This window comes from Atractosteus spatula, chromosome 25 (genome assembly GCF_055471065.1).
Source record: "Atractosteus spatula isolate fAtrSpa1 chromosome 25, fAtrSpa1.hap1, whole genome shotgun sequence".
Lineage (NCBI taxonomy): Eukaryota > Metazoa > Chordata > Actinopteri > Semionotiformes > Lepisosteidae > Atractosteus > Atractosteus spatula.
Genome location: NC_142730.1, coordinates 9,780,432 through 9,921,657, shown reverse-complemented (window position 1 = coordinate 9,921,657; position 141,226 = coordinate 9,780,432). Strand labels below are relative to the sequence as shown.

At 44.0% G+C, this 141,226-nt stretch overlaps 10 protein-coding genes and 2 pseudogenes across 14 annotated transcripts; 6 read left to right on the top strand and 6 right to left on the bottom strand.

The window, feature by feature from the left end:
* Window positions 1–1,331: 1,331 nt before the first annotated feature.
* Window positions 1,332–2,738, bottom strand: LOC148815377 (fish-egg lectin-like). Its single transcript, XM_088905687.1, has 4 exons — window positions 2,663–2,738; window positions 2,109–2,354; window positions 1,571–1,913; window positions 1,332–1,473 (listed from the first exon to the last, which is right to left on the bottom strand). The coding sequence occupies exons 1-4, from the start codon at window positions 2,736–2,738 to the stop codon at window positions 1,332–1,334; spliced, it is 807 nt and encodes a 268-aa protein (XP_088761813.1).
* A 5,049-nt stretch (window positions 2,739–7,787) lies between these two features.
* On the bottom strand, window positions 7,788–9,230 carry LOC148815376 (fish-egg lectin-like). Its single transcript, XM_088905593.1, has 4 exons — window positions 9,182–9,230; window positions 8,542–8,787; window positions 8,017–8,359; window positions 7,788–7,929 (listed from the first exon to the last, which is right to left on the bottom strand). The coding sequence occupies exons 1-4, from the start codon at window positions 9,228–9,230 to the stop codon at window positions 7,788–7,790; spliced, it is 780 nt and encodes a 259-aa protein (XP_088761719.1).
* Window positions 9,231–14,913: 5,683 nt separating this feature from the next.
* Window positions 14,914–16,350, bottom strand: LOC148815375 (fish-egg lectin-like). Its single transcript, XM_088905592.1, has 4 exons — window positions 16,275–16,350; window positions 15,680–15,925; window positions 15,143–15,485; window positions 14,914–15,055 (listed from the first exon to the last, which is right to left on the bottom strand). The coding sequence occupies exons 1-4, from the start codon at window positions 16,348–16,350 to the stop codon at window positions 14,914–14,916; spliced, it is 807 nt and encodes a 268-aa protein (XP_088761718.1).
* A 20,011-nt stretch (window positions 16,351–36,361) lies between these two features.
* On the top strand, window positions 36,362–50,819 carry LOC148815374 (membrane-spanning 4-domains subfamily A member 4D-like). Of its 2 annotated transcripts, XM_088905675.1 has the most exons (7): window positions 36,362–36,586; window positions 38,977–39,180; window positions 40,231–40,338; window positions 41,865–41,918; window positions 42,265–42,366; window positions 44,238–44,354; window positions 45,897–50,819. In XM_088905675.1, exons 2-7 carry the CDS (start codon window positions 39,001–39,003, stop codon window positions 46,029–46,031), a joined length of 696 nt encoding a protein of 231 aa, XP_088761801.1. In that variant the 5' UTR covers window positions 36,362–36,586; window positions 38,977–39,000; the 3' UTR covers window positions 46,032–50,819. The 2 variants fall into 2 exon arrangements, with proteins under 2 accessions (XP_088761801.1, XP_088761802.1); XM_088905676.1 differs by lacking the exon at window positions 44,238–44,354.
* LOC148815373 (membrane-spanning 4-domains subfamily A member 4D-like) lies at window positions 46,054–60,944 on the top strand. Of its 3 annotated transcripts, none has more exons than XM_088905673.1 (7): window positions 46,054–46,338; window positions 54,849–55,052; window positions 55,297–55,404; window positions 57,695–57,751; window positions 57,971–58,075; window positions 58,899–59,015; window positions 60,267–60,944. In XM_088905673.1, exons 2-7 carry the CDS (start codon window positions 54,873–54,875, stop codon window positions 60,399–60,401), a joined length of 702 nt encoding a protein of 233 aa, XP_088761799.1. In that variant the 5' UTR covers window positions 46,054–46,338; window positions 54,849–54,872; the 3' UTR covers window positions 60,402–60,944. The 3 variants fall into 3 exon arrangements, with proteins under 3 accessions (XP_088761799.1, XP_088761797.1, XP_088761800.1); XM_088905671.1 differs by lacking the exon at window positions 46,054–46,338 and adding an exon at window positions 51,037–51,961; XM_088905674.1 differs by lacking the exons at window positions 46,054–46,338; window positions 57,971–58,075 and adding an exon at window positions 51,037–51,961.
* Window positions 60,945–70,929: 9,985 nt separating this feature from the next.
* Window positions 70,930–80,495, bottom strand: LOC148815372 (membrane-spanning 4-domains subfamily A member 15-like). The gene is made up of 7 exons (XM_088905317.1): window positions 80,381–80,495; window positions 77,450–77,652; window positions 76,530–76,640; window positions 75,763–75,819; window positions 75,046–75,195; window positions 73,618–73,731; window positions 70,930–72,240 (listed from the first exon to the last, which is right to left on the bottom strand). Exons 2-7 carry the CDS (start codon window positions 77,627–77,629, stop codon window positions 72,130–72,132), a joined length of 723 nt encoding a protein of 240 aa, XP_088761443.1. The 5' UTR covers window positions 77,630–77,652; window positions 80,381–80,495; the 3' UTR covers window positions 70,930–72,129.
* A 4,059-nt stretch (window positions 80,496–84,554) lies between these two features.
* LOC148815371 (tubulin alpha-3 chain-like) lies at window positions 84,555–87,481 on the bottom strand (annotated as a pseudogene).
* Window positions 87,482–90,834: 3,353 nt separating this feature from the next.
* Window positions 90,835–96,993, top strand: LOC148815370 (uncharacterized). The gene is made up of 4 exons (XM_088905661.1): window positions 90,835–91,537; window positions 92,626–93,075; window positions 94,181–94,286; window positions 95,367–96,993. The coding sequence occupies exons 1-4, from the start codon at window positions 91,054–91,056 to the stop codon at window positions 95,584–95,586; spliced, it is 1,260 nt and encodes a 419-aa protein (XP_088761787.1). The 5' UTR covers window positions 90,835–91,053; the 3' UTR covers window positions 95,587–96,993.
* A 132-nt stretch (window positions 96,994–97,125) lies between these two features.
* LOC148815369 (protein rapunzel-like) lies at window positions 97,126–102,233 on the top strand. 2 transcript variants are annotated; one of them, XM_088905668.1, is made up of 3 exons: window positions 97,126–99,140; window positions 99,801–100,649; window positions 101,637–102,233. In XM_088905668.1, exons 2-3 carry the CDS (start codon window positions 99,831–99,833, stop codon window positions 101,793–101,795), a joined length of 978 nt encoding a protein of 325 aa, XP_088761794.1. In that variant the 5' UTR covers window positions 97,126–99,140; window positions 99,801–99,830; the 3' UTR covers window positions 101,796–102,233. The 2 variants fall into 2 exon arrangements, with proteins under 2 accessions (XP_088761794.1, XP_088761792.1); XM_088905666.1 differs by having other exon boundaries at window positions 99,801–101,761.
* An 8-nt stretch (window positions 102,234–102,241) lies between these two features.
* LOC148815368 (uncharacterized) lies at window positions 102,242–104,361 on the bottom strand (annotated as a pseudogene).
* Window positions 104,362–113,093: 8,732 nt separating this feature from the next.
* Window positions 113,094–130,979, top strand: rpz (rapunzel). Its single transcript, XM_088905669.1, has 3 exons — window positions 113,094–113,183; window positions 118,025–118,142; window positions 126,400–130,979. The coding sequence occupies exon 3, from the start codon at window positions 126,457–126,459 to the stop codon at window positions 127,132–127,134; it is 678 nt and encodes a 225-aa protein (XP_088761795.1). The 5' UTR covers window positions 113,094–113,183; window positions 118,025–118,142; window positions 126,400–126,456; the 3' UTR covers window positions 127,135–130,979.
* On the top strand, window positions 120,310–123,986 carry rpz2 (rapunzel 2). Its single transcript, XM_088905670.1, has 2 exons — window positions 120,310–121,471; window positions 122,903–123,986. The coding sequence occupies exon 2, from the start codon at window positions 122,945–122,947 to the stop codon at window positions 123,617–123,619; it is 675 nt and encodes a 224-aa protein (XP_088761796.1). The 5' UTR covers window positions 120,310–121,471; window positions 122,903–122,944; the 3' UTR covers window positions 123,620–123,986.
* Window positions 130,980–141,226: the final 10,247 nt, after the last annotated feature.

Genomic DNA, 141,226 nt, shown 5'->3' with positions numbered 1-141,226 from the left:
CTGTGTGGGTCCTAATGCCCCAGTATAGTGATGGGGACACTATACTGTAAACAGGCGCCGTCCTTCGGATGAGATGTAAAACCGAGGTCCTGACCCTCTGTGGTCATTAAAAATCCCAGGATGTTTCTTGAAAAGAAAGGGTGCAACCCTGGTGTCTAGACATAATTTCCCATTAGCCTTTACCCATCATGACCTCCTAATAATCCCCATTTCTAAACTGGCTACATCACTCTGCTCTCCTCCCCACTGAGAGCTGGTGTGTGGGGAGCGTTCTGGAACAGCTTGAGAATAAATAAGTCCAGGTTCTCCCACGGCCCAGACAAAGTCTGGATTTGAACCCCACTGGAGAAAGAATCAGACCATTAGCAAACCCCAAAGAAAGCCAATCAAGGAAAAGAGGCACATAGTGCACCATATGTGAAACATTAGTGCAGACTTGCAGCTGTAAAGGTGGCCAAAGAAGCTTCATCCAAAGTGAATTCATGAGTGTCAGCAATCCTACAATCAACACATAGCAGTTTAACATTAAACAAATGAGACTTTGATCCCAAACAGAAATTGAGGAATATTGACCAGCTAGTTCCATCCTGTCAGCCTTCTAAACATTTAATCATATTGATTTGTGCTCTCCTTAATGTTTCACTGTTCACATTGGAACACCCCTCTTCAACTTATTCCCCCAATTTCATTTGGTACTTCAACAGTGCTACCTAATCCTCAAAATCTGGCATCACCTACAGGTTTGGCAAGGTGAACTACACCTAAGTATCCAGCTAGCCTAAGATACAACTAAGTATCCAGGTTTAGTTGTTACTTCACCCAGATTAAGGAGCTGCTTAAACTGTACAGTTGCATATTTAACTAGTTCTCAACCAAATTGACACTTCCCTGTTGAGTTCTCAGGTTCTTCCAGTCACAGCCTTTTGGAAAGGCTGAATACACTCCAGTTTCACACACTTGAAGAGGACGAAGGTGCGCCAAGCATGAACTATTGTTTCCCAAAACCCTTGTTAATTACCCATAAATATGAGAAGCTCCACAGGTTACAGCTACTTGAAGGCAGCATGTAGGAGTGTATGGTACAGTTGTCCAAGTAGTATCCAAGATACAGGCAACTGTTGCCTCCATTTCTGAAGATCAGAGGCTCCTTGCCTTGAGTTTACTTGAAGTGCAAGCAGACTCTGCAGATGAGGCTCTTGAACTACATTCAATTTGCAAAGTTAAACAAAGAGACACCATCTAGGATTTCCAGGCTATTTTATTTGGCTCAGATGGCAGAAGAAACTTCCACATCTGCTGCTCTCCTCCCAGGACCAGGTCATACAGGCTGCTCAGACCTGGCACCTCTGGACCCGGCCATCTTTGCACACAACCCAGAGGATCCCTCGGTCATAGGACACATGCCTGGCCACACCAGCTGCCCTTAGAGCCCACCATCTACTGCCAAAGGGGTTACAGGCATCAACACCAAGCCTGCAGGAAAAGGAACAGGGTTAGAGCAGCCTAGAATTAGGACAGTCATTCACACACCCATGTGTGTTATCCCCTCCCCCAGTCACCCCCAGCTCACCTCTTGAAGACCACTCCATTCCTGTTCACCCCATACACACTGCCATCTGAGCCCACCTCCACCAGGGACAGGGAGCCCTGAATGGGGTACCACCTGTCAGAGCCTTTGCAGGAATCCCCACTCACATCCAGCTTGACAAATATCCGGTCCAACCTGTTCACTCCCCAGCAGCCAAAAGGTCCACAGGAATAGTACTTTAGGGAGCCCACGACAGGAATCCAGGGGATATTACCCTGGCCAGCATACTGCAGCACAGGCCCACTGTTCAGGCAGAAGATGGAATTGGCAGCATTGACACCAACCACAAACTTGTCTCCACCAGCATCAATCTGGATGAGGGCGCCTGCAGAGGAGAGCAAGGAATACAGCTGTTCTCAGGAGGGGGCAGTGCAGTGCTCATCCCTCCGTTACTAGGGAGTGAAATAGCTGCCTTCAGCCAGAACACTCATTGACAGGTGGCCTGGCAGAGCCAGATGGATTCATGGAGAGACCCTGAAAGCTACCATTTCCAACCCCTATAGATCAGCTGTAGCCTCACCTGGTTGCACTGGGATCCACTTCCCCCGAAGCCACTTGAACACAAGACTGGCGACACTCACACTCCAGAGCCCTGCTGGCCCCACACTCACATGTTTCCCCCTCATTGCCAGAGAGACCCAGCTGTTGCCCTGGTAGATGACCAGGTTGTCTGCATTGTCAACTCCACACACCCTTCCAGCACCAGCATCTATCTGCTTCAGACTGCCAGGCACAGCCCGACACTGCAGGGCTTCAGCCACAGACACTGGGGAGGAGAGAACACCACTGGGTCAATGATCACCAGCCAGATCAGGTGGAAGGAGCCTGGGCTTAAGGCAACATGGGATCATGAGCATCTGACAGTGATGGACTAAAGACACAGGACAGGAGAAACAAGCCAGTGCATTAATGCATCAGGAGTATAAACGAAAGGTATTTTTTTAGGCAGCATCCATACTCAAGACCCAATCAGCTAAACTGAAATCCATAAGTACTAGCAGCATGCAGTTGTTCCTCCTGCACCTGCCCTTATACTGCCCCTTTTAATTAGTTTGTAGTATATCCAAATCTTACCTAGAAGACATCCCACAAGTAAACACAACAGACAACCTCTCCCTTCCATGTTGATGAGTGATCTCACAAACCTCATGTATAGTATAAACCCCCACAGTGGCCTTTATATACTCAAGACTGCTGGGCTTCAGCTCCTACACACACCTGTCTAACCAGGTGTTAAATTGGACCATAACGAGCTGCTGATTGAATCATTCAAGTTTCAATTACTGAAGACATCTTTAATTATATTCTTTCCATAGACCTTATCCTCAGGGTGTAGGAATCATGGCAACAAAAACTGAAATTGAAGCCCAGTGCTTCAGATAGTCATGAGCTGGATTAGTACTAATATCAGCAGGGACATCCTCCAGTAGTGCAGGTCAGGGGTGGTCACAGGGACAGCTGGCACACAAAAAACTCTGTAATTGTTTAATGCAAAAAATAACTGAATTAGATAACGAGACGTTTAATTGCAAAGCTGAATATTTTGTTACTCTTGTTCTTTGTCCTGAGATATTTTTTTTTCATTTCAGATTTCATCTCCCAGATTAAAGATTAAATTTTTCTGAGCACTGAGAGGAAAATATCTGGGCCCTAGATTGAAATATTTAAAGTCCTGTCTTGTTATCTCAGTTAATCTCATAAGGCACAGGATTAGTGATAATTAAAATCTATGACAGCACAAGTTACTGCATTCAGAATGGGGAATTAATGACACTGTAGCTCTTAAAGCATCTAATTCACGAGTGACCATTTGGACAGCACAGTGGTGTGGATTTTAGGGCTGCAGCCTCACAGTTCCCGGGGTTGATGTCCAGCTGAATTTCCTGCTATGTGGAGCTTGCATGTTTTCCATGTGGAATTTCTCTATGGGACCAGTTTGCTCCCATTTTAGAAAGGCAACCTGGCTTTTCAAAGTGGTTTATGTAAAAAGTAATGTCAATGATTAAAAAATTGCAGTTGGAGAAAGTGAGGACATTCAAAGGAAATGATAGATTATGGGAGAAAGTGATTCCAAGGAAGATACAGGAAGAATGGTAACAGGCTCAAAGAGATTAGAAATCCCAGGTGCAGAAATTGATGAATGGAAACAGTGCACAGGAGGCATTATGTGGGATCAAATCCAGGACTGGCCAGGTCTCCCATAGTAACAGCTGGCTTGAGCCACACACCTCACCTCAATGAACTGAATTATTGTTTTACTCAGCTTGAGAGAACCAGCAGAGGCCATTTTTAACAATGGAATTGGGCCCAGCGGTGTCACTCTTTTACTATAAGAGCTGAACAAGTGAAACAAGTGAAACAACTGTTTTCAATGGGTCCTGACAGACCGGAAGGTAATACTTTACAGAAGTGTCATGACCAACTCAGTCCTGTATTCTGTAACCTGTTTCAGAAGTCACTTCCCACTATTACAGGTCTAAGTTTGTGGAAGTTTAGTGTTCCCCTGATTTAATTACTGTTTTAATAATTAATAATAATTTCTTACACTTATATAAGAAAGTGGACACTCCACTCAAAGTGCTTTACAGGTAATGGGGATCCCCTCCACCACCACCAGTGTGCAGCCCCACCTGGATGATGCGCCAGTCCGCTCCCCACACACCAGCTCTCAGTGGGGAGGAGAGCAGAGTGATGAAGCCAGTTCAGAGATGGGGGTTATTAGGAGGCCATGATTAATAAGTGCCAGGGGGAAATTTAGCCAGGACACCAGGGTATCACCCCTAATAATTTTGAGAAACACCCTATGATTTTTAATGAAATCATACAGTAGAGTCAGGACCTCTGTTTTACATCTCATTTGAAGCATGGCACCTTTTTTACAGTATTGTGTCCCCATTGCTATAACTGGGGCATTAGGACCCACACAGACAACAGAGAGAGCGCCCCCTACTGGTTTCACTAACACCTCTTCCAGCAGCAACCTGAGCTTTCCCAGGAGCCTCTCATCCAGGTACTGGCCAGGCTCACACCTGCTGAGCTTCAGTGGGCTGCCAGCTGGGAGTTGCAGGGTGATATAGCTGCTAAATTTTATATGCAGTAATATACAGTATGACGAGCTTACCCGACACTGGTCACTGCCTTGGCACAGCTCACAACACTGATTTTTTGTACTAATTTCATTTTTAAGTTACACCAACCAAGATAATGATTGTATCAACTGCGGCAATAAAATGTGGGTTTTTGTATTCTGCAAAGCTCGGGAGCTTTTAGTGTTCTCAGGTTTAGTCTGATTCTTTTATGCTCTAGTAAAAAAAAAGCGGTGCAAGAGCTGCACATTGCTAGAGGCTCAAAACACAAAGCAACAGAGCTCCTCTCAGCTCTGATTTTGCCCTGGAGCTGAAATGCTCATCAGTTATTAAATGCTGCCCCCTGCTGAGAAAATATTGAAGAGGTCACTGAAATATAAAAACAATATTTTTTTAGTATGTCATCTTCTGTTGGTGTTTTAGTCACACTACATTTATGTCATATTTAAAGTATGTCAAATTTCTATCACATTGCACATTAATTGAAACCCAACAGACTGAGTCTTTTCTCTTTATAAACTACATGTTTAAGCTCATTTATGAGTTGAGCAAACTACCTGTTAAGCATCTCCAATCCTGGTCCTGAAGGGCCATTGCACCTGTCCGTTTTCAGATGTCTTTAGAAATGGAAGCTGTTGATGAAATTCAGTTCAACTACCGATGAGCTCATTTATGTTAAGAGTCGATCTGGGATAAAACCTGCAGATACACTGACCTTCAGGAACCAGGATTAGTAACCACTGCTACACTGCTGCATCATCTTTTCAGGGTTGTGAATGATTTGCTGGCTGCATCTGACTCAGGGGCTCTCAGTATTCTTATGCACCTTGATATTAGTGCCCCTTTGTGCTCAAATCTTGCTCAAATGCTTGCAGACATTCATGTCTATGAATTGTGCTGTTTTTAACCAGTTCCTCTTACATTTGACTGGCATGCAGCATTTTGTTTCTCATGGTCCTCATAAATCCCTCATGGCCCCAGTCAATCGCGGTGTGCTTCAGGGTTCAGTCTTGGGCCCATTGCTCTTCATTATCTATATCTCCCTTCTCACTCAGATCATATGCAAACATGGTCTTCAGATTCATTGTTATGCAGAAGACACATTTTGCAGATTTCCATTAATACCTCTTCCCCCTCTGATCTTTCACCTTCATCACTTATCTCTTGACTGTGTAACATGAAACTCTTGCTGACATCAAATTCCTTGAAACTTAAAAGTGACAAAACAGAACTTTAACTGGTTTGGAGCAAATGTCAGCTGGGAACACTTTGGGGAGCTTCACAGTAATGGTGGATAGCTTCTCCATGAAGGCATCAGGTACAGGTAGAAATCTGGAAGTCACACTTAATCCTCTCCTTTCTTTTAAGCCCCATGTGAAAAAATTTGATTCAAAATCTTTTTTCAACTTACAAAATTTCCCCATATCAGGCAATTTCTATAAATGTCTGATGCTGAGGGCTCAATTCATTTATTGATAACATCAAGGCAGCTGTGTGCTCTATAGGCCTCCTAGTATTCTTCTCAGTAAATTGCAATATGTGTAAATGTCTGAAGCTAGGACTTCTATCCCACAGCAGAACAGGGCAGCGTATCACTCCTACTCTTAAATCTATACATTGCTCCCCTATAAAGTCATGTATTCAATATGAGATCTTACTGACTTTTAAAGCTCTGAACAACCGAACTCCTCCATATTTACACTCCTTCCCATATTCTCCACTCAGCTGAGCTTGGTCCCTTGCTCACTGTACCTGGGACTAAATCTCAGACTCTCAGTAACTGTGTCTTTTCTGACTCTGCTCCATTGTTATGGAATTCCCTTCCACCGACTCCTCGAGAGACAAATAAGATTCTAAACTGAAACTCACCTTATTACTAGGGGAATGTCTGATTGTCGTACGATTTATCGTGAAGTTTTTATGTTTGACTTTTTATTGTATCTTCCTCATAATCATCATTCCTTAATCATTATGTACAGTGCCCTTGTGTCTGGAAAGGTATTTTATAAACAAAAAAATTGCAATATTTTGTTTCATGATAAAACATTTTACGAAACACAATTGGAACATTTTGGTGTAAACATGCTGTACAAACAGCACAGCCCCCAGTCCTACTGTGAGGCATGGTGGAGACAGTATTGTCACTGTTCTGCTTCTCATTGCTGCTCAGCAAGCACTGGGTGTTGTCAAACATGAGGGCAAAATGGATGAAGCAAAACCCAGGAACTTACTAGAGAAATATTTTCAGGCCAAAGCTACATCAGAATAGCATCAGAATGAAGTGCAGATCCTTCTGTAGACATGTGCACCATTACTACAAAGACTTGCAGCTACGATTGCTAGGAAGGGAGCAGCTACCAAATAAATTGAATTCATGCGTCTGAGTACTTATACAATCAACATACAAAACCGCAATACCTTCACCCTCAGATTTCAAACTTGAGGGAGAGAAATAAGAGCAGGAAGAATTACAGATGACAGGAGAACATTTGACATGTAAAGTCTCCTCATAGTGGATAACTGAACAGCTGTTTCTTGAAGGTGCCATTATAGTAACTTCAACAACACAGCTAGTTAGTTCCAGACTATCACAACCCATTAAATGTTTTTCCTTGTGCTCTCCTTTGTGTGACTTCACTGTTCCACTTTGATTAAGTCCTGCGTTGACTTAATCACTGTTTACTAGACTAATCGTCGTTGCAGAGACAGTCTTGAATTTCACTTGAAACTTCTAGGGTGCTACCTAATCCTCCTAAAATTGGCATCAGTTACAAGTAGTAGGTGAAGTAGACCTGAACTCTGACATCTACCGGCATAGATGAAGAAAAGTTGCAGTAGGGCAACTCTTGAAATTACTCCACCACAAGTCAGACATTTGCATTTCCATCCAGCATTGGATTTATTAACTAGTTCTGCACCCTTCTTTAGAGGCACTAGAAGATGCTTCAAGTGTCACCTGAATGAGACCATTTCCTTTATTAGAAGGAGGGGGAAAAAAAAAATCATGTACTGTAACATCACCTAGGATTTCCAGGCTATTTTAATTGACTCAAAAGACAGAAGAAACTTCCACATCTGCTGCTCTCCTCCCAGGAACAGGTCATACAGGCTGCTCAGACCTGGCACCTCTGGACCCGGCCATCTTTGCACACAACCCAGAGGATTCCTCGGTCATAGGACACATGCCTGGCCACACCAGCTGCCCTTAGAGCCCACCACCTCCTGCCAAAGGGGTTACAGGCATCAATACCAAGCCTGCAGGAAAAGGCACAGTGTTAGAGCAGCCTAGAATTAGGACAGTCATTCACACACCCATGTGTGTTATCCCCTCCCACAGCTCACCTCTTGAAGACCACTCCATTCCTGTTCACCCCATACACACTGCCATCTGAGCCCACCTCCACCAGGGACAGGGAGCCCTGGATGGGGTACCACCTGTCAGAGCCTTTGCAGGAATCCCCACTCACATCCAGCTTGACAAAGATCTGATCCAGCCTGTTCACTCCCCAGCAGCCAAAAGGTCCACAGGAATAGTACTTGAGGGAGCCCATGACAGGAATCCAAGGGATATTGCCCTGGCCAGCATACTGCAGCACAGGCCCACTGTTCAGGCAGAAGATGGAATTGGCAGCATTGACACCAACCACAAACTTGTCTCCACCAGCATCAATCTGGATGAGGGCGCCTGCAGAGGAGAGCAAGAAATACAGCTGTTGTCAGTATGAGGCAGTGCAGTGCTCATTCCTCAGTTACTAGGGAGTGAAATACAGTAGCTGCCTTCAGTCAGAACACTCATTAACAGGTTATGAGGTGTTCAGATTTCTCCATGATCAATTTCTAATTGAAATTGATCAGCTGTAGCCTCACCTGGTTGCACTGGGATCCACCTTCCCCGAAGCCACTTGAACACAAGGCTTGCGACACTCACACTCCAGAGCCCTGCCTGCCCCACACTCACATGTTTCCCCTTCATTGCCAGAGAGACCCAGCTGTTGCCCTGGTAGATGACCAGGTTGTCTGCATTGTCAACTCCACACACCCTTCCAGCACCAGCATCTATCTGCTTCAGACTGCCAGGCACAGCCCGACACTGCAGGGCTTCAGCCACAGACACTGGGGAGGAGAGGACACCACTGGGTCAATGATCACCAGCAAGATCAGGTGGAATCAGCCTGGGGTTTAGGCAACATAGGATCATTTGCATTTGACACATTAAGTGACTAATCAAGACACAGGGCAGGAGAAACAAGCCAACAGAGCATTAATGCATCAGCAACAGCCAAAGTGAACAAAGGTTGTCACACATACAGTAGGGGAGTATAAACAAGTTCTTGCAGAACTTCCTAGCAGAAACATCCAAGACATTAATTTAATACAAACAGTACTTAAAGCATTAATTAAGCAAACATCTATACTCAAGATCCAATTAGCAACATGCAGCTATTTCACCTCTAGCAGCATTTACACTACTGCTTTGAATTTAATTAAAGCAATATCCAAACTTTACCTAGAAGGCATCCCACAAGCAAACACAACACACAGCCTCTCACTTCCATCTTTAATGAGTGATCTCACCAATCTCACACATACAGTAATACAACTCCCAGCAGTGGCCTTTATATACTTAAGACTGCTGAGCTTCAGCTCCTACACACACCTGTCTAACCAGGTGTTGAATTGAACCATAACGAGCTGCTAATTGAATTATTTCAATTGCAGAAGACTGAATCACTGGGCACGTTTAAAGTTCTGAGTTTGTGGAAAACTTCTGTAATTATACCTATAGCTAAAAAAAAACCCTAATGAATTAAATGATTTCTGTCCAGTAGCACTAACTTCAAAACAACATTAAAGCCCCTCTTGTGTTAAATGTGGGCTAAAATAGTTTTAATAAAACTAAATGCTTGACATTTAGTTCCAGTCCTCGTCCTGATGGGTCAGTGTACAGTGCCCATTGGTTTTCTAGGTGTCTTCAGAAATGGAAGCTGTTGACAAAGTCCATTTAAGATACCGAGGAACTGATTTATGTTAAGAGTTCATCTGGGATAAAAACCTGCAGACATAACCTTCCAGAACCAGCATTAGTAACCACTGCTACACTGCTACATGTGAATGAGTTGATAGTTGCATCTGACTTGGAAGCCATACATATTCTTATAATCCTTGATTTTAATATGGCTTTTGACACAATATATATTTTAATGCTGCTCTGAAGCTTGCAGACATTCTTGACTATCAATTGGGCTGTCTTTAAGTGTGTAGGCACAATGTCAGGACAGCCCAAATGAAGCAGACCAGAGACAGTGGCGAGATGAATTTTCCTCCTTTATTCACGATGTGTGCACAATGGGAGTTCCACAATACAATTATTGCCATGTACATAGAAAGCACCAGATGTTTCAGGTGGGGGTGGGTGATCAGTTTTGGATTTTTTGTCCACCCTGGACTGCTTTGATCTCTCTCCATTGGTGAATTTTCCCACCCGTGTCTGTGGTTAGACCCTTGATCTTGTTTGCAGAATGCCTCTACAATTTGCAATATTCATGACATTGACCTACATATTTCTGATCGCAAAGCTGTATTATTTAATGTCTGTATCCCTCTTTCGTCAGTGAGATGTAAACGCACAAATTCATTTTGGAAATCTGAAATCTCTGAACCCCTCTGATTTCTCTAATGCTGTGCTTAGTATTCCCCTTTTACAAAACTGGTCGTCTACAGCAATTGACCTAGTCAATGATCTAAACAGTGTGTTGAATAGTACTTTGGATAAACTTGCTCAGTTTTCTTCAGGTGCACCTCTCCATGGTATACACACCTGAACTTCACAATCTGAAACTAGCTGGATGGTGTCTGGAACCATCTGGCCCTGTGCTTCACACTCAGGCTCATAATGAACACCTGCAAGTCAACAGAGTGTCACGTTCGTAACCCCTCCTCTTAAGGACGCTCCAGCCCTTCCTTGTTTTCTACTCATCCCCCACACCTGCTCCCTGTTCCAACCCCCTTTTCAATTCTCCTTAAAAGCCTATTCACTCACGTTATTCAGGGCTCTGTATTGGTTTCTGTACCAGGTGAGTCTGGGACCTGGAAGTGCCTGGTCCTGTCAAGCTTTTAAAGTTACTGTTTATGCTGGTTCTGACCTGGTTTCCGTTTTTATTCTGTTTGTCTTGGATGGACTGCCTGGTTTTGGATTTTTGCCTACTCTTGGACTCCACCTAGGACTTATTTCTGGATTGTTTGCCTCGGCCACACCTCCCCCAAACACCAGCACACCATGGACATGCCCCCTGTTTTCATTCCCGACTCCCGTATGCCTTTTTCCCCATGTTTCCTCACTCTACCCTAGATTGTGTCGTCTGCATAGGGTCCTGAAAGAACACTTTGTTACACAGAGCTGCTCCAGCTTCTGCCAGCTCCTACATCTCTGATACAATTAGCTCAGGACTAGGACATCAAAAACTCCTCTTCTTTGTCTCATGAAACCCCCTGACAACTCTGCTCTCTCTGCCACCCCTGACCTCTCTCTTAAATCTATGCAATTGTTTCAATCAAATATTGATGCTATACAACTACAATGATCTGAATCAAGCCTCAGCCCAGTTCTTCCAGTTTACCTTAATTAACTCCCATCATTTAAAAAAAAAAATAACCACCTATAAAAGAGCTTCCTGTTGCCTAGATCCCATCCCTACCTCTCTACCGAAAGCTTGCCTCCCAGACATCTGCCCATTAATTGTCAACCTCATCAACATCCCTTTCCCTGGGTGTGTGTTCCCTACTGGCTTAAAGATGGCATCTATCACTCCTATATTGAAAAAACCTTGCTTGGACTCTGAAGTAATGATGAACTACAGACCAATCTCTAATCTATTGAATGTTTTAGAACATGTTGTTGCACATCAGCTACCGCTCAAATCATAACACTGAGATTGCGCTTGTCAGGGTTGTGAACAATTTACTTATTGCCTCTGACTCAGGGGCTATAAGTATCCTTTTGTTGTTTGATCTTAGTGCTGCTTTTGATAAAGTAATTCATTTCGTGTTGCTAAATCGCTTGTAAGCTTTCTTGTCTATCAGTGGTACTGACTTTTTTATTATTGATATGCTCCATAATGGCCAGATTATACGCAAACATGGTCTTCAGTTGCACTGTTCTGCAGCTGATACTCAGAGTTGTGTTAAAACCTCTTCCCCCTCTGGGCTCCCCCCTCCTTCACTTGTCTCTTGTTTATGTGACATCAAACTCTGGTCGACATCAAATTCCCTGAAGCAAAATAGTGACAAAACAGAAATTTTACTGGCAGCAAATCTGGATAAACTCTCATAGTAATGGCTGATGGCTTCTCCATTCACGTGTCAGCCACAGTCAGGAATCTGGGAGTCACAGATGATCCTCTACTGTCTTTCAAGCCCCTTGTGAAAAACTTGTTCAGGATATCTTTCTTTCACCTTAGAAATATTGCCCCCACATTAGGCAATTTCAATCAGTGCCCGATGCTGAGTGCCTGATCATCAAGGCTTGATTTCTGCAGGTCTATACTCTACGGGCTCCCAAACCCTCTTCTCAACAACTTGCAACATGTTCAAGACTCTGCAGCTAGACTTCCCAGTCACACCACACCCTGGCAGGATATCACTCCTACACTGAAATCTCTACATTGTTTGCCTTTAAAGTCACATATTTAATACAGATTATGTTACTGACTTTCAAGACTCTAAACCATCTGGCTCCATCATTCATCTCTGAACTCCGCCATGTTTACACTCCCCCTCGTGGGCTCCAGTCAGGTGAGGCTGGTCCTCTGCTCACTGTCCCCGGGACTAAACCACGGACCTTCGGTGACCGAGCCTTCTCTGTCCCTGCTCCAGGTGTTGTGGAATGATCTCCTCAGACTCTACGAGAGACAGCTTTTTTAACTCTCTTTAAATCCAAAATTAAAATTGACCTTTTTACCAAGGTCTACATCTGATTGCCTACAGTCAATTTGTTAGTGTTCTTGTTTTTTTTTTCTTCATTTGCTTTTATTGTACTTTTCTTGTCTTTTTCTTTATTCATGATGTACAGTGTCCTTGGGGTTGGAAATCAGTGTGATTATGGCCATCAGAGGTGAAATGAGAAACAGGCTTGGAGAAATCTTTAATCTTTACAGCCCTGACATGTTTCTCGAAAAGAGTAGGGGTGTCCTGGCCAAATTTCCCATTGGCCCTTACCAATCATGGCCTCCTAATAATCCCCATCTATGAATTGGCTTCATTACTCTGCTCTCCTCCCCACTGAGAGCTGGTGTGTGGGGAGCGTTCTGGCGCACTATGGCTGCCGTCGCATCATCCAGGTGGGGGATACACACTGGTGGTGGTGGAGGGGATCCCCATTACCTGTAAAGTGCTTTGAGTGGAGGGTCCAGAAAAGCGCTATATAAGTGTAAGCAATTATTAAATTATGTTCTCTGAAGCGGTCTCCAAGTCTCCTTCCTGTTTCCCCAATGTAGATGGCTGGGCATTTACTGCTCCATAGCAACCCCAGGCCATGGGAATGTTGAACTTGGTGTCCCCTTCTTGAACTGCAGAGATAGTACATTCCCCCCCCCCAGCCCAATGGTCCCTGGAAACCAGTTCATACCAACTCTTATCAGGGTGTTGTACCACCACCATCCAGTCCTCTCCATCAAGGGTGTATTAAGTCTCCCTTGCCAGTCCATTAAACTACTCAGCTGTCTATTAATAAACATAAGGAAAATGCTTCACTAGTACTTGCTTGAATTTCGCTGCAGCTGTTTTCCACTCATTTTTGAAAGTCTACCCTATCCCCACTGAGACCCAGCCCAGGACTGCACACCCTCATGACAGCTGGACCAGCTGCTATTGCAGGACTCGGGGATTTTGCGTTCACTAAACAAGAAAAAATTAGACTTACTGGTCTAAAAATGGGCCCTTTAGCAGAATGAGCAGTCGCACCAATGCAGCCAGCTCATTTGTTCCTTGTCATCCTAATCCCCTAAGGAAAAAGATGGCACATCTTCCATTTTCTTAAGGTACTTTCATAATTTCTACTGGTGCTTCATGTTTCACTGACCACTTTGAGGAAGATAAGAGACACCCGGGAAGTGAGATATCATTTTTGTGTTTTTGTATGTTTTTGCAAACTATGCAGTCTAGTGGCTTGACATAGGCTTTGGGCTCAAATATAAAGATGGTGCCTGTCCTTGGTCAGTAAGATAAGGGGCATGTATTTAGTAAGCTGGCTGTACACCCAGAACATGAAAAGAACCAATTTGTCTAGTCTGCAACTTAGATATAATTAATTGGCAGGTGGTGCTGTTTTATCATTCGTTTAGATTAGGTCATAGTAACTGTGGTTTAAGGGATAAAGAACCATCTTCAGCTACTTATTCAAGTCTGGTGGCTGCAAGCCAGACTTCCATACGCATATGAATAAAGAGACTTCTGCTTCATAGATACATGAACTTTTTCATTTGTTTGACACTCCAACTGTAATCAAGTCCTTTAGGGTGACTTTGTCAGTGCTTAATCAGACTGAAGAAGCAGTGTTTCAGGAAGTTCCTTTGGTCTTTCACCCCCTTTGAAAAGCCTGAATTTAATTTGGTACTTCTACAATGCTACTCTACCTCATCCTCCTAATTTAGGATCACCTACAAGTTCAACTAGGTGAGCTAGTTGAAACCAACATCTATGCAGGTTAGATTTTTCTTTTTGCTTGTATAGATCCGACGTTACCTCATTCCCTTTAAAAACATCCCATTCCTGTAATTTTCTACATAACCAATTCTCAATTCACACCTTTCCATTATCCCTAGCCTTCCAAAAAGGAAATACATCTTACTGTGGCTACTTCTACACACTTGAAACAAGATTTCACAATTATCCCTTTTAGCCTTCATATTAATGATTTTCTATGGCAAAATTGCATTGCTCCTCCTCAGCTCTTAGGGCTTCTATGTCGAAGCAAAGCCTCTTGGGTTCAACCATCACCCTTCCTTGCTGGTAATACAAGACATCAAGTGCATGATTAGATACAACTGTTGTGTCTTCCCAATGAGATCTTAATGAGGGCCTTCATTTCACTTCATAAAATGGCATTAGGCCTTATTATCAGATTAAGGGGGAAAAGAAAAGAACCCACATACACCATCTAGGATTTCCAGGCTATTTTATTTGGCTCAGAAGGCAGAAGAAGCTTCTACAACTGCTGCTCTCCTCCCAGGCCATACAGGCTGCTCAGACCTGGCACCTCTGGACTCGGCCATCTTTGCACACAACCCAGAGGATTCCTCGGTCATAGGACACATGCCTGGCCACACCAGCTACCCTTAGAGCCCACCATCTACTGCCAAAGGGGTTACAGGCATCAATACCAACCCTGCAGGAAAAGGAACAGGATTAGAGCAGCCTAGAATTAGGACAGTCATTCATGCACCCATGTGTATCATCCCCTCCCCCAGCTCACCTCTTGAAGACCACTCCATTCCTGTTCACCCCATACACACTGCCATCTGAGCCCACCTCCACCAGGGACAGGGAGCCCTGAATGGGGTACCACCTGTCAGAGCCTTTGCAGGAATCCCCACTCACATCCAGCTTGACAAAGATCTGATCCAGCCTGTTCACTCCCCAGCAGCCAAAAGGCCCACAGGAATAGTACTTGAGGGAGCCTGCAACATGAATCCAGGGAATATTGCCCAGGCCAGCATACTGCAGCACAGGCCCACTGTTCAGGCAGAAGATGGAATTGGCAGCATTGACACCAACCACAAACTTGTCTCCACCAGCATCAATCTGGATGAGGGAGCCTGCAGAGGAGAGCAAGGAATACAGCTGTTCTCAGGAGGGAGCAGTGCAGTGCTCATTCCTCAGTTACTAGGGAGTGAAATGGCTGCCTTCAGCCAGAAAGCTCATTGACAGGTAGCCTGGCAGAGCCAGATGGATTCTGGGAGAGACCCAAAAGCTACCATTTCCAACCCCTATAGATCAGCTGTAGCCTCACCTGGTCGCACTGGGATCCACCTTCCCGGAAGCCACTTGAACACAAGGCTTGCGACACTCACACTCCAGAGCCCTGCTGGCCCCACACTCACATGTTTCCCCTTCATGGCCAGAGAGACCCAGCTGTTGCCCTGGTAGATGACCAGGTTGTCTGCATTGTCGACTCCACACACCCTTCCAGCACCAGCATCTATCTGCTTCAGACTGCCAGGCACAGCCCGACACTGTAGGGCTTCAGCCACAGAAACTGGGGAGGAGAGGACATCACTGGGTCAGTGACCACCAGTAAAATCAGGTGGAAGCACCCTGGGCTTTAAGCAACATACGATCACGAGCATTTGTTGCTTTGACTACTGAAGATACAGGACAGGAGAAACATCTCTTCACTTAGTGGTTTTCACACATGGTATAACTTATAAACAAGTGTTCACAGACCTTCAATAGCACATGGAAACTTCCAAATCATGGATTAAATCCAATCAGTACTCCAGACTTTTTAGCAGCAGCTATACTCAAGATCCCATTAGCAGTGTGCAGTTATTCCTCCTCTAGCAGCCCTTATACTGCCACTAATTAAAACAATATCCATATCTTACCTAGAAGACATCCCACAAGCAAAAACAACACACAGCCTCTCCCTTCCATGTTGATGAGTGAACTCACAAACCTCATGTATAGTATAAGCCCCAGCAGTGGCCTTTATATACTCAAGACCGCTGGGCTTCAGCTCCTACACTCACCTGACTACCCAGGTGTTAAATTACAGTTTAACGAGCTACTGATTGAATCCTTCAAGTTTTAATTACAGAAGACATAATTATTTGAACTCTTTCCACAGAACACATCCTCAAGCTCTGCGCTCAAAATCCTGATGAATCTGATTAGGACTAATCTCAGCAGGGCCATCCTCTTGTAATACAGACCAAGGGTAGTCACTTACCTGGTGTAGCAGGACTTGCTCTGAAACATATTGCTAATTTGAATATTTGGTTACTCTTGTCACAGACCCCTTTGCCCAGATATTTTTCAAATTTCATCACCCAGTTTTAAAAATACTTTTTTTTCTCAGAACTCAGAAGAACTTTTCTGGACCCTGATTTGAAATTCCTCAATTAATCTGATGTGGGAGAGGATTAGTGATAATTATATGACAATTTAAGAAAACACGAGTTACTGCATTCAGAATTAATGATACTGTAGCTCTTAAAGCTCCCAATTTACTAGCAATCAATTGGGCTGCACATTGGTTTAGATTTCAGGACTGCTGCCTCTCAGTTTCTGGTTTTGATTTCCTAATGAATTTCCTTTTATATGATGTTAGCATGTTTCCATGTGGATTTTCTCTATGGGACTAGTAACCTTTCATTTTCTAATAAATGTTGGCCTTGTGCTTCTGTGTTCGCACTCAAAGGTACTCAGTTATTCTGTGTACAGACAGACAAGGTTTGTGAGGATAATATTGCTCTTTGTGTTTCCTGCCCTGTATGTGTAGTCTGCCAGTCGATGAGACCTGCAGTAGACTAAATGCGTGTTTCCTTGGTAGTTGGATGGATGTAAAAAAACTGAAAAAACAGTACATATAACAAAAATGACACTTCCTAAATTTAAAAGTTGGAGGAGAGATGGGAAGAGGGACAGCAAGGAGACCTGGAGAAGGAGACCTGTCTTCCACCGAAACAGACTTGAAATGAAATTTCACACAGACCCCCTGTGTCCCGATGGTCTTCCCTCCTCTAGAGAGCGTTCCGACCCTTTTTGTGTTTTAGTTTCATTATCACGTACACCTGTCCCTGGTTTCACTGTATATTATTTAAACCTCGTGCCTCTGAAGCTCGGGGCTCTGCATTGGAAGATGGCCGCCCGGAGGCCCGCCTAGCACCAAGTCGCCCCACATCTGCGGCTTGAGGGCTTAGGTCTCCGAATGGCGTCCTGACCAGCTGAGTCCAGGGCTCGGGGCCATCCCTTCCTTTCCTACTGTGTTTTCCCCATAGCCCCTTTTCCACTCACTTCTGGGTTATACCGTCTGCACAGGGTCCTAAACCTTCACAGGAGTTAGGAAAGGCTCGCATAACACCTTGAATACCATCCATATATACTCTGAATGGGGCAAGACAAGTGTCCACATCCAAAATGGAAAGAGAGTTACAGTAAAGTGAGGTAAACTCAGCCTTTGTTTCCAGTGCCCTGAGAAGATCAGTGTTAGGAATCCCTGGTGGGAAGATCCAAGGATCCTGTGCAGACGCAGGCACGGGTAGTAGATGAGGCAGGCGAACAATCCAAAACGAGAGGCAAGGTCGTGGTCAATAGGCGTAAGGTAAATCGTAATCCAGGGAGAACACCGGTGGCAAACAGTCCGAGGCGAGAGGCGAGGTCCAAAGTCAAAAAGGCAGAAGGGGAGTCCAATATCCAGAATAAACGAGGTACGGGGAAAAACGCCAGGTAGAGCTCTCTAGGAGTAGACTCAATACCGAGCAGCGGGAAGCAGGTAAAGATGGTATGAATAGCACTGCGCCCCGCACGGTGGAGTGTGTGCAGGTGGTTTAACTCGTGCGGCGGCGTTTGTTAATAATCACCCGTTGCTGGTGCTGATTAGTTGGTCTTGACTGCCTGGCAGTACAGTCTAAGCTGTATTAAGGGACCAAATGAAGGAAAGTGTAAAAGATCACAGAGGTCCATCTAGTCCATTTCTTGAAAGACGCCAGGGTATCAGCATCTACCACGCATCTGGAGAGCACACTCCCACAACACTCTGTGCATGAAATACTGTACCCACTGTAGAAACCAAGAAATTCAAGCCTGAAGTGTTCATTCGTCCAGCCAAGCTTTAATGCATGCATACAAGGAACCACAATAAGGACCATAATAGTTATAGTACCTATCGTAGCTCAAAGGGGATATGGCCCTACAGAACTTATAGATACGTTTCCCCCCTCCTGTCTTTGATGTAACTCCAGGAAAGAGAAACCTTCCTTTCCCATCGGAGTTTAGTGTAAACATTCACCATTTGGGTAAAGATTCACCATTTGGGGGTAAGTACGGGGCGGGAAGCATCTGTGATCAAGCAAGTGTGATGGTCACAGTTCAGCATGTAAAAGCTGTTAGCAGGCTCCATCACTACTGTTCATGGGTTTAAATACGGAAATCAATCTGATTCTCTCCTCCTTTAATAGCAATGGACCCCCGCTGGCGCAATACATGAGTTTTCATCAAGCCATCAATGTACTTCCCATGTTTATGAAATATCTGAACCTGGTATTCAGAGCATTATTCTGATCCAAAAGTGTGGTTACAAGAACCGAGTGATCCGACAGTTCCCCATTTAATGACTCAAGTGGCTAATCTTTTTTGGGATTTGTGCAGACCGTTGGAAGAAAAGCTGATCCTTCATGGTCCACCATGTTTTTTCTCTCTACTTCTCTACATATTGTCACGAAGCATGGACCAGGACCCTATGCAGATGGCAGAATCCAGGAGAGAGTGAAACAGACACAGGGAGGAGACGACTGGGAACTGGGCAGGTGTTACTATCCCTGCCTCCCGGCAACGGAAGAGGCAGAAGAAGGCGTAGTCTTACTTCATTAGTCTACCTATCAGTTTACATATTCACCACCACACCCCCGTCTCATCTTGTACTTAAACACCAGTCTTTTCCTACCTCCTCGCTCAGTATTGGTTTTCCTTTCGAGCTTCCTAGTTGCGCTACGTCTTCTTCCTCTTTGTGTCTTTCTTGGTTTTCGGTTTACGGTTTTTCCCTTTTGACTACGGTTTTTCAGATCACGGCTTGGCTTCGGTACTCACTCCCTGTTTTGGATTTCTGGCTTCCCCTGGACTCTTGGATTGCTCTATCGTCTACGGTTTCGGATCACGGTCTGGCTTCGGTAACTCTTTCCCTGTTTGGATCTCTGGCTTCCCCTGGACTCTCGGCTCGTTTCTTCGACTACTGTTTTCTTTGGATCACGGCTAGGCTTTATCAGCTCCTGCAAGTGGGTTCATTAATTGGTTTCGGTTTCTCTTACCGAATCCCTAACAGCAGGTTGACGAACGAGGGGCGTGACCACTGTGAACTGGTCCTCGGGGGGGCATGGTCCAGGCAAACAAGTCCAAAGGAGTCCAAAGGGAAAATCCAGAGAGAAGTGCAAGAGTCCAGAGCCGAGGTGATCCATCAAGGACAGACAAGACAAGGTTTAAAACCGGAGCAGGATCTGGTGCAGGGACAGGGAATAAACGAGGGTTAACGGGGCCAGGAGCTCCGAGCCCCAAACCCAGATGGTCAGGATACCATGGTGAAGCCGATGCCCTTGGGTCTCTCCTGGACCCACTGGTAGGCGGGCTTCCGGGCGTCCATCTCTCAAAGATGAGTGAGCGTTTGGCTTAAATACGGAGGGGCTGGATAGGAGGCAGGTGCACAAAATCAACTAAAACGGGAAAGAGCTGGAGCGCCCTTAAGATATCCTGACACATATTTATTGCTCCACAACATACTGTATTTATTGTTCCTGTTGTCTACATTGTGTGGTTTTGTCTGCTGTGCTGTGTACGTCCCGAGAGATCAGCGTTTCCTACTTCCTTGTCTGCAGAGGGTCTAGCAGAACATTTCTACTATCTCCTCCAGTGCATGTGATTAGCACAGAGTCAGCAACCTTCACATTGTTTGCCTCAAAGCCCGTCAATTAACACAAGCTGGGTCTGACAGCTCAGAAAATGAGAAACAGGGAGAGAAAAGGAGAACGGAAAGAGAAAAACAGCACTTGCCAATTATCACAGAATATCCCACAATAGTCCCGTGATACAGATCTACAGGTTTGTAGGCAGCAGTTAATTAAAAAATGAGTCTGGGTAAAATATAGTGCCGAGTGACTGAACGGTCATGATAACTGTAACAGAAGATGCAGGGAGGCAGAAACTGTCAATGCCTTTTAAAAAAAAAAACATGAGCTAAAAGCTAAAAACAAGTTGCTTGTTTAAAGTTTGGAAATTACCAATTAACACCATTTGCAATCGTCTCAGGCTTTCATAGCACTAAAGAATGCTGTTTTAACCTGTACTTGCTCCTTACCAGATATTTCTGTTCTAAACATTTATTTTCGGGTTTATTTCAGGATGAGCACAACAGATAATTAATGGAGGGAGAACAAATATAGTAACAATAGTAGCGAAAATATAGTTTAGTAGCAATACTAAACTATAGTATGACATGCCAGCAGCCATATCATACCAGCAGCCTGCAACTCACAACTGGCAACCCACTGAAGCTCAGCAGGTGTGAGCCTGATCAGTACCTGGATGGGAGACCTCCTGGGAAAAACTAAGGTTGCTGCTGGAAGAGGTGTTAGTGGGGCTAGCAGGGGGCGCTCACCCTGAAGTCCATGTGGGTCCTAATGCCCCATTATAGTGACGGGGACACTATACTGTAAACAGGCGCCGTCCTTCGGATGAGATGTAAAACCGAGGTCCTGACTCTCTGTGGTCATTAAAAATCCCAGGGCATTTCTCGAAAAGTATAGGGGTGTAACCCAGGTGTCCTGGCCAAATCTCTCATTGGCCCTTACCAATCATGGCCTCCTAATAATCCCCATCTATGAACTGGCTTCATTACTCTGCTCTCCTCCCCACTGAGAGCTGATGTGTGGGGAGCGGACTGGCGCACTCTGGCTGCCATTGCATCATCCAGGTGGGGCTGCACACTGGTGGTGGTGGAGGGGATCCCCATTACCTGTAAAGCGCTTTGAGTGGAGCATCCAGAAAAGCACTACATGCTGTAATTGTAAGTGTAAGCAACAACAACAATAACAATAATTATTTTAACAATTGAATATCAGCTACCGAAACAGCATTGAAATAGGACACAGAATTAAATACTGGCATGACTGCATGTACTGTATCCATGTTGCCAGTGTAGCGCTTGCATTTCAACACACATGACCACACGTCTGAAATACTTCATTCATGAGGCCTGCTTCCCTGTTAAGCTATGGTTTTGTTCTGGTATTCTTGCCCCCTCACCCGTCTTTCTAGTCTTTGTCCAACTGTTTTCATCAGCAGCACTAGATTGTAACTCGACAGCACAACCGTTGCAATGGTAGATAGACATGACGACAATGCTAATGAACCCCCCAGTTTCGATGCAATGCACTTTGTCATAGTAACGCACTCACTCATCTGCTTAGGAACCGAAAAGAGATTTGCACAGTTTTGTTGTCTTATTGTTAAATATGGATTTGTATATGGATATACAGTATATGATTTGTACTGTGTATTACACAATGTACGATGTTCTATGTGCCAATAAAAAGGAGCATTATTTTCTATTGATGCTATTATTTTCATCTACAAGATGTAACTTTTTGGAAAGCAAGTTCGGTGTTGTTGTCAAAAGCGGTGCAGGGGAAAAAAATCTCCCGGTAGTTCAATTCCCGACAGAAGGGACTGTTGCTTCTAGTAAATCAAAAAAAAATGTCTCCGCAGAACAAAATATGATTAGTTTTATGCACTTTTTCTTAGCTCGTCAAAGCACGTCTGTTACACCATAAAAGATCTGTGCCAAGAAGTCTGTGTGGCTTAGCAGGATATACAGTACTCTACCATGAAGACTGCAGGAAGTTTGGCATTTTTGCTACATTTTCGAAAGCACATCTGAACTGTAAAGACACTGTTTTCCCAACACAGAACTGTTGCTGGGCGCTGTTACAGTCTCTGACTACACTTCAATAAAGGCTTTAGTGCCGCAGTCCACTCACTTCTCGCGTTTTGAAGAAAGAAATGTGTTTCCAGTGTTAATTTAGCACACAGGAGCTGGTTATAAACACAGGCTCGCACCTCAGGGAGGGGACAAAGCAAACTTTAAAAACTGGGGTAAGTGATGTGTTTTCTTAACGGTGCGGCAAATGTTTCGTTCTTCTTCAATATGACTGTTTTACCGCTTTTCATGTGGGCAAGAGTGTTGAAAAACAAATTAAGCTTCAGCCAAACTGCCATCCATCGGCTAGTATACAGGTATATTGTGTGGCTTTTGGTCACCATATTAAAAAAAAATACATTTCTGTTGTGAGTAGGTATTTTCCCAGGCTTAAGAAATATTCTACACTGATTAAAAGAACAGTCTTGAACTATTTAAAATGAACACCACAGTTTGTGCAGGGAGAAAGTGAACAATTCCACAGTAAAACTACTGCAGCACCGCAAGACACGCTTTTCACTAGATCGATGTAATCGATGACGCATTTCTTTTTGATATTTGTTTACCCCCCAAGAAAAGGATTTATGTCGATATTACGCTGTGACATTATTAAATGATGAACTATGCAAATGATCATTGAACATTTCCCAAAGGCAGCAATGAAAAACACTCGGGCAGGAAAAATGGAAAAAGCGATCGCAGCGCGAGCCCAGACCCACGCGTTTCAGGAGGATGATGCCACGGACGATACAAAAAAACGTAACTTTCTAACTTATATATGAGTCATTATGGGGGATGAGGCATGAGGCGCCTGCGGAAGAAATCTGGAGAAAAGCCAGGCTCTAGGCAGGCAACCAAGGAAAGATGCCCGGATTCAGCCAATTCAGAGCAGTTGAATGGCAGGAGGTGACTTAAGGGGTTGACTCAGAAAAGCACGTGTTCAATACCGTTCCACATCTCTACCTAGAATTATCCAGTACAAGTAGTAAATACAGTCGAGCTCTAAGTTCATTTGCCTTCTGTAACAAGTGCATTGGAATTCTTATTTTTGCTTATTCTCTCAGTGTACAGAAAGATGAAGGCAGCAGTAAATAAAATTGTAATAAGTTGATTCCATGCTGAAAAGAGAAGAGAGAAAACACCACGTTTCGGCTGTGAAGCCTTCTTCAGGTGTGAGGCTTACAGAAGAGAGAGAACGTTGTGTTTTCTCTCTTCTCTCTTCAGCAGGGAATCAACCTATTACTTGTTCCTTTGCAGCCTATGCATGCTGACGCAGCTCCCCACCTGAACTAATAAAATAGTAGTACAAACATGAGATTAACATGTATTTACTAGCAATAATTTCGATGCATCTCATCGAAAACGGGTGATTTTGTGCTGCCAGGAAACTGTGTAAAGCTCATAGGGAATGTGTAGTCTTTCTGCTGTGAGACAGGCTGTAATTATAAGGTCAAGTTGGGTTTTCTCAGCAAACTGTCCTGCTGACTTGATTTTTATTAATGTGAATAGTTTCTGAAAAATACTGTTCATGTTCTAGTGTTGCAAGGATCCGGGGAAGTTTGGATCAGCTTCCCAGCCACACTGCCAAAGCTAACACCTCGACTCCTTTCAGGAAACAGCTGGATAATTACCTGCCAGCAATGAAGGAAGCTCATTTGAAATAGTATGTTTTCCTGTGGGCAGAAATGTTTAAAAACAGTTTGATATTAAATATCTCTGCTGTGGGTCTCCAGGTACGTTCCCAGGCTTAAATACATATTCCTGACAGATTAAAAAGAGCAGAATGTTGAAGACAGAAGACAATGAGTAGAGCGGGCACCGCCACCCAGTGGCCATCAATGGAACTACGTACAACCCAGGGGACACAAATGGAGACTAAGAGAAACTAAAGGTTGTGGGTGTCTGTAGTTGAAGCCGACAGCCTGGTTTATTTCAAGAAAAAAATGTATGAGATTATTGGATTAACTGTTAGCAACCAAAATGCTACATGGGCACCTGGGCCTCTCATTTGTGACCTTCTAATGTGATATTATTAATGTTGTGCTGTGTTTTTGTTAATTCCAACAACTAAAGGATCGTATTAATTCTCATCTGTACAGCTATATGTCACGGGAGGCAGGACCAGCTCCCGTGACATATAGCTGTACAGATGAGAATTAATCTCATGTGAGATTCTCATGTAGTGAGTAATTAGGACCCTATGCAGACGGTACTATCCGGAAGAGAGTGGAGAAGGACATAGGGAAAACACGGAGAGGAATGGATGGGAGGACTGAGAGGGCGGTGCTGACGGTGATCCAGGTGCCACCGTCAGCACCGCCGGGGAGCGCAGGCGAACAAGTCCAGTGGGAGTCCAAAAGGGGGAACACAGGGTGCAATCCAAAGTCAAGGCCTGGCGCTCCGAGCCCTGGACCGAGATGGTCAGGACAATGGGGACTAAGACCTGCCCTCAGGTCAATAGGCAAGACTTGTGGCATCCATCTTCCAATGCTGAGCCCAGAGCGTAGGAGGCATATAACTTATATAGTGATGGGTTTAACAAGAGACAGGTGCACGTAATGATGAAACTAATAATAAAAGGTCGGAGCGCCCTCTAGAGGAGGGATGGCAATGGTGACACTATAATTACTATGGTGTAATGATATAATGACTAAGGCAAGTCAGTTTTCATGTTTTATTTTAAACTTGGGAATAGGTTGATCTTTGATATAGATAGATATATTTTTGTACTAGACTTCAAGACAAAAGTGACTTTCCTTGAGTGGTCCAGTCGGAGTTCTGACCTGAATGCAATTGTAAATCTGTGACAAGACTGGAAAGTTGCTGTTCCTCAAGAATCCTCAAACAACTTCACAGAGCTTGAGCAGGTTTGCAAAGAAGAAGAACTGAAAATTGCACCATGTATGACTTACCCTAAATGTTTTGCAGGGTTGACATGTTTTGCAGGTTGGTGAATACAAATCCATATTTGTGAAATCAGATTTTGGTTTGGATTTTTATTGCAGTTTCTGCTGACACTTGACTTCATTCAACCATAAAAGCGATCACTTTCGAGCATTCAAGTGAAGATGATTTGTGGTGCAAAAAATACTGGTAAATATAGCTGTGAAAGAAAATCACTGGAATGGTGTGAATACTTTTGAAAAGCTCTATTTGTGTATTGGACACATAGAACTGCCTGAGAGTATGACAAGCTAAACAATCATTTGGAGATATCTTTAAATGACTGAGGGGTGGCAGACTGACTCCAGGCTGTGACCACACGTGCCACACAAGTAGCAGTTGCCCGGGGTAAAACTCACCCACAGAGCTCACGAACACCTTCTTCCTCTCTGATCACAGACACAGCTCCATCAGCCCTTGAAGATGAGCAGCTCAGTCAGTACCGACAGAGGGTTGGTGATCATCTCCCAGGTTTACCCCCAGGGGCAGAACACGCTGCCTGCTTTTGCCCCACAGACACAAGCTGGGCTCCCCGCCAGTCACTTCCCCCAGATGTCCTCGTCCCTGAAGAAGTTTCAGAAGGGAGAGCCCAAAGCTCTTGGGGTGAGAGTGAATAGTGCTGTGGGCTCTGCTGGCCCTCTCCAGTGCTTCATGTCTCTTCTGTGTTCATCTGAAGGTGTTTCCCTCTAAATGCCCTTGACTTCTTCTCATCAAGGTCTCACTTGTTCCACATACAGCAGGTGCTGTGGTTTCTTCACAAGGCTAAAAGAGACTCAAAGAGATTGAACAAGGCTGAAACTATTAGAAAACCCCAGGAGCTTTCCTTGTGTGTCCATTAAGGTTTAGCACTTCCTGGTTCAGACAGCACTGGCCTCCACGTCTTCAGTCAATGACGTTCTGATCTAAACGGCATCTCAGTGGAACAGTGACCGCACATGATAACAAAGACATATTGTTGTGAATTAAGGCCAGCAAACAGATCAATCACGAGTCCTCCTGCAAGGACCTCCTTCTCAGTGGTGCTTCCAGAGTTAATCCAGTCAGCTGCTTGGAGATCAATTGGTGATAGAAACAATGGATATAAATTTAGGAGAAGTGTGTGTGAGGGACTTAGGACTGGAGACTTCACTAAAAATCAAAGTGTGGAAAATGCTGCCCGGTCAAGTCATTAAACCTAATTCCTTGTAAACGTTTAAGAACTGAGTAGGTGACATTCTCAGATCAAGTGCTGAATTTTTTTTCTCTGCCTTCTCTTCCTGTCACTGCTTTTCCAGGTGGTCCAGATCATGATTGGACATATCATCCTCATTTTAGGAGTCTTAATGACATTTGAAGGGTTTGTATCACTGTATACTGGAGTCCCATTCTGGGGATCCATCGTGGTGAGCGGCTTTTTATATCTGACATTAAAAGAGTCAATGAAGGTGCCCCTATTCATATGAAAATGTGAATGAAAAATATATTCATAAAGCGAAATGTCAAAGGAGGTGTTAGGAGCAGCAGGTTGGACCCTATGCGGTGCTCAGACTGGAGGTTATTGCAACCGACTGGCATCCAAATCCCGAAAGCAAAAGGCAAAAGTCAGAGTCGAAACAAAAGAACAAGGTCGGGTAGCCAAAAGAGTCAGGTCGAGACGAGAGGAGAGACGAAGCCGAAGCAGGAGGAAACCAGGTCGGGTAGCCAGAAATCAGGTCAAGAGTTGTAGCGCGCACCAGAGAAAGCTGAAGAGTAATTCTCACTAGTGAGCGGGGACTGATGGAGTGAAGGGGTATACATAGGGAAGACCCGAGGAAGGACAATTGATGAATTAGTGGGTGGGTGTTGATAAGATAAGATTTTATTGTCCCCCCCCCCGAGGGAAATTTTGTAGGGGCACACAGCACTCCTGTGCGTTTAGATAGAATGCAAACAAAAGAAAAAAGAAGAAAAGAAAAACATCGTACATTATTCTATTGCCAAAAATTAGAAAAATATTACAGATCGCTCTATTGCACATGTACAGTATAACACATAACAACATGTAACATTTCTGACACATCACAAAAACATATTGCACTCAAGTGGGTTGTAAGAGTCAAAATTGTGTTTATCCTTGACATTTGCGTTGACAGCTTTAATGGAGAGTGGAACAAAGGGATGTTTGTATCTGTTTGACTTACATTTGGGAGCCCTAAGACGTTTGCCAGAAGGAAGAAGTTGATATTCAGAGCTGAGGATGTGGGAAGGATCTGATATAATTTGTCCTGCCTGTTTGATTAGGGATTTTTCAAAGAGGGTCTGCAGGGAGGGGTGCTGTTTCACTCCCATGACCTTCAAAGCTGTCTGGATGAGGCGGGTAATTTTGCGATTTTAAATGAACTGATCTGATCAGTTGGCAGTGAGAGGTGTTCGTAGGAATGTGGCTCATGACACTAAAGCTTTAAGCATCCTTTCTGGTTGAAATATTGGCTGTATTTCTCCCATCTCAAAAGAATCCGTTAGTTTTCAGACTGTTGTTTTGTACACAAGCTATTTTGATGCTCCCCCACTATGACCATGAACATGTCTCAGACTGTCCAGTGACCTCCAACCCCAAATGCGAATGAAACACGAGACAGTTTTCCCTGATCATGTAAGAGCAACTATTGAGATGGACAGAACATTTTAAATTGTGATTCCTGTGATCCACTGGACAGGATGGGTCACTCCTGTGGAACGTGGAACATACTGTGCTAGTCTCTAGGGTTTTGACAGAGCAGTAAAGATCTAGGAGTAGATCACAAGCTCACATAGTAAAAGAATGATGAAACTGATCCTAAACCTTTTTTTTTCTCTTCAGTACCTCATCTCTGGTGCTTTGAGTATTGCAGCTGATAAAAAACTGAAGCCTTCTCTGGTAAGTAGAAACAGGACACTTTGTAAAACAAAGCAAGATCTGGGACTCTTGTTCCATCTCCACAGCTGGAATCAAGGCTGGATTCAGGATTTCAGGAGCTGCAGGCTTGTTGTGTGATTATCACAGTCAAATAAAACATTATTAAATATAACTGGATTATCTAGTATCTAACATGTCCATTTGAAAAAAATGGAAGCTTTTGAATCCTGAAAGTGCTGGTTTTGCACGTTAGCTGCAGAGCTGCTGTTGAAGAGCCAAGATGTTGTTAGCAACAGTGCCCACTCCATCCCTAGTCCCAGCTCAATTAGTAAAATAATAGAATACCTCATGGTTTTGTCTATTTTCAGATCAAGGCCGCACTATCCATGAACATTGTCAGCGCAGTGGCAGCTGGGTTTGCAACAATCATGAACTGCGTTGAACTTCATCTTTGACATTTTTATAGAAAAGTAAGTGTTTTCTTTCTTTTTATCTACTCATTGATAAAAAAAGGGAGAGGTGTTAGTGGGGCCAGCAGGGGACGCTCACCCAGCAGTCTATGTGGGTCCTAATGCTCCAGTATAGTGACGGGGACACTATACTGTAAAAAGGCGCCATCCTTCAGATGAAAAGTATAGGGGGTGTAACCCAGGCGTCCTGGCCAAATCTCTCATTGGCCCTTACCAATCATGGCCTCCTAATAACCCCCCTCTATGAATTGGCTTCATCACTCTGCTCTCCTCCCCACTGAGAGCTGATGTGTGGGGAGCGGACTGGCGCACTCTGGCTGCCATTGCATCATCCAGGTGGGGCTGCACACTGGTGGTGGTGGAGGGGATCCCCATTACCTGTAAAGCGCTTTGAGTGGAGCATCCAGAAAAGCACTACATGCTGTAATTGTAAGTGTAAGTGTAAGCAACAACAACAATAACAATAATTCTTATTCTTATTCTTATCTTGTAGGACTTTTATTACAGAGCTATCAGTGGAGTTGCCCTAATTCTCTCAGTCCTGGAGTTCTGTGTTGCCATCTCTAGTTCTGCCTACGGGTGCAAGGCTGTGTGCAACAGTGATCCAGCGGTAAGAAAGATTTATAATGATTGTGTGGTTTCACCATTAGCTGGTTATACATTCAACTTCCTCATTCATACACGAGAGGCGTAAGTAGGTTTTTACTGAACCACAAGCAATGACTGCAGTCGGGCTTAAGACTTTCACCCAGGCACATACAAGGAATCTCATTAAAGCAGATTAAGAAATGAATGAAATTAAATTTTCTGAACGAATGGAGTGCAGTAGATTGCCAGGCCTGTTTGTTAAATCTACCTTGTCCTATTGGTACGGCCAAGTCTGAACTGGGATTTTCACTATGAACTCTAATAATCCTCTCTAATAAAAAGTTAGATAAAGACAAAGTCGATGTATTTGTATTAAAGTAAATTCAGTTCTATCCATTTAATTTAACCAATTATATTGTTAAACATCATTATTTTCAAGGCTGTAGTAGTTCAGGTGGGGAGCTGCGTCAGCATGCGTAGGCTGCAAAGGAACAAGTAATGGGTTTATTCCCTGCTGAAAAAAAGAAGAAAGAAAACACAACGTTTCGGCCGTGGAGCCTTCTTCAGGTGTGAGAAACCAAAACCAAAATTAACCAAAATTATCCTGCAGCTACTGTAGGATCGCACCTTCCCCCTTCTCTTAACGACAGACTACTTTTCTTCCAAATTTTCTCTGTTCATTGTAGGTTTCATTTCACACCTCTCTTCACATCACCTATCCTGACTTCACACCTCCTGATTGGCCTCTCTTTCTGTCCCCTGCTCCCGCCTCTCGCTCCTCCTCTCTCCCAGCCTTTGTTCTCCCGCTACTTTACCTTTGCCTACTGCCCTGTCTCTCTCACACCTGAAGAAGGCCCCACGGCCGAAACGTTGTGTTTTCTTTCTTCTTTTTTTCAGCATGGAATAAACCTATTACTTGTTCCATTATTTTCAAGGAGCAAACAGGGACGACAGGCTGACAGGTGTCTGGTTGGTCAGGTGTTTGCAGTTGGAGCATTAGTCTCATGAAAGAGCTGTGAACAGCTTCTCACTCTTTCACTTTGGCTGTAGTGTTTGGAGCCTGTAGTTAAAAACCAAAATGAGAACCAGAGAAGTTTCCTGTGCAAGAACTAAATTCAATTTTGAAGCTAAAAGAAACAGCTCAATTGGAGCCATAAGATAAGATAAGATTTTATTGTCCCCTGAGGGAAATTGTTTATGGACACCCAGCACTCCTGTACGTTTAAATAGAATAGAATGCAAAAAAAGAGAAAAAAAACATTGCACATCATTCTATTGCACAGTATAACACATAACCACATGTAACATTTCTGACACATCACAAAAACATATCGCACTTAAGTAGGTTGTAAGAGTCAAAATTATCCTTGACATTTGCGTTGACAGCTTTAATGGAGAGTGGAACACAGGAATGTTTGTATCTGTTTGACTTACATTTGGGAGCCCTTAAACGTTTGCCAGAAGGAAGAGGTTGATATTCAGAGCTGAGGATGTGGGAAGGATCTGATATAATTTGTCCTGCCTGTTTGATTAGGGATTTTTCAAAGAGGGTCTGCAGGGAGGGGTGCTGTTTCACTCCCATGACCTTCAAAGCTGTCTGGATGAGGCGGGTAATTTGCGATTTAGATAGATAGATAATACTTTATTAATCCCGTAGGGAAATTGATGAATCCTGTAGGGAAATTGATGAACTAAAATGAACTGTTAGATTACCAAACCGCACTGAAATACCATACCTGATAATGCTCTCGATTACAGCACGGTAAAAGAGTAGCATTACTTCCTGTTGAACCCCAAACACTCTTAGTCTTTGCAGGAAATAGAAGTGCTGCTGAACTTTGGGGCAAACACTCTCAACATGAGTAGACCAGCACACGTTACGGTCTATGTGTACAACTAAGTATTTATATGAGTCAACCTGAGTGATAAGTTCATTGTGGATTACTACCTGTGAGTGATCACCAGCTGTTCTGGGATCAAAAACTATTTCTTTTGTTTTATTAGCATTCAAAATTAGGCTGTTGTTGTCACACCATTGCACAAACCTTTGGATTTCTGACATGTACACAGATGAGTTTCTACCTTTATGCATTAAGCCAAGGACAGCTGTATCATCTGAGAATTTGAAAATGAAGTTGCTTTGACTACTGCTTCTACAATCGCTTGTATAAAGTGTGAACAGAACTGGAGAGCTCACACAGCCCTGAGGGGCACCTGTGCTAATAGATCGTGACTCGGAAAGAGTTTTGTTGACCCTGACATACTGTGTGCGGTCTGTTAAAAATGAATGGTACCATCTTATAATGTTATGGTTAACGGACATTTGCTTCAGCTCACTAATCAATAGATGGGGATGCAGCGTATTAAATGCAGCGCTGAAGTCCACAAACAGCATCCGAGCATAGGCATTGGGGTCCTCTAGGTGTTTTAGAACAAGATGCATAATGCTGTTATTTGCATCTGTGACCATCGCGGTTCCGCGCGGTCTCGTGCCCTCCGCCACCGGTTCTGTCCCGCAGCACCCGGGGCGCGAACCCGGGTCTCCAGCGTAATGCAACAGGGAACCAGCCGAGCGAGCTAAAGGAGACCTCCCTCAGCGCAGGCGGCTGAGGTCCCTGCTACGCGCAGGCAGGGCGCTGACGTCACCGTATCCGAAGTAGCTCCACCACACCCTCCCCTGCTGAACTTCACCTCGGCGAAGGACACTCCCATCCGGGTCACGGCACCAATGTGACCGTCGCGGTTCCGCGCGGTCTCATGCCCTCCCCCTCCGTCCTGCAGCACCTGGGGCGCGAACCCAGGTCTCCGGCGTTACGCAACAGGGAACCAGCTGCATGAGCTAAAGGAGACCTCCTTCAGCCCAGGCGGCTGAGGTCCCTGCTACGCGCAGGGAGGGCGCCGACGTCACCATATCCAAACTAACTCCGCTACACATCATCTGTGTTTATATGCAAACTGATATGGATCCAGTACAGTGTTCACTTCTGAGCACGGCACGAATACCATAATCCTCTCAAAGCATTTCATCACAACAGACGTCAGTGCTGCCGGCCTGTAGTCATTGTTATCTAAGGAACAGGGCTTTTTGGGTATTGGCACGATGATTGCTTTTTTCCACAGCGCTGGAACAGAGTGAGCGTCAACTGACTTCTGAAAGATAGGACACCATGCTGGTGTTAATTCCTCTGCGCAATTTTTTAAAAGAGAGGCAGTGATGCCATCGGGGCCTGTTGCCTTCTTTGCAGATATGTGCCTGAAAGATTGTGTGGTCATCTGCGGACTTATTACAAGCCTACCAGCACTACTGTCAGCTGTAATAATATCTAATATACTGTCACATGCACCAGAGAAGTCCTGTGTCTCAAACCTCTGATAGAAGTCGTTAGCCAGCTCATCCATTGTATGGAACCCATAACCCAGCATTTGGACATAAAGTACCTAATTAGTAATCTGAAATATGCAGAAAACAGAATGTGTGGTAATATTACCAATCAGCGTGGTCGAACATTACCATTCAACCAAGAAAAACATCTCCAGCTGGTGACAGAAAAACTGCTGTCAAGGAAAACCCTGACATACTGTAACTGTCAGTGAAACATCCTCCAGAGTGAAGGAACTAAAATCCACAATTCACTGATGACTGAGTAACAGAATACTGTACAGACGCAAACTATTCAACACCAAGAAAAAGAATGTGCTCGAAAGTATAAGATTAGTCATTTAGAGATCTGGAACAGGTTTTATGGACAGGTGAGAAACATGTTCATCAAAGTGAAAGAAAATTGGAAGTGTGGGGATAGAAAGGGACTACAGATGCTCATTGTTACCATCTCTGGTCAGCACTGTTCAGGAGACCTTAGCACTCTGACCTCATTGGTACCAATTTCTTTCCTTCTTGTCTCCTTGCAGCCTGTGATTGTGATCCAGTACGCGGCCCAACCTCAGCCTGTGACCCAGAATGCCAGCGACACCCAATAACAATTAGTGTCAAACACGGATGTGTCCAGTATTCCCAAGATCCCTCCCCCAGCACATGCGGAGTGATGGATAGTTTCCAGTAGCTCTGGCACAGTCAGTCAACAGCCCGTGTGTCAGGACGGCAGCCTCCGGCTAGCGGTTGCCCCAGGAAACCATCACATTCTCAGGAGGGATCACAGATTTCCAGGATTTTGCTGCTCTAACCGGATCACCTTGATCCGTGTTAATTAGCTTATTATTCCACTCCTGCTTTCCTATATAAAGCCGAGGTGCCGCTTTAACAGGACTTCATCCTTTTTCCACTTCGCCCCAGATTTTCACTGCCACGACTGTTTGCACTCTTCACATCTCTTTGCTGAGCTAGACGGTCTTTCCTCTGCAGGTAAGCTGCAGCCACATGTCTGCCCTGAGACCCATTCGGTCCTCTTCTTTCAGGACACTCACTATGTGGGTTTTCTCCGAACTCGAGCCTCCTTTTATTTTCTCGGACTCACGGCTGCGTGGCAGTTTTTTTCCTCAAGCCTCCAGCCTTGCCCGGCGCATCAAGCCAGCCTTCGCTCTGAGCGGCAGTCTCCGCAGCCTCAAGTCTGCGCTTCTAAGCCGTTTCCCAGGAGGCTTGCGACTCGGACTGACAGTGGGGTTTCTTCTGTACACGAGCCTCTCCATTTCTGATGGCACATTGGGTTGAGGAACAGTTCTGGCTTCTAGCCTCTGTGCTTGAGCCTCTGCTCCAGCATCGCCCGGCCCAGCAGCTTCAGCTCCTGGCCTGCGCCCTGCATCAGCTGAAGGAGCAATCTCAGATTCTAGCCAGCACTCTACTCCACTCTTTCCCTCTTCACTGCTCAGCATGTAAGCAGTCCTTAAATAGTGTGGGATCGGATAGTCGGTCCAGGTGATGCTCCGGTTAGCGGAGATTAACGAAAGTCGAGTATAATTGACGGTGGCGTCTCCTCGGGGCAGGTGGAACCGTGACAAATAATAGATTTAATTCCACCAGTCATGTAACAGTGACATAGAACTTGACTGCTGCTGGTACTGTTGTTTAAACTACGTTAAACCAGAGGCGACTTAAACCTACTGTATTTTGAACCAAGTTCATGTACAAATAAAAGTATACCGCTTTTCAGGGCTGGATTTTGGTGTTCGTAGGCACTCCAAAATGTGCAAAAAGAGGGGTGAACGCCAACTGACGTAATGCCCTGTAAACTATTCCAGTGCTAAACCCCCTGATTGATGGAGCAAGTCGAGCCACCATCACTTTCATACTGCTAGTGTCTAGAGCAGCCGCTCGATAGCATCTGATTATTGATCTGGAGCACCTAGAGCCGAACGCCAGCGTGTTGTTTCAGCTCGTTTTTCGTTGGTCACTAGTGTTTCCCTCCTCCGTGGGCCCTACACATTTAGTTGAACCTAGGCACTGGGAAATCCAGCACTGTTGTTTTTAATGCTAGTTATTAATTCACTTTCCTATTGTTGTTTTGGTAATCAATACTAAAAGAGGAGCACATCAAGACTTGGAATATTATAGAAGTAACACATTTTCTTTGAAAGCAATTCTCTAGGAACGACAACACCCGAGATCAAAGCGTGATGAACTATTACGCAGCGGATATTGCCTTAGCCCGCTGGGCTGAGGGCCGACCTCCTGGCCACAGGACGCAGGGTGCCCAAGGGGCAGCTGCAGGGGTGGAGCTGGGGTGCGAGAGTCGCACGCGAGGGAGAGGAGGAAATCATGTTGGTATTTATAGCGCTTGGTGGAGGAAGGATGACGGGAGCGATTGCTAATTACTGACAACTGAGTACGATTGAGCGAGGTTGTTGTCACCCCTCCCGAACTTCCGTTATAAACGCCAGTTTTCGAAACCTAAGGCTATACACTATAGTAAGCATAGTATATTGTGCTCGCTCCATTAGATATCCCGAGCGTTCACCCTGAAATAAACCATAAATGTTCAGAACAGAAGTATTTGGTAAGGAACAAGTAGATCTTAATTGAAAGCCGAAGTATAGAAAGTGGTTGAGCCTTCTTCACTTGGGCTCATTCCGTATGTGGAATGAACCTCTGCTGCAGCGGTGTCGTATCGAATTCGGTATGCGGAGAAGGGTATCCCTGTGGGTCTCGGAACCAGCTGGCCCGATCCGGCCCAGGGGTCTGCTGGCTGTGTGAGCGGAGGTTCTTTCGGGAGGCGGCAGCCACGAAATTTGCAGGGGATACCAGATTCCACAGTCGCACACTGCGGAGAAGCGTATCCCTGGGGTATCGCATGAGTGTGGCTTCTGTGGGAGACAGACAGATGTAAGGGGATACTATTCTGAGCAGATAACGTGGTTGAGGTGAATGTTTCTGCCTACCGATAAAATATTTCAGGTAGATAAAAAAAACAAAGCAAACTGTCTTTCCATGACTTAGTTTGTGGAGATGGGAGGGATGGAGATTTCCCCGGTTTACTGAATTCGATACGACACCTGTTTCTGTCTTTACAAGTCGCAAGCGGACATAGCTTCTCGCCCGAACTCGTAAAAACATTTGTTGCTTTCTTCAAAATAAGTTGTACTCTCAACGTCAAATTTTATCTTTAAATATCGACGGCTTCCCGCCTTTGTGTATTTTCATGAGCAGCACCAGATAGTAAGTCGACAGTACACAGTGGTCTGGCAGATCGAATCGACTAACAAACTAAACCCCCAGTTTCAGAAACTTTGCGCTACTGACGCACTGTCATCTGCCTATGAATCGAAAACTGTTGTCTCATTGTTAAATATTGAATTGTATATGGATATATATATATATGTTTTGCACATTATACAAACACGTTTTTATGGGCCAATACAAATCTAAAATCTGTAGCAGTCTTTCTGGGTGGGGTCATCTTCAAGATGTCTACTTTTTGGAAAGCAAGTCCAGTGTTATCGAAAGCGGAGCAGGAAAAACAATTCTCTTGGTACTCCAAGACAGTTCCCGACAGTAGGGACTGCTGTTTTCTAGTAAATCGGGGGAAAAAAAGTTCCGAGAACAAAATCTGATTGATTGTATGCACTTTTTCTAAGCTCGTCAAAGCACGACGGTTACGCCATAAAAGTAAGATCTGTGCCAAGAAGTTTGTGTGGCTTAGCAGGATACACTGTATCATGAGGACTGCACGAAGTTTGGCATTCTTGTTACATTTTCGAAAGCACATCTGAACTGTTAAGACACTGTTTTCCCAAGACAGAACTGTTGCTGGGCGCTGTTACAGTCTCTGACTACACTTCAATAAAGGCTTTAGTGCCGCAGTCCACTCACTTCTCGCGTTTTGAAGAAAGAAATACGGTTTCCAGTGTTAATTTAGCACACAGGAGCTGGTTATAAACACAGGATCGCACCTCAGGGAGGGGACAAAGCAAACTTTAAAAACTGGGGTAAGTGATATGATTTCTTAACGGTGCGGCAAATGTTTCGTTCTTCATTTTTTACTGTTTTACTGCGTTTCATGTGTGTTGAAAAACATTCAGCTTCAGACAAACTGCCATCCATCGGCTTTAGTATACAGTATATTGTGTGGCTTTTGGTCACCACATTAAAAAATACATTTCCCAGCTTTAGGAAATATGTATAGGTTTAGGTTCCTACAGGTAGCTACTTTTCCAGGTTTCGGAAATATTCTACACTAACTTCTTGAACTATTAAGAATGAACACTGAACACCACAGTTTGTTTGTGCAGGGAGAAAGTGAGCAATTCCACAGTAAAACCACTGCAGCACCGCAAGACACGGTTGTCTACTAGATTATCGAGGACGCATTTCTTTTTGATATTGTGCCGGCCCCCACCCATCAAAAAAAGTTTTCTGTCAACATTGGACTATCACACTATTTAAATAATGAATTATGCAAATTGTCGGGCAGTAAATCTGCAAAAACGATCGCAGCGCCAAGTTAGCGTTAGCCGAGGCGTATTTAACCCACTCGCCCGGCTTGTGACACCGGAACCTCAACAGCGCGTCGGCTTCAGGGGTCGAAGCCAAACGAGTCCTGGCGGTAGACGTCTTCCCTGAGCCGCTTCAACGCCTCGCCGTGCTGTGGAGCCTGAAGGACAGTAATCTTCACCACGTTCTGCTCCTGCGTCTCCAACAGGGGCAGAAAAATGGACCTTGTTCTCTAAGCCAACAAAAAAACAATAAACATGGCTCTGGACAACCTAAACAAATTTGTCAACTTACCTTTTCTTGCTAAAAGGTTAGAACGTGCTGTTACAGTTCAATTAAACAGCCGTCTCATTGCAAAAAACTTCAAATCCTCTCACTCACACAGAAACTGCCCTGGGGAAAGGCAGCCCCGATTTCTCAGACCGGGTATTAGATCTCCATAACAAAATGAAGTAATGGATTATTTTGCAAGGTTTTACAAATTTTAAAAAAAATGGGCAAAATCATGAGCTTTGTGAAAGTACTGTAAAGTTGCCATCTTCTCACTGGCAGATGAGAAAGCACGGTCTCACCAGGGGCGAGAGTGGGAGTTTGTGTGAATTGGCACATATAAGAGGCTCTTTACAGAATGAGGCATCGTGGGGACCGGTGTGAATACTTTTGCAAGGCCCTGTTTGTGGGTCGGACATGTGGAACTGTCTGAGAGTACGATGAGCTAAATTATCATTTAGAGATCCCTTTAAATTATGTTGAGATACAGTTGCAAGAAAAAGTTTGTGAACCCTTTGGAATTACCTGGATTTCTGCATTAATTACTCATAAAAATGTGATCTGATCCTCAACTAAGTCACTATAATACACAAACACAATCTGCTTAAACTAATAACACAAACAATTGGACTTCTTCTTGGCAATATTGAACAAATTGTTTAGTTATTTACAGTCCAGGCTGGAAAAAGTATGTGAACCCTTGTAATTTAGTAACTGGTAGAACCTCCTTTAGCAGCAATAACCTCTACCAAACGTTTCCTGGAGCTGCTGATGAGACTTGCGCAACGGTTAGGAGGAATTTTAGACCATTCCTCCTTACAAAACTGTTTCAGTTCAGTGATATTTCTGGGATTCCCTGCGTAAACAGCTCTCTTCAGGTCACGCCACAGCATCTCAACTTTGACTTGGCCATTCCAGAACATGAATTTCCTTCTGTTGTTGATTTACTTCTGTGTATGGGGAAATCCTTCCTCAAAGGAGCAGGACACAGTCTTGTGTGGATTTGGTTGTTTTATTGAGCTCAATAATGACATCAACGCGCGTTGGGTCTGCCCCGCAGGACAGACGAAACTGCAAGGGTTTCCCAGCTCTTAAATACAGGAAGATGTTTTGTTTCACAGCTTCATGTGTATTCGTCTTGCCCTTTGATACAGTATGTAGCATGAGTTGACCAGTTGGTCCTGTCCCAAGTCCTGTCCTTTGATGTGTAGCTGTAATTGTTGGAGCTGCTTAAGATATGTTAAGACAGCCAACATATTACACAATGTGCTTGAATTAATACTGTAGTGTTGAATACAGATAAATTATATATATATATTTTCCATCAATTATATATATATTCTACTTCAACGCCCACTCCTAGGGAGAGTAGCAACAGTACTGAATTTGCTCCATTTGTAGACAATTTGAGTTATCTGTTTTATTAAAGATCTGTTATTATTAAAATCATTTGAGCTGAGATGAGGTGTGAAGTTTTTTAGAGATATCTTTAAATGACTGAGGGATGGCAGACTGACTCCAGGCTGTGACCACACGTGCCACACAAGTAGCAGTTGCAAAAGAGGTAAAACTCACCCTCAGAGCTCACGAACACCTTCTTCCTCTCTGATCACAGACGCAGCTCCATCAGCCCTTGAAGATGAGCAGCTCAGTCAGTACCGACAGAGGGTTGGTGATCATCTCCCAGGTTTACCCCCAGGGGCAGAACACACTGCCTGCTTTTGCCCCACAGACACAAGCTGGGCTCCCCGCCAGTCACTTCCCCCAGATGTCCTCATCCCTGAAGAAGTTTCAGAAGGGAGAGCCCAAAGCTCTTGGGGTGAGAGTGAATAGTGCTGTGGGCTCTGCTGGCCCTCTCCAGTGCTTCATGTCTCTTCTGTGTTCATCTGAAGGTGTTTCCCTCTAAATGCCCTTGACTTCTTCTCATTAAGGTCTCACTTGTTCCATATACAACAGGTGCTGTGGTTTCTTCACAAGGCTAAAAGAGACTCAAAGAGATTGAACAAGGCTGAAACTATTAGAAAACCCCAGGAGCTTTCCTTGTGTGTCCATTAAGGTTTAGCACTTCCTGGTTCAGACAGCACTGGCCTCCACGTCTTCAGTCAATGACGTTCTGATCTAAACGGCATCTCAGTGGAACAGTGACCGCACATGATAACAAAGACATATTGTTGTGAATTAAGGCCAGCAAACAGATCAATCACGAGTCCTCCTGCAAGGACCTCCTTCTCAGTGGTGCTTCCAGAGTTAATCCAGTCACCTGCTTGGAGATCAATCGGTGATAGAAACAGTGGATATAAATTTAGGAGAAGTGTGTGTGAGGGACTTAGGACTGGAGACTTCACTAAAACACAAAGTGAGGAAAAAGCTGCCCGGTCAAGTCATTAAACCTAATTTCTTGTAAACGTTTAAGAACTGAGTTGGTGACATTCTCAGATCAACTAGCGACTGGGCAAGATTGTCAGAGTCACAGTGGCCTCCTGTTGTTATTTTTGTTATTGTCCTTGCATATTTTTGGAGATATCATGAATGAAAAGTGAAGCATAATAAAAATGAATTTTGCACAGGTACATCAAACTTTTGGTGCCATCTTTATCTTTCGTAAAAATATTGGCACAATGTTGGCAGATACAGTATATCGAAGCTTAAGACAGAAAAGGAGTAGACACAATCCATAAGCTATATTTTCCTAGACTTTGACTCATTTCTAAATGGTTGAAATTGTTTTGAGCCTTAACATCCTGCTGTAGCTGTAGAACACAGTAAATGGTAGTTATGGATATCTCCAGTATGGAAGCAATGTGTTTTGCTGAAGACTAAGTGCTGAACTTTTTTTCTCTGCCTTCTCTTCCTATCACTGCTTTTCCAGGTGGTCCAGATCATGCTTGGACAGATCATCCTCATTTTAGGAGTCTTAATGACATTTAAGAGGTCTGTGTCAGTGAATACTGCAAGCTCATTCTGGGGATCCATCGTGGTGAGCGGCTTTTTATATCTGACATTAAAAGAGACAATGAAGGTCCCCCTATTCATATGAAAATGTGTCAAAGTGTCAAAAAAAGTGTCAAAGGAGGCGTTAGGAGCAGCAGGTTGGACCCTATGCGGTGCTCAGACTGGAGGTTATTGCAACCGACTGGCATCCAAATCCAGAAAGCAAAAGGGAAAAGTCAGAGTCGAAACAAAATAACTAGGTCGGGTAGCCAAAAGAGTCAGGTCGAGACGAGAGGAGAGACGAAGCCGAAGCAGGAGGAAACCAGGTCGGGTAGCCAGAAATCAGGTCTAGAGTTGTAGCGCGCACCAGAGAAAGCCAAAGAGTAATTCTCACTAGTGAGCGGGGACTGATGGAGTGAAGGGGTATACATAGGGAAGAGCATGAGTAAGGACAATTGATTAATTAGTGCACAGGTGTTGGCGGTGAGAGGTGTTCGTAGAAATGCGGTTCATGAACCTCAAGCTTTGAGCATCCTTTCTGGTTGAAATATTGGCTGTATTTCTCCCATCTCAATAGAATCTGTTAGTTTTCAGAGTGTTGTTTTGTACACAAGTTATTTTGATGCTCCCCCACTGTGAACATGAACATGTCTCGGACTGTCCAGTGACCTCCAGACCCAAATGCGGATGAAACACTAGACCTTTTTTCCCTGATCATGTAAGAGCAACTGTTGAGATGGACAGAACATTTTAAATTTGAAATCGTGATGCCTGTGATCCACCGGTGTTATCACTGTATTTCCCTGTCATGATCAGGGCTAAACCTACTGTGTTGCAACTGTTATAATAATAAACTTTATTTTATATAGCGTCTTTAAAGGTGGGTTCTCAAAGTGCTTTACAGAATGACAACAACAATAAATAAAAATAATACACAAGATAAAACACAATTGCAATATTCCACTGAACTCCCTTCACCTCCGAATGCTGATAGTTAAATCAAAGTATGTCATCAAACCAAAGACATGTTATTATACTCACAATATAATAATATAATAACAAAGACATATTATCAGACAATTCCTCTATTGGAGGGTCTGTCCACCTCCACTGGTGATAGCAGCTGCTACATGTTGCTGCATGAAGTCCAGTAGATGATTAACATATGTCCAGGAAAGTGTGACTGGTCTTCTCACACGACATGGAATGCGCTTGCTATCCTGTGGGCGAAGCACCTTCTTGTAGTTGGATTACAAGCTTGTTTTATATTAATTGCGAGACACTTTCTTTAAACTCTCCTTTGTCACTTACAGCAGATTTCTTTCCCACAGTGAGGTGCACTATGGAGAAGACCTGGTCTGCTACTACTTTATCGTCTTCAGACATATGGGTCTTAGCCTGTGTTGGGCCATTCCCATTATTTTAGACAGGATGAGTCACTCCTGTGGAACGTGGAACATACTGTACTAGTCTCTAGGGTTTTGACAGAGCAGTAAAGATCTAGGAGTAGATCACAAGCTCACATAGTAAAAGAATGATGAAACTGATCCTAAACCTTTTTTTTCTCTTCAGTACATCATCTCTGGTGCTTTCACTATTGCAGCTGATAAACTGAAGCCTTCTCTGGTAAGTAGAAACAGGACACTTTGTAAAACAAAGCAAGATCTGGGACTCTTGTTCCATCTCCACAGCTTAAATCAAGGCTGGATTCAGGATTTCAGGAGCTGCAGGCTTGTTGGGTGATTATCACAGTCAAATAAAACATTATTAAATATAACTGGATTATCTAGTATCTAATATGTCTATTTGAAAAAATGGAAGCTTTTGAATCCTGAAAGTGCTGGTTTTGCACGTTAGCTGCAGAGCTGCTGTTGAAGAGCCAAGATGTTGTTAGCAACAGTGCCCACTCCATCCCTAGTCCCAGCTCAATTAGTAAAATAATAGAATACCTCATGGTTTTGTCTTTTTCCAGATCAGTGCTTCACTATCCACGAACGTTGTCAGCGCAGTGTCAGCTGCGTTTGCAATAATCACGAACTGTGTTGAACTTCATCTTCAACCTCAATATAGCTCAGTAAGTGGTTTCTTTCTTTTTATCTTCATATTGCTAAAAAGAGGAAGAGGTGTTAGTGGGGCCAGCAGGGGGCGCTCACCCTGCGGCCTATGTGGGTCCTAATGCCCCAGTATAGTGACAGGGACACTATACTGTACAAATGCGCCGTCCTTTGGATGAGATGTAAAACCGAGGTCCTGACTCTCTGTGGTCATTAAAAGTCCCAGGGCGTTTCTCGAACAGAGTAGGGGTGTAACCCCAGCGTCCTGGCAAAATTTCCCATTGGCCCTTACCAATCATGGCCTCCTAATAATCCCCATCTATTATATGGCTTCATTACTCTGCTCTCCTCCCCACTGAGAGCTGGTGTGTGGGGAGCGTTCTGGCGCACTATGGCTGCCGTTGCATCATCCAGGTGGTGCTGCACACTGGTGGTGGTGGAGGGGATCCCCATTACCTGTAAAGCACTTTGAGTGGAGTGTCCAGAAAAGCATTACATAAGTGTAAGCAACAACAACAATAATAATAATAACTATAAATTATTATTATTATTATTATTATTGAGCCCGATTCAGCCGCTTGTCATGAGAGTGATTTTGTTTTACATTCCTGCAAGAAATCTTGCTTCAAGTGATCATTCCTTTGGTTTAATAAGGAGAGGAATGGCTCTTCTAACCAACGTATTGTAAGCTTGGTCAAAGTCAGCTAGTGTAGCAGAGGAGAAAAGCAAAGTGTGGAAGTCGTCTTAGAATAGAGTCTCATAAAGTTCCTGACCCTCTTTATGGAGCCTTTTCAAAGGCTCTGAAAATAATACAGTGAATTCCACCAAATAAACAGAGAATTGTTTCTTCATTTGCACATTCCCTTTCTCAGCACAGCATATCAACCCTCTGAAGTCTTGACTTCCTATTTGTAGTTGGGCACCTGCGTCATCACTCTGGCTAGTTTGCTCTGCAGAAGGTCATCCACCATGTACCTGTAGGCCCCTGTGAGACATTATCACATGGCCACAAGATCTCATCTCACGTGCACAACTGGATATCTGATGTCTTTCTCCCAGGCTGATGAAAGACCAACAGTGCAAGAGGGGGAGAGTTGCTCCAGTGCTCTTTATTCTCATCACAAACACAGAGAAATGAGTTGTTTCAGAGGAAGAGCCCTTTGGCGGCTTGTTTCAGCAGCTACGATCTTCAGTTGGTTTGCTCGGTTGCTCTGCAGGTCTCAGTGCAACAGTGCAGTGACAATTCATTTGCTTGTTAGCTCTCACTCTTACTACCTCTCAAACACACTAAGGAGTAGCCAGTGTTCACACAGGGAGGAGGCAGCTGTCAGGATTTTAGCTCGTAAGGACCAACAGCTGGCTCCTCACAGGCAGTGATTTGAGCTGACAACCCATCACAGTGTTGTTGAAGTTGTACGATCTTCAGTTAGTGTGCTCGGTTGCTCCTCCTCATTTCCTGCTGTCAGTCCCTCAGCTGTTTCTGACAGCAGCCCTGGTATTCAGTTCAGTCTTCCTTCCACTCTGGACTCTCGCCTGTAGCCCCAGTGTGAGCGTCTCTCGCCATGTTCTGACTTCCTGACGCCCCAGTAAGAAAGAGCCAGTGTTCAGACAGTGATTTGAGCTGACTGCTCATCACAGTGTTGTTGAGACAGACTGAATAAATAGCACAAAGTACAACAAACTTGGCTACTTGCTTTTTTGTAGTTGTTCATTTACATTTTCTGCCCAAAACCACACTTACTTGTCAATAAATGTTTTCACACAGGCATTTGTACTAATATTCAAAATCCTTTGAATGGATAGTCATGGTTTTTTACATTTAAAGTGCATCAATTACGCTCATGAATCCTGCCTTTATATATATCATTTAAAAATATACTGTATCTTGTAGGACTTTTATTACAGAGGCATCAGTGGAATACTCCTGATTCTCTCAGTCCTGGAGTTCTGTGTTGCCATCTCTATTTCAGCCTACGGGTGCAAGGCTCTGTGCAAATGTGATCTAGCGGTAAGAAAGACTTATAACGATTTATAACTTTCTCCCAGACACATACAAGGAATCTCGTTAAAGCAGATTAAGAAATGAATGAAATTAAATTTTCTGAAAGAATGGAGTACAGTAGATTGCCAGGCCTGTTTGTTAAATCTAGCTTGTCCTATTGGTACGGCCAAGTCTGAACTGGGATTTTCACTATGAACTCTAATAATCTTTTCTAATAGCAAAATGAGATAAATACAAAGTCTATGTATTTGTATTAAAGTAAATTTAGTTTGTCTATCCATTTAATTTAACCAATTATATTGCTAAACATCATTATCTTCAAGGAGCAAACAGGGACGACAGGCTGACAGGTGTCTGGTTGGTCAGGTGTTTGCAGTTGGAGCATTAGTCTCGTGAAAGAGCTGTGAACAGCTTCTCACTCTTTCACTTTGGCTGTAGTGTTTGGAGCCTGTAGTTAAAAACCAAAATGAGAACCAGAGAAGTTTCCTGTGCAAGAACTAAATTCAATTTTGAAGCTTAAAGAAACAGCTAAATTGGAGCCATAACCCAGCATTTGTGCATAAAGTACCAAATCAGTAATATGAAATATGCAGAAGACAGAATGTGAGGTAATATTACCAATCAGCTTGGTTGAACATTACCACTCAACCAAGAAAAACATCTCCAGCTGGTGACAGAAAAACTGCTGTCAAGGAAAACCCTGACATACAGTAACTGTCAGTAAAACATCCTCCAGAGTGCAGGAGTGAAGGAACCAAAATCCACAATTCACTGAAGACTGAGTAACAGAATTCCAAAGACCGCTGAACAGAGGCAAACTATTCCTTTTACCAAGAAAAAGAATGTGCTCGAAAGTATAAGATTAGTCATTTAGAGATCTGGAACAGGTTTTATGGACAGGTGAGAAACATATTAATCAAAGTGAAAGAAAATTGGAAGTGTGGGGATAGAAAGTGTAACGAACAGTTCTTTCCGGACCCTATGCGGACGACACAGTCCGACGGAGTGGGGGAAACACTAGGGAAAAGTCATGCAGGAAAACGGGGCTGAAGACAAGGGGGCGTGTCCAAGGTGCGCTGGTGCACGGGGGAGGCGTGGCGTGGCCGAGGCGAACAATCCCAAAGAGTAATCCATAGAGTATCCAAAACATGAAGGTAAGTCCAAAACCAGGAGATCCATCAGAGGAGGGAATTAAAACACGAAGGCCGGGCCGGAACCGGCGGACGGGGAACAGGAACGGGAACCGAGGTTAAAACCTTAACGGGACCAGGCGCCTCCTGGTCCCGGACTCGCACGATATGGAAATCAGATGCAGAGCCCGGATGAGCGTCAGCGCCTGGCTTTTAAGGTGGGCTGGGAATAGGGAACAGGTGCAGAGAATAAAGTCTTAGTGAAAGGGCTGGAGCACCCTTAAGGAGGGGGGACTATAATCGTGACAGAAAGGGACTACAGATGCTCATTGTTACCATCTCTGGTCAGCACTGTTCAGGAGACCTTAGCACTCTGACCTAATTGGTACCAATTTCTTTCCTTCTTGTCTCCTTGCAGCCTGTGATTGTGATCCAGTACACGGCCCAACCTCAGCCTGTGACCCAGAATGCCAGCGACACCCAATACCAATTAGTGTCAAACACGGATGTGTCCAGTATTCCCAAGATCCCTCCCCCAGCACATGCGGAGTGATGGATAGTTTCCAGTAGCTCTGGCACAGTCAGTCAACAGCCCGTGTGTCAGGACGGCAGCCTCCGGCTAGCGGTTGCCCCAGGAAACCATCACATTCTCAGGAGGGATCACAGATTTCCAGGATTTTGCTGCTCTAACCGGATCACCTTGATCCGTGTTAATTAGCTTATTATTCCACTCCTGCTGAGGCCGAGGTGCCGCTTTAACAGGACTTCATCCTTTTTTCACTTCGCCCTGGATTTTCACTGGCACGACTGTTTGCACTCTTCACATCTCTTTGCTGAGCTAGACGGTCTTTCCTCTGCAGGTAAGCTGCAGCCACATGTCTGCCCTGAGACCCATTCGGTCCTCTTCTTTCAGGACACTCACTATGTGGGTTTTCTCCGAACTCGAGCCTCCTTTTATTTTCTCGGACTCACGGCTGCGTGGCAGTTTTTTCCTCAAGCCTCCAGCCTTGCCCGGCGCATCAAGCCAGCCTTCGCTCTGCGCGGCAGTCTCCGCAGCCTCAAGTCTGCGCTTCTAAGCCGTTTCCCAGGAGGCTTGTGACTCGGAGTGACAGTGGGGTTTCTTCCGTACACGAGCCTCTCCGTTTCCGACGGTGCGTTGGGTTGGGCAGCAGTTCTTGTCACGAATCCAATGTCCAAAACCGGGAGATCCATCCAGACACAGACAAACAGAGTTAAAAGCCAGAGTGGGATCCGGCGGAGGGTCGGGGGAATAAAAGGAGGGTCACGGGACCAGTCACTCCCAATCCTGGACCCAGATGGTCAGGAGGCCGTGGTGAAGCCGATGCTGTCAAGCCCCTCCTGGACTCGCGGGTAGGCGGGCTTCCAGGCGTCCATCTTCCAAAGCTGAGCCCAGATTGGCAGGAACGACTGGCTTTTATAGCACGGGAGGCAGGAACCGAAGGCAGGTGCAGGAGATAAACACTAAACAAGGAAGGGCTGGAGTGACCTTAAGAGGAGGGGTTTACAATCTTGACAGTTCTGGCTTCTAGCCTCTGTGCTTGAGCCTCTGCTCCAGCATCGCCCGGCCCAGCAGCTTCAGCTCCTGGCCTGCGCCCTGCATCAGCTGAAGGAGCAATCTCAGATTGTAACCAGCACTCTACTCCACTCTTTCCCTCTTCACTGCTCAGCACGTCAACCCTCCAGTTTGCCGGTCTGCACCCCTGGCACTCAGAAGGCGGCCCTTCTTGGCCCGTTCGGTTCCTTTTTCAGGGGTCTTGCTATTTGAGTCTTTCTGTACCCGAAAGACTCAAGAAAAAGGCAGCCTGTCAGAAAAGATGCAAGATCATTATGCTGATTAGCTCCCCCGGCCAGTAATGAATTATCTCTTTCTCACCTTTCACTTGTCACTCTCCGGTCTCTTGCACTTGGGTTCTGAGAAATCCACACCTGTGTGGCCGTATGCAACCATGACATTACACCATATCAGAGTTAACTGAAGAGCCAAAGCCTTTCAAGTCTCTAATCATATTTCTCAACCAGAATAACAGCTGGCGCCATACGGCGTTCAGCAATTCTGTCATTTTAATGTTTCTTCAGAAGTAACACATTTTCTTTAAAACCAATTTTCGAAACTTAAGGCTATACACTTGTAGAAACATTAAAATGTCAGAGTCCGGGTGTTGGTGAAAGAAGAGCTGTTTATTCGTATGCATACGGGAGATCAGCTTGTAAAAGCTAGTCTCTCCGAAAGATGTTGCTCCGCGCTTTTTATACACAGTAACAGACAAACTTCCTACGTTTAACATAGATTACCTTATCCCTAAAACGAACCATTAGTTCTTAGTCAAGCTTGGATAACGGAAAACAACTCCTTATTGAGACTTTCGTTATTGCTTACATTTGCAAAACAAGACATTCTACTTCCCTTTTTACTATATTTAAGACATGAGCTGTACTTCTCCACTGACCTATAGGTGCCCCCCTCGTATGTTCCCATTTGCCAATGTTATAAGCAGTTAGAAAACTAAAAGATAAGCAGTTTTTTGTTTTTATCAAATTTTTAACATTCCCTCACACTATAGTAAGTATAGTATATTGTGCTCGCTCCATTAGATATCCCGAGCGTTCACCCTGAAATAAACCATAAATGTTCAGAACAGAAGTATTTGGTAAGGAACAAGTAGATCTTAATTGAAAGCCGAAGTATAGAAAGTGGTTGAGCCTTCTTCACATGGGCTCATTCCATATGTGGAATGAACCTCTGCTGCAGCGGTGTCGTATCGAATTCAGTATGCGGAGAAGGGTATCCCTGTGGGTCTCGGAACCAGCTGGCCCGATCCGGCCCGGAGGCCTGCTGGCTGTGTGAGTAGAGGTTCTTTCGGTAGGCAGCGGCCACGAAATTTGCAGGGGATACCAGATTCCACACTGCGGAGAAGCCTATCCCTGGGGTATCGCATGAGTGAGTGTGGCTTCTGTGGGAGACAGACATATAGTGCCTTCAGAGAGTATTCACTCCCTTGAGTTTTTTCACATTTTGTTCCTGTTACACCTCCAAATTTGAACACATTGAAATTTTTTCTCCCTTTAATAGCACAATAAATTCAACACATTTATGAATCAAAAAATATTTATTCAAGAACATTCATTTCTCCAGTATGAAAGACTTACATTTCTCATTTACAAAAGTATTCCCCCCCGGAGTCAATACTTTGTACATAGTCCTTTAGCAGCAATTACAGCCGTGAGTCTTCCTGAGTATGTCTGTATGAGCTTTGCACATTTAGATTGTGGAATTTTTGCCCATTTTTCAATGCAAAGTTGCTCCATCTCTACCAAATTAGGTGGAGAGCATCAGTGGACAGCAATTTCAGGTCATACCACTGATTTTCAGTTGGAATCCAGTCTGGGCTTTGGCTGGGCCATTCCAGAATACTAACCTTCTTTTTTATAGTTTTTGCCGTGTGCTCTGGGTCATTGTCCTGCTGGAAAATGAATCTTCGCCCTAAACGCCGACCTCTGGCTGACAAACAGGTTCAAGGATTTGCCTGTATTTGGCTCCATCCATGTTGCCCTTGGCAACAAGCTTTCCAGATCCTCCTGCTGAAAAGCAACCCCAGAGCATGATGCTGCCACCACCATGCTTGATGGTAGGGATGGTGTTACCTGGGTGTTGGGCTGTATTTGGTTGGCGCCAAACATAGCACTTTGCTTTCAGGCCAAGGAGCTCAACTTTAGTCTCATCAGACCACAAAACGTTCTTCCAGAAGGTCTCAAGTTTTGTCACATGGCTTATAGCAAACTCCAGGTGTGACTTAATGTTGGCCATTCTCAGAAGTGGCTTCCTTCTAGCCACTCTCCCAGAGAGGCCGAATCTGTGAAGTGCTGAAGAGATTGTTGATGTCTGGACAGTTCCTCCCTTTTCAGCCAAAGAGCTCTGTAACTCTGTCAGTGTTGGAGCTGACCTCTTGGTCACTTCTCTGACAATCGCCCTTCTTGTCCGGTTGCTCAATTTGGTAGGATGGCCTGATCTTAGTAGTGTCTGGGTTGTGCCATGTTCTTTTCCATTTTGTTACAATGAACTTCATGGTGCTCCTAGGAAGGTTCATAGCTTTGCCAATCTTTTTATAACCTTCTCCAGCTGTTGTCCTCCTAACAACTTCATCACGACGTTCCACAGGCAGCTCCTTGGTCTTCATGACAGCAGGACTGATGTGATCTCCTGTTTTAGTGGTAAGACCTCACAGTCAGTGATATTTATTGTGCAATTGAACACAGGTGGATTCGAAATGAACACAGGGTGTACCTTGTTAACATATTTAGTTTGATCTCTCAAGATAATTGAATATCTCACCCAATTTAGGTTGTTAAAACAAAGGGGGTGAATACTTATCAATTAAGTAATTTTCAGATTTTTAATTTTGAATATAATTCTGAAGACATATAAATACTTTATGTCATTTTGACATTATAGAGAATTACTTCTACAGGAGTGGAAAAACATCCCATTTAAATATGCTTTAATTTGACTTTGCAACACAGCAGAACGAGAAATCATCAGTGGGGGGTGAATACTTTCTGAAGGCACTGTATATATACTTTTCTGAGCAGATAACGTGGCTAAGGTGAATTTTTCTGCCTACCGATAAAATATTTCAGGCAAAGAAAAAACCAAAGCAAACTGTCTTTTCATGTTTATTTCGGTTCCTCTCCATAACATAGTTTGTGTAATGCACATTAAGACAAAATTAACAGGAAGACGTAATTGCTGATTAACACCTCATTTCTCATAATTGCAATACTTACTGTATGTACTTATGTACTTATACCTCCTGGGAAAAACTAAGGTTTCTGCTGGATGAGGTGTTAGTGGGACCAGCAGGGGGCGCTCACCCTGAAGTCCATGTGGGTCCTAATGCCCCAGTATAGTGACGGGGACACTATACTGTAAACAGGCGCCGTGCTTTGGATGAGATGTAAAACCGAGGTCCTGACTCTCTGTGGTCATTAAAAATCCCAGGGCGTGTCCTGGAGTGTCCAGAAAAGCGCTATACAAGTGTAAGCAATTATTATTATTAATTATGTAAACCTGAAATTTAGAGTTGCGCGATGCCTACAGACAATACGAAATGTGAAGACGAGCAGGCAGACAAACCATACTGTACCTCCGATTTCCAAGGCACATTCGCACTCTGAAAGGGGAGGGAGATTTCCCCGGTTTACTGAATTCGATACGACACCTGTTTCTGTCTTTACAAGTCGCAAGCGGACATCGCTTCTCGCCCGAACTCGTGAAAAATATTTGTTGCTTTCTTCAAAATAAAAGTTGTATTCTCACTATCAAGTTTTATCTTTAAATATCGACAGCTTCCCGCCTTTGTGTATTTTCATGAGCAGCACCAGATAGTTAGCCGACAGTACACAGTGGAACAAGTAATAGGTTTATTCCATGCTGAAAAAAAGAAGAAAGAGAACACAACGTTTCGGCCGTGGAGCCTTCTTCAGGTGACACCTGAAGAAGGCTCCACGGCCGAAACGTTGTGTTCTCTTTCTTCTTTTTTTCAGCATGGAATAAACCTATTACTTGTTCCTTTGCAGCCTACGCATGCTGACGCAGCTACCCACCTGACAGTACACAGTGGTCTGGCAGATCGAATCGACTAACAAACTAAACCCCCAGTTTCAGAAACGTTGCGCTAGTGACGCACTGTCATCACTGTTATCTGCCTATGAATCGAAAACTCGACCGTTTTGTTGTTTCATTGTTGAATATTGGGTTGTACAGGGGTATATATGAACAAGTAATAGGTTTATTCCATGCTGAAAAAAAGAAGAAAAAACAACGTTTAGGCCGTGGAGCCTTCTTCATATAGCCACCTGAACTATGGGAATATATATGTTTTGCAAATTATACAAACACGTTTTTATGGACCAATAAAAATCTTAAATCTGCAGCAGTCTTTCTTGGTGGCTTCGTCTTTAAAATGTCTACTTTTTGGAAAGCAAGTTCGGTGTTGTCAAAAGCGGTGCAGGGAAAAAAAATCTCCTGGTAGTTCAGTTCCCGACAGAAGGGACTGTTGCTTCTAGTAAATCAAAAAAAATGTCTCCGCAGAACAAAATATGATTAGTTTTATGCACTTTTTCTTAGCTCGTCAAAGCACGTCTGTTACGCCATAAAAGATCTGTGCCAAGAAGTCTGTGTGGCTTAGCAGGATATACAGTACTCTACCATGAAGACTGCAGGAAGTTTGGCATTTTTGCTACATTCGCGAAAGCACATCTGAACTGTTAAGACACTGTTTTCCCAAGACAGAACTGTTGCTGGGCGCTGTTACAGTCTCTGACTACACTTCAATAAGGGCTTTAGTGCCGCAGTCCACTCGCTTCTCGCGATTTGAAGAAAGAAATGTGTTTCCAGTGTTAATTTAGCACACAGGAGCTGGTTATAAACACAGGCTCGCACCTCAGGGAGGGGACAAAACTGGGGTAAGTGATGTGATTTCGTTCTTCTTCAATTTGACTGTTTTACCGCTTTTCATGTGGGCAAGAGTGTTGAAAAACAAATTAAGCTTCAGCCAAACTACCATCCATCGGCTAGTATACAGGTATATTGTGTGGCTTTCTTGACGGTGCGGCAAATGTTTCCGTCTTTTTTTTTTACTGTTTTACTGCCTTTCATGTGGGCAAGAGTGTTGAAAAACATTCAGCTTCAGACAAACTGCCATCCATCGGCTTTAGTATATATTGTGTGGATTTTGGTCACAAAAACATTTCTGTTGTATCCACTGCAGCACCGCAAGACACGCGTGTCTACTAGATTATCGATGACGATAATATTCTGTCAATATTGGACTATCACACTATTTAAATAATAAATTATGTAAATTATCGAGCAGTAAATCTGCAAAAACGATCGCAGCGCCAAGTTAGCGTTAGCCGAGGCGTATTTAACCCACTCGCCCGGCTTGTGACACCGGAACCTCAACAGCGCGTCGGCTTCAGGGGTCGAAGCCAAACGAGTCCTGGCGGTAGACGTCTTCCCTGAGCCGCTTCAACGCCTCGCCGTGCTGTGGAGCCTGAAGGACAGTAATCTTCACCACGTTCTGCTCCTGCGTCTCCAACAGGGGCAGAAAAATGGACCTTGTTCTCTAAGCCAACAAAAAACAATAAACATGGCTCTGGACAACCTAAACAAATTTGTCAACTTTTCTTGCTAAAAGGTTAGAACGTGCTGTTACAGTTCAATAAAACAGCCGTCTCATTGCAAAAAAACGTCAAATCCTCTCACTCACACAGAAACTGCCCTGGGGAAAGGCAGCCCCGATTTCTCAGACCGGGTATTAGATCTCCATAACAAAATGAAGTAATGGATTATTTTGCAAGGTTTTACAAATTTAAAAAAAAATGGGCAAAATCATGAGCTTTGTGAAAGTACTGTAAAGTTGCCATCTTCTCACTGGCAGATGAGAAAGCACGGTCTCACCAGGGGCGAGAGTGGGAGTTTGTGTGAATTGGCACATACTGTATAAGAGGCTCTTTACAGAATGAGGCATCGTGGGGACCGGTGTGAATACTTTTGCAAGGCCCTGTTTGTGGGTCGGACATGTGGAACTGCCTGAGAGTACGATGAGCTAAATTATCATTTAGAGATCCCTTTAAATTATGTTGAGATACAGTTGCAAGAAAAAGTTTGTGAACCCTTTGGAATTACCTGGATTTCTGCATTAATTACTGATCTTCAACTAAGTCACTATAATACACAAACACAATCTGCTTAAACTAATAACACAAACAATTGGACGACTTCTTGGCAATATTGAACACATCGTTTAGTCATTTACAGTCCAGGCTGGAAAAAGTATGTGAACCCTTGTCATTTAGTAACTGGTAGAACCTCCTTTAGCAGCAATAACCTCTACCAAACGTTTCCTGGAGCTGCTGATGAGACTTGCACAATGGTTAGGAGGAATTTTAGACCATTCCTCCTTACAAAACTGTTTCAGTTCAGTAATATTTCTGGGATTCCTTGCGTGAACAGTTCTCTTCTGGTCACGCCACAGCATCTCAATTGGGCTGAGGTCTGGACTCTGACTTGGCCATTCCAGAACACGAATTTCCTTCTGTTTAAGCCATTCTGTTGTTGATTTACTCCTGTGTTTCAGGTCATTGTCTTGTTGCATCACCCAACTTCTATTAAGCTTCAGGTGACAGGCCGCTACCCTGACATTCTCCTGTAGAATTTCTTGATGCAGTTTTGAATTCATCGTTCCCTCTATGAGGGCAAGCTGTCCAGGCCCTGAGGCAGCAAAGCAGCCCTAAACCATGATGCTCCCTCCACCATGCTTCACAGTTGGGATAAGGTTTTGGTGTTGGTGTGCAGTGCTTTTATTCCTCCAAACATAGCATTGCACGTTTCTGCCAAAGAGTTCAACTTTTCTCTCATCCATCCACAGAACATTGTCCCAGAAGCGTTGTGGAACACCCAGGTGGTCTTGTGCAAACTTGAGACGTGCAGCAATGTTTTTTTTTTGGAGAGCAGTGGTTTCCTTCCCTTAACACCATTCGTGTTCAGTGTTTTTCTTATAGTGGACACATGAACAGAGACTTTGGCAAGTTCAAGAGATTTCTGCATGTCTTTTAGAAATACTATTGTAGCCTTTTCCAACTTCATGCATCTCTACAATTCTTCTTCTAAGGTCCTCTGATATTTATTTTGATCAGGGCATGGTTCGCACGAATAGCTCTTTCTTGAGAAGAGCAGATTTTGTCAGTAACCAATCTTTGTGTGCCTTTTTTATAGGGCAGGGCACCTCCAATCCACCCCTCCAATCTCATCTCATTGATTGGAAGACCTGACTCCAATTAGCTTTGGGAGAAGTCATTAGCCTAGAGGTTCACATACTTTTTCCAGCCTGGACTGTGAATGTTTAAATGATGTGTTTAGTACTGACAAGAAGTACAATTGTTTGTCTGCTATAAGTTTGACAGATTGTGTTGTGTATTATTGTGACTTAGTTGAAGATCAGACCACATTTTTATGAGTAATTAATGCAGAAATTCCAAAGGGCTGACAAACATTTTTTTGCAACTGTATCTTTAAATCATTTCCAGATACCCATATGGTATTTAGGTATTTAGAAATATCTTTTACAGACACCTTTAAATCATTTGGTGATATCTTTTCATCCTTTGGAGATGTATTAAAATCATTTGAGCTGAGATATCGGTGTGAAGTTTTTAGAGATATCTTTAAATGACTGAGGGGTGGCAGACTGACTCCAGGCTGTGACCACACGTGCCACACAAGTAGCAGTTGCCCGGGGTAAAACTCACCCACAGAGCTCACAAACACCTTCTTCCTCTCTGATCACAGACGCAGCTCCATCAGCCCTTGAAGATGAGCAGCTCAGTCAGTACCGACAGAGGGATGGTGATCATCTCCCAGGTTTACCCCCAGGGGCAGGATACGCTGCCTGCTTTTGCCCCACAGACACAATCCGTGCTCCCCGCCAGTCACTTCCCCCAGATGTCCTCGTCCCTGAAGAAGTTTCAGAAGGGAGAGCCCAAAGCTCTTGGGGTGAGAGTGAATAGTGCTGTGGGCTCTGCTGGCCCTCTCCAGTGCTTCATGTCTCTTCTGTGTTCATCTGAAGGTGTTTCCCTCTAAATGCCCTTGACTTCTTCTCATCAAGGTCTCTCTTGTTCCACATGTTAGTTATGAAGGGAACAAACACATATGTTTCTATGTCCCGTATGGAAACATTGTGCAGGCTCTGTGCTGAAGATTTTATCTATGCCTTTTCTTCCTTTCACTGCTTTTACAGGTGGTCCAGATCATGGTTGGACAGTTCATCCTCATTTTAGGAGTCTTCATGATATTTCAAAGGTCTGTGTCAGTGCTTACTGGAGTCCCATTCTGGGGACCCATGGCGGTGAGTGGCTTTTTATATCTGACATGAGTCATTATAATGAAGATGAAGTTCACTAAGATGAAGTTGTGAATTAAACATCTAAAAGCTAATGCCTTGAGCATCTTTTCTGGTTGAAATAATGTCCCTATTTTAGAATCTGTTAGTTTGCAGATTATAGTTTTGTACACAAGTTTTTTTTGAAGGTTTTTATATGCTCCCCAACCCTAAATATAAACATATCTCAGACTGTCCAATGACCTCCGATTCCAGATGGGGATGAAACCTGAGGCAATTTCTCCTGATCATGTAAGAGCAGCTATTGAGATGGATAGAACACTTGAAATTGTGATGCCTGTGATCCACTGGTGTTATCACTGTATTTCCCTGTGATGATCAGGGCTAAACCTACTGGATTGCAACTGTGTTATAATGATAAACTTTATTTTATACAGTGCCTTTAAAGGTGGGTTCTCAAAGCGCTTTACAGAATGACAACAATAAATAAAAATAATACACAAGATAAAACACAACTACAATATACCACTGAACTCTCTTCACCTCCAAATGCTGATAGATAAATCAAAGTATGTCATCTAACCAAAGACATGGTATTATCACCCTCTATACTTCGGACTTTAAGTACAACTCAAAGTCATGCCCCCTGCAGAAGTTCTCAGATGACTCTCCAATTGTGGGATGCATCAAGGGTGGGCAGGAGGAGGAGTACAGAGGACTGGTCAGCAGCTTTGTGGAGTGGTGTGGAGAGAACCACTTGGAACTGAATGTAACAAAGACAAAGGGACTGGTGGTAGATTTCAGGAGGAAAAAGGTCAAACCTACTCCTGTCTACATCCATGGGAGTGGCGTGGAGATGGTGGACTCGTACAAGTACCTGGGAGTGCACATCGACGATAGACTGGAATGGTCTAAGAACATCAAGGCCATCTACAAGAAGGGACAGAGCCGACTACTTCTTGAGGAGGCTCAGGTCCTTCAATGTGTGTAGTAAGATGCTACACATGTTCTATCAGTCGGTGGTAGCGAGTGCCATTTTCTACGCAGTGGTATGCTGGGGCTCGGGGATTAGAGCAGTGGATTCTAAAAGGCTGAACAAGCTCATCAGGAGAGCAAGCTCTGTCATTGGGTCTGACCTGGACCCCCTGGAGGTAGTGGCTGAGAGGAGAATGGTGTCCAAACCAGAGGCCATCATGGACAACATCTCCCATCCCCTCTATGACAGGCTTGTAGAAATGAAGAGCACGTTCAGCAATAGACTGATCCATCCACAGTGTGACAGGGAGCGCTACAGGAGGTCATTCTTGCCTTCTGCCATAAGACTGTACAACGCATCCACTGTGTGTCTGGGCAGAGGCAACATTGACAGTGACCTGTTTCTGGACTGAACACATCTACACATCCACTGCTACATCTGTTCTTTTCTTTTCCCGTTTACAACTGTTTTTTGTGCAATATATGCCAGGGACCCGTGCAATACATTTATATTTATATTATATATATTTACATCTATATTTATTTCATATGTGCAATATGATTTTTCTGCGTACTGTTCTGTTCTAGTTTGTTCTTTGTGTGTCCTGGACTGTGAGTAACTTTTTTAGTGCACCCCTCACTGTACTGATTGTATTGTATTGTATGTATTGCATTATTATTATTGTATAATTCGTTATACTGTGTCTGTGTTAAGCTGCTGTTGCACTGCAATTTCCCTCACGGGATCAATAAAGTATCTATCTATCTTATACTAACAATATAATAATATAATAACAAAGACATATTATTAGACAATTCCTGTATTAGAGGGTCTGTCCACCTCCACTGGTGATTGTAGCTGCTACATGTTGCTGCATGAAGTCCAGTAGATGTCTAACAGATGTCCAGGAAAGTGTGACTGGTCTTCTCACACGACATGGAATGCGCTTGCTATCCTGTGGGCGAAGCACCTTCTTGTAGTCGGATTACAAGCCCTTTGTTTTATATTAATTGCGAGACACTTTCTGTAAACTCTCCTGTGTCACTTACAGCGGATTTCTTTCCCAGGTGGTGCACTATGAGGTGCACTATGGAGAAACCCTGGTCTGCTACTACTTTATCATCTTCAGAAGTCATGGGTCTTAGCCTGTGTTGGGCCATTCCCATTATTTTAGACAGGATGGGTCACTCCTGTGGAATGTGGAACATACTGTGCTAGTCTCTAGGGTTTTGACAGAGCAGTAAAGATCTATGAGTAGATCACAAGCTCACATAGTAAAAGAATGATTAAACTGATCCTAAACCTTTTTTTTCTCTTCAGTACATCACCTCTGGTGCTTTAAGTATTGCAGCTGATAAAAAACTGAAGCCTTCTCTGGTAAGTAGAAACAGGACACTTTGTAAAACAAAGCAAGATCTGGGACTCTTGTTCCATCTCCATGGCTGGAATCAAGGCTGGAGTCAGGATTTCAGGAGCTACAGGCTTGTTGTGTGATTATTACAGTAAAATAAAACATTATTAAATAACACTTGATTATCTAGTATTTGACATGTCCATTTGAAAAAATGGAAGCCTCATGGGTGTGTCTTTTTACAGATCAAGGCTGCACTATCTATGAATATCGTGAGTGCAGTGGGTGCTGGCATATCGATAATCGTTTACTGTTTTCAAATTATTTTTGATTATTCTATTTATACGACGGTAAGTGTTTTTTTTTTCTTTTATTTGTATATTGAGGCATATGATGTCACTAGAGTGTTTTTTTTAACACAACTGCAAGACATTTTGCTTAAAGTTATTTGATTTTTTTTTCTCAGAGGTACACCATTTCAAATCAATTGGGAGTTTGGTCAATGTCAGTTCGTCTAATATTGAAGAAAGGTGGAATGTGGAACTCATCTTAGAGTCTCATATCCCCTTTATGAAGGCTCTAAAATTAGAGACAGTGAATTCCCCTAATTAAAAAGCGGTAATTCTCTATTCAGTTGCACATAGTGCTGTGAGGAAGTGATCTATTCTGGACCAGAAAGGCATATCGTGATGCACATCTTAAACAAAATTGCCTGATACTTCAGTTTCAGGATAGAGGTGATGCTAAGTTCAGCTTATTCATTTGCAATTTGACTCACATCCAGTATTTTACGATAGGGAGGCAGGGTGGCCCAGTGCTCAGCACTGCGGCCCCAGGTTCAATTCTGGATCTGGGGTGCTGTCTGTGTGGAGTTTGTATGTTCACTCCATGTGTGTCCAGGTTTGTCCTGGGTGCTACCATTTCTTCCCATATTCCTAAGATCTAATGGTAGGTTAATTGGCTTCTGGGAAAGTTAGACCTTGTGTGAGTGTGTGCTTGTGTGTCAGTGTGTGCCCAGTGACGGACTGGCATCCCATCCATTCCACACAGACATTTGAACTAATGTTCAAAATCCTTTTAATGGATGATCATGTTTTTTACATTTTAAAGTGCATCAATTACACTCTCATGAATCCTGTCTTAATATATATCATTTAAAAATGTATTTTGTAGGACTTTCATTTCAAAGCCATCACTGGAAGTGCCCTAATTCTCTCAGTCCTGGAGTTCTGTGTTGCCATCTCTAGTTCTGTCTACGGGTGCAAGGCTGTGTGCAACAGTGATCCAGCGGTAAGAAAGATTTATAACGATTTTGTGGTTTCACCATTAGCTGGTTATACATTCAACTTCCTCATTCATACACGAGAGGCGTAAGTAGGTTTTTACTGAACTATAAAAGCAATGACTGCAGTCAGGCTTAAGACTTTCACCCAGGCACATACAAGGAATCTCATTAAAGCAGATTAAGAAATGAATGAAATTAAATTTTCTGAACGAATGGAGTGCAGTAGATTGCCAGGCCTGTTTGTTAAATCTACCTTGTCCTATTGGTACGGCCAAGTCTGAACTGGGATTTTCACTATGAACTCTAATAATCCTCTCTCATGAGAAAAGCTTTAGTCTCGTGAAAGAGCAGTGAATAGCTTGTTAACTTTCACTTCAGCTATAGTCTTTGGAGCCTGATGTCAAAAGCTGAAATGAAAACAGTCAATTTTGACAATTAAAGAAAAGGTTCAATTGGACCCATGACCCAGCATTTGGGCATACCTCCCTGTAAACCAACAATTTGAAATATACAGAAGACAGAATGATAGGCAATATTACCAATCAGCCAAGACCTGATCAGACAAGAAAAACATCTGCAGCTGGTGACAGAAAAACTGCTGTCAAGGAAAACCCTGACATAACTGTCAGTAAAACATCCTCCAGAGTGCAGGAGTGAAGGAACCAAAATCCACAATTCACTGACGACTGAGTAACAGAATTCCAGAGACTGCTGTACAAACTACTCCTTTTACCAAGAAAAGAAAGAAAACACAATTTGCTCAAAAGTATAGGAAGATGAATCAGGAGAGATTTGGAAAAAAGAAGAACCCCTCGCACAGCGGGGACCAGACTGGACCGACCCTGTTCAGAGGGGTCCAGTCTGGAAGAGCAGGGCGCGTGAGGCCAAAAGAGAACAAGAACTGTGTGTGTGAGAAAGGGTGTGTGTGTGCCTGCCCTGTGAGAATACGTGATGGGACAGGCAAAAGCAAAAAGTTAACCTTATGTGGGTGCAGTCCCCTCCGGGACAGCCGGTGTAAACTCCCCCTTCCGGGGATGTCCCTGCTCGTCCCCTTGGGGGGTGTCCAGTGTGCCTTTATAGGACCTGCCCCAGCTGGGGCTCATCTCGAAGCCGGGACAGCTGGGACTACAAAGGTGAGGCGTCGCCCTTCTACCAGGGCTCCGCCTCCACACTGGACACGCCCCCGCCTCATGCCACAGCACCTTAGCTCTCTGACCTAATTGGTACCAATTTCTTTCCTTCTTGTCTCCTTGCAGCCTGTGATTGTGATCCAGTACACGGCCCAACCTCAGCCTGTGACCCAGAATGCCAGCGACACCCAATACCAATTAGTGTCAAACACGGATGTGTCCAGTATTCCCAAGATCCCTCCCCCAGCTTATGCGGAGTGATGGATAATTCGCAGTAGCTCTGGCACAGTCAGTCAACAGCCCGTGTGTCAGTGTTAACTGAAGACACCAAAGTCTTTCAAGTCTCCCATCATATTTCTCAACCAAAATAACAGAATAGGCCTTCAGCAGTAAAGCTTTTCCTGCCTTTCAAACATAAAAAATAATATTTTTTCTACTAGTATACAGGCAATGTTCCTGCTGTTGATGACATTTTTATAGTATTTGCCTGCATATGTTTCAGTGGTTGATTTCAATGTTTCATCGGCAACTGCAGGAAGTCTGGTCTCTTTTCTACGTTTTTTTTATCTCATAACTAAAACTAGTTCTCCCTCTCATAACTTTTATTCAAAGTGGAGAAAGTGCATTATCTCTGTGTCAGTCTGGATTCTTTTTGATTCTTTCGTCGGCCAAGCCTGTGTAATCAGACTCCTTTTCCTTCCTTTTTCTTGCTGTTTCTTCTGACCTCCCAATATTGTACTTTTCTTGTGTATTTGGGGGAAATGTATTATGTTATGTTTATAAATAGAAATCTCCTCACAAAAATACTGTTCGCTTGTTATTTTGTTAAAAAAAGGGGTAAAAAACGTTTTTTTTGTCCAGATGAAGTTTTAATATCTTGGACAACAATAGTGGAAAGAGCAGGTCAGTTCTCTGTTGGATTCAGAGTAGTGACAGTATTCAGAGACAGCACTTACTGTACCACAGTCCCCTGGACCAGGAAGCATTTTCCTGCTCGTCTTTGAAACGATAATACAGCTTTGTTTTTAATGCCTTATTATATTTTCTGTGTCATGTTGACTGAATGAAAACAAGTGTACTTTAGATGAGGTCTTACTAGTAAATTGTAAGCATAACTTCAAAGGATTTAAATTCCACACTTTGAGCTCTGTACTTTGCACTTATTAATGTTGAATTTCATTTGCCAAGTGTCGGAGCAATCCCAGATTTTGTCTAAAGCTTTTTGCAACTCACTTGGTACTGCAGTTTATGTGGGTGCCACTTCCCCTATTTTAGTATCATCAACAACTGGGGGACATTTGTTTTCGGATAGAATCCAACACGACCGTATTGCTGAATATTTTTTAGTTTTCGGACTGTGGTACAGTATCCGACAACTATATTGCTGAATATTGCCAGCAGGGCTGAGACAAAAAAAAGTTTTTTCTTTCAAATCCTACAACAGAAGAGGGACAGCATAGAATGAAGCAAAGTGGGATACAAAATGCAAAACAGATGAAAAGGACAGGGCAGATAAATTAATATTTCCCTGAAGTGTTTATCAGGGGGCATATAGGAACATGCCAAGCAGAGTTTAGTTTTCACAGGGAAGAGGCAGTGCCACAAGTATTAGAAGCACTCAGGAAAATGTGGGTTTTCCTCTCATTATGCTTATGGAACACAGACTGAGAAAGCACCTGGGGAGGATAATGTCCACCCTAGGCAATTTCCGAACATTACATATATCAGTCACCAACATTGAAACTATTAATGGAAAGTGAGATATACTGATCTAAAGCTTCCAATGAAAAATAATGTTTATCTTGGCGACATTCTTATCTTCTTGACCAGCAGTTCCCAACCTTTTTCGAGTGCACAGACCCCACTGCGCTTTCCAGACATCTGGCAGACCACCAGACACCACTAGTTCTGTTTCTTGTTTAAATGTCACTTTGTTCAATGTGAAATTGATTGATTCTAATATCGAAGTTTATTGAGTAATGATCATCATTTTCGCTAGCATTATATATCACTCTCGTATCCAGCAGTATGCCGGCCCTTTGTTTTTATTGCTTCTGCATGACCTTCAAGTAATACGATAGTCACAGGAGAGCTGATGTACTCGCTATCAAACCCATTCCTGCGAGGAGGTTTAGAAGACATTAAGTTGACCTTGGCGAAAGCAACTTGGCGGTAGCTGCATCAAAACCTGGTAGAAACCAGCCTGATTAAAACCTCTAAGGTTATACTGTATCAGCCAGACAGGATCAAGTAAGGGGCACCAACGCATCATCCTTTTGTCCTGGGGTTGCCATAGTAAATTCCGTAGTTGGCCATAGGTGCCTGTGATGAAGATGAGGAAGACGACGAGCAATATTATGGGATGTTGTCTGATATAATCTAGGAAGGTAGGTGGGATGGCTAAATGCTAATGAAATACTGCACTCTGCAGTGTATTAATACGGTAGAGGTGGGATCTCCACCTGAAAGTGTTTTCAATCCCAGGTGCTTGCTGAGAATTCTGTACTTTGTGGAACTCCCGTTTTACACATCGTGAATAAAGAAAGACGATTGTCCTTACGACTGTCTCTGGTCCGATTCGTCTTCGGGACTGTCCTGACTACTTGCCAACAATCCTCACAACATGATGTGACAGTGGAACAAACCTCCCACTGCGCTCAGCGGCGTGTGGGAATGTGCAGCTTCCACACCTGACGCTAATCAGCGCTGCGATTTAAGATCCCCACGCTGCCGCAGACGGTGTTCACGGCAGAACCGAATGTGTTCCCCTCATCGGCGGCATAAACTAATCTCTCCGCTTAGAGGAAGATTTCTCTCCTGTACCAGAGAACCGAAACCTCTGCAGATGAATACACACCGGCACACCGCACGGAAGACAACACGCGCTCTGCCAGTGCTGAGGCAGCCTCCTATCTCTACCGACACTATCACAATGATAACGCATAATCTGCATTCTTTAAACATATACAGACTCCTTTAAATACCTTATTCATTACCTCAACTCCTGTATTTGCGACGCACAGCAGTGCGTGTGACTGAATAGGTATGTTTTGAGTACTTGCTGAGATGACCGATGCTGTTTCACTGCTCCCAAAGAAGGGATGTCGGGTAAGAGTGCAGATAGTTTTAGACCTGGAAAATGGGAATGGCTTGTTCTTTTCCAGGTGAGGGCTTGGAGCCGCCCCAAGCAGAGTTGAAGAACCTCAGGGTCTTGTTCACAAGTGGGGGCAGAGGGGATGGTGTGACTGGCCTGCGGGTTGGTGCAGCTGCTGTACGGAACTATGTTTTTTGAGTTTTTGGCTTGGCAGTTGATTGATATCCCCAACCTCACCTGTGAAATTTCTCCACAGGGTTTCTGGGCTTCTTCTCCAGGACGAGGTGAGGAGCAGGGTAGTCTGGGAGGACCTTGGAGGAGAGTGGCTGCTCCACAGGATCCTCACCAGGAGTTGGGTTAGAAAATGTAAAGGAAAAAGATGTTCCTCTAAAATTGAACAAGTGAAACCTCATTTGAGCAATATGCCATCTTGGCCACCATGTTACAATATTTGGCTGTTCTAGAATTCAGTCAGAATTCAAACTGAGCTTTTTTTTTTGTCCTCGGTTACTTCATACGCCCTCCAAGCTCTGTGAAGGGATTAGTCATGTTGATCAACTGTTTAGAGCAGTGGCAGCTTCAGCTGACAAATCTAAAACCAATCACTATGATTAATCACTGGTGTACAGTTACATATTCATCTCCTCTCATTTAGAGGTAGCATATCAGGTCTGTTCTGTTTCAGAGTATCCAGCTGATCTAGGGCCAGCTGATGGCTGCAATTTTTGAAATAAGCCACGTTGTGACTTTTGCATATATCTTGTGCTTCTAAATAAAGGCCCATGGTTGAACTCATTGTTTAACTTCCTGCTTGAGCTTACATGCCAAGGAATCAGTCTGCATCCAAATAAAGCATGAGGCCTCCTGTTACCGCTACACTCTTCCCAGAAATGAAGAGTCACACCGGATGAGTTCATAATAACCATCTTAAATCTTAAAGATCACTGTCCCAGTGGAAATACAGGACATGTTGCTCCTTAGATTTCACTACAACACTGCCCTAGTAATTTATTGAACCACTGTCTCTTTGCGAATCCCATTTTTTATTATATCAAAAGACTGTTTTTCTTTTATATTTGCTAGTTCTAATTTTCTAAACCATTATTTTGACTGCTAGTTTTTTCTTTTAGTCTCACAGATCTTTGGGTAATGGATTTAAGCTGAATTAGCGAATGATACTGTTATTCTTAAGGGTGTTGACGATTCACTTTAGCACAACTCGGGCTAGAAGTCTAGTTTAATCAGCTGTACTTTAGCTGAATAAAATGTGGAACTGCTGTGTAGAAATGGAATGACGACGAGCCTCTCTGTCATTCCACTTGGATGCTCAGTGGCGCTAACCCTAGCTGATAGGGTAAATTCTCTGACAGATTGCCAACCCCTAAATTTAATACCGTTAGTTGCTGTTTGAAGATGAGGTTTAAATTAGCTACAGAGGGTATTCTGCAGTGTTTGAATTTAAACATGTACCGTGATCTGTTGCTCTGTCTGTAAAAATAGATATTGCTCCTATTTCTGCCAAACGAAATCCTTTAAATTGGGCATTCCTGAGGAAGAGGGAGTTGAGATTAAGGCATTCTACCTTCTTGACCCTTTACATTGGTCCTTGCATCATTTGTGAAGCCTTGGTCCATCTTGGTCTAACACTAACAATAATAGCTACGTGAGTCACTGATGAAACCTTGTAATTTTAGGAACTGAGATTTTATCCTTTAGGATGGGCACAGCTATGCATATACCACACTCATGGGTTCAATCACAGCTCTCTACACTGTGTTTTGACCCTCGTGGTCAAAGTCTAAGGGAGTTCAGCCTAATAGGATGAACTGCAGTGGAGTCTTATTAAGCAACTGGAGAACAAAGGATTCACTTTTCTGCCACAGGTGCAATCCCCTGGCTCCTGATGGATCACCACTTGTCTGGACACAGCTGGATGATCAGACGAGAATGGAGTCACCAACCCCTATGAGGAATTAATCCAGGACACATAAAGCAGTCCTACTCTCACAAACAGTGTCGACGGATATTCCATAGCCAATGCCTTGGTAACATCTCTTCGGAGAGCCAGCACACTGTCACTATACATGAGCACCCATCCATCCATTCTCTAACTGCTTCATCCAATGCAGGATCGAAGGGGGAGCCGAAGCCTATCCAGGCAAACAACAGGCAGAAGGCAGGATACACCTTGGACAGGATGCCAGTCTGTCGCAGGGCAGACTGACATGGACACACGAACCCTCACACCAGGGCCAGTTTTCCCAGAAACCAATAGACCTACCAGTATGTCTTTGGACTGTGGGAGGCAATCAGAGCACCCAGACGAAGCCCACATGAGCCCTGGGGAGAACATATAAAGTCCACACAGACAGTATGCCAGGTCTGGAATCGAACCCAGGACCCCAGCTCCAAGGCAGCAGTGCTAACCACTGCACCACCCTATACTTGAGTGTTGGTTTGAAGGGAGAGTGCCACATACTGGTCCTCTAAAGCCCCTTACAGCAGGAGTGAGGTTTACTCCAAAAGTTTCCCATCCCAGAATGAACAAGGTGCAGTCCTGCTGATGAGATCTGGTGACAAGGTACCACCTCGCCTGCCCAAGATGGATATGTGTAATAATAATAATAATAATAATAATAATTGCTTTCACTTATATAGTGCTTTTCTGGACACTCCACTCAAAGCGCTTTACAGGTAATGGGGATCCCCTCCACCACCACCAATGTGCAGCATCCAGCCAGAACACTCACCACACATCAGCTCTCAGTGGGGAGGAGAGCAGAGTGATGAAGCCAATTCATAGATGGGGATTATTAGGAGACATGATTGGTAAGGGCCAATGGGAAATTTGGCCAGGACACCAGGGTTACACCCCTACTCTTTTCAAGAGACGCCCTGGGATTTTTAATGACCACAGAGAGTCAGGACCTCAGTTTTACGTCTCATTCAAAGGACAGCGCCTGTTTACAGTATAGTGTCCCCGTCAGTATACTGGGACATTAGGACCCACATGGACAGCAGGGTGAGCGCCCCCTGCTGGCCCCACTAACACCTCTTCCAGCAGCAACCTCGGTTTTCCCAGGAGTCTCCCATCCAGGTACTGACCAGGCTCACACCTGCTGAGCTCCAGTGGGGCTGCCAGCTGGGAGTTGCAGGGTGATCTGGCCTCCTCTCGTTTGTATCTTGTGTGATCTTAGGTTCTATATAAAATAGTTTCACTGCAGATAAGCACATAAATCAAGGAATGCAGTTTATCTATCTTTTACAAATAGCTCTTCAATACAGTATGTATATGGTGCATAAGTTACATATAATATTACTTTGACTCGAATGCTACAAAGAAACTATTTACTATAATATTTAATTAATGATTATCAAGGAAGCTTAGATCGTTCTGGAATCATATGCACTTCCAGTGTAGATGACTGGGTTCAGTACTTGGTGTGTCTGGCTCTTGCTCAAGACAGGACAGCTGTGAGAATCCACACTGTGCAGCAGACAGTCACCAATACCTGTGCTGCAGGACTGTAGCAACCCACTCCTGCTGTGGAATCTGGAGAGTCAGGCAGAGGCTTCTCTGGGAGAGACTGAGTGACGCCAGCATGCTTGCACAACAGCAGTGGTTCAGCCAGGCCACTGTCACTAATCTCTGACCTCGGGAAGTTCTTTTGCATCTGGCAGGGCATTGCATAAGGTTGTAATATAAATGTTTTGGCCTGGGTGATGAAACTATATTCAGGCTCCTTTCTGTATTTCCAGTAAGGTTTCACTAGCACAGGACATGTCCTAATGTTGTTGATAGGTTATGCTGTTCATAATCAACTGTAGCTCAAATGGCTGATTGAACCAAATTAGCACTGCATAGCAGAAGTCTTTCAGTACCTCCTGTAATATATTCCTTATTTATTTCATAATATCATTCACTCTATAGATATAATGTTCATAAAATATTCACACACATTGTCCAATACTCTCAACTAGACAACAAACAGAAGCAATAAAAAAATAAATCCACATTATTAACTTTATTATTAGTGAAAAACGTAGATATTATAAGATTCTACAGTGTACAGATCAGTTCTTATTAAGAATGAGCACTGCTCTATTTAAGAAGTCATGTGTTAGTTATTTATTAACATACATTGATACTGCATGTTAAACATTGTTCTGATACTGTTGCTGGAACTGACAGGCACGCCTAGCTGAAAAGTGCTCCAGCTCGGTGTTTTCCAGAGTTTCTGGTGGAGAGAGCCGAAGGGCAGGAGCTCAGAGGCTACTGGAGGTGTCCGAGGCAGGACAGAGGGTGACGGAGAGAGTGAAGGGACATGGCGGTTGTGAACAGGACTGGTCCGATAGAGCACAGTCTTCAGGGCAGGAACAGACAGGCAGACTGCGCTGCTGCCTGGCCAACTGCTGGAAATCTCAGAACCACTGGTCCGGTTCAGGGCGGGAGACATACTGTTAGGCACACCAGGTTTGAGGACAGACCTGGAATTCAGGTGGAATCCGGGAGAGAGAGAGGTCAGTACTGCTGAAGTGACTCAATGACAAAGCACCACACCAGTCACATATCAGTGTTGAATTAGAGGGGTTAATTGGTTGAAGGGAGTCGGTGAATCTGGCCCAGGTGGAATGTGTCTTCTCATGGGAATGCACTCATTTTCCCTGGAGACCAAAGGCTGTGGGCAGCCCTTTGATTACAACTTTAATTACACCAGATCACACTTCCATTAGCTCCCACTTACTACCTCAATGGACTGGAGAAACCTGCTCTAGACTCTTCTCATTAACCAAAGAGTTGGGGGCTAGATTACCACAGTATATTTCCATTTCCACGGTATCTTTACAGATTGTCCGTGATTTCACTCTGCTTATAACAGGCATCTGTTCAACTAATGGAATCTGCAATTATTTAAGATTGGTTTATGATCCTAAAACGTTGCAGGTTGCAAAGCACATATCAGATTGTTAGGGTTACAATGAACACCCATTTGCAAGCTCTTAACAATTACCGAAAGGCCTTGATAGCTATTTATTCATTAGACAGCCCATTAGATTACTGACAGCAGCAGCAGCAGAGAATAAAATTAAGCCAAAACCATGTATTTTATATTTCATTCTTGAAATGACACCTGTGGCCATCCAGCCACTGATCTTCAGGATGCTCTGACGCAGCACAGTATTTCATAGCTGCTCATTCCTTTTATTAATAAATCTCTATTTCTGATTTATAATTTGGGGAGGGTTAACCGTAGAGAGTGATTAGTTAATCAGGACACTGCAAATTCAGTAGGACTAGGTTAGCAGAGCTCACTGCTATTGATCTTCCTGATTGAAGGTTAAAGTATAGGGGTACAGTATGTTCTTTGGCAGTTATATCAACAGGAAACAAGAGAGCTGAAGTGTCTGTGGCCCTTGGTATATTCCTGTTATTCTCCAGCGGTGGCATTCCAACAAAATAGCCACCATCTCAGACAAATACGGTTAAGAACAGTCTGCATGCTTCCTGTTTTTCCCAGGCTTGCATACAGTAGAGGAAAATCCATATTTTAACAAGCTAAAGAGGTGTCAGAAAACATAAACACAAGCCAACACAGGAGTTGTAGAAGCTGTGTGTGCTTTGTTACATGTTCTGTCTGTTTTTTTTGTGGTCCTGCTCCCTGGGAGCACTATGGACACGCCCCCTGTTTTCATTCCCTACTCCCGCATGCTTTTTTCCCCGTGTTGTCCTCACTCATCCCCGGATTGTGTCATCTGCATAGGGTCCCGAAAGAACAGTTTGTTACATTATGTCTCACCCCGACTCCACCCGATACCTTGAGCCCAGACTAACCCTCTCGTTCGCTCCATTGCTACGCATGGGGTCCTACTGCCTCACCGGTCTCTCTCCATGGCTGGCCCCCGGCTTCCGTGACAGTAAAGGCTATGCACACGCGGAAAGTTGAAATAATTTAGGAAAAGACACAAAGTTTCAGCTGCTGCCCCTTCCTCCAGCATGGACAGGAGAGATGGAGGGGAAATGCTGGGAATGAACTAGAGAAACAGTGAATTAAAATTTGAGACTAATTGCAGCATCAGATTAAGTTAATTTTTCATTTTGTTTTTTCAATTTAAAACTTTCTGTACTCTTGTTACCACAACAGTTGGATATTTTTATTTAGGAGTTATCATGGAAACTGCTCGTCACCTTGGGAAAAAATCAGACACCAAGTACAACAGTGATCTCTAAACCGCTTTACTTTGAAGCTTTTGAAATACTGCGATGGTGTGCTACAGCTCGTGTTTGAGTTACCTGTTACAGAATGTGAGGCAGAGTAATAGAGAGAACATTTACTGATGGAAAAAAGAAACGCAACATTTTCTGGAATGAGAATACTACAGTTATAGCTTATGTACTTTCACAAAAAGTTGTCAATGTGTTTTAAGCCCCCTGACCAGCAATACAGCTTGTGCAGTGAGGCATTGCAACTTGCCAATCACACGAAAGCTCGTTAGGTGCACTTTTACTTAACAAGGTCCAGGTGGAACAATGCCTGATCAGGTCGCCTTTAAAAAGGCGTTAATTCAAAGCTTAGGTCAATGCAAGAAAAAGGCCACACTTAGTAAGTTTGCTGTGCAGTCTGTAATGCCTCGAATGTCACCAGAAGCAAAGGAGAGGGCCATTGGCATGCTGCAGGCAGGCATGTCATGTGCCAGTGTTGCCAGACACTATGGAGCCGCTCCACTGTGTCCCGAATGCAGAGGAGGTTACAGCAGACCAGCAGGACAGATGACTGTCCAAGATCCGGTCGCCCTCGAGTGACCACACCAGAGCAGGATCGACGCATCAGACTGGTCCATCTGAGAGATCGTTTCAGATCTGCCCCCCCGTACTCCTGCTGAAGCTGCCAGCAGACACAATGCCCGCACCAGTGACAGGACAGTGAGGCTCCATGCTGCTGGCCCTATAGCAAGGCAACCTGTCAGAGGCCCTCTGCTCACACCTCCTAGACCTCACACCCGACAGAGGCTGCAATGGACTCGTCAGCAGTGGCATCAGGTCCTCTTGACAGACGAGTCACTCTTCAGCCTGTTCCACGCAGACGGGAGGGCCAGAGTGTGGAGCAGGAGATGTTGCGTTGCTTTGCTAGCTGTTGCGTTGCTAGCTGAATTGCTGTGTGATGAGGCAGGTGACAGTGACTGCCTTGCCTCTCAAGGTACTGTATAGAAGGTGGTGGCACAGCTTTCTGATCATCAAAGCTTCTGTTTGCCTCTACAGGAAAACTAGGGAACCAAGAGGCCAGAGAATTTAAAACCCAGCTAGGACAGACAGATTTGTTACTAACCAGACAAAAAAAGAGTATAAATAGTAACAAACTAATTAGGAAAAATCATTTGGGAGTTTTTCCAAGCTGGATGAGAAATCCCAAAGGAAAGATCCAGGCCAGTGGAGGCATGCATCCCTGAACTGCCTGTTAAGAAATAAAAGTAATAATCGTAATAAAAAAATAATCACTCAGATCATTCTGGCCATTCAGAGACTTTAGGTACAACAGTCCTCACTTACTCAGTAACATTGCAGAGATGTAACTTCTCTACGCACTTTCAAACACATTTGATAACCAAAAATTATTTTACATCTGATCCTGCCAAAACGGATGCACAAACAAAAATCTGTTTTTTTATCAAGTTTATAAAACAATTCCAAAGAGACAGTGGAATTTGAATGTGTGTTTATTATTTTCTGAGTTATACGTTAATACACCTTTCGTATACAGTGCCCTCCAAATTTACTGAGACTGCAAAGTCAGAATAACTTTTCTTTTATTGTCGAGCAATCTGTATTTGTGCTCATGAGGTTAGAATCTATCGGTGGGATCGTCTGAGATTTTCTGTTGCTGCCACTTGAGCTGTTGGCAGTTCTTGGGGTTCTGTCCCAGATCTTTCTTCAGCATGTAAACTACGGACTGAGCTCATCAGCTGCACTGGCTTGTTCGGGGTCATTGTCACGCTGTGGGCAGAAGCTACCTGATATTTATACAAACCAGAACATCCATGAACGACTGAAACTTAGCTGATACCTTCATCCTTAGCAACTTGTAAATTTTCAATTATAAGAATACAATATATTATAAACCCACAAAGCACATAGTTAATTACAGAACCACAGAAAGATAGTACAGTGCACTTCAGGAACAGCAGTCTGCATGTGAAAGACAGCAGAGCAGACAATTCAGGATAAAATACTTCCCTAAGCTGAAACACAGACATCAGCGTTTGTGATGTTCCTGCTGTTTCTTCACTTCTCTGCATTTTTACAGATGGACATTCCAGGGAGCTTGGGAACTGTTTTGTTTTCAGAAAAACTGGAAAAACAGACCCTTTTACTAAAATGTCAGGAATCCCATGGCAGGCCTTAATAATGGGAGCATGCTGATAAACACAGGATGTATATACAGTAGCTAGTCAAAGTATGATACATAGTGCAAAACAAATGACAGTGTAGTATTAATGGCTAACAATGGGAAGCAGTCAGACAGCAACTGTTGCATTCAGTGGCAGAGGGATTGAACACAGAGCCTCTTAGAAGAATAGCAGGAGGGAAATTGAAAGACCTGAGGCACAAAAACAGGGTAAATTGCTAAATTCTTCACAGTTTACTGTATGTCCCAAATGGGGCCCCCAGGAGGAAAAGTCTAAGAAGCAGATAACATTTCTGAAAGAGAGAGTGCATCTACTTTTCAATCCCTCCCAAGACCACTCTATCTCAGTATCATCCAACAGAGACAGGGAGCCCTTAACAATATCAGCACTAAGCAAGAGGGTTAGTAATGGCTGGCACATTAGAGCTTTCAACACCTGCAGCTCAGCAAGGCCCTGTGCTACTACTGCTCAGCGGTTTGGACACTGGAGGAGCTACATAGTGTGGCTACTGGCAATGCCGGTTTCATCGTCCACAAGGGGGCAGTAGTCCGAGGAACGGACAGGCGTCCCTGACGGCAGTGGCTGCTGCAGTACAACTGAAGGCTGTGGAAGAAGGACACAGAGATGGAGATCACGGGTTCGAGAGGCACCTCCCACACTGTCCCTGGACCTCTGCTCTCCTCCCAACGAATCTAGAATCCCTCCAACTCGACCGCATCCGTTTCCCTCATACAGACGTGCTCAAAATCGCTTCTGCCGGCGCCATTGGTTGCACCACTGGAGTGGCCAACAGTGGGAGATCATGATTTTTTTCAGCAGTTACCAAACTCCTCTTTCAATGGAAGAATTGCCCGTTCCTGTTTGACATTCTCCTCGCCCAGCCCGGAATCACCACTGTGCAGCACAGAGGAACCGAGGGGCGATGGGAATGCTCCTCCAGCATGCCTGCCCAGCAGCCATGCTGGGAAGCGGACAGTGTTTGGCAAACAGGACAATGTGCCAACCGGAGGAGCAGTTCTTCCCTCGCTAAGCTCATGGCAGATTGTAGGGGTCACTGTTGTAAAGAAAGGCAAGACAGCACTGGATGTCTAATAACCACTAGACAGCAGCAGTGCAAAGGCACTGTGTCTCCCCTTGGGGGCATCTCTCTCACAGACAGGTAGCGACTCAACCTATATTCTGAGCAGAGGCCTGGAAGCTCCTGACAAGTTGCTGACATACTGTAAGTGCTTATTGCCCAAGTTTACAACTAGAAAACAAACTCCCCTTCCACACAGCAGAAAAAGTATCTTTATGCAGAGAACAGACTGTGGAGGGAGGGCTCTGTCAGAGAAACAGCCCTGACCATACACAGACTGCGGGGGGAGGGCTCTGTCAGAGAAACAGCCCTGACCATACACAGACTGCGGGGGGAGGGCTCTGTCAGAGAAACAGCCCTGACCATACACAGACTGTAGAGGGAGGGCTCTGTCAGAAACAGCCCTGACCATACACTTTCTGGGAAGCAGACTGCAGGATTTAAAGGCACAAGGTGGGTATTCAAGTTTAGAAGTCTAACAGGGTCTCACTGGGTAATATGAGACAGTCATGTCCTATAGAAGAGCTCCCCACGCTGAATTTGTCAAATATTTTTGAAGTTTTACAGTGGTTTTGACCTTATATTATCTTTGGTTTCCTATCAAACCCATAAATTATGGCATACTGTATGATGGTCTATCATAGTAAGGCATAAATAATACAAGACATAAGAGCCATTATAATGTATATTAAATATTGATAAGCATGGTTACATCACTTGCCAGTGCTTTCAAGAGTATTTATACTGTACTCCAAGCAGTGAGGGGTACATTTTTTAAATACCGAGCGTAGCACTCTTCTGGACCTCCAGTCTCGGTCCAGATGCATGCCCAACTTCAAACCTTGTCTGACCGCAGGGGCTCCATCAACTGGCAGTATCAATAATAAATAACTGTTCCTCACCATTGAACTTGTGAAGCACGCATCTTTCAGCCCAAAGGCCAGCATGGAAGCAGCAATGCAAATCTCCAGGACAGTAAAAAAAATCAGGGCCCCACTTGTGCCGTTTTGCAAGAGCTACAGGAAGGAAAACGGTACATATTGAACTTTAACACTGGTGTGCGCTGTAGCCACTTTTTCAGTTACACTACATTTTCAACAGGAACTGTATCGCACAAGAAAGATGATTAATCCCAAATCCTCCATGCAGGTAGCAGTATAGTGGAATTCTCTTTCACTGTGAGCTGCATGTATGTTATGTCGGTCATATTATTTTTTCCAAAGGTGAAAAGCATTATTAGTGTCATGATGTGGTTATTGCAAGATGCTGAAAGCTTCCATCTGCTACAGTCCTCTCTCTAGTTTCCCTGTACACTAACTGCACTCACAAAACTCATTTTTCCCATGAAATGTACAAAGAAATGGTCCTTCTGAATGCCCAGATCCTCTTCACAGTGATCCAAATTGACACAATTATATGGTGAAGCTGCCCCATTTGAGAAGAGAACACTCTTTATGTAGATGCTACATGTATGTCACCTCACTCAGATGAGTCAGGAGCGTCTTTTCAAAGAGCTGTACACGACTACACAGTCAGCGCCTGAAGTCTGAAATCAATCACACTGGCACGTGCAAGAACACTGCCATTGTTATAGTGTCAGACAGTAGCTTGGTTGACCTGTGTTCCAATGAAAGCCTTAAGAGTTATTCTGCACATGTATTACAGAGATCACGCAAATTCTATTTCTACACATAACTGCTTCGCATCACATTTAAACATAACAGTTTGCAGTGTTAGTAAATTCTATTTATTGCACGTATACTTTGCAATTTATGGTGCCAAACTATTTAAATGCATCAGAAAAGCACCTAAACTCAATTGGTTGATGTCCAGTTATGAATACTTGAAAGGAATCAGAGACTTTTACATGTTTTTTAATGGGGAATTCTGTGTTGCTTGTACAAATGTTGGCCTACAATCAGAAATTTTGGAACCAATTGTGTTTGTATAGCAAGGGGTGAGTGTGTTTTGAAATTACTGGCAGCTATATTGTGCTACTACACTAATATAAGAAGAGGTCAATCCTTAATTATGGAACAAAACGTGAAGGGAGTTAGTTAATACCTGTTATTATTTTTTACATGCATATCAAGTCATTTTTGTATAATGTAAGCATACTTACATTGAGTACAATGTATTCAAATGAGTACAAACTAAATGAATTTCATATAGGTAAAAATGCAAATTGTAAAACTATAATTGAGGAAAAGGGACTTTTTCAGAAAGAACACAACGCACACCATTTTTACCTGAGGAGCATTTCTGAACACTCATACAATATTTATATTATTATAATATAGTATTCATAAAAAAGAAATGGAAATCTGTACCACAGCATTCCTGTAATCATAGCACTTAGGTGGATAAAAATAATCCTCTTGGACACAAGGTTCTGTCTCTTTAAAACTCAACGAATAAATTGCTGTTGCAACGATGGCAATAACCAAGCTTATGACATTCATTCCTACTGCTGCCTTGATCTGAAAAAGAGAACATTTGAAAAAAAAACTATCAGGAGAACATTGGAACATTCCAGAATTTCCACACACACACCATCTGTTTATAGACAAAGAGGAAATTCCCAACTAAAACACTGTCCGGATTAATATTATTGGATATGTTCTGTATTAGTTATACAAAGTCAAATCTAATTCAAATATTCCCATGTGTCTTGAAAATATAATTCAGCACACTTGTTCTTGCACAGGGGCGCTTGTTCATTTACACGCAGGGCTCTTACAGCAACAAACCGAGAGAAAGGCCTGTCCTTAAAATATGACAACTGCGTAACGATCTAGGATGTGTACAGACTAATCTCTGGGCAAGAGCCCAGAACCCCTATTGTCGACCACTGTTTCCTGTATAACACAGGAAAGTCAAGGAAAGTCACAGGAAAGTCAACAGGAAGTCACAGGAAAGTCAACTGTGTAACTGCCAAAACCCTTCAACCCTTCATTTCAGCAGAATATCAGGACAATCTTAACCCACTGGACAGTCCTAGTGTATAGAAACTGGGTTTTCAATAGGAATAGCAAATGAGCACTCACCACAGACATTCTGAGAGTTTTTTCTCCAGTGACACAGAGAGCCCCAGAAATAATGTACTGTTGAGAAAAGTCAATTTTGTAGATCGTTATTATTTTTTATTTAAAAAACATGTGTGGTTTAATGTACTGTAGCATGCATGTCCTGCTTTGGAATTTGGAGAATGTTTTGCTCACAAGAAAAGGATAAACAGTGGGTATTCGCATCTCGATAATTCCGCGTTGCAATGAGAGCAGTGTCAGTGCTCACTGCTACAGTCAGGAATGCAGAGATGTGTGAATTTTGTTCCGACCATAAGATAGGATAACAATGGGTCGTACATAGTATGTCCCTTGTATGCAGCTTTTAGTGCTGATCACGAACACATTTCCCATGATTGTCACTGCTCCTGTGGTTCAGTCAGGTGCTCTCAATATATTTTTATCAAGTCACTGCTGACTGTGAAACTTAAATGACAGCAAACGTACTAGTAGCCTCAGTCAGGTTTCGGGGGGTCTTCTTAGTAGCTGTTATGAAATGTGGGGAACAGAGTCTGAAATAGTGGGTACAGCAAAGTACACTGTAAGCTTGTCAGTGCAGGGGAATTGTGCTTTGCACTGTGCTCTCTCCAGCAATATGATCTCACCTGAGAGCTGCCCCGATGTCACAGGCCTACTTTAAAGCTATGATACCACTTCCAGAGAAACTTGCCCCAGCCACTATCAGTGACCTGGTGATGTTTCTGCTTTCAACAGCAGACTTTTAATGGACTACTAGAAATTCAACTCACCAGCAAACCTCCCCAGTAAGCGATTCCAGTCTCACTTGCGAGAACGGTGTCATTGTGCGACAGTATTATGCCAAGGAGCACACTGAAAATGCCAATCATAATCTGGGCCGTCTGTGGAAAACGAAAGACGATATCATGAAAATGGCACAGCTCAGCTCAAAATGAACTCTTTTCCAATATAAATTGAAATAACAGGTCTTTGGACGGTTGGAGGATAGCTGAGCACTCAGAGAAAGTCCATGTGAGCACGGGGAGAACATACAAACATAACACAGACAGGGCCCCAGAGATTGAACCCTGTGCCCCAGTGTCACCGTGCTGCCCCGATACGATACCCGCAGCCTAAAATAAATGAAACAGCTCTTGTGCTTGTGCTAGGACCAACGTAACAAATTCTGATTAGACAGCAAGCTGGATGTGACGTAATTTTTGTCTGAGAGCCATAATGCAAGCAGTAACACCATTAGATGGTACAGGGTGTTGACATTCCTCTCTCTGCTTGCTTGCACATGAAAACAAACTCAGGTCCAGGTACTTCCTGGATTGCATTCCAAATGAATAAATCAATTCAACACATTCACTTTCATGTGAAGTCTAAAACAAATGTGGTCCCATTGCTGCTGACTATGTCAGACCATTGGAGCTTAGCCCGTGGGAGGGTTATAGGAATCCTAACTGCCCAGGTGGGTGGTAGGTTGTCTTGGTTGTCTTGGCCAATTCCTTGGGGCTTCAATCAGGTGACTGCCTTTCTGCCACTCTGAGCCTAGTATGAGTGCGGTTTCAATCACATTTGTTAACACGTTCATAAGCACTTCTGCTCCCACACAGGAGGCTTTAATCAGATATGAGAGGCGACACCTAGCTTGAGGAACAGGAACGGGCCTGTAAAAGCTAATCTGAAAATGGCTGAAAGGGCTCACCCCCAGAGCCTTGGGCTCTCCTCGCAGGTGCTTCTTCAGCTCTGCAGAATCCTGGGAGAGGGAAGTGGGGGCTGGCAACCCCTGTGCCTGCAGGCCAGGAGAGGGCACAGGGGCCTGACCGGCTGGATACACCTGGGTGGCGATCACCAGCCCACCGGGGGTACTGACAGAGCTGGCCATGTCCGGCAGGTGGTGTGGACTTCCTGCACAGAGACAGAGAGTGAGGGGGCAGGGAAAGCAGCCACCCGGCCCACAAGGATTTCACTGTTCGTGTGCTTTGCAGATGCACTCCCAGGGGCAAACGGAACACAGGTAGAAACACAAAAACTGCAAAGCAAATTGTCAGGGAGGTGTTCTTTCCGGACCTTATGCAGATGACACAATCCGGGGTAGAGTGAGGAAACACTGGGAAAACAGCATGCGGGAGTCAGGAATGAAGACAGGGGGGCGTGTCCATGGTGCGCTGGTGGTCGGGGGAGGTGTGGCCGAGGCAAACAGTCCGGAGCTGAGTCCAAAAGGGGAATCCAAAAACGGGGCAAAAGACCAAAGCCAGGTGATCCATCCAAGACAGACAAGATAAAAACAAGCACCGGGTCTGGACGGGCACGGGAACAGGAACAGAAACAGGAACAGGAACTAAAACCTTAGGCAGTGCCTGGTCCCGGACTTGCCTGGTACGGAAACCAGAGCAGAGCCCGGAATAGCGTCAGAGTCTGGCTTTTAAGGAGAACTGAAAAGGGGGCTGGAACAGGAAGCAGGTGCTGGAGTCAAGTAAAAAACAAGGAAGGGCTGGAGCGTCCTTAAGGGGAGGGGTTTACGATCGTGACACAAAAGAGTGCTACAATAAGAACACAGTGCAAATTAAATACATCAAAGTTGCATAAAATTGTAAAGATGGCTTGCATGTACTGTATATGGTGGTTTTCTTCCAAAAATGCTTTACATACAGTATAGAAAGGTGCCACTTCAGCCATCTGCTGAAGTGCTGGCTGCTGGCCACACAGCCAGCAGCCATATCACTCTGCAACTCACAACTGGCAGCCCCACTGAAGCTCAGCAGGTGTGAGCCTGGTCAGTACCTGGATGGGAGACTCCTGGGAAAAACTAAGGTTGTTTTTTCTTTCTTGTTATCTTCTTATTGATAAAAAGAGGAAGAGGTGTTAGTGGGGCCAGCAGGGGGCGCTCACCCTGTGGTCCATGTGGGTCCTAATGCCCCAGTATAGTGACGGGGACACTATACTGTAAACAGGCGCCGTCCTTTGGATGAGACGTAAAACCGAGGTCCTGACTCTCTGTGGTCATTAAAAATCCCAGGGCGTTTCTCGAAAAGAGTAGGGGTGTAACCCCAGCGTCCTGGCCAAATTTCCCATTGGCCCTTACCAATCATGGCCTCCTAATAATCCCCATCTATGAATTGGCTTCATTACTCTGCTCTCCTCCCCACTAATAGCTGATGTGTGGGGAGCGTTCTGGTGCACTATGGCTGCCGTCGCATCATCCAGGTGGGGCTGCACATTGGTGGTGGTGAAGGGGATCCCCATTACCTGTAAAGCGCTTTGAGTGGAGTGTCCAGAAAAGTGCTATATCAGTGTAAGCAATTATTATTATTATCATATACAGTGAGATGACACGCGTCAGTTAATCTGCAGCAGCAGAAGTGAGATATTGTTTCCCATCAGTTTAGAAAGGTCAGATCAAGCAAAGACAAAGCGAAATTTAGCCAGGACATGGGTTAACACTACTACTGTTACAAAGGCATGAGATCTTTAATTAACAAGATTTCAGGCCCTTCATTTAAAGTCTTATGCAGCATACACCACACAATCCCCAGGCAAAACACTGGAACATTGCTCTGTAAATGTGGCCGATGTGACACCTACTGTACATGTACTGCCACCAGCACCACATGCTACAACAACCTGTCGCAGCATGTCGGTGCATACTTAGAGCAGCGTTTCCCAATCAGACACACGATAACCCCCCTGTCCCCTGCCTTTCAACCTTTCAATCCTGATGGACTTTCAGTTGTTTTAACGAAGTAATAATTTGATCACGACTATTCTCTGTTCCCAAAGAGACCCTTTTCAAACTGCTTCTGAATCTAACACTTGAAAACAAAGCAGATTTTTTAAATTGTCCATTTCTAGCTAAAGTTCAATGGGAACAAAAACCATCATCGGACACCGGGACACTGGTCATGGGATCTGGCTTAGAGATGTGATGAGGGTTCAACGTGGTACTGCTATTGCTAAAAATAAGCAATGAAATTAGAATAAAATATGCAAAAGTGCTGTCCCCAAAGAGGAAAGGTAACTCGAAAATTAAAGTATTTACTGCTTCTACACTACCGCTGACAAAATAACTACTCGCAAATATTTCCTGTTCGGAAGTTTTTTTTTATTACTATACCCCCCACTGTATTAGTCTCCTGCCAACAGTGTGTTAGCCCTGACTTTAACGTATTTCTTAATTTAATTTCGATTACATGAGCTTTTAACCGAATGTCTGCCACGCACCGTATCTATCTGTTGTGCTGGTCCACTTACCACATCAAACCATTTAAACCCGTAGCGATTATTTATACGATGGTGGGTGTTTGGTATTCCAGCTGCGTCGAGACGCGCAGTTTTCATACTTCTTAGCAGAAGAAGAAAACTCTGTTCTACCGTTACGTTGTTGTTCTCATTATTATTCCTACCTTAACAAAACCCCATATTACTGTACTAACATTGTAAAATTTGTAGAATGGCACAATAGAAACCTACAGTGTCGCTCCGATCATTATAACCGACACTTTTCCAGGGTCAGTGTGGAAAAACCTCGCCAGTGTTAAAACCTGGACCCATAACGCAGAACTAAACAGTTAAATATTTTATCGACACCCTTCTCTAAACGAGAATAAATAACAGTTGTATCTTTATTTTCACTCACTTCGCTCCTGTGTCCTACCGCTTTCTCTCTTCCTCTCAGTGTTGCGTTTCGTGAATTTCAATCCAAACCCTTCTGATTTCCCCCTCTAATCCGAAAGCACGACGGAGGCGTGTCTAGTCCTCCAACAGAAGGTTTTAACACCCTTCACCGAAGACACACATCACAGTCACGCCGCTTACACAAAATTGACCAACTGTGCCTCCTCGCAGTTCGCAGTTACGGTTTCGTTAGGCTGCCCGTTCCCGAAGCGATTCCGATTTGCGCAAGAAGTACAGGTCGATCTGGCGTCGCTCGAAGGCGGCGACCAAGTCCCTTTAAAGCACAGATCTGCGAGCAAACCGGGTCATTTAACGATCAGAGACGGACTCGCGTACGCTTGGAAATCTGGATGAGCTGCGACGTTTCGTTGCGTTTTGGCTTTTTAACGACAAAGTGAATCAAATTTCGGGCCAGCAACGTTTTCAGATCGGGAAAAAAAAATTGTACTTAGTTAGGTTTAATGACCAGTTGTATATCACTGTATTCTCCGGTTATTTCGGATAATCTGGGATAGCGTTGATTGCTGTGATGTAGCGCTTTTAAATATTGTAAAGCCCTCGCCTGGTGTTGAGGAGGAAGCGCCCCTAGGCGCTCATAGTACCGTTGGGCAGGCTGGGAGTGGTAGCCGGGGAGAGTATGAGGGTCAGCACGATGACCAGCGGCTGACCCTACCTGTGTAAATAATGTCATAGTAGTTCTAGTGTCCTGTGTAGTCTTATAAGTGTATAGCGTGTTGTTAAGTAATTACCACCCTAAAGATGTGTAGGTGTTCCGTCAGTCTCCTCATGTGCGTGTAGATCCTGTGTTTGGTTTTGCTGTTGTTAAAGATTAAAGCTATCGCGTGCTTTGTTAATCGAGTCTCCACTGGTCCTTTGTTCTGAGGAGAACCTGTAAACGCTACAATATTTAATACGGCTCAAATCTTGCAAATCAATACTCTGGATTTGATTCCACACATTACAGGATTCGTGTGGTACTCTACAAAATCCCCCAGCACACATTGCATATCTTTTGTCCTGTTTTCTAATCTGTCACAGAGTGACAAAATCAGGGCGTGAGACCACAGGTGGCAGGGGTAGAACAGGGCAGGAATGCACCAGGGCATCTGGCCATACAGCCCGTTCACCAAAGACCCCCGAGCAGCTTGCTGTGCCCACACCCAAGACATCAGACCAGACCAAGACACCTCCTCCCTGGTTCTGTGCGAGAAGAGGTTCTGAGAGGGAAGTATCGTGGGGGACAGAGATTGCAGGGCTGGAGCTGAGACAGGTTTCCAACACCGGGGACTTGACAGAGAGCAGCAGAGCAAAGGCGGTTGGTGGGGAGGACCGGGACATCAGGGGCTACAGTGTTTGGGTCAGCCAGGACTGAAGAGGAGGGAGGAGGAGACAGAGTTTCTTTGCTGTGGCGGCAGGAGGAGACACACCAGACACACCAGGATGCTGCCGGACTTCTGCTCTGGGTCACTGGGTTTGTGAAACTGGGGTTCCTGTTGTTCTTGTACAGTTACTTGCTGCGTGTGCAGTGCCTCTTGTAGATGGGTTGTGCTATGTGTTCTGTGTGTTGGGAAGGCAGCTATAGAAACTGTTGTGGGTCCTGTGGGATGGGGAGACTGGTGTTCCGTAATACAGTGTAATTACTGTACATAGGATATCATCTTGTCTGGTCTATGGGTGCACTGGTGGTTCTAGGAGATATAAAGAACCCATTACAGGGGAATAGAGATCTAAAACCCTTTAGATTGTTTAATAATAATAATAATAGCTTACACTTATATAGCTCTTTTCTGGACACTTCACTCAAAGCCCTTTACAGGTAATGGGGATCCCCTCCACCACCACCAGTGTGCAGTGCCACCTGGATGATGTGACGGCAGCCATAGTGCGCCAGAACGCTCCCCACACACCAGCTCTCAGTGGGGAGGAGAGTGGAGTGCTCCAATATTAGGATTATTAGGAGGCCATGATTGGTAAGGGCCAATGGGAAATTTGGTCAGGACGTCAGGTAAAAACACCCCTACTGTTTTCAAGAAACACCCTGGGATTTTTAATGACCACAGAGAGTCAGGACCTCAGTTTTACATCTCATCCAAGGGACAGTGCCTGTTTACGGTATAGTATCCCCGTCACTATACTGGGGCATTAGGACCCACATGGATCACAGGGTGAGCACCCCCTGCTGGCCCCACTAACACCTCTTCTAGCAGCAACCTTAGTTTTTCCCAGGAGGTCTCCCATCCAGGTACTGATCAGGCTCACACCTGCTGAGCTTCAGTTGGCTGCCAGTTGTGAGTTGCAGAGTGATATGGCTGCTGGCCAGTAACGTAGTAACGTTTAGTTATGTTTAGTAACATAACCAGTAAAAAAAGATTAAATAATTCTGCATTAAGGGGTCAACATCTGTGAGATTGCTTTCATGCAAAGACTCAATTCAAGGAGCTTCATCCATCTAACCATCCATTTTCTAACGACTTTATTCAGGAGGGAGTCACAGGGGACACTGGAGCCTATCCCAGCAAGCAACGGGCACAAGGCAGGGACACCAGTCCATCACAGACACACACTCACATCAGAACCAGTTTTTCCAGAAGCCTGTTAACCTACTGTATGTCTTTGGGAGGAAACCGGAGCACCTGGAGAAAACATGTGCGAGCACAGGGAGAACATACAGACTCCACATAGACAGCACCCCAGGAATTGGACCCAGGGCCCTACAGCAGCGAGGCAGCAATGCTGACCACTGTGCTGCCTTATTGTAGTTATTCTCCAGATAATTAGAAATATAACTGATTAAAATAGGACAAAAACATAAAGAAAGTCATCCTCCAAAAATGAGCACGATAACCAGTGAGGAATCTGCACATGTATAAACAGCATCAGTCATTGGAAATGACTTGTGTAACCTGCACTGGAAAGACAGGTCTGTTGGCCCAAGAACAGAACAGGTGTAAGACCAGAGAAAGGACAGTATAATGTACTGCGCTTGTCCAGTGGATTAAGAAAGCTACAGTACTGTACAGTATGTCACAGTATACGTTATACTGTTATACTGCTAGCAATGAAGAAAATACAAAAAATTAGGTATTACAAATTAATGGTGGTAAGTACTTTAAGTTAATGATCACAGATGTGTATTGGTATTTATTGGTTCAAAAGCTATAGCAGGACAGAGGAAACTGGAGAGTCCAGAAGAATCCAGAGGATACCCAAAGGAACATGGGAAGACCATGCAAACTCCACCTACAAGGTATCACAGTTTGAAATTGAATCCAGATTGAAGAGGCAGCAATCACACCGCATTCAGACTTGCCACCCTGCAGTATGATAAAGGGAAGTACTGTTTGGGTTAAACTGATTTCTGTTACCGTAAATTAACTTATTGTCGAAGGGATACATGATTAAGTATTGCAGTATTTCACTTGTGTGTGAAAAAACTGTCTCCGAGTGAGAGGAAACGACAGTAGCACAGCTCAGAGTGCTGAAACATTCACTGATGCTCCAACATTTCTGAGCAGTTTTCAGCAGTAGTCTAGCACCAGAAGCATAAAGCCAGATTTATGAATTACACATTTCAAACAAGAAAAAGAATCTGAAATGTTAATTTTCCATTGATGAAGTACTAATGGTCGTGCTGTCATACAGGGGTTGTAATTACCCTTGTTCAAAGGATGAAAACAAGGGAGTACAGGAACGATAAGATGGACTCACTAGCAGAGGAAATGCAGCTCTTAGCTGGATTCACAGTGGTGCTCTGTGGCTTCTGTTCCCTTCTGTGCACAATTTTCCTCCACAAGCCTGAAGCAGAACTACTCTTAAAACCGACGCCGTGCAAACGTGCATTTTCACCTTCCTCTCTGTTTACAATCCAGCCTTTTCTTTCTGTGCAGAGCCATGCGAAACAAGTTCCAAACTGAGATGCATCACAGCAACTTGTCCAGTGGGCTGAAGCCTTAGCTGCAACACCCAGCGTTCTATTAGACTCATAGCCAAACCAAAAACCATGCTGTGAATTCATTTAATTTTAGGAAATACAAAACATTTGATTAGTGCAGACATTTTCAGCAGCAAATTCAGAAGTACATGAATCACATTTGAAATCAGGTGGTGTCACACTAAGTCCTGGAATTGGAATGGGTTTAGTCATCCTTATCCTCACACAACCCATCCACAGAGTCTGCTCCTACACCCTCCTAGTCCTTTACCAAGGCAGCCATATCTTACCTGGCTGCAGAGAATTCTCCCTCCTCTATTTCTCTCCCAGGGGACAGGAGCCCTTGAGGTCGAATGTGTGGTCCAGGCAGCCTCTGCAGTCACTCAGCATGCACACAGCTTGCACAAGCTTGGCCAGATCTCCTCCAGACACCGCAGTAAGATGCTGGTAAGTAATGAAACCCACCTGGAAGCCAATGGGACACCAGTCCACAAACTGGATGGAGTGCCTGCTTTGGATAGCTGCAATAGCTGCATTGTCATCCTTGGGCACCACATTCCCACAATACAGCAGACAGCAGGCCATGTACTGTGCTTTCCACGCCCGCCATCACATTTTATAAACTGGTCTGCATGATCAAAATAAACATTTGCGATCTCTGGCACTGACAGCTGCTCATCGTAAGCTTTCTCAGCAGATATGATGCGAGCATTAGTGACCAAAGGAAAGTGAATTCTGGGATACGGCATCAAATGTGTTTGATTGCTCAGATAGTTTAATCTATTCCTGCCTCCTTGCGCTTTGATGGGGCACTGGACATAAATCTTGCAGAATTGCAGTCGGTTCAAATTGTGGTATGATGGACGCACCACATTGATGCAGATGTCAAAGACGGCCTTGCTGTCCACCATGAAGGAGCTGTCCGAGTGCTCCAGGGTGGTGTGGGTGGTCAGTGAAGACCCACGGAGCAGGGCAGACTGAGAACTCTAGCTCAGGCTTCTTGCCACTCTTTTGCAGCTCAGAATTACATCCAGATTAAAATGAAACAGTTTAAGCTATAGTCAAGGATACCAGCTGACACATTTTCAGCAGCAGCAAAACACAAGCGATGTCACTTTGTAAGCATTTTTTTAACTTCCAGATGAGTTTTATAGGTACCTTTCCTACTAATTAAATTCATAATTCCAATAATTGAGAATCTATATATGGGTCTATTAAGTCCCCGTGCGTGTGTTTTATTTTTTTTTTATCTCCTGTATTCAGGTACCCTCCCCCCATTGGTCCATCATTACACCATCGCTGCATTTGTGATGTCATCACCAATCTACTCCCGGCCAATCAGAACCCAAGATCAACAGTTTATGTGCCAGAAGAAGGGTCAACTTTGGTTAAGTTTGGCTCGTGTTTGTCCTTAGTTTCGGCTTCGTTCGTTTGCTGGCTGGCTTGTTTGATTAGTCTTGATTATCTGTGTTTTGTTATGACCTTGCCAGCGCTTGTTACTTTCCCTTTTACGTTGTGCTCATTTGTTACCCCATTCCCTGCTTGCGTACTTCTTCGTGTATTACCTGTTTCCCATATTCGTGCAATTGGTTCACTCGGTGAACTTCTACCGCTGCACCATCGAGAGCATGCTCACCAACGGGATCACCGTGTGGTATGGCAGCACCTCTTCTCAAGAGAGAAAGGCACTGCAGGGAATGGTCAATGTGGCCCAGAAGATCATCGGCTGCGGTCTCACCGAGATTAAACAGCTCTATGAGGACCGCTGCCGTGGTAGAATTCTGGCCATCACAGAGGACAGTCACCATCCCGGGCATGAGCTCTTCACCCCACTGCCCTCAGGCAAGAGATACAAGAGCATACGGACACTTACCACTAGATTCTTCAATAGCTTCTATCCACAAGCAGTGAGACTGGCGAACACATTTAGCCATCCCCCTCGGACCACACCTACACCATCACCATCTACCTCATTATGATTTCTTATCTATTGCACATCTCCAGTCATTGTTTACACATCTGTATTGTTTACATTCAAACTGTCTACATGTTTACTTGTACATTGTCTATTGTCTGTTTGTACATTGTCTTGATGCACTGTTTGCACTTTGTGTTTTTACACTTGTTTTACAATCGAGAGACTTTCTGTCAGTAAGAATTCCATTGTACCAGTACATGGACCGGTTACATATGGCAATAAAGTTCAAGTTCAATTCAAGTTCAGTTCGTGCCGTGTAGTGTGAACTGAACTTGTACACCGGGGGAAAAGGTATAGCTAAGATCACTGGGTTACTTTGTGCACACGTAGGTTTGTTTTGTTTAGACGCTAGGTTAGGGGTGAGTGCCACCTCTTGTATTTTCTGGTTTGGGGTAGTCAATGTAGGTGAGTTAGGGCGTTTGAAGACCTTTTTGTTTCCTGTTTCGTTTTGGTTAGTGAGGTCAGATCTCACTGTCACTGTATCAGCCAGCGCCGTTTTATTTTCTTTGGCACAGTCAAGGTCCCTCTCCCTGTGTGTTCTTTGTGTCCTGTCAAATATGTACAGTACCAGTTATGTCACGATCGCTACTCCTCCTCTTAAGGGCGCTCCAGCCCTTCCTCGTTCTGTCCCATTCCCCACACCTGTTTCTTATTCCAGCCCCTCTTCTGTTCCACCTTTAAAGCCAGACCCAGGCGTTTGCCCGGGGCTCCTCATTGATTTCCGCATCGTGAGAGCCCGGGGTCCTGCCGCTTCTGGCTCCGTTATGGTTTTAGTTTCCTGTTCCTGATTCCCTGCCCCGCCGGTCCCGACCCGGTTCTGGTTTTAGCTTCGGATGGATCCCCTGGTCTTGGACTAAACCTCCCGTCTTGGATTCCCCCTCTGGATTTACCCTTGGATTGTTCGCCCTGGATTCACTCCCCCCGGACACCTGCACTCCTCGGACACGCCCCCTGTCTCCTGACCCTTCTCCTGCATGACTCTTTTCCCAATTGTATCCTCACATTCCGGATCGTGTCGTCCGCATAGGGCCCGGAAAGAACTGCTCCTGACAAGTTACTTATTCACTTTCACTTGTAAATCACTTTTGCACCGACATTTTGTGGTCACGCTTCCTAAGACCCCTCACCAGAAACCCTCCTGCATCCAAACCCATCCTTAACGTTACACCCCTTTCCCCCTCGACACCTGGGGTCGTAACAGGGTCATTTGCATTTAAATACCTAAATGCAGAGTACTAACTGGAGACTATCCTGTGGTTAGTGTAGAGCTCAACACTAAATGTGCCAATCTGTTGCACTTGCTCCTCTCTAACTGAGAAAATAACTAGGCTTATGTTTGAGTCCTCAAGTAGGAAAAAGAAACGAGAAGAAAGCAGGCCTTCTGGGAAGTTAGTTTCAGACCTCTGTCCTAAAGAAGTGACCAATTTAAATGAGGTATTTATTGTGCCATGATGGATATAACTGAGTGCCTTTGTTTATTTAAATGCTTAAACAGGCCTTGATATTTGGGATGTAATTGCATGCTGAGTTTATTTGTTATATCAGTCCTGGAAGGTCACAGTTCAGAAGGTTTATAGGTTTGTTTGTTTCTGAACACTTTGTAACCAAACAAATATATTCAAAACACATTTTGTTGCTAGTGGCATCCTGGAGAGCAGAGAAAGTCCTCGAACAATATAACTAAAGCTTTTCTCGGAACCCCAAGAGGCACAGTATTTCATCTGGGATTTGTCCATTGTTCTAGTTTTTCATTTTTCGGTTACAGTTCAGAGTGTTTGAGGCTGTGTTTTCCCCCAGGAGGCTGTGTGATGCAATGTGTCGATAAAGATCAAATACATTCTGATTTTAGGCCATAAAATATGGTAGTGTAGAAGGTTTGTGTAGACTATATACAGGCACTATACTGCATATTCCTGGGGAGCTACTTGAAAAAACTTGAACACTTTGAGTGTACGTAAAGCCTGTTGGCTTAGCTCACCTACTAAACTAAAGTTCTTTGACAACTACAGAGGTTAAAGACTGTGAGCTAAAACGTCATCCAGCAGCCCCAGTTTCATCTGGGGTTAAGCAGCTTGAGCTGTGAAACTCTTGGCCTGGCACACTACAAAGCTCCTTTTTTTTCCCATCCAAAGCCTACAAAATATTTCAGAGGTCCAAACAGTAAACTGTATAACAAGGCAGATGGCCTGTTTGGTCTCCTTCCAAATTCCGAACGTTTGTTTTCCAGTAAACTGATCGTGAACTGCAGCTGCAGCAAGACTTGGAGAACGGACTGGGCACAGCGCCAGACAGCTGTACAGGTCATTGGACTGGCTCCGGCTCTGCAAAACATGCCTTGTCATGGAGTTCAGATAATTGTCTGACATGCTGTGTGGAATGTGGAGAAACATTAGGCTTTTGTTCAGCCTGAAGCTTTCCTTTTTTCACGTCAGCTATTGTAGAACCGCACTCCAGTACAGCCATGAAAGCTACAAGCATTCAACCGATTCCCCAGAATCACTTGTCCGGGCAAGTTTTTTCATTTTATACATCCCTGCACAAGATTAACCATTCCCACTTCTAAACAACCTGTGTCTAATCAATCCATATACTGTATATTATATAGATAGAGGTTCCAGCTCCTCCACAAGCCTGTGTTAGATAATGGTTAGATTATGGATTATACTGGTATCTTACCGTACATTTTATGTGTGGGTTAGAAAGCTTTTATCTAAGCTACACAAGCCTGTGTGTTGTAAATAAACAAAGAGAAGCAATTTCCATTCAGAGAAGGAAAAAAGTGGGAAAGCAATGTTTTTTTATGGAGTCTTCACGCTACTTTAATGAGGCTACAACCTAGAGTTTGCCCAAAGGGTTTTGGGAATGTGGAACAAGCTACCCAGTCATACTGTATTGTTGAAGCTGATCCCCTGGCTCCTTTCAAGAAACAGCTGGATGAAATTTAAATCCTTGGATCGGTTACTCCTACTAACAGCCTCTTATCTGTAACCTTATGGTCTTATTTGTACTGCTACATGGTGACAGTGCCCATTTTGTGTTTGAGTCCTGATTAGGGTGACCAGATGTCCTCTTTTTCCTGAACATGTCCTCTTTTTGAGACCGAAAATATCGGTCTGACCGGGAATTTATGAAAATTCCAAAAATTGTCGGGGATTTCATTTTGCTCGTTACTCAGACAGGCCTACATGTTTTCCTTCATTCCACGCATTACCGGTAGATGTTTTGAACTGAGCTTGAAAAGGTTTTTTTTATGTATGTGGGTGGGGCTGTTTTGATGGCCATGAGAAATAACAATGTTTAACTTGTTTCATTATATTTGAAAATGTTTCGTTAACATTGATCATGCTTGCAACCAAGGGGGACTTCTCCTAAGTTGTGATGTCTTCATTTTGTCCTCAGATGTTAAGACTTTTGTTGTGTTAAAATGAAAAAAAAAAACACCTTTTTTTAAAAGAGGGCTTTATTTTTGTTTCTTCCTTGTTTGCCATTTTGGAAGAGAAATAGCATGATTCTCTGCAACTGTTTAAAAGTTTACTATGAAGTTTAATAAAAACTAGAGAGTTTAAATTGATTTTTTTATTAGAAAAAGTAATAAAGATTCATTACTTTGGAGGCATGTGTCGAGTGTCGATTATACCCCCCCCCCCCCCGGCCTCTTTTTTGAAATCCAAAATATGGTCACCCTAGTCCTGATATACTTCGGGAATTATTTTCCCGTAAATCGCAGCTTTTTCCAAACAGACTCCTAGCTGTGTTCAGCAGACTTCAGCTCTTCGTATTTTTTTAGTGTTCTTTACTGTTGTAAACCACACCTCCGATGGCCAATCTGGAAAGGAGATAAACTTGTTATTCCACACTCCTGTGTTGCACTACTCCGTTGTGTGCAAGATTTCTCCAGGAGGTGTCTTTTTTTAAAATTCAATCTGCTTGCAGAATATTCGCCTGCATCGATTAAACAACACGGCGATCGTATTTTTGCACTTCTGTCCCACTGTCTCCTTGGCCAGACTCCACTGGCAATGTGGACTTTAGCGAATGTCCATCCAGCCACATTCGAAACGCTTCCTCCAAAAGAGGGTCACAGGGTTGGAGCCCATCCTGGCAGGCAACAGGAGCTGGGCAGCGTTCCCTTGGACTGGGCTCCAGGGCATCGTACAGTAGGTTTCAGCGAACGCAAGACGCAAAAATGTACTGTACTGTACCTATCCTAACACTGGCCAGGTGCACTGATGCTTCATGGCATAAAAAGGGAATTTTAAAACATCATTTTAATGAATAAATACTGTTAGATGTAGTAGTATTAGATATTTTATTGTTAATATTTACAAGCCTTACTAATAAATATTAACCTTTAAATTGAATAGCGACATCAGCGGCCGCTTGTCGTCGCCAGCTCGGAAGAGGGCGCTGTGCGAGTGGAGCTGCGATACGAAGCCGCGGCACGGCGCTGACACCGGAAGTAATAGTGGTGGGGCAGCGGATGTTGATGTTGTTGTGTTGACCTTCTGTGCTGTCATGGCGGAAAATCCTTGCTTGGCGACTTGATTTTTCATGTTTGTGCGATTATTCTCAGTAATAACTGATTTTGTGTCAGGTAAATCGTTCCCTCGATACCGAGAGATGTTATAAAAATACCAAAGATTTACAGGGAACTGAACTTTTGTGATAGGTCGCTAATACATAACGTGATCAAACTGGGATCTTCACAAAAGCGGCTTTTTTTGGTATGAATTTACAGCGTGCATTCACAGATCAGGACAAAGTGATACCTAGCCGATCAAAAATGGCAGAAACGTCCCTGTTCGAAAAACGCAACATGTCCAGTTTCGACCGAAGCGCTGATTTCTTGCTCACGGACGAGGAGAGCCTACGAGCGGTAGAGCGCGCTGTCAAGGCAGCTATAGAGACGGTGCTGTACGTGGTGTCGAGGATAAGCGACAGTAAAATGCGGGAGTACCAGATCCGGGTGGCAGAGGCCGAGAAAGAGAACGAGCGGCTGCGGGCCCAGGGGGAGGCTGCGGTCCGGGAGCTGACGGACCTGCGCGGCCGCCTGCGAGCGCCTGAGCCGCCTCCTCTGTCGCACCCGGGCCACGCTACTGGCGGCGGGGAATCCGGGATCTCCGAGGAGGACCCGAGAGAAGAGGATTTGTGTGCAGACCGTGAAACAGCAGACGTGTGTCCCAATGAGGAGGAGGGAGGCACCGTTTCAGGTAGCTCACTTCTCTATATCGTTTTTAATGCTATGTCGGTGTGTTGTCCTCAAGAATTAGTATTTCTTGCTGCAGTTCTGCTCTGGTTAAGATAAATAGATCAGTATTATCATGAATCCCGTGTGCACGCAACGGTATGCTTTTTCCAACAGTTCACGTTTCTAACTCTTGAGTTACCTTTCATCTAGTTAGTTGAAGATTTGAGCAAATTTATTTCCCCCTTCGTTTTGTTGTGTACCTTTTTGGAGGTCTTTGACAAAAAGCTTGCCATTTGTATCATTTTCTTTATATTTATCTTTGATAGGTCTAAACTTTGAAAAACACCACAACAAGAATTGGGGAAAGAGGGATCATGACTTGCATAAAAGAAAATCTTAAATTAACAAGTCACATTAACCTGAGTACCACAGATGTAACAGCGGTTAGCACGTATGTATACTGCCTACAAACACACATAACCTTGACAGTCTGTACTCAGTTCTGTAGCACAGCTATGTACCATATAACAGCAAAAGACATGGAAGAACATCAGTACCAGTAGGCCCATACAAAACAGTAGCATCATGTCCTCAGAAGGGCTAGGAAATCTGGTTTTCCCAAAAGATCGTAGTGTGCCAGGACAGACAGGACAAGAAATCCCCATTTTAAAACAATGGTAAAGGGTTGCATCTGCAGTGGGGATTAATCTAACATGTATCAGGCGGTAGGCTGAATTCCTAGAACATGGAAAAATCAGGACTGGATTTTTTGTAAGTTCATTGACCTGTGCATAGTCATGTGAAGAAAGGGATAGCAGAGATAGGAAATTAAGCCTCCAGAGGTGGTTGTTATGCTGGTAAGCTGTTGTGTGTAATAATAAAAAACACTTGAGGCACTGTAGGCACACAGAGCTGGTAAAGATGACATTTTTTTAAGGGTATGGATGTTTGTCATTGGCCATGGTGCATAAAAGGTTGACCGATGTGCTATTTATAGCATACTTAAAATACTTATCAAGAAAACTCAAGCTGGGCTGAAAACCAGAAGATCCGTAATAAATCTCATCAGCGGAAGAGTGGTAAAAGTAAGAGGTTTTCTCTTGTTTGCAGGTCTGTTTGAGAAGGGGACTGTGAGGGAATGGTTTAAGGAAGAGGCAACCAACTTTTCTGAGATTCCTGTCCGGATCAGCAAGGAATCCTGTTCCGGTGGCCCCAGTGAGGGTGTGAGCAGTTCACCCTCTCAGGCATCCTGTCCCAAATCCGCGAGACACCTGAAGCCTTTCCCTGCGGAGTGGGGGGGCTGTTACGAGCTGCAGGAGGCTCTTATTAAAGAGGAGCCCCTCGATGATGACGCGGCCTGCGTCAAACGGGAGGGGTCCGAAAGGAGCGATGGCTCTAGCGAGGCAGAGTCCAACTCCATGTTCGGCTCCGGAGAGCACCTGTCCGATCTCGGATCTCCTTTTGCTGCTCCGATGCTCCCCGGTGGGACACGGAATCTGGGCATCAGACTCTTCGCTTATAATGGAGAAACGCCAGTGCAGTCTTTTCCCAGTGCACATAGTAAGTTTGTGTATATTGCACGTGCTTCAGTGGCAGAAGGCCACAGCTCAATAAACTGTTTGCAGTGCAGGGATATAAATTACTGTTATTCTGAGCAGTTTGAGGCTTTACACATTGTGCAGCCAGTTGACCTCTATATATGTAAATACTGCAAGTGAATATTGAGATGCTAGATGTGGAGTCCATTGGCACTGTGGCTTTTAAGTGTGATTGCGTTTGTGCTGTACCAGTGCACCAGTTTAAGTCAGCATGAGTTGAACCAGATTCAATTCGCACTCATCTGTGTGCAGTAGAGACTTGCCTCCTGCTGGCTGCAAGGTCACTTGTGCTGTAAAACCCAATTCATTGTCTCATTCTGCAGTGCCGAGTTGCACCGCAGAACGAATGTGTTTTATATATTTTTTTTGTTTATTTAAATCGGTGAGTCTTGTATCTCGCTTGACTAACTATAAGGCTCTGCTTGGCACCTAAGTGCCTGTCCGAGTACTAATGTCCTACTCCCCACCTCGCTACCTTCGCTCTTCTGATTCTGGTCTGCTGTTTGTCTCCCAGGCCCGTCTACACTCTGTCGGTGACAGGGCCTTCCCCTGCTGCGCCCCAAAGCTCTGGAACGCTATCCCTAAGCATACCAGAGAGTCACCTTCCCTAAGCTCTTTCAAATCTAGACTTACCCATTTGCTCCTATAGTATTCCTCATCCCCATTTACTATCTTCTCTCATTGTGTTTTTTTTTTCTTTTTGTCATTCTGTAAAGCGCTTTGAAAATCCACCTTTGAAGGCGCTATATAAACTTATAGTTTATTTTTTTTAAAAGTAAAACAGCTAAGTCCAAGTGTAGGTAACATTCGTTTTTTGGTATTTTTAAAACCCATCTGAGCAAGTTAACAAGAAAAAACAGTGTCACTTTTTTTTGTCATGAAGGGGAGAGAATGTAAGGCAGAGACATCCTTTTATCTGGACCAGTCACGAGCACTTTGAGCAGCTCTCCTTCATAGAGCGTTTTTACAAACTTTTAAAAGTGAACTTTTTCCGCTGGCTGCCAGGGTCTTTGAAGTCAAGGCGAGGATTGACTTCCCAGGGTATGTGAACTGCGGTTTATTTTCAGGGAGAAACGGCAAGCTGTCGTCAGCCGAGAGGCAGCGGCGCTACCGGGAGAAGATCAGAGCTGATCCTGAGAGGGGCCGAGCCCATCGGGAAAAGGATCGCCAGAGGTATCTGTCTGCTCACAGCTGCTTCCAGCAGCGGACAGCTCTCCTGCCGGCAGGAAGCCATGCTGTCGCAACACCAGGCACGCGCTGTACTACGGCTCATTCCAGCCAAAGCAAGAAACATAATCACTTCTGTAGTTACCGATCAGGGACCAGCATTTTCCCTTGTCAGTGTATAACTGTACATAATGAGCAAGCACAAATGTTCATCAATGTATTGATGAAAATGAGAAAAAACACAGGAATACAGAGATCCATCACATTGTTTCAAACACGCACACTCACACCAGGGCCACCTAGAGGAAACCCATGTGAACATGGGGAGAACATATTAACTCCACGCAGACTGCACCCCAGGGAATTGAACCCAGGGCCCCAGTGCTTCGAGGCAGCAGTGCTAATCAGTGTGCCCCCACCATCTTCTTTTAAATACTCCTTCTTTCTCTCCTACACAACTCAGAAATTTACATCACATGGACATAAACAATTGGTGATTCCGAATTGCGAAGCTCTTGTAACTGAAAATATAAAGCAATGCTGAAAAAATATTGTAGCCCTCTCGGGTTCACGTGGGTATGCGCCCTTGCCGCTGCCGCCTCAGGTCAGCCCCCCACTGCTGAGGACTCGAACCCGGGCCTCCGGCGTCACTCAACAGGGACCCAGCCACTTGAGCTAAAGGGAAATCTCCCATCAGCCCGGCGGCTGAGGTCCCTGCTATCCACAGGGAAGGGCGGTGACGTCACCGCGCTGGTAAGCCGGCTCTCACAACCTGCAGTGGTGGCCGTATGCGTTACAGTATTAAGACTGAATAAACTCAAAGGAAACTTGAAGTTGTATGACTTTCCAGCATTATTATATAAAAGCTTTGTCAGATGAGTGAATGAAAATCTTGGACATCAGCTTACTGTAAGTGGCTTGGTTTGAGATTATGAAACCAACACGCAATCGATCAAATAGTTTTAGGTCAAAAAGAGGCACTTGAATGTTGTTCACGGGAGCAGTTCTGGATAAAATACAGGGAGAGATCAGAAGAAAGCCCTGTCTTGCCAGGTTCATCGTGCTGACTCCGGACTCCTGTTTCAGATACCACGAGAGGAAGAAGCTGATCAGCGATCTCTCGGAGCACTGCCAGAGACTGAAGCGGGAGGCGTGGCGAGAGGCGGCCAGGCGGTACCGGCAGCGGAAGAAATCCTGCACCGTCCCGGGGCCCTCCTGCCTGCAGCATCGGTCGAGCCACACTGTAGAGCCCGCAGCCGGGCAGAGAAGAGGTGCCTTCTGTCCAGAGATCAGCCAGATAACCTGAGACACTCATCAGCGCCAAAGCTGGGCAGAGGCCGCGTCTCAGAAGCTGTGAAATCTCTGCAGATGCCCGTCATTCCACAGGTTTTGATTAGTCTCGGGTGTCAGGATGTCTTTTTCTGGCCACACTCTTGTTTAAGGCAGACACACCGCCGATGTTGTTTTACGGTACAGCGTAGCAGCTGCCAGTGAAGGCATGTGACCTCGAGCTTCTCAGAACAGAAAATAGTCTTTTTAGACTCTACGTAGATGGGAGATCTTTTTTTTTTGGCAAGAGGAGTAGTCACAAAATATAACAGAGTAAAAGTATTTAGATGATTTAGATGCACTGTGGTCACTCAAGGGTGCTTCCTGGTGTCCTGGTGTTAGGTGGCAAGACAGCACTGGAACTATGGGACACAGGCTGAAGCAAAGAGAAAACAAGGATGAAGTAGGGCGAAGTGATTTCTGAAACCACTAACCGCTGTGCCTGGTGGCAGGAGCCACCCTGTGCCACACAGCCCCTCCTGAGTCTAGTTGTAGTGATGGCGTCAGGCGTAGGTGGATTGATCTCCGCGATTCCATTTAGTAGAAATGCCTTGGTTTTACGTTTTGGATCAGAACAGCGAGACAGCTGTACCCTGTTTCTACTGGCTTTATTTATTGGTAGCTTAACACGGCATAAGTATTTGAAAATGCTTATGTTCCTTGCTCGGTTGTGGGTAAATCATCGTTGTCTGGGTTTTTGAAGGAGTTTGGGAGATTTCGCAACAAAGTTCTATAGAGGTGTGAGCCTCTGGGCCTGGTTGTCAGGTTGGCATATCTTAAAATAAAGGTTTAAATAAAATTAAAAAAAAACATGGATGAGGTAAATGTTTGGATCACCTTCAGTTCCCGGCATAAAGTAAGGCCTCCTGTTACAGGCAGTCTGAAGATCCACATCTCCCCTTTTCTGGACTACACAGCACTTGTGGTGTACAGTGGAAGCAACCAAAATCTAGTGTAGTTGAACATTGTTGCTGGTTTAAATCTGGCAGAGGAACTGCTGCAATAATGGTGCATTTTTTACTTTAACTTCAGTAGTGTCCTCTTACTTGAAAAACTCCTCTGTCGGTGAGCAACACTGTTAATCAATTTGCTTATTCACAATCCTGTACAATAAATTCAAACTGTTCCAGATCCCCCAGAATTCTGTGTGTGACGGACAGCCCAGTTCTGAGCTGTCTGCCACACACAGACCCATGTGTGTGGCTTGGGAAGCCTACATGTGTGATTGCAGCTCTTACATAAAGATACTGTATATTATTACAACACTTTGGGAATGATGTGTTCAACTGTTACCGATCTGAATGTAGGTGTTTCTTCTTTGTTTTTCATTTGGTATTTTTCTATTTACTACAATGGAATTATTTTAAATAAAGGTTTAACAGAGGTTACGCCTACCATTAATTGATGTTTAGCTAAATGTTGCATTTCTACACAATTTCTTATAAGTACAGGCAAAGTGGTTGTTTATAAGACTTGATTTGTCAGAAGAATCGAATTTACGATCATTTCTTCTTAAATGCTGGGGATTTGAGTTTGCCCCATGGAACAAACAAAATACAGAATATCTCATTTTGAAAGGTGGCAAAGCCATAAATGTTTCATTTATAGGTGTAGTATTCATTACATTGGGGCATCTCTTGGCCTATTCAGGTCACTGTATATGGCTGTGCTGTCATTAGGGTTCCTCAAGTTCAGTCCTTGAGGGCCATACTGTAAAACTTCTTACAGGTACCTGCTTATATATTTATATTGCGAGGGAAAGCAGTCCTGTGCATGCTGCTAGAGCATGGCTATTCATCACTTTTGGCTTGTTTTTGTGTGAGGGTGACAAGGATTATATTTCATGAGCAGGGCGTTTGAAACATGACATAGGGGAAAGACTGTCCAAAGTTTCCAAAACCATCTTTAAGGGGTGTGCTTCACTTTGGGGAGGGGCGGTTGCAGTCAAGAGAGTCCAGTCCATCCAGTCTGTTCAGCCATGTGACCTGAGGACCTGAGGATCTCCTCCAGCTTCTGGAGGATCGTGAGATGTTGTTCTCAGCACCATCACTGGGGGCTTCCTGACAGTTTGTCGTCTCCAGTTTTCTCTAGTTCATTCCTTGAATTATGCAATGGGAAGGAGGAACATATTTTTTCTGTTCTATAAGGAAGTGAGAAGAATATAGTAAACATTTAGTATTATTCTCCATGTAATAATTCTGTTGTATTTCAGCAGGGAGCTCTTTCTAGCTAGAAAAGATTCTGATTATGTCCAGAAACGTGCTATGATTTTCACCTCAGCGTGGTCAGTCCTCACAGAGCTCCGGTTGAAGGAAAGCCAGAGGAAGACAGACGAATTACGATATTTTATCAAGACTGGTGCTCTGGAATCTGTCGAGAGCAGAGCCACCAGATTTGTTCTGTAGCTGAACAGCATGTCCTACACTGGCAGGCAGTCTTCAAGGGGACCTGGTGACAAGATTCACAGGTCTCAAAGTTAACAAAGTGAACGCAGAGGACTTCTTCAGAATGAAAAGTAGGACTCAAACCTGAGGACACAGGAGGAAACCACTTCGAAGTACGTTTAGAATGAAGTGGAAGGAACCACTTCTTCATGCAAAGGGTTGTGGGGATCTGGAACAATCTCCCCAGCCATTTTGTTGACATTGGCTTCCTTCAACAGACAGCTGGAGGAGATGGATGAATTAGCCAGTAAAGCCATTGAATTAGCTTCTGAATCACCCTGCGATCTGTGTGGATCCTAATGCCCCAGTATAGTGTAAAAAAGGCACCGTCCTTCGGATGAGATGTTAAACTGGGGTCCTGACTCTCTGTGGTCATTAAAAATCCCAGAGTGTTTCTTGAAAAGAGTAGGGGTGTAACCCCGGTGTCCTGGCCAAATTTTCCCCTGGCATCATGGCCTCCTAATAACCCCCATCTCTGAACTGGCTTAATCACTCTGCTCTCCTCCCCACTGAGAGCTGGTGTGTGGGGGGCGGACTGGCGCATCATCCAGGTGGGGCTGCACACTGGTGGTGCTGGAGGGGATCCCCATGACCTGTAAAGAGATTTGAATGGAGTGTCCAGAAAAGCACTATATAGGTGTAAAGATTTATTATTGTTGTTTTTATTATTATTAAGCAAGTGAACAAGATATCTATCTTCAGTCTGCTTTTACTCTTAAGGGTTGTGGCATGAACAAGACATGATTTTTATTAGTTAATTTAGGAAACTTATTTAAAGCACTATAATGTTGTTTTTTTGCTTTTTGGGGGAAGATGTGAAGGTATTGTTTGGAAATTATATCACTATAAACCTACAGTATTTTAAAGTATTTTACTGTACTTTTGCATGAGTACACACAGCTCCGTCGCACTATAACACATCGAAACTCAGAATCTCACCCCAGCAGCAGGAAGTGAAGGAACGTTGCTCAACCACAGAGGAAGTAGCTGCAAGGAGTGGCCTAAATTCTAAATAAAATAAGTCAAAAGAGTCTGGAACTGCAGCGAAAATATAACCTAAATAAAAAATTCAAGCGTCACAACAGAGGTAAGGGACAATCCTTTTCCATATCAAACCTCCTGAACCCTGGTATACTTCATGTACTTCCTTCCTAGTATTTTGGGAGGAAATGAGACTTTTGTCTGTATCCGTGGTTTGGTTTATCGAACAACTGGACGAGCACAAATTCCATGCCTGTATCATCCCGTCTTTAGTAGAAATGTATATTGGTCCGAACTCCTACATGTTCCCAATGCCACCAAATCACAGGACATGAATTTTAATGTTCAGTGTTTAATAAATACATATTTGCATCAATCGAGGTCTTTTTGTTTTATTACTGAGAGGCATCAGATTATTATGTTGGTATATGAAGTAACCTGAATTTAAAAGTGGTGTACTGTATCCTGTATATGGGCATATTACTCTTTGTGGAAGAGCTTTTGTGTATGTATTCATACTAAAATGACTGATAACTGAAAGGATATGTCTATCATTGTCGATTGGTTCTGAAGACCTCTGACAGGACACTCAGAGCTGGGAGCTTGGTGTTGGAGGGGGTTAGTTCATATTGGGGTAAAAATACTGCATCAATCTTTATTTTTGGATTTTCTTCAAATAATACAAAAACAAAGCTTTGTCAGAGAGCTCTGCATTTCATTGCACAAACCTAAATTGACTCCACGCTGTCCCCGGTTCTTCTTCTAGCAGAGCCTGAGAACTTTCCCCGGGGTCAAAATGAGCACACAGCTGGGGCAGATGCTGGCGGACCGGAAAGACGTGGTGGAGGAGTGTATGGAGCTCCTGGGGAAAGGGACCGAGCTGCTAGCCAGCACTGTGGGTGAGCTCTTCCCTGTCTTCGAGGTTGCAGCTCCAATCCTGAAGCTTGCTTTGGATAACATCGAGTCCACTGAGGCAAAATATATGAAGGAGCAGTTCCAGAAGGTGAGGGACAAGATGGAGGTCATCTCGGAGGAGATCACGCGCATCAACGAGGAGATCAAGAAGAGCAAGGTGGACGCGGAGTACTTCTCTGTGGAGGAGAACCTGACCAACCAGTTCCGCAAGTACATAGACATCCTGAACGCCAAGCCCAAGTATGTGGATGTGAAGAGGAAGCTCTTCCTGGAGCACTTCAGCAAGACGGGGGGCGACAAGAACCTCCACACTCTGTACGGCGCCGTGACGGGGGACAACTTCTCCGGGGAGTCAATCCTGGAGATCACGCTCAACTACGAGGAGAAGAGCCGGCGTCCCATGGAGGAGTTCTGCGCCCGGCTGATGAGGCTGTTCTGGGTGGGCCTGATCATCCTGATGGGGCACGCCGCTCTGAGCCGGCAGGACGAGGAAGCGCCGCTCGAGGCCTGGAGGGAGAAGATGCAGGACGTGGAGAAACGTGTGAAGGAGGCGATCGCAGACTGCACGGAGAATTTCGCCAGCCAGGCCGAAACGGATGTGGCTAAATGGCTCCTGGAGTGGACCGCCGGAGCCCAGCAGGAGCTGTCCGACCACATCCTCAGATTCCTGGAAGAAAAGTACGACTGGATTTCCTGGTCGGTAAGGGTGTATAACGACTCGGGCTCTTGCATTTCAAATTTTTGGGCTGGAAAGAAGTACCAAGGGATCAGTGGCGGAAAACACTTCACCATCCATAAAGACAACACGAATGTCGTGGTGTCTTACAGCACAAAGCCTGAGCCCATCGATAAGACAAAAATTCAGGAGCTGGTAGAAAGCCGAGGACAGACAAAGAACATGCAGAAGCTGGCGACGTTCCTCCACAGCCATTGCCCACAATGCTTAGCGCACGCGGTCAGCAAGTACAAAGCCGTTGCAGAGTCCAACAACTTTCCAAAGGAATGTTGCTATTCTGGAAAGTATAAAAAGGCCTGCGTATTTGTGTATTCAGATTAGTTTTACGACAAACACGCATCACTTAAGACTTCTTGCTTGAGCATAGCTGCTCTTCTAATCCTTTTTGGACAAAATTGGATTAAATGGAAATCATATCAGATATCTGCCCTGCTAGCATGCATTAGCAACTCACGACGACCAGATTCTAAAAGATTCTAAGATCTGCCTTCCCTAGTTCATGTTTGTGATAAGTCAGCCCTGTCCACACCTACCTGTATGGAAGAGTAGCTGAATGACCTCTGCTCATTTGCAAACTTCAGTGCTTCAGAATGTAAGACAGGTTACACATAAGAAGATCCGTTCGGGCAGTCTAGCCTGTTTGATTGCTAGTAGCTTAGTGACCCAAGGATCTCATCCCGCTGTTTCTTGAAGGTAGCCAGAGGCTTCAGTAACATGGCTACACCACACCTTGTGTAAAAAAGAGCCTCCTGTTCTCCAATTTAAACGCACTGCTATGCAGTTTCCACGTGTGTCCTCTGGTTAGAGTTCCACTGTTTGTTCTGAACGCGTTCGGTGGGATGACCGGTATCCTGGTCAAATTTCCCCATTGGCTCTTACCAATCATGGCCTCCTAATAATCCCCCTCTATGAATTGGCTTCATTACTCTCTGCTCTCCTCCCCACTAATAGCTGATGTGTGGGGAGCGTTCTGGCGCACTATGGCTACCGTCGCATCATCCAGGTGGGGCTACACACTGGTGGTGGTGGAGGGGAGTCCCCATTACCTGTAAAGCGCTTGGAGTGGAGTGTCCAGAAAAGCGCTATATAAGTGTAAGTAATTATTATTAGTGTTATTTTTTTTTTCTCCTGCCAGTATAAGACATTGCTTGAAAACTAAGAGTCCAGCTGGTTGCTTTTCTTCGGACTGATTGCAAAGCAGCAACATATTGTGCGGTGAGCAAAACTGGACAGAATACTGAGCTGGTTCTGAGTTCTGAGTCACAGTGGTCTTTTTCTGTTTGTTGGCAAACTGAAAGTAGTTGGATGGAGCCCCAGAGGTTTCGAAATTAATAACCCTGATGAAAAAAGTCATCTGAAAACTCTTTGGATTGAGGCATGATAAACATCCACTAACCTGTTGGGTAAAAACCAAACTCACTATGTTTCTGATTTGTATACTGTATATGACAGAGCTGCTCAAACCCAGTCATAGTTTATTGTTACTCAACTATTTAATCAATTCAAGACTTTTTGAGGAACGTCTGGAATTTGAATACATGATAGCAAAGAGGAAATATGGATAGTTAAAAGCTTTGAGTTCCTGTGAATTAGTACCTTTCATTGATAAGTGTCTCTCACAGAAAATGATGCCAACTTAAATATTAAAAAAAATACTGGATGTGTGTAGCTTTCCTATAACGTGTAAATAAGCATTGATATAAATTGTAGGCTGTAATGTGCCAATCTGCTTCAGAGTATGTACTGTACAATATTCATCAGACTCTAGTGTGTTTGAGTCTGCTCGGTTTTGAGCCTGGGCTTGTGTCAGGTTATACCCATATTTTATCCATGACAGAGCCTCTGCCAGAATTCCAAATGGAGGAACATTCAGTGAAATAATCCAGACAGGAAGTCACACACGGGCAGCAATAAAACCTCCCTTTTGCAGCAGAAATGCAAACTGCTGAGCTTGCAGCTGCACAAGTTATAATTCTCTCAGGAAAACAACAGCAGCAACACAAAGTGTCACATTTATAATTAAAACTGTTCTTCAAAGACTGTGAATATAGGAAATGAGGATTAGTAATTGTAACTGTGGCTTTTTAATCTCAAATGGCTTATGTGGATGAGAGGATACTTTTACACCTGTGGCTGCAGAGTCATTTTGAAATACAGCCTGCTTCTCATCCAGAGGATAGGAGATAAGGTAACAAGTGCGGAGGAAATTGATGTGTTTGGTTATTTTGGCATTGGTATGTTTTTCATCTTAAGTTTCACTATTTTAGTTAATAAAAAATGTGGTTTAAGATCAGATCACTTTATTGGCCCTATACAATTTCTTGCATTAGGAATTTGTCTTTTTCACATACCCCAGCTTGCTCTCCATGAGACACGGACAGGGAGAGAAGCTTGGGGTCAGAGCACAGGGTCTGCCATTTATAAGGCGCCCCCGGAGCAGTTGGGGTGAAGGGCCTTGCTCAGGGGCCCAACGGAGTAGGATTCCTCTGCCGGCCGCAGGAGCAGATCCTTAGGCGCAAAGCCACCGCTCCGCCCCTAATTATTTAACTATTAATTATTATGAACCTTAATTTACATTTAGAAATAAGGTGTAGAACATGTAGTCATGATAACAGATACATCATCTTTTTCTCGGTTCTTAGAATGGCAAATCCTCCTTCTACAAATGTAACCATCAAAAACACTCAAAAGGGGGGGCGTGAAGAGCCCCGCGCCGCTGGCGTACGTGAGGAAAGTGCGGCCTGCAGGTGGCGCCACACGCGCTTTCACTTTCCAGGCGCGTGCCAGGGCCAGGCCCCGGAAATCCTGCGGAACCAGCAGCTTCCCGCGGGCCTGCCCCAGGGTGGGCGGGCGTGTCCCTGCCGCGCCACAGCAGCCGCCAGTCTCCGAAACCCGCGCCCGTAGCTCACCAGGGCGGCGCGGATGGCGTCGGTCTCGCTGAGCTTCCTCCTTCACCCTCATCAGCACCGTCGCCGTGGGCCGCGCCCCGAGGAAGCGGGTGACCTCCGCCAGCACCTCGCCAAAGGGCGCCCGCTGGTAGATGATGCCGTGGTGGATGGTGAGGTTGCCCCGGACGTGGCGCACTCTTATGTCCAGGAAGCGGATGCCCGCTTCCAGCTGGAGCTTGAGTGGCCACGACAAAAGGTCATGGTATTGTGGGTGCCAGGAAGGGTGACCTCTGACAGGAGGCGCCGGACTGGGAGCTGTGCCATCCAGGAAGGGTTGAGGAACTGGGGCGTGCTGGTGTCATCGTAGTCTGGTCTCTGAATCGACTCCTGACATCCACTGGTGAAGACCCTGAAGACAGGTGAGGTGTCACGATCGTAAGCCCTCCTCTTAAGGGCGCTCCGGCCCTTTCGTATTTTAGTTGATTATGTGCACCTGCCCCCTGTTCTGTCTCCTTATGTAAGCCAGGCGCTCTCGCTATTCCAGGCTCAGCATTGGGAGATGGACGCCCAGAAGCCCGCCTACCAGCGGGTCCAGGAGAGAGCCGACGGCATCGGCTTCATCACGGCGTCCTGACCATCTGGGTCCGGGGCTCGGAGCGCCTGGCCTCATTCCAGATCCCATTCCGGATTTTAACTGTGTTTGTTTCGTCTTGGTTGGATCCCCTGGTTTTGGACTTTGGAGTGCGCCCCAGATTCCCCCTTTTGGACTGCCTGAACTTGTTTGCCATCGCCACGCCCCCCGAATACCGGATCACCGTAGTCACGCCCTCCTGTCTGTCAACCCATCCTGATCCTCTTCGTCTCCTCCCCTGATGTCCCTCTCCGCTTACTTCCGGATTATACCATCTGCATAGGGTCCTGAACTACGCTTCGCGGGAGTCCGGACTGGCTCCTGTTGCACGATGTTGGTTTTATTACTCATTCGCCTGAATTGTGCTTGAAGTCACATAACACAGCTCACCTCATCTTACTGTCCAGTCTGGAGCTTCCTAGATCTGTTCCCTGGGAGACCAGATTCATCCGATTTTTCCCCCCATCTGAGCTTATTTAGGAGAATCACCAATTACAGTGCACCCACGCCTTTTGTAAAGCAGCAGTTTCGTGCAGGATAAGTGGAGCTCTCTGAGATACAGCACTCAAAGAAGACATAGTAACAGGGTCCTAACAGAATGAGGTTGCCAACGGTGACATTCTTTACCTCTGGTTGATTATATGGGTTATTTGTGACAACTTGCAAATTGATAGTCTGCAAAACACTTGTTTGAAAACATTTATAAAGAAAGGAAAAAAAATAAAAATAAAGTGGAAGCAATATTGACTGGACACTCACTGGCCCAGCTCGTCTTCCACCCATCCATCCATTGTCTAACTGCTGTATCCAGTACTGGGTCATGGGGAAGCCAGAGCCATCCACACACACACACACGCACGCACGCACGCACGCACGCACGCACCGCACCGCACACAAACAGACATTGTCGGTCGAAGAGTTAAGAAAATGAAGCAAAAGCAAACAAAACAGATGTAGTCATTCTGCACTCCACTTGCCCTCTTTAGATAGGTGTTTAAAAGGGAAATGATAGCTATGATGTGGTTTTGGCCAAAAAAATTTAACCATGTTCCTTTTTTTCTTCTTCTCAAGAGCATAGTGCCCAGAAAGCATTTTAGGAAGTACGTTTTTAACAGATATGCCTGTAACAACTTCTTTAAATACATAGACTGGAACCAGAAACCTGCAACAAAGCATCATTTGTATAAGTCTGTACAAGAAATGCATAGAAGGAGATACTTAAAAAAAATGATTCATCTATCCATCTGGTTCACTTATCTCTTTATAATCAGTGAGATGGGGTGAGCTGGAGCCTAGCTCCGCAGACACAGACCCCAGACAGGACATTCCTTGCAGAGAAGGTGGGGGAACAGTTTAGTGCTGCCAGTTCCTGTACGTTTTGGGACTGGGGGACAAAACTGGAGTTCCTGCAGAAATGCCACTTAGAAATGGAGAAATATTCAAATTCCACAAGTATTGCAATGAATGCTTTTTTAATTATAAGATCATGCTTAATTGTAATTATTGTCTGCTTTCGTGCACACCCAATTTCGAAAACACCAGTTGCAGCAGGGTGCAGGGCCCATCAGTGTGAGTACATTCCTCTGCTGACAGGGGGGTCAATCAGCTCCTCACACACTGTGACTTCCACAGGTTCCTACAGGAGAGTTAACACCTGCAGGAGGAGCAGTATCGCCATCAGCCTTCACCGACACTACTGCATCGTCACAGACACCCAAAAGTTCAAGAAACTCAGGACAACAGATGCGCTTTAAAATCCTGGAGAAATCTGAAATCCACTGGCACAATCTGCTCTGTTTCTACTGTAGTGAGTTGCAAAGGCTGAAATCTCTGTCTTATTCTAAACATGCAAGGTACTGAGGTACTGTACTGATTGTCATTTATTGGGAATTTGGGATACATGCACTACGAAGAATCCAAGCTTGAGCAGACGTTTCCAAAGAATCCTGACAGCTCTTCCATTAGTGTCCATTCTGAATTCTCCAACGCCTGTGAACAGCTGTTGGGTTGAACCTAATGAAGAGCAAGGAATTCATTAGTGACTGTTTTAAAGGAAGTGGATTGTGAAAGCTCTGATTTCCTATGAGCCAGCGGTTCCCAGTCCTGATTAAAGGAATCCTAGTTTTCCTTTAGGATCCCTATGAGTTTTGAATTACTTCATTGTACCCTTAACTTGGATCACATTTTCTCAAACATTGTTTTCAGTGCTTCCTTAAATGTTGCCATTTTTGAGTTTTATATTCTTGCTTCCAAGCCAAGAGAGCTCTCCATCTGCCTCCTCGTTATTTAAAAGGTATCATTTTGAAAGACGTGTGAGTGGGGATCTGCTGCAGCAGGCATTGGCAGTTTTAACTTAATGAACGTAATGAAGATATAGCACAGGGGAGCAAAGCCTGAAACACGATGCCACTGATCTGATCGGGAAGTTCACATCTCTTAAGCCTGTAAGAAACCTGAGGAATTTCACCCAACAAAGCTTGATTTCTCAATAATTCTTTTCTCTAAACCACACAACCAAAACATAGACTGAAGATTTCTCACTAACCAATCATGACCTCCTAATAACCCCCATCTCTGAACTGCCTCCATCACTCTGCTCTCCTCCCCACTGAGAGCCGGTGTGTGGGGAGCGGACTGGCGCATCATCCAGGTGGGGCTGCACACTGGTGGTGGTGGAGGGGACCCTGTTGTCATCCAACTGGTAAGTTTTTATATGCAATAAATGTGCAAATAGCAGCTGAGCATGCTTTAGGACACTCCCTGCACAGCGTATGCCTCCCGGGCAAAAAACTATTCATAAACTCAACTGTCAATATTGAAACTGCACTTCTAATTCAAGTACCAGCTCTTAGGGCTAGTATGCATCCAAAATTATACTTTTGCATTTTCATTTTATGTCCACTCAATTCAGAATTGCTAATTGTTTCTTTACTTCACTACCTCTTTACTAATCTCACAACAATGGCTCCTGTGCTGGAGAATGAAGGACAGATGTGCTCCTGTGATCAGCTCATAAGTCGCAGAGATTCATCTTTAGACAGGCAGCAGGCCCCACAATAAGGTACATGAGGGCTGCTGATGTGTCCTTGATTGTCACTACAAATCTGCAGTTCTGGGCTCAGCGTTTCGCAGGTAACCAAAAGAACACTGCTCGATTGATCCTGGCCCCATTCCGGTCACTGTTTGCTGAATTAGGGTCCAGAAGAGCAATTTTTGAAAACTCAGCACTGTTATTTTTACAGGGACATTTTGAAATTTGAAAACCTCACCACAAGTCGCAGCTGGAATGCAGGTCTCGGTCTCCAGAAGGCTTGACGTCTCTGTCGCAGCAGGCTGGACCTGATGCTGGGTCATGCAGATATCAGAGCTTACCCTGGGTCCGCCTACTGTACCTCCAATTTTGCATTTCCTAATTTGAATGGGCTTGTCAGAGATGTCCACGAAAGAGTCTCAACAGGCTCAGAGAGGCCCTCAGAGTGGACATTCTGAATTTATTTACTCCCTGTTTTAAACCATTTTTGAAGAGATTCTCAAACATGGTCAATTTAGTTCAGAAAATAGATGATTGTATCAATATTTGCTGTGAGTGTAGTAAGTATGACATGTTAGGTCTCTCTTTAGATAATAAAGCTTTTGCATTCTGCATTGATTTAATAGTTATGTATTATGTGTTGCAAGTTGCTGATGATGGGAATGACAGAAATCCGAAACACTCTGGAATAGCAAACCAGTGGCAATTTGCAAACACCTGAGTTCTAAAAATTCAATGGCAGCAGAGTGTTTCACTCCTTTAGGATTCAGCACCCATGGTGGGCGTCCTGTAAAAGACAAAGCATGGTGAAGGAGCAAAACAGTCTAGAATACCATGCTGTGGCTATCCACAAGAGCTCAGTATGGGCGATAAGACCAGTTCCCAGCTTTTCCTTCTGTGGGTGTCTCAAGAGATTTTTCAGAACTCCTCTAGTGGATATGGAAAAAATAGGAAATTGAAGCAAAAGGGCAGTAACAGTAATATACAGACAGAAAGACACACTTGTGTTGGGCTGTCTTGTGTTGGACACACAAAAACAAGAAAAACTTTTAGTACAATACACATACATAAATATTCTTTTCAAGTTTATAATCGACTGTATATTACAATTTATTATTATTATTATTATTTTATTATTATCACACAAAAATAGCACACTGCTGTTACCTGGCTGCACAGGATGGCTGGTGTCTCTGGCTGGCAAGCCTTTAGGTGACTGAAAAAGTCCACAGTAGCATTATCAGCTGCAGTCCATGTCCAGTGTCACTTTACATATCTGTACGAGTGGGTGGGATTGCCAGATCACACCACCCCTCGCAGCTCCCCTGCCCATCTCTCACATTCACCCAGGCTCACAGTCAGACACTGACTGAACAACCAAGCACAGGGCTCAGCACCCTTTCACCAGCAGCTCTCTGGCCAGCCTGTCCTGAGCTGGCTTCATGGACAGCAAAAAGAGGAAAGAGGTCCAACTCGCTCATTTTGTAGTTCAGTGTGTTCCCATAATTATCTTCTTTGGGACCTGTGATGCAGTCTGTGTGGAGTTTGCATGTTCTCCTCATGTTTTTGCGTGGGTTTCCTCTGGGTGCTCGATTTCCTCCCACAGGCCAAAGACAACCTGACGGGTTATTTGGCCGCTGGAAAAATGTGTATGTCTGGTGTGTCTGTGCGCCTGTCTGTCTGCCCTGCAATGAACACATTCTTATAATAACATACAACAGCACCATTGACAACAATCGTAACATACACTGGGCACATTATTATAAGTGAGGTCTTACTTAAAGCCAACATGGATTTCAAAAGCGAATTTTCTCCTGTGGTCTAGGTTTGCGTAGCTCTGAAGCGTCCCTTTGGCTGTGGTCCTGGGACAGACTGGCCTCCTGTCCAGGATCATGGGGAACAGTTCATGGGGAGTGCTCTTTCTTGAACTTGAACTTGAACTTGAACTTTATTGCCATATGTAACCGGTCCATGTACTGGTACAATGGAATTCTTACTTACAGAAAGTCTCTCGATTGTAAAACAAGTGTAAAAAACAAGACAAAGTGCAAACAGTGCATCAAGACAATGTACAAACAAACAATAGACAATGTGCAAGTAAACATGTAGACAGTTTGAATGTAAACAATACAGACGTGTAAACAATGACTGGAGATGTGCAATAGATAAGAAATCATAATGAGGTAGATGGTGATGGTGTAGGTGTGGTCCGAGGGGGATGGCTAAATGTGTTCGCCAGTCTCACTGCTTGTGGATAGAAGCTATTGAAGAATCTAGTGGTAAGTGTCCGTATGCTCTTGTATCTCTTGTCTGAGGGCAGTGGGGTGAAGAGCTCATGCCCGGGGTGGTGACTGTCCTCTGTGATGGCCAGAATTCTACCACGGCAGCGGTCCTCATAGAGCTGTTTAATCTCGGTGAGACCGCAGCCGATGATCTTCTGGGCCATATTGACCATTCTCTGCAGTGCCTTTCTCTCTCGAGAAGAGGTGCTGCCATACCACACGGTGATCCCGTTGGTGAGGACGCTCTCGATGGTGCAGCGGTAGAAGTTCACCAACACATGTATTGGCATCCCCCATCGCTTGAGGCACCTCAAGAAATAAAGGCGCTGCTGAGCCTTCTTCATCATAGAGTCAGTGTTCACAGTCCAGGTTAGATCTTTAGAGATGTGAATTCCCAAAAACCTAAAGCTGGTGACTGTTTCCACTTCCGTTCCATCAATACTGAGTGGGCTGTGAGTGTATGGCCTGTGTCTCCGAAAGTCCACTATTATATCTTTCTTTTTCTTTATGTTCAAGTCCAGGTCCCACCGAGTGTCCTGTATGGAAGCCCGTTTCCGCCAGGGAGTAAAAAAAACGCGCAACGTTTCTCGCAATTGCGACTTCATATCTCAGAATTGCGACTTAAAAACTCAGAACCGTGTGTCCTGTGGTCCCGGAATGGAAGCAGCTGTTGATTAATGGTTGGATGGCACAACTAGACACAGATACATTTTCAAGCACCAAGTTAAATTCTTAGTGTCAAAAACCTGACTCCGCAAATCTTGATTGATTTTCCAACAGGCCAGGTAGAGAACAGGTAAAAGACTAAACAGAAACAAGGAATGGCACAGTTTACCTACGGGGACTTTTATTTGAAGACACCCCCCACCTCAAAATCCAGCAAGGTGGTCTTTAGAGACCGTTTTACAGCACTAAACGGGATTTCACTTTAAAAACACTTATCCGGGCTGAAAAAAGGCTTAAGTTGTGAAACTGCAGAAATATAACTCTTCAAAAATATTTCCATTGACCTGGTCCTCGCACATTTCTCGATTTGCGCAAAACATTTTGAAAGCACCTTTTTTAATTTATCAGACAACACACGTAGCCCAATAATAAAGTTTAAGTTATTATTATTATTATTATTATTATGCCTCTTGTTCTGTTAGATTCTGGGGATCTCTGTATCGACGTCCACAATCTGTGCGCAACTGGTGCCCGAATTGCTCCCAGGGGATTTCAGCTGATAGAAGCGGCCGTGTTTGACACCTGTCGTGTCGTGTCGTGGCGACTAAACGGCTGGGCAGTGTCTGCTCGCGCCCTGGCAGCCGATTAACTCATCAAAGCAGACAGAAGAGGAGAATCACGTGCGGCAGAAAGAGCTCTTTCAGATTTTGATTTTAGGCAGCACCTCTCTGGCACGGAAGCATTCTCTCTCTATTGAAGTGCTCGGAAAATAACTGTCACTATTTGAACAGACCGGTGAGTTTTAAACACCTTTGTAAAAATATTGTATAAGACACTTGTATTCCATGTGGTTGAATTAAATACATATTGGTATGTAGATAATTGGTTTTGTGGTACAGCAAATCTCTTTTCTGGCGGTGTCCGCCAGAAATAAACGGTAATGCGTTAAAAACGCTCTTTACTAGAGGGGTTTGCAGGAATTAACTTGTAAAAGTTCGGGGTCAAGTTGTTCAACCTCGAGAGAGGAGATGTTTCAGTTGTTTTTTGTTCTCTCTCTCCCTGGTGCTGTGCCAGTGCGCCGATATGCCGCGGCGGTGTTTGAGGTTTGAGCTGCGGAGCCGCAGCTGCTGTTGTCCGGCTCGAGCGGCGCCGCAGACGCGCAGCAGCTGAGCGGCGCTGTCCCGGAGAGCGTCACTGTGTCGTCTTGTTCCAGAAAGTAAATACGGATCTATAAACCAAAGACGCGTGCCCTTAGTGAGTGCGGGTCTCATACCCGCCTAACCGCCTCTTTTTTAAGTGTCCACAAGTGCCCACGGCCTCAGGGTCTGTTTTTATCAATAACAGGTGCTACTGTGCGTAGTTTTTCTCTGACAGATTTCTAGCAGTTTCATATGCGGTGACTGGCATTAACAACGTGTTTTCAACAGTATTTCTTTACCCACCAGTTGTTCCCAGCAATATCCCGACAGCTATCCCTGTCGATTCCTTCATCAGATTTATTTTTTAACAGGGGGGTCTTCCTTAGCTTCTGCAAATGTTACAGATGTGAATGTCCTGCAGTTTTCGTTTCAGATCACACTGAGGTGGTACGCTAGTCTCAGGCAATAGTGTTTCCCTAATAGTCTTACCAGCACTCTGCTCCAAGTGCCTAAATAAAGTTGCACCTAAAGCAGGGGACAGAGGTACTGTACATTGTGGTGGGCATTCATTCAACCCACCAGATGTCCACAAACACGTGTTCCACTGTCTTCATCCCCTGAGAGTAGGAAGGTATAATCTGATTTACTCCACAAATCTGAGAACAGAACTGCAGCATGGAGGTGTCCTGTATCAGAAGGGAGCTGTCTATAAGCACCAGAATAACGTGCACAAGCTCCAAATATACATTTACTGTACTTGAGCCAACACACTGCTCAGCCTTTCCTTCTTCTTGAACCCCAGGCCAGTTGGGTAATGTTTTCTCCTCCCCTCTAAAGCAGATGAACACTTGGAAATACTGTACCCTGCAGCGGTTATACTGAAAACTCTTTTCTTACCAGGCTTTGCCTTGGAACTCATGGACCAAGAGCACATTCTTGGGAGCCTTATGGTGGCAATACCTGTTTATCTGAAGGTGTTTGTGCAGCATGGTGAGGGTAAACTGAAGTCTGCCTGGATCATAATTTGAGTACAGATTAGTAGAGCTGTAGTTGGCTCAGCGTATTGACTTGGTGCCTCTTTCTTCCTTAGTTTTGTCAATCTGGGCTCGTTTTCTACCTCCAAAGCTACAGTGACTTATCTGTACGTCCCTACTTGACCAGGTTCTCACATTCTCCCACCACAAAACCCAATCGAAACCTTCATTACAGCTACAGACTCAATACACAACAGTTTCTGTGTCTCAGCTGCCTACAGTGCGTCCCACAGGCCAAGGGTAAGCACATGGCTTTGGTGGAGTCACCTGGCGTGCTGTTTGGGAACTAATGAAAGGTTGTATGCAAATACAAACTGGCTTTTCTGTGGCAGCGGTTCATTTAAATAACGGATAGAGTATGTATTCGCAGGCACATTTCAATCTGTTTGTGTTTCTGAGTCAGCACAGAGACTGGGAGCCTGTTCTGGGTGCTACTGAGTCAAGTGAAGGTGTGGACAGCTGTCCAGACCCCATCTGAATTCCCCTGGGCCCAGCTGTTCTGTAAGAGACAGTTGGTGCTCAGTTGGCTCTTTCTGGCTAATGAAAGGGCTCAATTATTGGAAAGCCCTTGAGGGAGGAGGAGAGGAGGGGGGGGAGAACAGGCTCTGGACTTGTGGCACACCAGCTGACAGTTTGAGAGCCTGCATGTGTATGCAGGTCCTTCTTTCACTGAACAGCTAGGGCTACAGTACAAATAATGGTACAGTCCATATGAGCACCCCTGCTCACTGAACCTACATGGGAGTGCCCCAAGCAGGGATTGCTGGGAAGAAGAAGAGAGACTGGGAATTTGGAGAGTGAGGAAGAAGGAGAAGGACCCTGAAGAGGTGAGTGGGCAAAGCAGCTCAGAGACAGAGAGCCCCTGTGGGTCTGGGGACATTTGCAGGGTACAGGATTCAAGGCCAAGACCAAGATCCCTGCTTGTCAGGTACAGTGAGGTCTGAGGTCTGTGATACAGAGGGGGGGGGGAGAGGGCATTCTGCCGTGCATAAACAAGGAAATGGGAGAGCAAACGGATAATGAAGACAGGAGGGAAGCCATAGTGGGAGAGGGGGCTTGAAAGTGTGTGGAAACAGAAAGCATTTCTGGGGGACTGCATTCTCACATGCCCAGGGAGACTCAGGAAGGAGCTTGCATTGTCTTCATTTGGCTTCTTTAGTTGGTTTCTGTTTGTTCTTTTCTGGCCTCCCAGGCTTGTTTCCAAGTGCTCTGGCTGTCAAACAGGCGGATGTCTGCAAGGGAGAGAAAGCAAACTGTCACTTTCCAGCCATTGTCGGGGCAAACCCCCACATGGCAGGTGCTACACTGCTCACAGTGTAGTTGCTCGAACAGTATATTTGTTTACCTGCAAAGTCTTTAAAGGGCATTGCCAGCCCTTTAAACAAAATGGCTGTTTAACATGGAGGAGAAACAGAAACTCATTTCCTGTTACTGCTGTGGCTGTGTGTGGAGGTTTGTACCACACCACTGACTAATCTGGGCATTTATCTGGGTCAGAAATCCACAGAAGCTACAAAAAAGCCGGAGAATATAGTTCTAGCAGGATGTATACTTGTTTAATTAAAGGGATTTCAGGAAGTGGGCCTGTACTAACTGACACATACCGGCAAGCACTGTTGCCTTAGTAACAGTCAGGGCCCTGGAACAATACCTTCCAACAGTTTTAAAACTACGTTTGCAAGCTTTCAGATGGTGCAAAGTGTTGCTAGAAACGGTACAAGTGTGTGTGCCTAGTAGACAGATACAGACACACCCCCAGGAAACAGTAAACAACTGCTAGTGTACCGTTTTCTGTGCTGACAGTTACTTTCAAGTGCATTCCTGTCTGTCAGTTAGCCCTCAGCTAGACCTTAACTGCCGATCTTATCTCGAGAAGAATTTGAGTAATGTCCCTAATGGCGAAGGGCTTCAGTTAAAAACTCTGGAAAAGGTGTAAGGTTTCGTTTTTAAGAGGCAGTTTTAGTTTGACCTCACTAAGATGGCTGCTGCACTGAGTGCTTCTTCCCCTTGTGGGTGTGGAAGTGTCAATATTCTGAATTACAGGCCTCCGATTTTGAGGCGCCAATATGTACCCTGATGTAAAACAAATCTGAGTGTCACTCTGTGGGAAATTAACCCTTTCCACGCTGCCCACTGGCATGTAAGACAAGGAAGAGATGGATTTGCTATCACAACACATACAGTATGAAGCAGAAAAACATATATCAAAGGAACTGCCTTTCTCATGTTTAGAGATACAGTAAAGAACCAGTTTTAAGATCCAAACTCCCATAAACTTAATGAACAGGCTGGTTCCAATCTTGGCTTAGATCCCAGATAGTCTTTTCTCCTCCCTCCATAATTAAGGTATTTATTTGAAATCAAGAAACCTTCCAAAATTCACAAAAGGAGGCATTTTAAACAATTAAGACACACCCATTGAGACTTTCCTCCTCACATGTTTAGATTCTGAACTGTGATGTCCGAAAAGACACCGACAGAATGAGGTCCAGGCTGGTATTTACAATTATCAGACATTGGAAATGTAAAGGGTTAATAAAAGAAACACAAGATAGGTGTATTGTTGTATTTAGCTGTAGTGTGTTGCAAGATGTGTCTCATTGGTGGTGCAGAACGGGGGTCTAAATGAAAGCAAAAGCCTAAATGTGGAGAGGCCCTATCTCCCCGTGAACATGGAAGGGTTTGGGACAGGGAGGACAGTGCTGAGATGAGTTGTTCTCCTTTATTTTTCTGTTGCCTTTCTGCAGCTTGTGGTTGGTCTGTGCGCAGGGCCACGTGTCGCAGCTAGAAAGTCACCAAGGCCTCTGGGCAGTCAGTGAACTCCTGCATTCTCGAGTGAGGCTGGGCAAAAAGCATTCTCTAAGGTTAAACGTGCCTGCCTTTAGGGTTTAGGCTCTGTAGCTCACGCGCGAGTCCTGCAGATTAAAAGACTTCATGTCCGCTCAGTTTCTCTCACCTTGAAAGCCTTGTCCTACGTGTGCTGTCAGTTTATCCTGCCAGTGGTCTGTTTAACCTGGCATGGGAGCTATACCAACAAAAGTAAGTTTTAAACCTTGTTTTAACTGCCTCCGAAGGATTTACTACTGTCTGATTAATTCGCCGTTCACTTTTAATGCCGATGAGTAACTTGCAGCTTGTTCTCAATGGGCATAATCTGAGAAGAATTTAAAACACAGAATCATGCCCAAAACCGCTATAGGATTTGTTGCATACACAGATTTTAAGAACAGAAAATAAGATAAGCACTGCTTTACAAAGATACCAGCTACTAGTATTCAAATAAATGTATCGTCATCACATGGTACTGGTTTCCCCATATTCTGATGCCTATTAATGTAAGACAGGACTGGTACAAGCTCTCGGCTTGAGCACAGCCCAGCTGTAATGGTGGTTGTACAGATTAAGCCATCACAGGACACGTACCTTTCTGGTTTGCCTCGCCTGAGCGTCCTCCCTGAGCATGTCTGCGCGCCCAGGCTGACAAGCAACCGAGACGTCCCTGGGCTAGAATCGCTACAAAGAGCCCGCGCTTAATCATTGCGTTCTCTAGTTGGGGAAAACTTGAGTCAACTCAGCCTCATGTAAAAAAAAAAAACAGCTTTGTTTTTCGTTCCCTGCAGTCACGTTTCTTTCCTAAAGAAAAGGGAGTATGGAGCACAGGCTCTTTTAGACCCATAACTGCAGCTTTTTTAAAACCCTTGTGTCGAGGGTTTAAGGTAGAATCCCGCGGTCCTGCTTCAAACGGCTGGGACAGACCTCAGCGCGGCAATCCTTTGGCTGAACTCCCATGAGCCTCTGCGTTCGTGCACTGGAATTCACCATAGAGGCCTGAAGAAGCGAGGATCCAGGAAGGACTGAGTTATTTTTTTTCTTTTTAGCACTTGCCCCTCCTCTTCCTTTCTCAGTCTGCTGTGGGGCAGGATGGGCCCAGCAGACACTGGTTATGTTTCTTAGCTCAGCTTGCTGGTTTCTACCCGTAAAGCCCAGGTGAAAATGACTCCTGATGCTCCTTGTGCAAATACAGTGACTGTGCAGAACAAACAGGAGAAAGCAAACACGTTCTTCAGCACATGTTCAAACTTTGGATGCATTTTGGAAACTGCCATGCGTTTGTCCAATTTACTATTGCAAAGTAACCAGACTGCCTTGGTTTGATAGGAAACTCTATTCTGTTGCAATTTCTAATAATTGTTGCAAATAATAATTGTAACATAGGTTAGCAGAAACACAAAATGCTATATGTTTGTTCTTTTTTCTGTTTGTGCTATGGCCAGTAACAGAAAGATTCAAATAAAAGCCTTCAGAGTTTCCTCATACCTCAGTGGTTAAATCATAAGCTCCTATAGAAATATTTTGTTTTTTCTGTCTTGTGGTGAAAACTGTAATAATTTGATACATTTTGAAATGCGCTAAGGGTTTTCTCAGTAATGCACCCAATTTACTGATCCTTTTGAAATAACTAGATTTACATGCTGTATATATTTAAATCAAGGTCATGCATTAAATATTACTTCTTCTAAGCCTAAAAACCCATTGCATTTTGTTTTACAGAATCTTGTTATACAGAATCTCTGTGTGGCGTGTACTGTATTTCTCTTTAAAATAAGCCAAGAATAAAGAAAGCCCAAAAGCAGACATTATCTACTCTAGTAGAGTATCTGTAGTATAATTCAATATCACTCCTGATGTTTGTGGGTTTATATTCGTTCACTGTTACTGTGACGGGAGCATGATCCAAACTACGGGCTGGATGGGTCTACTGGTGATATTGACTAGTGGTCATATAGACTACTGTATGCACACACAGACGGAATAAACTGTTAAAGTGACATATGAGATTCAATCAACAAACAACAGATATGACAGACATTGAAAACAGAGGAGTTTGTAATCCATATTTCTCAGCTACTTATACAACAGCATTCTGCACCCTTGTCAGCATGCCAGCCCATCAGAACTGTGGTTTAAAATTTTGGCAACTGACATGCTATCTTATAATAATAATTTCTCACACTTATATAGCACTAATCTGGACACTTCACTCAACGCACTTTACAGGTCATGGGGATCCCCTCCACCACCACCAGTGTGCAGCCCCACCTGGATGATGCACCAGTCTGCCCCCCACACACCAGCTCTCAATGGGGAGCCAGTTCAGAGATGGGGGTTATTAGGAGGGCATGATAAATGGGGAATTTGGACAGGACACCGGGGTAACACCCCTACTCTTTTTCAAGAAACACCGTGGGATTTTTAATGACCACAGAGAGTCAGGACCTTGGTTTTACGTCTCATCCGAAGAGACTTTTTACAGTATAGTGACGGGGACACTATATTAGGAGCCACACAGACCGCAGGGTGAGCACCCCCTGCTGACCCCACTAACACCTCTCCCAGCAGCAGCCTTAGTTTTTCCCAGGAGTCTCCCATCCAGGTACTGACCAGGCTCACACCTGCTGAGCTTCAGTGGGTTGCCAGCTGTGAGTTGCAGGATGATATGGCTGCTGGCATTATCTTACTAAAAGGAGCAATTTCTTTTTAAAAGCCTTTGTGTGTCAGTGTAGAGTGTGAGTTACTTTGCCAAATCTGACAAAAACCATTGGTGTCCTAGTTAGGTACTTGTCACAGTTCAAGTACAATATTGCTTACCTGCTTGTTTCTTTGCCAGGTGAAATTTCTCCCAAACAAGAGACATTCCTGGTCACATTCCAGCATCTCCTTCATCACTGCTGTCTGTCTGTTCAAGAGGGAAACCTGACAACAACAAGGACAAGGCCATCTTTAACGTAAGGAATTATATTTCCATTTCCTTTCATTTGAAATAAACTCTTAGGAATGTACTTACTAATGTAAATTTACTGTGTCCGAAACTCCCACCCTCATTGTCTGTGAGACGGGACTGCATGTACATCTGGATTGACAAGAACTCTCAACATTGTTCTTACAGTGAACAAAAACACCCATCAAATGAATTTTGTTCTTGAGTTCAAAAGGCGAAGTCCAACATTTACAGTTCTGCATGCCAAGATAAATGTGCTTTATTCAATTTGGTGTGACGAAAATGTTGAAGATCTGGTGGATTGTAGCTGAAACTCATAAGAACATTAGGTTACAAACAGGAGACCCTTTGGCCCGTTGAATAATAGCTAACTGATGCAGGGATCTCATCCAGCCATTTCATTAAAGAAGCCAGGGTATCAGCTTCAACAGCATAGCTGGGTGACCTGTTCCATACTCCGACAACCTTTTGTGTAAAGAAGTACCCCTGCTTTTCTTCTGGGATTCTGCAGAAGTCCACTGACGTTGGCCTACACCTCCAGGTCACCTTGTGTTTTTCTGTGTTCAGGGTAAAAAAAGGGCTCAGTCCTTTGGCCTATCAGGACAGACAAAGTGAGTGTGGGATGAGCATGTAGCGATTTGCTGGGCTTGCTTTTCATTTTTCTTCCACTGCTTTCACAGGTCCGTCAATTTATCCAATATCTGAATTTGGCAAAAATGTGTTTGATGGCCTTAATTAATCCATAACGTATGGTCTACAACGTGGGGTGAAACAGATTGATACAAGACCTGTTTTGGGTAGAAAAGAGCTGCAGAGCAGCTGCAGAAGTGATATGGAATTTTCTAAGTAATGTTTTAGTTGCTAAAAGAAGTAGAAAACTAATTTCAAATGCTACTTATAAATAGAACAGGCTTGAGCAGACTTGCTTCAGAACTAAAATATTTATCTTCCGTAATATTTGATTGTCATGTGCCCTGCTAAACAAGTGGCAGGCAGCCGACATTCGGATTTCTCTGATTTGTGTGAATGAATTCCTGGTCCTAAGAACACCAACGTCCTGTTCAAACCAATCAGGAGCTTACTTTTCTCATTTGGAATGACTCTTTTTTATTTTCCATGTCAATTCTGAGTGTACTTAGAACAGTAACCAATACTTGAATAGATAGATGGAACTGTAAGTCTTTAAAAGCTCACATCAATTTAAAAAGTATGTCAGACTTTGGTTTTGGGTTTGCTAAACTACACTGTAAATGGATGATAGGCACTGTTACACCATTTAAAGTATTAAAAGCTATGTTCTACAAAGGTTAGGGTATTGTTTAGATCATTCTCAGGATAAGGGTTTTCTTACTAACATGCAACTAGTATAAAGTAGTGGTTGTTTGTTTTTCATTTATGATACTTTATAAATGCATTATGTTTTGTTAATGTGTGTTTTTACCATTTATAAGACATTTAGAAATGGCATTTGTAGCCTTGTATTCTAAAAGTGTGACCAAAGTGGCTAATCAATTATTTCCATTAAAGAATTAATGAACAAAAAGCTTCTCTATAATGGAATCAGGACACCTAAACTTGAAAACTACATGCCAGCCAGCCTGTGCTTGCTCCAGACCGCTGTCTGTCTCACTTGCTGACCACCATGCTATGGGAGCTGAAGTCATTACCTGGAAAAGTCTGCTTCCCCCAGCTGTTTGAAAAACATCAGATACACAGCAGATTGGTAGACCCAGCTCTTGCACGTCACAAGCTGACGTCTCGAGTCAGTAAGATTATACTGTGGGATCAAAGACAATTGCAGTAGTTACAGGAGATCCAGCACCAGCTGGAGGAAAGAAGCGTCTCTTACTACAGCAGTGTGAGCTCCCAGATGCCCTGGCAAGACCGCGAGATAACTCTCGCATTGCCAGACAAGACCACCCGCTGTTTGGGGAATCAGATTGGACTAATAACAGAGAGACCAGGCTCCAGGGGACGATGTCATCACTGCATGCCTGGAGAAAGCACTTCTGCTTTTTGAGACAAACTGAAATCTGCCACTTTCTGGGGGAATTGGGATTGGTTGAAAGTGAGTCCATCACTTCGCTTACAGATGACAGAATTACTTTGCAAGAAGACAGGTGTTCATCCGTTTGTAAAACCTTTGTTAAACATGCCAGATGGAGAAAGCTACCTTGAGTTGATTGCACGGGGCTTCAGGACATCAGCCTGTGTTGGTGAAGGGGCTGCTCTCCGTGTGAGGTCACTGCCACCTGGCTCTGTGCTTCCATCACGCCCGGGTTTGGAGAAATCTGCTTCCTCAGCTGCTAGGAGAACCTGCATTCATGTCAAAAGGAATGACAGATGACAACACGATGGCAAATATGATTTTTTCAGTTACAGAAGCAGAAACCTTTCTTTTATGTACCAGCTGAATGAGTTTTCCTTGAGGTAAACTGAAGTAACTCGGATGCAACACCTCTCCAGTGATAGCAACAGCGAATAAAATTGAGCTCTTGAGGCGCTCAGTCAATAAAGATGCATATTTCACAGTTTTCATGGACGTGTCTGAACTACAAGTGCAGGGCAGGCACTAGCTAACGAGGCCACAGAGTTATGAACAGGAATGAGGTCCACAGCAGGGAACTGCTCCCAAACTGCATTTGCATGAGAGCAAATTTCTCAGATTTGTTTCTATGTGGTTGCACATGATATCTACCGCTGTGGATTCAGCATTTTAAACAACTTTGAGTGTGTTTGTACATTAAAAACCTTGTTTCTCAGACACCCCCTCCATCTGCTGTGCTCATCATCCTCTTTTCTTTATTTGAGTATTCAGTATATTCAGCTTGGCTGTTCCTTCACCTGTCCTCACTCCCCCCCCCCCTGTGTGATAAATGTCTTCCAGCAGGTGTCCCGTCATGCTGCTTGTGAATGCACTGCTGCACTGACCCTTGTGAATTTCTGTGTCTTTTAATTGCTTAAATCCATTTTAAACTATTCCAGAACAAAATGGGTTTCGTTTTTTCAGACAGCTAATAGGCAGCTATTCTGTTGTCTTTTTAAAAACAAATACACAGGCCTTATCAGACTATATACTGTAAGTACCACCCCTGCTCCACTGCCTTTCTCCCATGGTTCAGTTCAACGGCAGTCCCTGGAACTAGGAACTGCTGAGAGGCAGCATTCTTCCCACCCAATCGAAACTGCTCGTGTGTGTGAGTCACTTCCTCTTCCTGAAGCTAAATATGGTATCATATAGGCGAGGCCTGTCTTACCCATTCAGGACTGAAATGGTGGCTGATAACACAAACAGCAGGAGCTTGTAGGAAGTGAAGAACAACAGTACATATAGAGGTAAGTTCCCAGAACCGAGCAATAGAGCTTTTGCATTGTGACTGTTTAATTGTGTGTTTTGTTGGAAATGAGGAATCAATAGCAGTGCCTTTAGATATTTAACAGCATCTCAGCAGAACGGAGCTGCAGTAAACAGTGAATTCAACCTTGTAATAGCCAGGCTGAGGGGAAGTGAGTGTCCTGGCTGTTGAAAATTACCGCTGTGACAGGCAGTGAAAAACCGTACCCCTTTGTAACAGTGAGTCAGCTCATCTTTTCCGCCTTTTCCCCGAAGAAACGCTTGAAACGTCATCACATCAAAGCTCTTTTCACTGCTGCACAAAACTTGGCTTCCTGCGGTGTTCTGAGTGTCTGGAAACTGAAACGTTCCTAAAACGCTGTGAAAAAACTGAGCTGCTTTATCCCTGTAACAGAGACTGACGGACTATGCTAATATAAGTAAGATTCGCAGGAGAGAGCGAGCAAAAGACTGCAGAGAAGCCAGGGAAGACGAGAAAGGGGTGTGGCAGTGTTAGTGTGTAACAGGAGGCAGATTGAGGGTTTTTCTTAAAGAAGCTAAAAAAGCTACATATGACAAGGAAGTCTTGTTCTTAATTTCTGCCCAGCAATATATTCCTCTTTAAAAAGGCCCATAAAATCTTTTTTTTCTGCTTTTTTACAACCTAATCACTGTTCAGTGCATCTTATACTTGGCACATAAACTGTAAACACAGCACACTGACACAATACTGCAGCCAGAATTGAATTATTATATTTTCATGGCAAAAATTAAAGAAAAAAAAACAAAGCATTTCTGAAGCTTAAGGGCTTTGGAGCATTTTTTTGTTTGCTTCTTCAGAAGTTCTTAAAAGAACACCCAGTTACACCCCTGGTCATGTTTCTCTTTTGTGAGGAGCTTTGTAAAGAAAAGAATTTAAAACACAGCAAAGTGCTTATTTTCAGTACCTGAAACCCTCATGTTTTTTTCCCTGCCTGTCACAGCAAATCCTAGATAATTCTTCAACAGGGACAGCTTTGTAAAGAAGCGTATACTTGACTTTACTGTGCAATTACCAGAGGAATGTTGAAGTCACATACGCAAGTAGGCCACTGTCTACTTGTTCCTATTTCACTGTTAATGGCTGATCCTGGTCTTTTAATATACAATCAATTAATATTTGCTCTGGTACAGGATGGGACTGTGACCTATTTTATCCTTCCCATAAAATAATACAAACTATTCAGCAGCTGTTTCTAGATGGCTCCTAAATAGAAAGTGTATGTTTTTGTTGTTTTTAAATAGCTGTATTGGTATAATAGGAAATAATATTTATCATTTCAGTTAGCCCTGTAGATCTTCTGTAGGCAGGTGAACATGCAGTGAGCATTGTTACAGAATGATATAGAGAAGGCATCCTGACCAGCTGGTTTCTCCTTTTCCACTCCTTCCAGGCACGACTTCGGAACGGCCGCCCCGCTCTGCTTCCCCCAGCCATGGGCGACACAGAGAACATCCGGAAGAGCACGGCCAAGGTGCTTTCCTACGTGGAGAAGGTCTCCTCCTTCGCCTCTTCCATCGACCCCCTGTTTGGGATCGTCACCTCCTTGGTCTCCATCGTGCGGAAGGGCATCTACGACGAGGAGACGAACGAGCTGGAGAAGGACTTCCAGGCCATCTACAGCACGCTGGAGAGCATCTCGCAGAAGAACAAGCAGACCCTGAAGCAGATGCGCATCGACGAGATCCATGAGACCTTCACTAAGTACGAGGAGTACATCAAACACCAGTACAAGGCCTTCAACGCCATGGTGGAGCTGGTCAAGAGAGACCCCGAGCACAAAGAGAGCCACATGGCAGACTTCCAGGAGACCTATGAGAGGGACAAGGGGGATCTGAGCCTGGACGTGTTCTACCATGGGGTGATGGGCACACGGAGAACTTTTGGCCGCCCGCTGCTCCCTGTCTACATGGAACATTGCGACGGGGACCTTAAGATCATGGAGCACCGGTGCTCCCATCTGACCAACCTCTTCCACGTGGGGCTGGTGGCCCTCATGGGGTACACCGCCGTCATCGAGGACGACGAGGAGGAGGTCAGAGACAAGTGGGCCAAGCGAGTGACCGAAATTCAAGCGAAGATGCAGGAAGTGCTGAGCCAGTGCAAATAGCCTCAGGGCACGTGCCCAAGGGCACCCAAGGAAGACCAAAACCCAAAAACTAATCATTCCTTGATTCAAAATGATCTTGGGAGGCAATATCCAGAACAGATGGGACTTGGATAAACTCCAGGAAATTCATTGATTCCTCTTCCGATTCCGTTTGTAACCCTCAGCGGGTGACAGTCTGATCTCTTGTGGCAATTGTCTTCATTATCTATTATAAAAAAAACTAAGAAGGATTCAACAGGAAACCCAAAGCAGCTCACTGAAAACTTTGCACCACAGCCACTTTGTACTATTTTCTTTCTTTTTAAATCTTGTCTCATGTGGAATGTGTCATTGCAGAATGCCTTAAATAAACAGAAATAATTCTAAATCTCTCTAGCCTTCTTTGTGCTTTCATGAGACAGAACTATATAATGTCATAAAATGAGCACAGCAATATACTGTACTTCAAACAAAAATAGACTAAAATTGTAATACTCAAGTGGGTTGAGGGGCACGCATAAAGTAATTCCGCAACTTTTTTTCCTGTTAAATTGTATTGAAGAAAAGTGAAACCAGAAGATTTGCTGGTTCAGTGCTCCATTTTCCAAGTTAAATCTTTCACCACTTCATCTTGTGAGAATTAGCATCTCTAAGCATATGGGGAATCGCGTTTTGGGAGACCCTTGCAAAAAATGATTTGAAGGACAGATATAATGTTGGATTCGTTTATTCTTTCTGACCCCAAAATTACTGTTTAGTATACAACCCAGGCACGTGACTGAAGCGGATATTCTGGTTTCATTCCAAGATACAGCTGCACCACCATGGAGACCACAGATTGTTATAAATTTTATATAGGAGGATGCAATCTCTACAGCTTTACACACCACACTGACCCACCTGGATAAAAAGAATACCTATGCAGGAATGCTGTTTATTATCTTTAGTTCAGCATTTAACAACATCATACCCATAAAACTTGTTACCAAGCTCTGGGCTCTGGGTCTAGATACCACCCTCTGTAGCTGGATCATGGACTTCCTCACCAGCAGACCCCAGACTGTCAGGACTGGCAACCTCACCTCCAACACGCTCACCCTTAACACCGGTGCCCCTCAAGGCTGTGTGTTCAGCCCACCGCTATACTCCCTGTTCACCCATGACTGTACTGCCAAGTTCAGCACAAACACCGTCATTAAGTATGCTGACGATACCAAAGTCCTGGGCCTGACAACGATGAGACTGCCTACAGGGAGGTGATAAAACAACTTGCAGACTGGTGCCGAACCAACAACCAATGTCTCAACATCAGCAAAACTTCAGGAGACAAGGAAAAGTCCACTCCCCCATCTACATCGAAGGGTCTGCGGTGGAGATGGTGAATAACTTCAAATTCCTAGGTGTTCACATCACTGAGGACCTCACATGGGCACTCAACACCTCCAGTCTCATCAAGAAGGCACAACAGCGGCTGCACTTCCTGAGAAGACTGAAGAAAATATGCCTGCATCCACGGATCCTCACCAACTTCTACAGATGGACGGTGGAGAGCATACTGACCAGCTGCATCACAGACTGGTACAGCAACTGCACCACAACCGACCACAAGGCCCTGCAGCGGGTGGCCAAAACCGCCCATCACATCATCGGCAGTTCCTTACCATCCATCCAGGAAATCTACAACACCACGTGCCTGAAAAAAGCCACTGAAATGATGACTGACCCCACTCACCCCAGTCACAACTTGTTCGTCCCCCTACCATCTGGCAGAAGGTTCCGGACGAACCAGTCACACACAACAAGACTCTGAAATAGCTTCTTCCCCAGAGCCGTCAAGCTGGTGACCCCCCCACAACCACTCACCAAACTGTGATCTCTCCTCACTTCTTCCTGTACCACACAACGACTGTACACCTACACCACTACATGCACCATACCTCCAACAATTGAATGTAAGCCGAACTTGAACATAAAACTGTACTTGATTGAGTTGTACTATTTGATAAGTCGCTGTATTATTTTGCACTGTTTGCTCTGGTTGTGTACTTTTGCACAGTTTTTGACAGATATGGGTACTGTCATACTGGTACCATACTCATTGTTTACATTGTTATTGTGTTTACTGTCTATTGTCTGCTGTTGTGTATATACTGCACCTGAGAGACTAATGAGAAACACTTTTCATTATTACTATGCACTTGTGTAAGTACGGTATAATGACAAATAAAGTTGAATTGAATTGAATAGAACAGAATTATAATAATTGTTTACAACATTATTAGTTTCAGATGCCCGTTGTATTAAAATCATTTATGGTAAAATCATTTATTTATAAGCCTTCAAAATAAGATGCTGCCATTTGCACCGCTCCAGATCAGCTCCACGACTAGGCCAACTGCTGAATCCTATAGTAATAGTGAAAAAGAGTATTTAATCCGCCACATTTTCCCTAAACACTGTGTTCTAAAGCAACCTAACTCCCACCATATATCCCAAACAATCTAAATTATCCCCACCTGAAAATGTGAATCATAGCTATCCGCTAATTAATTAAGAAACAGTGTGCCTCATGTGAATCTACTGTACTGTATATACAGACCATTAAGGCCTTAACTCCCTCTAGTGGCAGGCCAGGGGGGGGGGAGGAAGTATTCAGTATCAGAAGTAAAGGAAAAATATATGTAACACAGAGGCACTTCTAAAATTGTGGAAAAAATTACATTGATTATTCAAAATGAGCACTCTGCACTTCTGCATTGTTAGAATACTTCAACTACAGCTGTTTCCTGCTCTCCTCACAGGCACTACTGGAACCTCAAACCCTGAGAGCCGCGTCCGCCTGCCTTCCAGAAGAAGCCATGTCTGAAATCCTGGAGGACCGAGAGAAGCTGAAGAAGGGGCTGGTGAAGGTGCTGCAGTGCGTGGCCACCATCTCCTCAGCCGCTGCCGTGGTGAACCCCATCTTCGGCATCGCGGGGTCCCTGATCAGGGTGGTGCTGCACCAGATCGACGACGAGGACATCAAGACCCTGAAGAAGGAGTTTAACAGCGTCCACAAGGCCCTGGACGACATCTCCCAGCAGAACCGCAACGCCCTGCTGCAGATCAAGAAGGAGACGCTGGACGGCCAGTACTCCAAGGTGGAGGAGAACATCAAGAACCAGTTCCGCAAGTTCATGGAGCTGGTGGAAGCCAAGCCGGAGCACCAGAGCAGGAAGAGAGAGGATTTCGAGGAGCATTTCGCCAACGACCTGGGCGACCAGAACCTGCACACCCTGTACGATGGCGTGATGGGTAAACCCAAGCTCTTCAGCAAGCCCATCCTGGAGGTGTACATGAAGCACTCCCATGGGGACCGCAAGGTGATGGAGCGCCTCTGCACCCGCCTGACCTACCTCTTCTGCATCGGGCTGATCGCGCTCATGGGCTACGCGGCCGTCATCGGCGATGACGAGGAGGAGCTGAGCGAGGAGTGGGCCGAGAAGATGGAGAACGTGCAGGAGCGAATGCAGGAGGTGCTGAGGAGGTGCAAGTGAATCCTCTGCCCCAGAACACGCGCCCCCTCCCCGAACTGATGATCGACACCCCACCCTCCCTGTTCCAAAGGAAAGCGGCATGAAAGCACTGCAAAAGAAGGTAGCAGCTAGAGTTGGGGCTGACAGAAAAATGATGACATACTTTCATCTTTCCTTTGAAACGGGTAATAGATGATGGCCAATTTATATACCGATTAGTACTATCAACATCTTTCTAAATGGCTGCTTTCTATGTGCATCTAGATTGACATAGCATTTTTTCTGCTTAGATTATTTTGCATGCTACCTATTTCAGCATGGCAAGTTGGAGGACTGTCTTGAGATGTTTTCTTGCCTGGCAGGCAGATTATAGTTGTCTATGATCCAGCATGTCCAGCTGTGGACTGTGGCTGCCTTTGAATTATTTTCTTCAATGTTACCATGAACCGAATTAATCAGGCTTAATTACATGCCGAAATACCCTAGTGAAAAAAATCAGGTGTTGGGCCTTCATTTTGCAAATCTTCTCTATAGCACTATACTGCCTGTAGTTAAGCTTTTGATTAGTATTTCAGAAGCCATTGCTGCTGGAATAGTTAAATACCCTGGTCCACAGTCATCTAATCAGAAAGAACAGCAGAGTCAAGCTGGACACATACAGTATATAGCATCCTCACAGTGAGGAACCAAAATAAAAGAAGCAGCCAGTGACACGAGCTATTCGTACACTATTCCTGCACTACATCATTATTTTTATATGTTTATGTGCTTTAATCTGATACAGAAATAATGCATAAATACTCTACATTTAACAGACCATATTACTACCAGCCAATATGAACACATCACACTGCACTATATATGGTAAGAAAGAGCTTTTATCTCCTTGTGAAACCACAAAACACAGCGCAGACACTCTAGACCAGGGGAACATCACATCCTCATCTAGGTTTGGTTGGCTTTGTCCACTAGCATCTACAGTAAACCAGGCTCTTCACTGCTGCTGCACAAACACTAATTCCATTTAACTGCCACACAAAACAGGTCCTTAAATATTATAACACCTAGTATCTGATTTATAAAGAACTTCTTGAGAATTATAAAAAGCAAATGTTCTTTCCAGCTGTGAAATACAGAAGACAACTCCAGTTTAGACTCATCTCCAAATACTGTTATAAGTTGAAATAACAACTGACACTTTTTAATCTCTTGTTTCATCCTCAACTAATACAGGCAAATCTCTTCACAGCATAAACCCTGAATTAAAGTTCCTTGTGTCTGTCTAGGGAGAATTGAGAAACACTACATTTAATATATATGAGAGAAAATTAACAAATTATTTTGTTCCAAATGTCTGCTTATTTGTGTCTTGCAAAATTTAAATAAATCAAGCACCTTATTCTTTAAACATTTTAAAGCATTTTAAGCTAAAGCAAACATTTTTCCAGTTTTTCACAATCAAATGGAAACATCCAAACCTTTGAGCTAGCAGTTGGACGGACTAATGCAGTACAGTGTAATTGTGATAATTCCTTTACAACTAGCAGTACAGTAGGTGAAACACTAATAGTTTTACTATTTACTAATTCACTAATTACATCAAAATATTTTGTTCTTCACAATGTAGATGACAAAATTCATTTATTTTTTAAAATTTCATTCTGAATGTCAATATTCTTTTAAAAACATGTTAGAAATCTATTTTTATGATTTACTAGACTATTGTGATCTTCTAAACGCGACATGGTTTGTAAGAGGTTTCTCATGTCTGCTCTGCAGGAGGCCATACCGGAATTGTGTTCAATACTGAAATTAAATGTTTATAAATTAATACCTGGTAGGTTAGGTTGACTGGATGTATATTTTTGCACCATCTCAATTTATTTCTGTCTTTTGTTACTGCGCTCTACAGTATATCTGCAGGACTGAAAATGTCATGCTGTCATACAGAATAAAATCTCACTTCTGATTGTATGAATGTCATTATATATAGCTCAAGTCATGCATCCTTGCTGTTGCATTCATGATGCATTTGAATGTAAGCACAGATATGCAGTGGGGTTCGTTTTTACAGTATACATACTGTCTTAGCTTATACCACTCGATGCAAGATGACTGGTGAATGTCAGTCTTGTTTCCCTTCTGCTGACATCCACAGCCTGAGAGTCCAAATAGCATCTTCTATGTTCACAATATGGAGGAGTGAAAATGTACAACCAGTGTCTCCACTCATCCTATCCTAATCAAGGTACCATGTACTGTACCTACCATGTGCTGTAACCATGTACAACATGCATCTCCACTGATGCAGGTGTGATGACCTAGAATGTACTATCAAGCGGAGTGGATTCAGCCGAGTGAAATGTAACTACATGCCCTGTCAAATAAAGAAGAGCCACCTTGGATTACAACTCCATTTTGAGATGAGATACTTTGTTGTTTACAGCCAACAGCGTCAAAATTCCTTAGAAAGAGAGAGAGTCTTTATTAGCCCTGAGGGTGCAGTCAGGTTCCTCTGAAATGGAACACAAATGGAACTCATTTTTGACTTTATAAATAATGGCACCAGCTCTTATGCCTGAACTACCACCCCCAAACTGCCAGGACGAAAAATCAATGAGGGGGAAGAATAAAGTCTTTCAGGCAGACCCCTCAAGAGATCGCCGAATAAAGTCTGAGATGATGTATTGACTCCACCCCCAAAAGCTGGCCTGACTTTCCATTGTGTCCCTGCCTACCATAACTAATTCAATATCAAGAAGAGGTGTCAGCTCCTTATCTTATTCACAGGAAGCAGAAGGACAAATCTGAAAATTAGGTATTGGTCTCGTCTTGTTTGTTCATTTAATCAATTTCGGACTTTTAACCCAAAATGATGGCCTTGGTTAGGATAGCAGTACAGAAATGTTTCAAATTGAATGACGATACTAAAATTAAAGAATAACAAAGCTCAACTTTGTTTGTGAAATAAAGTATTGCTAATTTTTTCAGTCTTAAGGTTCTGGTTCAATTAATTTCAGTCTAAGGTGAGCAAGTTCATTAGTGTCCAGCAAGATTTTAAAATCCTGCACATGTGGTCTAATACCCCAAACAAAATACGTACATAATTAATTCAATATCCAAATCTAGTTTCTATGCAGGCTGTAACCATGTTTGTGGTTTGTCTTTCTTGCCGAATGTAAAATTGTATAATGACAAGGAAAGACTGAATTCTGTTTTTATTGTTCTATGTCCGCTAAGAAACAGGTTAACGTGTCACATGTAATTCCGATTATTTTCTGTATCAGCCTGCTGTTGTTTTTACTCTTGATGGTTTTTAATTTCGAAAGAGCCATACTTACACTAAATGAGCTGTTAGTGTTGTTCGTATCCTTGAAGCCCTGTGCTCTCCTGTGTCCACACAAGCTCAGCCTGGATGACTGGAACCTGCCAATAGTGCCTCTTCTTTGTGTAAAATTACTCATGTGAAATTCTGCTTTAAGCTTCAGAATAGTCTCTCTCCTATACCCGGTCTGGAACACTACATAAGAAATGTATTGAGGAATTTGCATGTTATTTTTTAAAATCATGTTGGTCTATATGTTGTATTCCTCTATAATCAGTTATCATACTCTGTGATATGCGTGTCATGCAGGTATATGTTGTAACCAGATATTGTGCTTGTCTTTTGGTTTCAACTAGAATGATCTATCAAAAATAGCAGCTGCCTTGAAAGCACTTATTCACATAATTCACGGAACCTGATGTATGATTAAGTTCTTTTCTTCCAATACTGTTTCAATTTGTTCTTCCTTTTTTAATTCATTATGTCCTTCTGTGCAACCATGAGACAATATTATCAATAAAAATATATGGAGAAAACAAAACATTATTTTATGTGTCTAATTATATGTTTTCACATAATTATATGATTCCATCACTGGCACCTTTTTTGTACAGTAAAATTGAAGTCCTCCCTAAAAATATCTTTCTAAACTCTTAGATACCAATTCATAAGAATGGCCATACTGTATATTTCTAAGAAGAGAAATGCAGAAACTTTAGATGTTTTTTTCCCCGTCTGCATTCCAGTCACTGAAAGTAATGATTCATTATTCTGCATCAGGTGTTAGGGTTAAGCATCCTCTCCCCAGGGTGCTAAACACCCTCCTGCTCCAACATCAGTGTGCACAGTTCTGTGTCTACAATTGTCAGTTTGATTTCTACTGTATTAAAAAACAGATGGATACCGTAATACTTATTTACATTTGTCTTTCAAGGTTAATGCCTGAATGTAAAAAAAGTTTTCTTTTATTCAGAATTTAGATTCGAAACCTAAATTGGAAACAGACTAAAATAAAGTTGAACTCCGTTAATCAGTAACTGGCAGAATAAGAGTGAATTAACTCTCTAGCTCAATGATCAGATTGGGCTGTGAGTGTGAGAAAAAAAACCCCAGACATTGGGACAAGATCTCCAGTGTCCCCAAGGCTGCGACCGCTTGGGGAGTCACTGGAGGGGCAGGATCCCACTGTGGAGGAGACACAGCTCTGCAAGTTCCTGCAGCTGGTGGAAGTCAAGATAGAGAACAAGCAGCGCAGGAGGGAGGAGATCAAGGAGAAATTACATTGTTCTGTGTGACCGGAAACTGTGCTCACTGCAGGAAGCTCTGACAGCAGGCCCAGGCTTGGGACTAACCCAGCCTGGAGGGCGGCATCAAGGAGAGTGCTTTAACAAGCCTGGTTGGAAATTATTTGTACTGGAATAGCTTGTCTCCCTGGGAAAAGAATTATCTGACCAGAAAGGACACGCAAACACAATACTATTTTAAATTTTAAATGGGTTGATTTTTGTCAATGTTTTTATGTGTCATATCCTAGGATTTGAAGTGTAGTGCTACAATTAATCTGAGTTGCTTCATTTTCAGTCGAGCCACAAGGTGTCAGCAGTCTAACACAGTGCATCACTAAAGCACGACTGCATCTTGGAATTGAGATTTTGAATGTAATTTTACAAAATGAATCTATTCAAATATGCACTTAAAAGTTCATGAATAATTATGACTGTAACTTAAGCTATGTATAAGCAATATGCAAATACTGTATATTACCTACATAAATATCCTTTTGTATAATGGACTCGCTATCTCCATCTCAAATTACTCTACCAAGAGAAAACCCAGCGCTCCTACTATACCTGATCATGATCCAGCCTCTTAGAATGACCGTACAATATGTTACTGAATAAAATAATGAATAATGTAAACTGGAAAATGCAATGTAAAATTGCTGGTTAAATTGCTCTTAAAGTCAGATATAAAGTACAAAACTAAATCCATCCTTAACAGCAAGAACACTAATCATCATCTGAGGAATGTGATTTGTATAGCGTAGAGCATCCTTGAATCTGAGATTGAGGTGATCATGACAGGTATTCAAAGTCCTGAAAAGTCAATACTCAACTCGGTTGACTATTTCATTTGTGCATTTAATCATGTGCTATAGTTCAAAACCTAAATTATAATGACAGCTGTAAAAACTGAACACCACGAGTCATACAACATTGAGTTCTTTGCCACTCGGTCAATTCACCCCCATCCAGTACCTTTTTATGGTAATATAGTGTTTGAGTTATATTACGAAACTTAGCATGACAATTAAGTTTGACCATATACTGTATGTCCCACGACTGTTGTTAAGAATATTTCCTCTGAACTGGCATCATCTTAGATAAATATCAACTTAGTTCCGCCAAGTTCTCCGTTTTTGGAGACAATAACCATAATGCAGAGGTCATGTTGACGTATTTACAGTAATTGCCAGAATACTGTAAGCATTTTCCAACACTTTTATATATTGTAACTAAAACAATAACAAAGGTGAAAACTTCAAGCGTTTTTGTAGTCAGCATTACATCAACAAACCTTAATGTTTATTTTCATTATTTAATTTTGTACTTCTAAGGATCCACTTCCTAAGCACCTTAACCAGTACAAGGTTGCAGAGAAGCCAGAGCCTAACCTGGCAAGCAATGGGATCAAGGCCAGTCCATCACAGGACACACACCGACCCAGACACACACACTCACACCAGGGCCAATTTCCGAGATGAATATTGCAGAAGCTACACCAGCAGAGCTCAGCTCCTGTCCCCAAGGGGGCGCTGTCCAGCAGGGTATACAGGTCTCTATAAACCTCCAGCTTCCAAAGAGCAAGGAAAGACTTCAGCTTCTTGCTTAAACACACGATTCGTTCAATTAGGTAGTTAAGCGAGAAAGAAAGAACACTTCTTGCCTCCCAGGATAGGAGTCTTGGAGCCAAGAGATAAACTAATGTGGCCATGAATGTCAACAGATCATCCTGGAATCTAGTAAGAGGAGCTGGAGTTCCTTCAGGGCTGTTGAGCTTAGACAGATAAGAACTAAGTTCTCTCAGCCCCAACCCCTATTCTATCAATTGTAACTCATGCAATAAAGATTGGTTAGAGACGGCCCACATTTCAAATAAAACTATACTGTATTCAGCAGGTTTTTAAACATCATACTCAATCATCAGTGTTTCCATTATTACAAATGTATCTTTCTGTTTGGCCTGGTTAATCTGCTGGTTTAGGAAGCACCTGCAGGGCTGCAGAGACCAGCACTTTTATTTGGAAGGACTATTCATGTTTTCGCCATCCAACCATTTTCTACTGTTACAGTACGTCCCCAATATGGCTCAGTCCAGGGGCGAATGGGGACTAAGATACGAGCCAGGGTTTAACGGACGGAAAAACACACAACTACGTGTAGGATGTACCCTAGGAAGTAAAAAAAAACACAGGGGTAAGTGAACAAAAAAAACAGCTAACTACACTATTCTACAACACAATTAGATGCGAGAGGTAGCAGGAATAGGTGTAAACGATTATAGTCTGGGTTAGAGTCCCGGCAGAAGAAAAAAAAATGTTATGTTCATGAACTGGAAATAGGTGTAAGGGAACTTGCACATAATTTATATATGATAAGTAGGGGCCCATAACTATGAAGGATCTTTGTAAGTGGTCAGAATGGACAGGGGAAAGTGGAATTAGGAAAAGCAGTTTCCTGAAGATGAGATGACAGGGATAAAATAGAAATTTTAAGGGGAAACTTAGAAGAGAAGGAGAAGAAAGGAAAGAAAGTGAATTGGAAAACTTATGCCAGGGAAAGAGGAATCACAGAAATGATGGGAAGCTTCAAAAAAGACTGGTCTTGAAAGTAAAGAACAGCAAGCTGCAGCTAAAGTCATGGCCATGCGTGCTAGAAAGAAAACGTCTCCACCGAAATTAGAAAGCGGTCCGGAGCCAAAGCCTTTTCACTTGTTCGTGAAATGCCAACGTGCACTTTTCCAGGTCCAGAAGGAACTCCAGCATATGAACATTGACCTTGGTCTCCTAGTGAATTATTTGCATTAGTCAAGTCTTTTCCTAAATTGCCTGATGATCGTAAAGAATTTAGAAGAAAGGCAAGCGCCTTGTTCTCGATTGTCTCAAGCCTAATTACAGTGACATAACCTTGTTGCTAGATCATATTGTTCCTAAAGGTTTACAACGTCCTCTAAAAAGGAGGAGGCAGATTGGCCGATACATGACCCAGATGATGAAGAAGTATCCATCTAAATTAAACCACACGGACACGGAGAGGAAAAGTTAGGCGGCCGCTTCTAAAAAGAGGTAAGGGCTCCTCTTAAGTCCCTTGTCCTCTCCATGTTGCTGTGGTGGGTTCAGGGTTTTTCTGAAGCTGAAGCGAGTACAACAGAAAAATTAGTTTATGGTGGATGTGTTTGTAGATGCCTGTTTGGTGAAGGTGGGGTAGAAAAAGAGGGATTGCTGAAGGAATAGCGTCTCGCCTTGCCCGTGCTGGAAAAATCCAGGTGTTGCATCTTGGTACACGACTGCAGTACGGCTGAAGGTAGTAACTAGAACTGTACTCGCAGAAGAGCCGAAAATGGTTCAACTGTGCGTTTAAAGCCAGGATTTGGAACCTGGTCCGTGTTCCCGAATTGTGATAGTTCGTCAGTTTGTCTCGAGTGGGGGATTCCGCGGGGCGTGTGGGAGACGTGAAAATGGTTTGGTGTGAAGAAAAAAAAAATAGATTAATACAAAGTGAAACTTAAAAACGAAGTTATGGACTGTCAGACGGAATTTAGGCTGAACGGGAATGTAGAGTTGAGTAAAAATAAACAGAGAAGGGTTTTATTCTAGAGGAATATTTGAGAATTCAACAGAATATCATAGATGAGACGCAAACATTCCTTGACGGAAAAGCTAAAAGCAATGGCTGAACGAAACGAAGTTATATATGCAGAAAAAGAAAAAGCAAAAGAAGAAATAGAACGCCTTCAGAGAGAATCTGGGAGAAGGGTGAGAATTAGTGTGGAGATTTTTGAAAGAGCATTTCCCACCGAACACTGATTGGAGAAAAGTAACAGCATGTCAGCAGAAGGAAGTGAGGGTGTTTCAGATTTTACAGAAAGGTTTATAGCTGTATGGATAGTATACTCGGGGTTAGCCGATGAAAAGGAAGTGAATGAAGATACTTCCACAGTAATAAAACAAATTTACTTGAGTGGGTTACAACCTGATGTTGCCAAGAATGTACAACTATGCTTTCCTGATATTACGGAGAGCGGAGACAGATTTGATTTAATAACTCGCGAAGCATGCATGCAGAAGTGCGAGCGCTGCAAATGGGAGGTAAAAAGACTCCCAAGGAGGAAAAAAAAAGGAGCCGCCAGTTTGACGCAATTATCGTGCGACTTCAATATTATACCACGATATCAGACCCCTTCAAGAAAATAATGAGGACTGGGATAAATCTCCTGATTGGACATATCCAGATGGGGGGTGATTTAACTAGCCCTGGGGGAAAGAGGGGCAAGACCCCAAATACAAAACTCCTAATAAGCTGGTGTGCAGTTACTAAAAAAAGGGTGTTTTTTGGAGAAATTGTAAGAAAGAGGCTTGATTTCACAATTAAGGAACATGTCAGAAGCTGAAACGAGAGCGTGCGTGAACTAATAGATTTAATCTAGTAAACCCCTTTGTAGCCTTCCTAAATTTATCTCAGGATTTAAATAAAAGTGAAATAATCTTACAGGGTGCAGTAACTGGGGGACACAGGAGCACAGCTGTCCTGTTTTTAGACTAAAACAGCATAAAGATGTGATATAAAGTTTTCCAACGGGTAACAGGAGGCTACAGGAGAAGGGGGGCAAGGGTTGTGTTTAAAACAAATACTGACAAAGCTGTCACAGTATGCTTGGGAAAAGATGTACAGTTTCAACTACTGATGTGGGTGGGGGACACCCCAGACCTATTGGGCTGGGATGCCCTGCAGCATTTATAAGGAATTCCTGTATGAAATAGCATTTATGTGCACTACCTCAATAGAGTGATGTGATATTGTGATTGTTTTACCTAATGAGGGAATCCATAAGGCCGGGCTACTCCAAGTATTAGATTTTCAGAGGAAAAAAAGGAGTATAAAACCAACTACATGATAAAGCCAGGGTGAATGCCTTCTCAGAGCGAGCTCGCCTGGTGACGTATTGGCTTAAGGGAGGTAGTGCAGTCTAAAGACAAAATTGCCTTGACCCCTGCAGCAGAAACCGTTTTTAATGTTTTGAAACAAGCTTTCTTGCAGGCACTGGCCCTGGACTGGATTCCCTCAGACGGATCATCTGTATGTAATCTGTATGTAAGTGAAAGAAATGGGTTGTGAGCTGCTGTGCTGGTGCAGGAGCATGGAGATACTGTAGGCATCGTCTGGTGGGTTATTATTATTCAGGACCCCTCGATGCATTGGCCAAGGGGCCATGTTTATGTGTTGTGCAGGCTATCTGCCTGGCTGTATAAACTGTGAATAATCTGGTGTACAGTAGAACTAGCAGACCGAATGAAAAGATTTAATTGAAACTTTTAAATATGCTAAATGGAAAATTGTAGCAATTTATATAGACTGTATATATACATTTGGTGTATGCCACAATTTTGGATGGCGGTGGAGGAATAGGGATTTCCCCAACATGGCAGGGACTCCAGTTAAGAATGCTGGGTTTGTCTCTGAACTGTTAGAAGCTTTGCAGCTGCTGACTGAAGTAGCTGTGGTAAAGTGTAAATCACATAATAAAGAAATGTTTCCAGTAACTCGAGGGAACAACTTTGCAGATGCAGCTGTCAGGTGAGCAGTCCTGGTAGAACAGGAGTCTGAGACCCCTGTGAGACCTCTGTTGGTGAAAAGGGGACAGCTAATGTACAGGATATTCAGGCTGAGGCCTCTAAAGCAGAGAAAAGGACATGGTTAGAAAAGAATGTGGGGCTGCGTGATGATTGGGTGTGGTGCTGCCAGCACACTGGACGCCCTGCATGCCCTCACAGCCTAATGCCCTTTGTAGCTCGACAAATGCACTCTGTCGGACACCTGGGTGTGAGAAATGGTGTGCTGGTTACCCAAACCTGGGTGAGAACCGGGTTTGAAGCTGTAGCCACTTATGTGGTATCTCGATGTGATGCTTATCAAAGAAACTCAACTACAGTTCAGGTGCGGGTGCTACAGCTCAAAAGGCCTGCTCCTGAGAAACCTTTCATGCACTGGCAAATTGACAATTGTCAAGGGAAACCTGGGCTCTTATAATCTGTTTTCCCAGTGGGTTGCTGCCACTGCCTCTGTGTCTACCAAACACTTGATGACAGAGATAAGCCCTCGGTGGGCACTGCCCTGCCCCTTGTATTATGATCAAGGGACACACTTCACAGGGAAGGTGTGTCAGGCTGTGGCTGCATTGTTCGGGGTGAGATGGACTGGGATCACCCTCAGTCTGCTGGAACAGTGGAATGAAGGAACAGAACTCTGAAAGATCGACTAGACATCAGACTGAAGGAGCGCCATGGGATGCGGGCTGGATCAAACAGAACTGTGTAACAGAGCCTGTTTGATATCATCACGGGCCAACCAACGAAACTTCCTGGAGGGACAAATTTGGCTAATGGATTGTTGAATTTGCTAATTCTCTACTGTAGTATTGTAGGTTGTTAATTGAAGTGGTGCACGGGGCTGGTGAACAGGTGCTGGACGCTTGGAGACCTCCAGTGGAGGGAAGACACGACCTGATACCTGACGAGTGGATGTGGGGGAGGAAGATATACCCTGCCAGATGTTGCAACCCTGCTGGGAAGGACCATATCAAGTGCAACTGACTACCGACTCTGCCATCTGAGTGACAGGATGAGATCGCTGGATCTACGCGTCGCACTGCCACCGAGCCACTGCACCAGAGACTGAGTGAACATTAATTATTATATTGTTACTGTTTCTGTGTTTGTTGAGCTTCCTGAGGGGGGGCGACAGTGTACCTGTTAAGTGTAAGGAGTTTTACTTTGATAAATGGGGATATGGAATCAATACTTTATCAGTCAGCCATAAATAATAATCAGAGCTCAGGTTGGGATTGTATTGCTATAAAAGATGCTCATGGGAGTAATCCCCTTTGATAGAGGTGATTATTTAGGTTTATTGGCATGGGTAAATAGTTCTGCTTTTAGTCTGACTGTAACTCAAATGTATTAGAATGGAAATAACTGTATGCTCCTCGCTATAAGGCCATTCTCTATTAGGGTGATAGACAGCTGTTTAGGTGAGCGAAGACTAAGCAGTACTTGTATTCTAGACAATTATGAGCAAATTAATGACTTAGCAAAGCACATCTATGATGAAGAAAAATATATATCATAATTATAATCCAGATGATTGGGGCATTGGTGCATGGCTACAGTCTGTGCTAGGAACATGGAGAGGGTCTCTGGTTCGATACATATTTGTGGGTCTGGTATTATTCGTTATGATCATATTGTTAATATCCTGCTTGAACAACATGTGGACTAAAGCTGCTGCTTCTGTGCTAATTGTACGCCCTGAAGGGATCATGAAGGTCAAAAAATGATTTCATGGGAAAGGTTCTCTTATCTAGTGGCAGAACCTGATGGGTAGAACAATATAGTTTTAAGGGGGGTTACCCTTGGGAGTGATTCCCCTAGATGCAAATGATTATTGTGGTTTGTTTGTTCATAATAAGATGTTTTGCAGGAACGGAACAAAGAGAAATTTTACAACTTCAGCTAGAATTGTTCTGCAAAACGGCACAGCTGAGGCAGGGGAACGATGTGTAGATTTTTCTAAGAGTTATTACCCAGCTGTTGACCAATCTTGTAAAAAAAACCCTAAGAAAGATGCTGTGCTCCAGCCCACAGGGGTTTACCTGTGCTGTAAGAACTAATGAGTGAATAAGGAGACTGGATTCTGGTGAAAGACTTCAGGAAAAACAAATGGTGTTCACTCAGGTGGAGGGGGCCGTACCAGGTGCTGTTGACCACTGCCACTGCTGTGAAGGTCACGGAAAGGGTGCCCTGGATTCATGCTTCCCACTGTAAAAAGGTCACAATCGAACTGAGCAAAGCGCAGGAGTGATGTCTCCACAAGGACAGATGGGGATCACCTGCTTGGGACTGATGTGCACAGCCTTTTTCCTTTTTATGTGGAAGCCTGTCACCAGCCCAAAAGAGGAAGAATCTAAACGCGAAACCTCTTTGTATACAAACTGGCTGAATGAAACTAATAATGAGGGGGATATGAGTAATTTGTGGTATAAATTTATAAATCATACTGTAAAGTTAAAGAAATGTAATGCATCTTGTTATGTATGTGCTTTAATGCCTCATTCTACAGCCTCACCCATGCGACTATTTCCCTGACCAGTTGGTAGTCACATTTCTGAATGTATAAGTCTAGTGGCAGGATTTCCAAAGCCAGACCCTAGATCTTTTCCCACCTTCACCATAACCTACTCAAAGGGGCATCCATATGCAAACGGCCTGAAGAAAAATAAGTCTACTACAGTAGCATTAGGCTTCATTTCTCCCAGTGATCCAGCAGGGCATTTTGCTATTCACTTCAACGTTGCCAGTAAAAAAGCAGAATGTCCTCCTTTGTGGGATTACCTAAAAAATCACATTACTTGGACTGATTCTCCTATTAAAGTAGCAGTTTACCTGTCTTCTAGGGTTAATCACTCTTATTGCTATGAAAACAAAGGTCGTGGCCCCTCAGTAGGAAGAACAGGAGGCTGTAGCGCCACGGTTACTAACCATACTTTATCTGACGGAACTATGGTTTTGATGGATTGGTATTGGCAATGTGGGGCGAAAGTCTATGATAGCCTTCCTCCCCAGTGGAGAGGAGTGTGTGCTCTAGTCACGTTACACCACTCCATTCTCATTGTCCCAGTAAACTCTTATTTGTTAAATTCAGTGAAGCCCCTTCAGAGGGAGTCAAGGGTTAAACGCACTCTCAGTTGGGCTGACAGATATGGTCCAGATATGTCTAAAATACCAGAGGACAATAGACTATTTACTGCAGCTGAAATGATTTTTTCCTCAGGGCTGAGTATTCAGGCAGTAGCTAATGCCCGCTGGTTACAAATTACTCGCTATGAAATGTACTCTTTTATTAATATCACGTTAGAAGGCTTAGACGCTATCAAACAAGAATTAAGGGGAGTTAGATTAATGGCACTTCAGAACAGGTTCGTGTTGGACCTTCAAAATGCAGCATCTGGAGGAGTCTGTGCTTTAGTAGGAGACTCCTGTTGTACATATATTCCAGCTAATGACGATGATTACGGAAATCTTACGCTCGCTATTCAGCATTTGAAAGAACTAAAAGACAAGGTGAATAAAGAGAGAGGCATAAAAGATACACCGGGTTTTCTCTCCTGGTTAGAATCACTGTTTGGACCAGGGGGAATTTTTTTCTTTAAGTTACTAACACCGATTACAGGGGCTGTGATACTTGTCTTCCTGTTTTTATGTTGCTGGATGACATGTATTATTCCAATGCTTCAAAATATAGTAATGAATATGTTTACGCATCAGTATATTCTGTTAAGAACGCAAGAATCCGAAGTATGGGAGCCTCCTGGGAATCCATATGAAGAATCTAACTTTTAAACATTTTAAGAATAAAAAGGAGGGAATTGAAATGGAAATCTAATAAGTAAATTGATTCTTAAAATGTAGAGAGCTTTGCAAAAAATATATTGGTGCTTTTAGAAAATATATTT

What these genes read in the sequence shown, in the direction of transcription:
- LOC148815377 (XM_088905687.1), bottom strand. Translation starts at nt 2,738, where the DNA reads ATGAGGTTTGTGAGATCACTCATCAACATGGAAGGGAGAGGTTGTCTG. An exon ending in ACTTGTGGGATGTCTTCTAG is followed by an intron (nt 2,355 to 2,662) that starts GTAAGATTTGGA and finishes TCTCCTCCCCAG; the next exon opens with TGTCTGTGGCTGAAGCCCTG. An exon ending in GTGGATCCCAGTGCAACCAG is followed by an intron (nt 1,914 to 2,108) that starts GTGAGGCTACAG and finishes TCTCCTCTGCAG; the next exon opens with GCGCCCTCATCCAGATTGAT.
- rpz (XM_088905669.1), top strand. Translation starts at nt 126,457, where the DNA reads ATGTCTGAAATCCTGGAGGACCGAGAGAAGCTGAAGAAGGGGCTGGTG.
- LOC148815374 (XM_088905675.1), top strand. Translation starts at nt 39,001, where the DNA reads ATGAGCAGCTCAGTCAGTACCGACAGAGGGTTGGTGATCATCTCCCAG. An exon ending in GAGAGCCCAAAGCTCTTGGG is followed by an intron (nt 39,181 to 40,230) that starts GTGAGAGTGAAT and finishes CTGCTTTTCCAG; the next exon opens with GTGGTCCAGATCATGCTTGG. An exon ending in CATTCTGGGGATCCATCGTG is followed by an intron (nt 40,339 to 41,864) that starts GTGAGCGGCTTT and finishes TTTTCTCTTCAG; the next exon opens with TACATCATCTCTGGTGCTTT.
- LOC148815376 (XM_088905593.1), bottom strand. Translation starts at nt 9,230, where the DNA reads ATGGAAGTGAGAGGCTGTGTGTTGTGTTTGCTTGTGGGATGCCTTCTA. An exon ending in GTGGATCCCAGTGCAACCAG is followed by an intron (nt 8,360 to 8,541) that starts GTGAGGCTACAG and finishes TCTCCTCTGCAG; the next exon opens with GCGCCCTCATCCAGATTGAT. An exon ending in AATGGAGTGGTCTTCAAGAG is followed by an intron (nt 7,930 to 8,016) that starts GTGAGCTGTGGG and finishes CTTTTCCTGCAG; the next exon opens with GCTTGGTATTGATGCCTGTA.
- LOC148815373 (XM_088905673.1), top strand. Translation starts at nt 54,873, where the DNA reads ATGAGCAGCTCAGTCAGTACCGACAGAGGGATGGTGATCATCTCCCAG. An exon ending in AAAAACTGAAGCCTTCTCTG is followed by an intron (nt 57,752 to 57,970) that starts GTAAGTAGAAAC and finishes GTCTTTTTACAG; the next exon opens with ATCAAGGCTGCACTATCTAT. An exon ending in TGTGCAACAGTGATCCAGCG is followed by an intron (nt 59,016 to 60,266) that starts GTAAGAAAGATT and finishes GTCTCCTTGCAG; the next exon opens with CCTGTGATTGTGATCCAGTA.
- LOC148815372 (XM_088905317.1), bottom strand. Translation starts at nt 77,629, where the DNA reads ATGGCCAGCTCTGTCAGTACCCCCGGTGGGCTGGTGATCGCCACCCAG. An exon ending in ATGATTACAGGAATGCTGTG is followed by an intron (nt 73,732 to 75,045) that starts GTACAGATTTCC and finishes TCCTTCCTGTAG; the next exon opens with CTCTTGCAAAACGGCACAAG. An exon ending in CGTGCTTCACAAGTTCAATG is followed by an intron (nt 72,241 to 73,617) that starts GTGAGGAACAGT and finishes CTTCTTCCACAG; the next exon opens with CCTTCAGTTGTACTGCAGCA.
- LOC148815369 (XM_088905666.1), top strand. Translation starts at nt 99,831, where the DNA reads ATGAGCACACAGCTGGGGCAGATGCTGGCGGACCGGAAAGACGTGGTG.
- LOC148815375 (XM_088905592.1), bottom strand. Translation starts at nt 16,350, where the DNA reads ATGAGGTTTGTGAGTTCACTCATCAACATGGAAGGGAGAGGCTGTGTG. An exon ending in GTGGATCCCAGTGCGACCAG is followed by an intron (nt 15,486 to 15,679) that starts GTGAGGCTACAG and finishes TCTCCTCTGCAG; the next exon opens with GCTCCCTCATCCAGATTGAT. An exon ending in AATGGAGTGGTCTTCAAGAG is followed by an intron (nt 15,056 to 15,142) that starts GTGAGCTGGGGG and finishes CTTTTCCTGCAG; the next exon opens with GGTTGGTATTGATGCCTGTA.
- LOC148815370 (XM_088905661.1), top strand. Translation starts at nt 91,054, where the DNA reads ATGAATTTACAGCGTGCATTCACAGATCAGGACAAAGTGATACCTAGC. An exon ending in GGAGGGAGGCACCGTTTCAG is followed by an intron (nt 91,538 to 92,625) that starts GTAGCTCACTTC and finishes TCTTGTTTGCAG; the next exon opens with GTCTGTTTGAGAAGGGGACT. An exon ending in GTCTTTTCCCAGTGCACATA is followed by an intron (nt 93,076 to 94,180) that starts GTAAGTTTGTGT and finishes GTTTATTTTCAG; the next exon opens with GGAGAAACGGCAAGCTGTCG.
- rpz2 (XM_088905670.1), top strand. Translation starts at nt 122,945, where the DNA reads ATGGGCGACACAGAGAACATCCGGAAGAGCACGGCCAAGGTGCTTTCC.